The sequence below is a fragment of the Poromitra crassiceps genome (genome assembly GCF_964638095.1).
Source record: "Poromitra crassiceps genome assembly, chromosome: 1".
Taxonomy (NCBI): domain Eukaryota; kingdom Metazoa; phylum Chordata; class Actinopteri; order Beryciformes; family Melamphaidae; genus Poromitra; species Poromitra crassiceps.
In genome coordinates, this window is record NC_139623.1 from 56,859,526 (window position 1) to 57,003,704 (window position 144,179).

The window sequence follows — 144,179 nt, forward strand, 5'->3', positions numbered from 1 at the left end:
AGAGGGGAGTGATGAAGATGCAGGAGAGGAGGAGCAAGCTGCTGCTGAAAACACCTCAACCGGCCGAGAAGAGAAGAAGGAAAACCAGGAGCCAAATCCTGGATCAGGATCAGGAGATGACCTGCTGAACGGAGGAGGGGACAAGGAGATTAAAGAAGAAGTAAAGGCGATTGAGGAGACTAAGGAGGTAAAGAATGGGGAGCAAGGGCCTAGCAACAATGCAGATGAGACCCAGAGCACAGAAGACAGCGACCGTGCACCTCCTAAAGATGGAGACCCTACACCTCCTAAAGATGGAGAAGTGGAGCGAGGCAGACATGTAGGAAAAGAGGGAGAGGACAAAGAGAGCGGTAAGGGAGAGAGATGCAGCGAAGGGCTAGTCAATGGTGTCGACTCAGGGGGAGGACAGAAGAAGAAAGAAGAGGAAAACTATGATGGACCAGGGGAGAGAGAGTCAGATAGCCAGACAAAAGAGAGCGATAGCAGTAGCAACAGTATCCAGGAAGAAGATGAGACCAAAACGAAAGAGGGGGCCACCAAGCGCTCAGGAGAGGAGGGAAGAGAGAGGAAGGAAGAGATCGATGGGCGAGGGGAGAGTGAAACGGAGGAAGAGGGAAAGCCAGCTAGCACCAAAGATGCCAAAGAAAATGGAGAGAAAGGAGAGGGTGGTGTGGATGAAAAGAAAGAAAATGGAGAGAAAGAGGAGGGTGGTGTGGATGAAAAGAAAGAAAATGGAGAGAAAGAGGAGGGTGGTGTGGATGAAAAGAAAGAAAATGGAGAGAAAGAGGAGGGTGGTGTGGATGAAAAGAAAGAAAATGGAGAGAAAGAGGAGGGTGGTGTGGATGAAAAGAAAGAAAATGGAGAGAAAGGAGAGGGTGGTGCGGATGGAAAGAGGGATGATAAAACAGATGATAAAACTAGGAAAGATGGAGAGGGAAGTGAAATAAGTGGTTACAGTGAGAATGATCACAAGAAAGAGAAGAGCTGAAAATGGCAAGCAAGCATCACAATAGACCGAATAGACAGTCACTTCCGGGTAGACAATTGCAGATTGATTTGAAATGCGGAGATATCGGCAAATTTATTTATTGTTTATTTTCAGCTGCAACTATAACTTTTATAGATATACCATACACGGCAGCAGCTAATTTAGGCTGCCTTATTGTGTCAATATGCACTATGTGAACACTGTAGTGATTCTGAGATGTTGAAATACAGTTGTCACACTTTAACTGTTTCAAATCCAAATCTATATATTTATCTTCAAACAGGTATGATTACGCTATAGCCACTTGTTTTTAATGTAGTGGGTTTTTGTACACATGGTATTTTGGGCTATGGCAGAAAGCTAGTTTGATACAAAGTAACAGTGAGAAAGTGCAAGTGTTAGAAAGTGCAATAAGCTGTAATTACATGATGATGTCAATAGTTTCACACTGTATGCATGTTTGTTCATTTAAATCTGCCTTGTACCGGAAAATAAAGAAGTGGCAATATTAAATAAATTATACTAATTTGTCTGTGATGTTTGAACTTGTATTCACCTTATTCTTTGCCCACACATGGACGCTTCCGCATTACGTCATTTCGTAATAGTATTTCCGTTTTGACTTGCCAAAAACCCTGCAGGCAAGATGGCCGCCCACACTCCCCTCCTAAACTGGCAGAATTACTCCCCCATAAACTAACATATCTTGGCCAATAAGTATGTAACATACAAAATAAAACAACCCGTAATATCTTAATTTTATGTAGAATGCAGAGGACATGTAACTGTTTAGTTAAACTTGCATTCCAGGAATATTGTGCTTTAAAGATGACGTTAGTGGAGTCGAGACTGTTTCGTCCTGAAACGCAGATAGGTTGCGCCAGGCGTAACCTATGTGGGATTCGAAATAATGCATCCGAGATAGAAACGTTATGAATATAGCCACGTTATAAACAACAAACTAACGCTGGTGATCCGTATGGAAACAGTGTTACTCGAAATGGTTAAAAGTTATATCAATTTGGTCATTCAGTGGCATTTTACTGCCATATAACATAACTAACTAGCGGCTAATATTAGCCACAGTAGGCAACTAGCGCTGAACCGGAAGAACAAATACGTTTGCGTTGAACGCGGAAGAGAGAAAAAGTGGGCGTGGTGAATAAGGTGAATAGCCTACATGTGTCAAAAAGAGAATTATAATACTTATTAGTGTGCTTCAATGAAATGCAATGCAAAAAGCAAAAACCTTCAAGTGTATAGCAGCACCTCCAAATGAGCAGGGGCCCCACCTCCAAATCCAAGTTGAACAGACATTACATTACATTACATTACGTCATTTGGCAGACGCTTTTATCCAAAGCGACTTACAATAACACATTTTTGTCAGCAATAGAGCAATCAACTATGCAACACAGTCTATGACAACTACAACATCTGAAGGTGGTAAAGTTAAGTTATTTTTTATTTTTATTTTTATTTATTTTTAAAGAGAGAGAGAAAGAAGTTAGTTCGAGAAGGGCCCAGATGGAGCATGAAAAGGTGTGTCTTTAGTCTTTTCCGAAAGATCGGCAGTGATTCAGCCGTCCTGACTGAAGGTGGAAGCTCATTCCACCATTGAGGTGCCAGGGACGAGAACAGACCCATGACGGGGTTACCACATTCGTATAGTTATCACCCAGTCTACGTACCTGTCAGGTTGCCACCTTCGTTAAACCCTCAGATGTTTGTGGCAGAGATAATAATATGCTCAGACTGGCCAGAACACCACTTAAAGCCCCCCTACAGTATATGCTGTCTAAGATATTTCATATGTTTCTGAGTCATGTCCTCCTGACAGTGTTAATTAGTCACACTGTTTGCCAAATATTTTTGACAACTAACTTAATCTTGTGCTCAAGTTCAAAACGTTAAGTTAGTTGCTCAAATGGAATGACTATGACTCAATGGAACTCTAGTCATACGAATTAAATTAAATTCTGACTGAGGACGAGCTAAGTTAGCTAAGCCGTTAGCTACGTTAGCCAAGCTGACTGCTTGGTGGCTGTAATCATGTTGCCCGGGCTCAAAACGCCACTGAATGACCAAAACATAGCGCTTGTTAAAGAGCATGGTGCAGGTTGGACACCACATTGCAACATTGGAACATACTTGCAGCAGCCCATACCTTCTCGCAGGATCTTTTACCCTTTCTCCCGCTGTGCTCCCGATTGGTAATTTCTCCGGTTATGTCTTTCAGAGGCTGCAGCGGACTTAAAGCCAGAGTGACATTTCTGGTATCATATGAAATTAGATGACCATTCCATGCTATCTTGTTGGGAAGGGGGCTATAAATAATGCTCCTAAATTTTGGTGAGGTAAAAAAAGAAAAGAAAAGAAAAAACATTTTCCAATCGGTCCCTTTGTGAGCCAGACCAAGTGAGACAATTGTTTTGTATTTCCACATTTATTTTGTTTGCAGTGCATACATTTTTATTCTAGCTTGCAGTGCCTATATTTACTTACTAGGATGTGTAAGTCTTTTTCTGTAGTATTTATTTTGGATGTTTTGCTGTTTGCTTTGAACTTTTGCATGCTTTTATTTTCTAGAACTGGTGTTGGCACATTGTCTCTAACTTTACATTGGCTGCACACCTGGTGCCAATCAGTACCAATTAGACCACACCTGTGGCTGGATGGACTGGCGGTTCGGGTAGCCTATCAAGGGGAAGCTGGTGCTGAATTAACCAATTAGGTTTAATAAGATCAGCTCTGGATTATGGGTGTGTAGCATATGGGTCAGTGTGTAAAACCGTGTTAAGAAAACTTGATGTCAGAATCAGAATCATCACTTTTATTGCTACAGTATGCAAGTTACATACGAGGAATTGGTCTTAGTGTCTGTATGCAGCGTAGCGGTCACATCAATATACAGAGATAAGAAGTAGGAAGATAACTAAAGACAATCGCAAAGTTGCAAGTGCAACAAATCGAATCAAATCGAGTAAATATATACAATATGTACATGAGTGGTGAAATGTTCTGTGGATGATAAATATGAATTTACGTTGGATTTACATGAGATTTACAGACTGAGTTAAATAGACGTTAAATAGGCAGTGGATTTACATGAATTTACAGTCTGTTTACATTGAATGTAGGCTACATGAAATTTACAGGCTAAGTTAAATAGGCATTAATGTGCAGGGAATTTACATGAATTTACAGTCCCTGTTAGACAGGCATTAAATTAGATACAGTATGAGTTTCAGTTTTATGGGGGGGGGGGGTTCAGTTGAGTTTAGGAGGAGGTAGTGAGTGTGTGTGTGTGTGTGTGTGTGGGGGGGGGGGGGGGGTTGTTGGTGAGGCCCTTGGCGGAAGGGGTTTCCGGGCCTTGTTGGAGAGGCTGATGGCGGTTGGGAAGAAGCTGGTCTTGTGGCGGGTGGTTCTGGTCTTGGCAGACCTCAGTCTCTTGCCATGGGGGAGTGTCTTAAAGAGTTTGTGGCCAGGGTGGGAGGGGTCAGCCATGATCTTGCGAGACCGTTTCACTGTCCTTGCTGCATGCAGGTCCTGGAGGGATGGCAGGTTGCATCCGATTATCCTCTCAGCGCAGCGGATGATGCGCTGAAGTCTGTTGATGTCTTTGAGAGTGGCAGCAGCATACCAGACGGTGATGGAGGAGGTGAGGATGGACTCAACGATGGAGGTGTAGAAGTGCACCATCGTGGCCTTTGGCACTTTGAATTTCTTCAAGCACAAGCATTAAGGATATGTAGTGGGGCTTTTAAGACAACATCTGTGCCAGCATTGCAGGTAGATATGGGGGAAATGCCGTTGGAGTTAAGAAGGCAGCAACTTATGATGATATATTGGGTTAATTTACAAGGGCATAATATTCATCCTGCAAAGTGTGTTATTGAGCCGTGCTGGGAACATGGGGAAAAGATCACAAAGAGTTTTGGTTGGGTTGCAGAAGAGAAGGCGAGAGCAATGGCCAGAACAAAGTACTATAGCTATTTGCAAATGTATACAGATGGTTCTAAAGACCCAGAGACAGGTAGGTCAGCTGCAGCTATAGTAATTCCTGAGTTTGCAATGGGTGGAGGAGGTGAGGCCAGAGAGAGTGGTCATTGCATCAGACTTGTGCTGCATTAATTAGCTTGAAATGTTGTCACTCTAGGTGTAGAGAAGATTTATTGTATGAAGTGTTGCAGTCATTATTTAGAATTCGGCAAATGTGTCTAACTATATGTTTTGTGTGGGTCCCTGCCATTGAGATAAATAAAAATGGAGGGAGGATCTCCATCTCCTGCCTGTATTGTCTATTGAAGCCAAAATCTTGTCAGATCAGAGAACCAGAGTCTGCGCAGTAGCTCCGTTGAGTTAGAACCTCTGAGAGCTCCCCGCCCCTCTGAACTTTCTTATGTAGAGCTGCTGTTTCTAGAATGCGCACGATGCTTGTGTATTTATATACAGTCTAGCTCTGTAAATATTACACTTTAAGTTGTAATATTTTTTGTCTCGCCAAAAGTAACCAGGAAGATTCCCACTATGAGATCAGTTTATCAAAATGACGCCTGTACGAAAATCTGATTTTGGTTGTCGGAGATTTTAGACCAACGGGCTGCTGCTGAATGCTGCTGTGCTCTCAGCGCTCTCAGCGCGGGCCGGAAGTGGAGGCAGGCCGCCTCACTCAAGACAACAGCCTCACTGGGGGATTGCTGTGTTGACTAAGCTATAGCCTAATGTTTTCGTGGCATTTTGATTAACTTTATGAGTTAATTCCTTTTGGAGCAAATGTTGGTTTTACAAATCTAACCTTGACGCTTTACGCTACGTTGTTTGCTGGTATAGCGTTGTGGGTAGTGCAGCATGTAACGTTCCATTTAATATAGCTCAGTGGTAACGTTAGCCTAGCTGCCTAGTCTCGTCTTTGTTAACTATATCCTTACAACAGCTAAGAAAGGAGCTTGTGAAGAACGAACATCCCCACAGTCAAAGCATTTCTCTGAGATATCCATATAAAAACGTTTGTTGCTTTAATACCAAAAATTAAACCTCTGTTTATGTGACGCTAACGGCTAACGGGCGTTAGCGATTAGCTCATGGCTGGTGCTTGCGTAGTAGGCCCCATCTGACCCGGGATGGGAGTTAACGTTATAAAACACATTTCCTGGCAGTTGGATAACCTGGTAAGTTCTGAAAATATGTGTATAGTATTGTGTTATTCCAGCTATCGTTATCGGTTGTTAAGTTAGTAATATTAAGCCGATAAATAATGAAAAATAGCCGACTAGCGAAAGCGGCTAACGCTATTGCTAACATAGCTGGAGTAACTACTAACACATATTTTCTGAACTTACTTAAGTCCCCAACCAACGTTAATTCCTCGCGCACCTTTCTCAAAACAATTTTATTGCAGTCCATTGATATGTCTGGTAGCCAGCACAGCCAACCCATGAGCCACCCCAACCTCCAGGCCTGCACTACCCAGGCTAAGAGCACATCTCCCGGCCCCACACACCCAGCAGCAGAGCCACCCCGACCTCCAGGCAGCGTTAGATAACGATGAAGCCGTGTGTCTTGTCTATGACGAATCGACGATAGATCTATAATGTGAAGAGCCTGTCCAGCCAATGACGGCTTGAGACTGGCTGCCACAGCTGTCAATCATCCATTTTTATCCCTTTTTATATGTCAAATAACTACTTAAAAACAAACTGATCAGAAAAATTACCACTTGCACAGGCATTAGCATGATAATGACTATCTAAAATGATACAAACCACCTTTGGAAAAAAATTATCTGACGTATACTGTGATTATTTCGGTTGTGATTTTCCCATCCACTAACATGGGGAGGCGGGCCTTGTGACCTAATACTGGATTCAACCGCCAGAGCGGCGATCTAACATGCAGCGGCTTCACTAAACGGGACCAGGGCTGCAGCCTTGGTCCCTGCCCATATTGGAATTGATGGGAATGAGAGGGCGGATAAAGCAGCAAAAAGGGCTTTGAAGAGTGAAGGACAAATTAATATAAGTAAATCAGAAGCTAAAGTGGTGGTTAAGGGACAAATCAAAAAGAGGTGGCAGAATGAATGGAATAAAGAAAGTAAGGAAGATATCTTTTTAAAAATAAACCATTAGTTGGGAGTGGAGAGTCTGGAGGTCGAAAGAGGAAATAGTTAGGACAAGAGTAAGGAATGGTCACTGCTTTAAACAGTTCCCTATTTTTTTTTTTTTTTTTTTTTTTTTTTTCCAGATTTTTTATCCCATTTTATCCCCCGTTTAGTGCTCATTTGATTGCTCAATCCTGGTTGCTACTCCATCCTCTGCCGATCTGGGGAGAGCCGAGACTGATTCCATGCTTCCTCCGAGACATGGGCAGTCAGTCAGCCGCTTCTTTTCACCTGCCAGAGGAAGCTTCACCGGTAGGACATAGCACGTGGGAGGTTCACACTATTCCAACCAGTTCCCCTCCCTCTGAACAGGCGCCCTTAACGATCAGAGGAGGAACCACATTAGCAACCAGGATGTTGCATGTTTTTGTGAAGGGGGTTCCTATATGAAGGAGACCCCCAGGAGGCACGGGGAGAACATGCAAACTCCACACAGAAAGGCCATTTTGCCGACCCCACCCGGACGGTGGGCACTCGAGGACATGCGGTGTGTGGACGGGCACGCATTCCTTCAGCGCTCACCTCGTCCCCAGGTGGGAATCGAACCCACGACCTTGAACAGTTCCCTATTTTTGATTGGGAAAACATAAAGTTAAACATAGAAACATAGAAAGTTGTTTGCCAACCGCCATTAAACGCAAAAGAAGAAGATGAATTAACCAATCAGCTGCGGCTCCAGAGGAAGGACTTCACTTATTGTTTGGGGGTATAAAAGCAGGTTGTGACACAGGAGAAGCAGTGGACAGTGACTGACAGTGGGGAGCCAAATAACTAAAACGCAAGTAGCAGGAGCAGCAGCACAAGTTTGGCCAGAGCAGTGACCTGGAGCAGCGTGGAGTGCAGCAAGCCCGAGTCCTAAAACACCGCACACTAGCGGCCAGCAGTGGGAGAGAGTAATATCTCTCCTTTCCGCGTAAGTCTCTCAACAGACCGGTGTTTGTGTTTCTGTGGCATTGCTAATAAGTGTTGTGAAAGGACATTTGACTGGCCTCCAGTGTCATCTGCAGGCTTGGCTCCAGGAGGAGGGAGGTTTCTGAGCTGTGAACGCCTACGTGGACATGCAGTGACTCAGCACCGGCACTTTATGGCTTTGCCCTGTGGTTCTAGCCTGGTCGTTTTAGCTGCTGCATTTTAATCATACATTTGTATAACTTGCATTTTAATCCCCCCATATTTTATTTTTAGCTTTTAGATAGGCACTGCTTTTTGTATTTTAAACTTTTAGGAAATAAAATTGTTATCCCTTTGGTACAGCTGTGTTTGTGTTCACCTTTTTATACACCACTGGTTTTAACTGCTCTCCACCCGATGGAGACGAACCTTTTAGTATTTGTTGGGACAATTTATTGTAACTTCTCCCCCATCTTTACTTTAACCCAATTGTCTGTCCTTAGTTACTCATATCCCATTAAAATTCTGTTTTTTAAGAGTTCCTAGGCTCTGGACTCAAACCTAGGTGGCGTTGTCGGGGTGTCCACCCGCTATGCCGACCACCCGCAATGCCGACCTTAGGTTTAGGCATGGGGGGTGGTGGGAGAGGTTAGGTTTTGGGTTAGGGTCTGGGGGATGTTAGGTTTAGGCGTGGGGGTGGGAGAGGTTAGGTTTTGGGTTAGGGTCTGGGGGAGGTTAGGTTTAGGCATGGGGGGTGGTGGGAGAGGTTAGGTTTTGGGTTAGGGTCTGGGGGAGGTTAGGTTTAGGCATGGGGGCTGGGAGAGGGGAGGTCGGAACAGCGGGAGGTCGAAACAGCGGGACGTCGGAACAGCGGGAGGTCGGAACAGCGACATGGAACCGTTGTCGGTCCACGAGAGTAGTACCACCCACGGCGGCCCCTACTCACACCTTGACCTCTCACCTCAAGATAGGCTATCTGAATGAAAATGGGTTCTATGGGTACAAGTCTCTTTGTCTCTTTATTTCTCTCTCCTGCCCTCTCTCCTGCTGTTTCAAAGTGCCACTGTTCAATGTAAAATATTTGAAGTTAATTTTACTTTAAATGTACAAATATATTCAAGAATGTTTAAAAGAAGTATGTCAAAGCAATCTACTCTATACTATTAAATATCTTTTAAAGTTGATTTAATTTTCAATAAAACAAGTTCAAATATATATATATAGTGAAATTAATAATTGATTCACAACAAAGATGGTATAGGCGATGGTACATTTTGGGTGCTGTGTGTAAAAGGGGGGGCCTGACAGAAAGAAAGTTGGGAACCACTGGTGTATGATAGAATGAGCTAAAAGAGCCTTTTGTTTTTCAGTGTGACTTTAAAGTGAAGCGCCACCCACTGACAGGAAGCTCAGTGTGATCTCATTCAGTTTGTGCAATGGCCTCTCTGCCCTCCTCCTGCCGCAATGTGTGTTAGTGACTCACCATCCCATGAGAGAGGGAGAGGGAGAGGCAGAGAGATAGAGGGAGAGACAGAGGGGGAGAGAGTGAGTCATCCAGCTCCACTTGTCGAGGTGATGATCCTCAACGTTCTATTTCTGGAGGCACCTTCAATCCTGTGTTATCTGTCCCACTGGTCTCTTTCTGTATGTGTGTTACTCAGGCCCTGAATTCTCCATTCCCCCCCCTACCTAAATTACTATCTTGATTGATTATGGTAAAAGCTCTTACATAATGTACAGTAATGGAGGTTTAGTATGTTGGAACAGACTGGCAGTTATCTCTTTATAGTGATGCATGAGTCTTATTGTTCTTGTCTGTGTAGCAAGAATGATATGAGACACACACACACACACACACACACACACACACACACACACACACACACACACACACACACACACACACACACACACACACACCTATATATATCTGTGAGTGAGTTATTGGAGGTGATCACTTCAGAAATGAACAAACTGAAAATGTGGTTTGACAGAAACAAAATAAATTTGAACAAAACTAAGGTCATGTTATTTGGTAACTGTAAAATAAATACTCATGTTCTGCTGCTACAACGTTAGTTTAGTTTGGTTAGATTGTTTATTCTGTACCATGCCCTGTACCTTTAAGAAACAGACCTTCTGACATTTGCTATGTACTGGGAAAATGGCGTCGAACCGTGATACAGAGAGTGAGAGCGAAATTGAAATTGATGGAGATTCGAGAGGGCTGGAGAATAAACGAAAAAGTTTCTCTAGTGTGTCGAGTGACAATAGTCAACAAGTGAAGAAAGTGAAGTCTGGTCCGTTTCTTGTTGGTCAGTAACGAAGGACAACGGAATTTTCAGTAATTCACACGATGTAGGAAAGTTAATTAAAAAGAAAGTGGGAATGGTTAAATCTGTCAGGGTTACTAGAAGTGGAATGGTAATCATAGATTGTGTGTCGAAGGCTCAGGGTTTGAAAGTCATTGTTATAAAAAAAACTATACATATTGTAGGGTAGAGTGTTTTGCTCTTGGAAAAGAGCCCATGAAAAAAGGAGTGGTGAGTGGTGTTCCACTTGATGTTGACATGGACACGTTTGAGGATGTAGACGGTGTGTTTGAGGCAAGAAGAATGACAAGGTTTGTAAAAGGTAAGAAGGAGAACAGTCTGTGTGTTTGACTTTTAAAGCAGGAGTACCCGAAAGAGTGTTTGTAGATTGTGTGAGCTATAGGGTGAGGCCGTTTGAGAGAGCGCCTCTTCGGTGCTTTTGTTGTCAAGGATATGGTCATGTAGCTGCAGTGTGCAGAAGAGATAAAATATGTGGGCGATGTGGGAAAGATGAATGCGAAAGTTGAGGGGTGTAAAGGGCAGGTGAAATGCCTGCATTGTGGGGGGTCGCATCATGCAGGGTCAAAACGGTGTCCAAAAAGGATTATAGAGGTGAAAGTGAACAAGGTAAGAGAAGAGAAAGGGATATCTTATGCGGAGGCAGTTAAAAGTATGGAAAGGAAACATGAGATAGTGGAAATCCGAAAGGAACAGGACAAGAGTGGTGCTGGTGAATCTGGAAACAATTTTTGTGTGGACAAGAAAGCCTTTTTGGCTTTCATGGCGATGGTGATCAACTGTGCTCTGGAGATAGAAAGCAAGTCAGAGAGCATCAAGATGGTGGTGGACGCTGCCAGGACATTTTTGGATATTGAGGACATTTCGGGAGATGACTTGACGAAAATGCTGAATGAAGCGTTCGCTTCGGCCTAGACGACTGGTCTGGGCCACAGTATGGATATTGGGGTGAATGGGTGCATTTTGGGTGGACACTTTTTATTGATATTGTATTTGCACTATAGTTTTAGCAATACAGTAGGTGGCGGTAATGCACCATTTAAGGATGCCAACTGCCATAAAACTCCATAGAAGAAGAATAAGACATCTGCTATGTGATTGGCTCACAAGTGATCACGTGATAGGAAGTGAATTCATGGCAGCACATGGAAATTCCCCACTCTTAGCAGTCATCAACTCCACAGTTTAGATGCTGTTCTTTATTTTTCCTGTTTGCTCAAGCAACATCTGTGAGTATGTTTCTTCTTGACATGTTAATATGACTGTTGTGTTATTTTGTGTCTATATATATGGGTGTTGAGGAATAAGTTTAGGATGGTTGAGTTGCTAAGCTAGCTCTAGCACAGCAGAAGGCACAGCAGAGGATGTACTTTGTGCGGCAGCTGAAGAAATCCAAAGTGCCAAAGGCCATGATGGTGCACTTGTACACCTCCATCGTTGAGTCCATCCTCACCTCCTCCATCACCGTCTGGTATGCTGCTGCCACTCTCAAAGACATCAACAGACTTCAGCGCATCATCCGCTGCGCTGAGAAGATAATAGGATGCAACCTGCCATCCCGCCAGGACCTGCATGCAGCAGGGCACTGAAACGGTCTTGCAAGATCATGGCTGACCCCTCCCACCCTGGCCACAACACTCACTCTTTAACACTTTGAGTGCCACGGCCCTTGGGCAAAAGGTTGCTTGCTGTGCCACATAGGCCGCAATGCATTTTAAAACAGTCATATAATTTCTTTAATAATTATGTAAACACTGAACACGCACAAATAACGATGAGACTCTCTTCTATCACCTGCAAAAAAAAGTTTATTGATCCCATTTTCCGTTCTTTAGTTATGAGCCGGAGAAGATAGCTTGATTGAACCAAAAACAGACCTTTTTTTCTACGAGCTGAGATAATGAGCCTTTTGTGAAATTAAACATTTCAAGCACATCACTGACTCTGAAGCTAATTTTCTGATGTCTGGGTCTGTCTGGGTGAAGTGTATGCTGCTCTGCGTGCTCTGCGTGCCCCCCCCCCCCCCCCCTCAACTGCACACGCCTCCTCCTGGGTGTGTCTTATGTGTCTGTTGGCTCTCTGCTGCTGCACACACAGGTTCTGGTCTGCCAAGACCAGAACCACCCGCGACGAGACCAGCTTCTTCCCAACCGCCATCAGCCTCACCAACAAGGCCCGGAAACCCCTTCCGCCAAGGAACTTACCAACAACCCCCCCCCCACACACACACACACAAACTCACTACCTCCTCCTAAACTCAACTGAACTCCCCCCCAGGGACGTGCAGAGAATGTCAGAGGGGCAGGGGCTGAAATTATTATTGAAAAAGTAACCTTACCCACCGCCATTCATATTTTTTCGCAGCGCTGGTACAGGGAGAAAGCAGGAAGTGACGTTTCACTTTGGCTACTTTGTTTTGGCCAATGGCCAACCCATTATGGCCACATACATAGCTGATATCTGTCTGTCTCAAATTAAGACCGACGGTCTGTGTGTTGCTGTGCTGTATCGCATGTCTGTGCATGGGCTGGCAATCTGAAATGTGCCGTGCGGCAGTTTCATTTCTCGGCTGCGCTGCCTTCAGGGGCGGCTTGGAAAGGCACCTGTCCGCACAGTGGGCCATTAGAAATGCTGCATTCAGTGTTAGGAGAGCTCAGAAAAGGCAATACTCTTGGAGTGCTGCCTTCGGTGACCGCTTGGAAATGTCAATTAGAGAGAGAGCGCCATTAGAAATGTTGCATTCAGGGTCAGGAGAGGGCACTTTTTACAGACGGGGAAAAGAGCAGGGGCTCAAGCCCCATTTGATGTCTATGTGTGCACGTCCCTGCTCCCCCCCCATAAAACTGGAACTCATATCTAATTGAATGCCTGTTTAACTGGGACTGTAAATTCATCTAAATTCCCTGCACACTTAATGCCTATTTAACTTAGCCTGTAAATTTCATGTACATTTAATGTAAACTCTTATTTAACTCAGTCTGTAAATCTCATGTAAACCCAACATAAATTCATATTTATCATCCACAGAACACTTCACCACTCATGTACATATTGTATATATTTACTCGATTTGATTGCACTTGCAACTTTGTGATTGTCTTTAGTTATCTTCCTACTTCTTATCTCTGTATATTGATGGGACCGCTACGCTGCATACAGACACTAAGACAAATTCCTCGTATGTAACTTGCATACTGTGGCAATAAGAGTGATTCTGATTCTGATTCTGATTCTATGCTCTATCTCTTAGGCTAATTGCCATCAGACTATCTCTCTATCTCCATGCTATTTGGCCAGATACCATAGGATAATTACTTCTGTGTGTATTGCTTTGTGCTGTTCAGTGATGCAAATTATTTTGTGTTGTATTTGCAGTTTCACAAGATTCTCAGTAAAAACCTCAAAATCAACACCTTTTGCACAGGGTTTTTCTGGGACTGTTTATCTGGTTGGATAGCTAGCATGTCCAGCTAGGCCAATACAACTCAAGTACAGATACAGGTAGATGGTATTGACATTGAAAGAATTCATGAAAATACATTTCTTGGTGTAATAATAGATAACAAAATAAGCTGGAAATCACACATAAAACATGTACAAACGAAACTGTCAAGAAGCATTTTAGTACTGAGTAAAACAAAACACGTTCTGGATTACAAATCTCTCCACAATCTCTACTGTTCACTCGTTTTACCGTATTTAAATTACTGTGCGGAGGTTTGGGGCAATAGCTATAAATGTTCACTGCAATCACTATCTATACTCCAAAAAAGAGCCATAAGGTTAATTCATAATGCCGCATATCGAGATCACACTAATCTACTATCTTTGAAGTCCAAAATATTAAAATTCACTGATCTTGCACAAATAATGTACAAAAATGCTGCCTTCCGTGTGTCTCTATGAGTCATGGTTGCAGAGATACGTTCGCCATGCCTGCAGGACTAAGGAGAGAGATAGAGGACAGTGGGGGGCTGAGGGTTGGGGGCTTTCAGTGATTGCTGTCAGAATATCAAGCCATTTAACACTAATTTGAACACAAAAACATCGCTGAATGTACCTTTAAGGACAATTTTGTGAGCTACACACACACACACACACACACACACACACACACACACCCGCAAGGCAATAGGGCAGGTGAGGCCACACATCAGCTGAGCTGCGGGCGAGTGCGTATGCGAGCTGCAGGGCCACCTCGGCGATCTGCAGGGCGGGCAAGGCCGTGTAGCAGGCGAGCCTAGCCATCGAGCACTAGGTGAGATGCCTAGTTGGTAGAAATGTGCTCTTTAATTTGACATAATAATAACATAGATCACTCTATAACCATCGGCAAACCAAGCAGTTTGAAGATACTGTAGGCTGCCAGCTATGTATAATTTCCACTCCATCCTCAGTAACCTATCATCATCATACATAAAAGGGAGCAATAATTGCCTTGATGTAAGTAGCCTAACCAATTGGGGTAGTTTCATGGTGATATTAGTCAATTCATTGTTTTACCCTATTCACTGGGGTGTCTCACCAGAATGGAGGAGGAAGAGGAAATGTAGTGAATGATTTTTGTGACAACAGCAAATGCAACGATTTCCACACATTACTGAGCTGCAGAATATTCCCGCTTTTATTTTGTTCTTTGAAAAATATACATACTGTGTAGACATTATTATCTCTGCTCTTTATCCAATCTCCAATAGGTACAGTAACTAGGGATGGGAATTGATAAGATTTTAGCGATTCCGATTCCATTTTCGATTTTGCTTATCGATCCGATTCCTTATCGATTCTCTTATCGATTCTCATTGGGCAAGGGAAAAAAAAGACTACAAACGGGTTTATTAACATTAATTTTCTTTTATATTATTATTATTATAATTATGAATTATTATTCAGCTCTGAGATCAGATTGCTCTTTTCAATCCCATACCAAGCAGGGATCAGTGTCTGTTAAACTGGCTCTGTTTGGGGGTTTGTATTTTGCGAGCATCTTTGTCATCTCCCTATAGAAAATATATAGTGGGAATGAATGAAACAGAACTAGTGGTTAGAATTATGACAACATGCAACTTTGACATTTTACTTTAGCTGGCATGTCAGACAAACTAGTCACTGCTCGGACGGTGACATTTGTTTACCCTCGCCTCGGTCATTTTACTCTTCCCTGCCTGGGTGAATGGAGGGGCTAGAGGTGCACAAGAAGTACTCGCTGCAGCCTCTAGCGACTACCAGCCGACAGGGTCTGGAGGAGTTTACTCTCCATTATAAACAGATGACGCGCTAATGTTAGCCGCGCTGCTGTTAGCCGCGCTGCTAGCCACGTTATCGTCACTCCGTAGCACATCAAAAACGTGATATTCCTCCAAAATTATTGCATGCTGTGTGGACAAATGTTTCTGCATATTGCTAGTATTTCCCCCCTTTGACGAAATAGAGGTTTTGCAAGCATTGCAAGTGGCACTGTGGTCATCGTTTTGCTTCTGCCTAGACGCCATGGTGGCTGCGGTCTGTAAACAAACCAAGGCTGCGTTGCGTGCGTTTCGCAGCGTGTGACGTCATCGCGCATGGAATCGATAGTGGAATTGTTAAGGATTTTGGCTAACGATTCCAAGGAATTGATCCACTGGGACCCGGTTCTCAACAAGAACCGGTTCTCAATTCCCATCCCTAACAGTAACGGCACACTTCTATTTCCTGGTTGAATACAACAACACTAAAAAGGAAGGATAAGACATCACTGACGTCACAGCGTTCAAATTTTGCTTTGGGGCCAGACTGACCATGTGAATGGGGCGGGCAGGGTAAGTACCACATAAACCATCATATGTTTCATCTCATCTTGGATTGAAAAATGCTTCCACCAGATTAAAGAAAATACATTAGATGATGTTGACTTGCTGATGTTGCTTTTCTTTTTTTCTTTTAGATTAGACTAGATTAGATTAGATACTTTAATGACCACGCCAGGCTGGTGGAATTTGTTTTCAGTTTTTTCAAGCCGGTTCCAACATAGACCATCACATGCAATAAATACAAAACACAATACAACCCACATCACAGTAACTGTACTGTGACTTGTATTGCACAGCATTTCATGGTCATAGCAGCAGCGATACGGGGATTGTCAGAGAGAGTTCAGGGTTTGTATGGCAGTGGGGAAGAAACTGTTTTTAAAACAGGTTGTTTTGGTGGGCAGAGACCTATAGCGCCTCCCAGAGGGCAACATCTTAAAGACATCGGGCCCTATCGTCGCGAAAGCGGTAATTTAGCGTTTGCGCCTGCCGCAATGCAAATTGGGGGCGTGCACAAGCACATGCCTGTTATAATTGTACTGGACATAGGCATGCCACATGCCAAACAATGCTTTCGGTGCAAAAATGTGGGGATAGATGGCATTATCCTATCATCAGCAGCGCACAATTACTTTGCGCTAAGAGCTTTTAAAAGCACCTCTTACACGCTAAATACCCCGCTGCCCTTGAGCGCACCATAAGCTCCGTGCTGCGCAGCGCAGTGTAGCGTAAAATTCCTTTTGGATATGTCATTACGCACAGATGTGCCACGCCAGGACATCAAATTCTGCTGCTAAAAGTAGCAGATAATTCAGTGAGGCAATCAACTATAACTCACTGAGAAACTTTTATCACATCGCAAAGAGGGAAATTAATTGAAAAAACTTGTTGGACAATGGACATTAGCCTATTGCAATAGGCTATTCACCTTCACCTATCCCATAACCCGGAGGGTCGTTGGCACCACAGACAATCTGGCAATAAGCTCTCTCCATCTCTCTCTGTCCTCAGCACGAGTCCACTCGCATGCCAGTCCACTCGCATGCCTCGCGCAAACACAGCGATTGCGAGACGGGAATCTGATTGGTTTGATTGACGTAACAAATAAAAAGTAGAGTCTCACGACCTTCTTGAGACCGAAACGTTAAAATAAAATCTACTCTACTGGCAGATTCCAACAGCAGTGTGCGGACACTACTTTTTATTCATGTGTGTCCTTTTTGTCCAGCACCTGCGCGTTTGAGTGGATGTGCGCACTCTACTTTGTATCTTGATTGATGTAACGCCCAGCCATTGCCTGGCCACACCTGTGAATAATTCTAGTGCTTAAGACTGCCCAAATCCCGTTTGCACTGGCATTTTGGGGGGGCAGATGATTTGACACGGCTCTAATTTGCGCCTGCGGCACGTGCCGTGAATGTTTCCGCATCCCTGCCGAGAATTGCATCCCCACGATATTTTGGGACTGTTTTAACTTAGAAAACAGGGAGGTCACGTCTACCCAGACAATTATATCACTTTTAAACAGTTACATTTCTGTATAAATCATTACAATATGCTCCCGTGAGGTGGGAATGCGTTTAGCTGCTGCCGGGCGGGGGTGCAAAACTCAGCATAACACCTGGACACTTGCGCAAGGCGGACTGCTATTGTTAAGGCAGGCAAACAGGTGTGCAAGCGCAAATAGGGGATATCGCCTGTACCAAGATAGGGCCCATCGTGTGCTGGGTGAGTGGGGTCAAATGATTTCTCTTGCCCTTTATACTGTTTTTTTGTGGGTTGGAGTGAGAAAAGTGGGTGCAGATAATTTTAATTTATTAATGATTCTCTGTCACTTATTTTTGGACTGAATGTCCAAACTGCTGTACAGTAGCAGACTGTTATGGAGAAGGTGAGGATGCTTTTTATGATGGCCAGATAGAAACGGAGCAGGAGATGTTTTCTGGCTCTGAATTTTTTGAACTGATGGAGGAAGAAGGGTCTTTGATTGGCTTTTGTAGATGTGATTCGTGTTGGTTTTCCATTTGAGGTTTTTGCTTATGTGGGTGCCAAGAAATTTCAATGACTCTGTGGTGGTTATGGGTTTGCCGGAGATGAGTATGGGGGTTTTGGGGTGTGGCTGGCATCTGAAATTGATGAGTTATTGGGTTTTTGAGCTGTAGTGGGATATGAGCAGGTTTATAGATGTTGACGGAGCTGTAGTGGGATATGAGGGGGGGCTGTGGCTCAGGAGGTAGAGCGGGTCGTCCACTAAGCAGAAGGTCGGTGGTTCGATCCCCGGCTCCTCCAGTCACCATGTCAAAGTGTCCTTGGGCAAGACACTGAGCCCCAAATTGCTCCCGATGGCTGTGCCAGCACCCTGTGTGGCAGCTTGCCGCCCTTGGTGTGTGAATGGGTGAATGTAGGCACATTGTAAAGCTCTTTGGATAAAAGCGCTATATGAATGCAGTCCATTTACCATATTATGAGCAGGTTTAATGATGTTGACGGATCTGCAGTGGGATATGAGCAGGTTTATAGATGTTGATGGAGCTATAGTGGGATATGAGCAGGTTGGTGTATAGAGAGAATAGCCAGGGAAAGGATGCAACCTTGGGGAGCTCCTGTGCTGAAATACAGAGGGTGAGATGTCACGTTGTTGATTTTTTACCTTCTGTTGTCTGTGCCTGAATAAGCTGTGGATCCCCAGTGACAGATGCATTTTTCTTTTTAAATCTAAATGTGTGCATTCGTTTTCTTTAGGCCTATTATTGGTCTCCAAACAGATGCATGTAACTCAAGACCCTGTTTTGTACAAAAAACTAGACTAGCCAACTAGATCATGATACATGACCGAAAGGGCCATCAGTCATTATCACGTAACATGATTCCTTTAATCTGGTGGAAGCATTTTTCAATCAAAGCTGAAATGACACAGACTATGGTTTTTAATGGACTTACCCTGCCGCCCCCCCCCCCCCCCCACCCCCTCATTCACTTAGATAGATAGAAGATAATAGAACTGGCCCCAAAGTCTGGGCCCAATTCGAAATGCTAACTTTGTGATGTGCAGGTTGTCTTATCCTTGTTGTTTAGGGTCCTTGGTTGAATCCACTGTTACATCAGAAGACCCTTGAGGGTAGAATCAGAGGAAGTGATGTCAAAACATGACAAAAAATATGATACATGGGTAACGTTTTGAGCAAAATAGCTTTGCAATTACAACCAACCCTTTTTTTTTGTCATGATGTTTGTGTTCTCTCTGGTCTACGTTGCCTAAGAAGCTGCTGAATTACCGCAGCCTTTACACTGCTCCAACACACATATTCTATAACATCTATATCTGGCTTTGGAATGAAGGGCTCAACTTTACTCCATCAAATCATAACGATAAAAAACAAAAAGTCATTACTCACAACATGGCACTACAACTCAACACTTAATCGACCACCGACTGCCCATTCCGACTACATTGTTCGTAACAGCTTATCTAACTTCTGGGTATGACTTTGTGTACATGTTTGCGGCTGAACTTTTTTTTTTTTTTTTTTTTTTACTTGTGTTGACTATTAAGAGTATTTTCAGTGTTCGTAGTTACAGTTTTGTGTTTGTGTTGTGTCTAAAATGAACAAACATGTTTAAAATGACATCACACATCTATAAAAAAAAAAAAAAAAAAGTAAAGGAAGAAAGAGGAGACAGAATAGAGTGCCAAAGTCGACGTCATTTCCTACTTCAGCATGGACACCAAGAGATTTCATCCGCCATTTATTTAGTAAAATGCTTATAAAAATAGTTGCACTTAGTCAAGCCAACCAATTCAGCTATATTTAGAAACAGGAGAGACCATAGAACATTTCACTCGGACCAAAACATAAAAAAACAGCCGATTTTTTGTGTGTGTGTGTGTGTGTGTGTGTGTGTGTGTGTGTGTTTTGGGGGGGGTCTGAGTGAAATGTTCTATGGTCTCTCCTGATTCTAAATATAGGTGAATCGCTTGGTTTGACCAAGTAAATCTATTTGACAGTATAAGGATTTTACAAAATATCTATGGGAAAATAGGTGGTGGATGAAACCTCTTGGTGCGTATGCCTAAACTGGAAGTGGGCGTGGCTTTGGCTCTATCGGGCGGATGTTGTGGGAGTGATGTGAAAAGGTCATCTTACATGATCATTATACATGTAGCAGGTTGAGATGAGGCTGGCGCCACTTACACAATGGCCTAGTGCTGTACCATTCTTCTAACAAAGTACAGTATAAACCAGTGTGTTCATATAAGTTGTGCACAAAAATGTGTGTCTGAGTGTGCCATGGTTTGAAATGGCACACAGATCTTACATAACACAATACAGAGACAAATAGGCACACAGATTTATAAGCAACATTTTCAAAATATAACCCCAAAAACCAACTATGGACAGAGTGACACAAATCCTAGGTAAAAAAAGAGAGAGAAAACTAATGCTCAATCAATACACTCTAACACAACTTTTTTTTAACATAATGATGCACTGACGGTGTGTAACATATTGTATCATTTCTTCATATTGAGTATGTTACATTATGTTCAACTTAGTATAGTTATTTTTTTCTTTTCTTTTCTTTGTTTTCTTTTGTGTGTGTGCAGGAAGGCAGTTACTGTATATCCAAACCATCTGTGGATACTGGCAGACAGACAGCTGTAATGAGTGTTATGGACTCAATAGTTATCACATAGTTGTGAGTCTCTTGGTGCACTCTGGGTGGCTGCAATTAAGAGAGAGAGAGAGAGAGAGAGATATCTTATCTCATCAAGCGAGTAAAAATGTATGTCCAAATGTGAGGATTTTCTAAATGATTGCCTTTTCATTCTGTGTGTTCTGTCTGAGTCAATTCACACACCTTTTGCTCCATCATTCTGTCTGCTCTCATCTATCGATCCTGTCTGGCCATTTAGCGGATTGCGAGGAGATTGAAGTCCGAGCAGACAGGAGAAAATGTCAGCACGAAATCTGCCCTTAAGGTCGCTTCCAATCTGCTCCAACATCCTATCAGCTCTGACGCCTGTGAGCTGTCGGCCACCTATCTGCATCTGGATCTCTTGGCTTGGCATCAGAAACACATCCCTATGCCATATGGATGTGTTTCTGATGGCCTAGGGCATCCGGGTAGTGCAGTGGTAGATTCCGGCCTCCCTACAGGCACAATTGGCCATGTCTGCGGGTGCGCACAGTGTAAATGGAAATGGAGGAACTACAATGACATAATCATGTCCTGTTTGTTTAGCAGCAATGGTCTTTTTGGTGTTTGTCTCTGTGTTTTTGGATGGCTGCAGGGATGCACGATGATAATCAGCATGTCATCGGTATCGGCCGGAAAAAGAAGAGCCATATCAGCATCGGACCGAAACGGAATTTTCTGCCGATAAAATTATGTTTTAATTATGCCCAAATGCTCGATGCTTGACTAAATGCTTGACTAGCGCTCAACGCCAAAGTAGGTTTCTTATTTTGCCCAGTGAATTTGCCAATTTGAAAAGCATTTGTCTGCATCTGTCAGTGGGCCACCACGATAAAAGTAGGCATGATAAGGGGACATTCACACCAAAAGCGTTTTTTTTCAGTCAGAACGCTATGAAAATCATGTTGAGAGCGCTTCCATTGTGCACAAAACACAGGGCACGGAGCGGTTTTTTTTCGCTCAGTTTGTTTTCCCCTGTAGTACAGTACAGATCAGAACACAACGACCACAAGGACGGTAGCCAGCTGGTTTTGTCTGTTTGATGTTGTTCACTGTCAACATGAAAGCCAGATTATTGCCAATTCTGGCAGCAGCCGAGGTTGAAAATCCCTCGGGAGGAGAAAAGGTAGGAGGAGTGAAAAAGACGATCAGGGCGCTTTTCCTCTAATGTTCAACTTTTTTCAGCTTTAAAACGCCCACAGCGCTCCGCCAAAAACAGCAGACGCCACCAGCGCTAAACGCCAGCTGCGTTCATTAAAAGAGGAGCACGTTTAGCGCGTCCTTACATACAGAATGAATTGCAGAAAGACGCTGGCAGCTCCAAAAACGCTTTTGGTCTGAATGTCCCGTAATGTGTTCATTCCACTTGCTGACACTTGATGTTCTCTGAAATTAGGTGAAGAAAAAAAGCGCACATATATCGGTATTGACATCAGCTATCGGCCAAAAGATATCCGTAAGACCTGCATGTGCTTTACTCCATGACTTTGAAGTTTGTCCAACTGATGTTCCCACAAAAGCTTAAACTTTCATAACCTTGCGGTAGGCTTTGAAACATGTCAAATCAAAGTTTAGCAGCACATAGAGATCAAAAACCATTACTACCCAGTAGGGGTGCACCGATCGATCGGCAAGCAATCTGTATCACACACACACACACACACACACACACACACATATACACACACGCAGGTCTTCACTTTATTCCTTCATCTGGACTGCTGTCAGGTCTCTGATTTCGTGCTCGCTGGCTGGATGTTCTGGACTTTGGAAAGCGTGACCGGCACCTTGCCCTCTCCGGGGGTTGGTGCTCTCGTTATGGGGTTACCTGTGATGACAGCAATATTGCTATGTATGTTGCAGCACTAAGCATATGAGTGGTATTTAATGAATTGCTACTCTATTGTTTAGTAGATAGGGGTAACACTTTATCTGCATGCCATGATACATTATTTAAAAGTCCAATCCGTAAGTTTGGGGGGGAAATAAATGTTCACAAACTTTTTTTTTTATTACCACTGAGTGAATGCTCCATTACGTAACTTGAAAAATGAGCCCACCCGCGTCTCTCTGCGTTCACCCATTCCAAAGCTATCGCTGGAGGATTCTGCTCCTCACGGGTAGAGATTTCCCGGAAAATTTGGCTGATCTGACATTCTGCGCATTGACGAGCCTGCCTCTTGTACTGGCTCGGCTCCGGGCCGGAAATACACCAATGAAGAAGAAGGCTAACACAGGCGGGCGTTACGTTCACTAGCTAATGCAGTCAATTAATGAATGTGAGCAAACAACCAACGACACAGAGTCCAGTAAAAAGTCCACACAGAAAAAGAAAGAAAGAAAGAAAGAAAGATTTATCTAGTGAAGCCCGTCAGGCCAAACAGCAGCAATGTGACTGATGTCGGAGGGAGGGGGGGATACTAGTCGGGGCTCTGTTTTCGGTTCATGGAGGGACCTTGTTGTATTAGCTGCTGTGATAATGTGGTTTTCGCCGGGTATAGGTAATGTTAGCTGCTTGCTAACGCGGAGCTAATGTATTTACCACCCAGTCAGAAGCTCCGCTAATAACATTACCGTCTTGTGTGGATAATGTAATGTAAAATATGCCTAACCTTACTACCGTTATGCTTATGGTCATGGAACATTGTTTGACTGGCTGCAGTAACAGATCTGTTCCGTTTGGTCGCGTCAAGCTAACACCAGCACATTAGGGTTAGCTTGTTGTGTTAGCTGCTGTGAGGCTGCCTATTATAACGGTAGCTTGATGCTAAATGCGGCTAACTAATATAGATACCGTAAAACTTCCAATAGTAGCCGATTCCCCAATTTAGCATAATAAGCGCCTAATAAGCCTATGGGATTTTTGAATGGGTTTTTGGCGCGATGCTTCAAATAAGGTCTCTGGGCAACGCAAGCTTAATCAAACGCGAACCACTGTTCAGCGGGATAATCTTCACACATGAAGACCACTTTTATGAGTGTTTAAGCTTTTACGTGCCGTTAAAAGGGCGGCTAGCTAGCAAACGGCTAAATGAGACTACACTGTTGAGTCGACGGGGATATTATACGTCAATAACATCATCACTTCAAAGGACAACACGGAAATTCTCTTTCCCTCACCTGGTTCAGCCCGGGGTAATCAGTGCACAGCAGTGCACTGATTTTGCCTGCAAAAGGGTTAAAGTGGGATTTGGCAGGTGATTTTGAAAAGAAAATGCACATGCACTTCCTACCATTCTCCAAACAGTGAACAATGCAATGCAATTTTCTTTGTTTTTAGCTAGATTGAATTCAAATTAGCCTTGGTTTGAAATCTCGCAGGCTGGGGTAGTGGTGCATCACCCAAATCACATTATAATGTTGCTGTTATAATGTGTTAGCTCAAATGTTAACCGTTTCATGTATGTGGATGGAGTATGCTAACGCCAATGGCGGCCCACCTGCAGTACCTCACGGCCCACACTTTCGGGAATCACTGAAACTAACAACTAGTAAATGCTTCCTAACTCCTTTATTCATGTGGGGAGCAAGGGTTTTTATATTAAGTATTTCCTTAAATAATGCTTCATAGCGTGCAGTTATTATAAAGTGTTACCGCACTGTATAGATGTTATACAGTATGCTTGCTTTAATTATGCTAATCCTTGCCCTTACTGTACAATTGATTGCCTTAAAATGCTTTAATAATTCATTCCACTGAGGTGTTATGAGAGGTTGAAACCTCACCGACTGTCGCGTGCAGATCGGCCAGCCTCTCCCTGAACTTGTGCTGCAGGTACAGCTCTTCTTTGGAGTAGCTCTTGGCGAAGGCAGACAGCAGCAGCCCCGTGGCCATGGAGGTGCCCCCCACACAGAACAGCACGGCCCCAGTCAGCTTGCACACGTCCAGCGCACGGTTCAAACTCACAGCGTGGCTGTCAAAGAAGAGGGCAATTGATCAGTGTCAGTTCAACAATGGCTACTGCTTTACCTACTGCATGCCGTCGTTGTCGGGCAGAAACCTATCTCCAAAAAAGTGATTTTTCACAAATAGGGAAACAAATTCAGATTTTAACATAGTGTAGTAGTAATAATAACATCAATAACCAGTAATATAACATATGTTGCTGGTCCAAACTATACCTGAAACTTTGGCAGGTTACTTTTGGGTACGCACTAAATCTATTTATGAAAAAAGAAAATAAATAAAATTGACGAATTTGGGGATACAAGGTTTCCGCCCAACAGCGACGATGTGTGTTTCGTTATGATTATCATGCAGGCAAGGTTGTGATTTCAGATACAATAGAATGCGGTAAAGACTCTGACCACAATTAAACCTCCCATATTCTATTACACTTGTCAGAGTTTTATTTTGTGTGTGTGTGTGTGTGTGTGTGTGTGTGTGTGTGTGTGTGTGTGTGTGTGTGTGTGTGTGTGGCCGACGTGCAGAGGACGGAGGAAAGCCGCGGCGCAGCCGGAACGCTGTGCAGACGGGCCTGGTGCGAACAAGGTGTAAGGCTCATTGATATTAATGACCCCTCTGTTCTGATTGGCTAACTGTTTCATGAGTGAAACATGAGACACCGCAGCCCGGTGGCTACAGGTAGGGAAAACTCTCTGGTGATAAACAATGACAACTGCTTTGAAAAATACACTTTGCAGTCTATTACCATCTTCTATCTGATAGAAGTTCAAAATCACCTACCAAATCAAACTTTAACCCCTGTGCAGGCAAATATGTCTAATGAGTAAGGGAGAGAAAATGTTGGCAATCTGGCTTTTGGGTATTTTTGCAGAAATGTTTTATATGGATTATTAATTTGCCATATGCCCAAGTTCACTGCTCTGTTAACTCATTCAGGGCCAGTTTAGGACTGCCAATATTTAGCACAGGCCAAAGATTTTCATAATTGTTGGTCATCTTTCAAGACCCACAGTAAATTATCTATTAGCACCAGAGTGATTTGCAATACCTCAAAATGAAGATGTACGTCTCTGGGTTCACCAGGAAAAAAAAAGTGAGCTTTTAGCATGTTCTGTACTCTACTTATAGCCATTTATATACACCCTGTTTTCACCCAAAAGGTCTCTTTGAGAAGAGAAACAGGAGAAAAATGCATTTTTGTAAAGAAGACAATCTCAGTCAGATCTCGCTCTCAATTCTTTTATTTTGAACTGTATTGACATCAGACATGTAAATACTATTCGTTATGATACAAATGACAAAAAAAAGGCTTTTGTTGCCATGGATGAGCAGCTCCAAGAACAACTCCGGTCATACCAGATCAAATTCAAGCTCAATCCTCCTAATGCTCCACACTTCGGAGGTGCATGGGAGCGTGAGATCCGGTCAACCAAAGCAGCCCTTCAGGTAGTGGTCAAAGGTCTAACCGTTTCGGAGGACTTCCTGTTGACGCTACTAATAGAGGTTGAAGGCATCCTTAATACCAAGCCCCTGGGTTACGTGTCATCGGATGTGGCCGATCCAGACCCCGTAACCCCCAATATGCTCCTCATGGGGCGGCGGGATGCCTCTCTACCTCAAGCGATCTATGCCCCGGAACCACTCACCATGCGCCGCTGGCGTCACTGCCAAATCGTGGCCGACCATTTCTGGGCGCAGTTCATCAGACGCTATCTTCCCACTCTACAGGAGCGCAGAAAATGGAAGGTACCTGTGGAAGACTTGGCAGAGGACAAGGTGGTCATGATCATAGACCCTCAATTGCCTCGAGCTCTTTGGCCCGTGGGGCGGATCACCAAGATAATCCGGAGTAGAGACCAACGGGTCCGTACTGCTGAGGTCATGGTAAAGGGCAAAACCTACCTGAGGCCTGTAGCGAGGCTGATCCAGTTGCCAGCTATTCCGGAAGATGACAACTCTGCTGTGGCACCACCTCGACCTTGACTAACATCTTAGCCAGCTAATCTGGGGGCGGCTGTGAAGAATTCATCCATTCAGTCTGCTTTCTCCGCGGCTATCCAATGCGCATCAGCGCTGATTGCCCATCTCCCGCGGCTATCCAGTGCGCGTCAGCGCTGATTGCCCTTCTCCCGCGGCTCTCCAATGCGCACCCGCGCAATCCAGGTGTCATAAGGTGCTTGGATACGCGGGGGCGCGCGTAACACACCCTGAATGGAGAGGAGGAGGCTGCCGCGCTGTGTTTGCGCGCCCCCTCAAATCCCTTTGTTTGATCTGATTGTCATGCGTTCTTGTAAACGTAAGTTTGTTTATTCATTTATCAAGTCCCACTAAACGTTTAACACTGCACTATATCCTGCCGTCTGGTATTATCAGTTGCACGTCGGCATTTCCTTCACAGATTGGGTTGGTGTTGGTTTGTTTGTTACACAGAACATTTCATGATATCCTCTGTTGATTGTCTCTCAGTACCTGTTTATTGTTTCTTAATCATGTCGTTCATTTTCCATTGTTTTTCAGAAACCATGTTAACCATCAGTCAAAGCAACAGCAATATGTAGCCTATTTGTCCTGTCTGCCTGCTCTGTAACCCCCTGCCAGAAAACATTATACAATACAATCATTGATGTTACACCTGGACTCTGCCTGGATTTATTTGCATGTATGTGATGCAGTATTGATGACACAGTGAGTGGGGAACAACTATCACACCAGAGGAAATCGTTTTTAATATATATACAGTATATATACACATGAAGTGCTTTTTTTACATTCAACAATGCAGTTTACTCAGTGTGAGTGTGAATGTGTGTGCGCGGGGCCCATGTGTGTCTCTTTAGATTACATTTCGTCATTTAGCAGACACTTTTATCCAAAGCGACTTACAATGTCACATTGTCAACATTAGTGGAATCAACTGTGGAACATCATCTACACAGATACACCCTTGCAGCAGTAGAGTAAAACATCAATGTTTTTTTTGTTTTTTGTTTTTTTGGGGGGGGGGGGGGGAGATGCTACATCAAAAGGGTTAGTTCAGGAGGGACTCAAGTGGAGCTTGAAAAGGTGAGGTTTTTTTTCAAAGGTGGACTCACTGAAAACTAAAATAAAAAGTTGAGAAAAGAAAAGGAGTTTTCAATCTTCGGCGAAAGATGGGCAGGGATTCGGCCGTCCTGACCTCAGTGGGGAGTTCGTTCTACCACTGAGGGGAATTTACTCTATGTCACAATATATCGTCCCACAATATATCGCGATATCAAAACGTGACAATATGTATCGTTGAGATGAAATCTCATATCGCGAGAAAAATAAGCTGAACATGGTGGCACTGATCTGCATCTGATTGCATGCTCGCTCTCCTTTTCATTGCTTTGTTTGAACAGACGAGGGACGTTACAGACACTGAGGATGAAAATGGTGAAATTACTCAAATTAGCGTGAAGGATGCCCCCTCAACTTACAAATCGATCGCAAAAAAATCGTCCTGACCTCAGTGGGGAGTTCGTTCTACCACTGAGGGGAATTTACTCTTTATGTCACAATATATCGTCCCACAATATATCGCGATATCAAAACGTGACAATATGTATCGTTGAGATGAAATCTCATATCGCGAGAAAAATAAGCTGAACATGGTGGCACTGATCTGCATCTGATTGCATGCTCGCTCTCCTTTTCATTGCTTTGTTTGAACAGACGAGGGACGTTACAGACACGGAGGATGAAAATGGTGAAATTACTCAAATTAGCGTGAAAGATGCCCCCTCAAATTACAAATCGATCGCAAAAAATATCGTATCGTATTGTTATCGTGAACCCAATATCGTCTATTGTATCGTATCGTGAACCTAGTGTATCGTGACACCCCTAGTCTTTATAGTTCAGAGTGTCATGGTAGACCTCAAAGCAGGGGACCCTGCACAAGGGGATGCGGCAGAAGTTACACTGGAAACGTGTCTCCTTTCTGTTGTTGTTGGCCATACACACCTTGCATCGCTTTGCTGGGTTGTCATTGTTGGGGGTGGGGTCATTCCTGACAGGGAAATGCTTTGCCAGGTTGGCAGACAGCCTACTCGGACGGTCAGCATATGGCGCTCTATGGCGCTTTGTGGCAGTGGTCCACGCCTCAATCAAAGACTCCTGGAATGCATACATGGTCTGTACTGTGCCCTGTGGGTTTTTAGCTCTGTACAGGACGAAGGCGTTGTGGAGGCAGATTTGGAACATGTACATGACAAATTTAGTTGTCCATTTATAGGACTTTCTGATGAACGGATAGTACGAAATCATTTGATCCAGCCTATCAACACCGTTCATAGACTGGTTGTACTCTATCACACAGACAGGCTTCTCCTTCACCACCTTCCCCCTCACACCTTTCTTCCACGTCATGACCTGTCTCATCTCGTTCTGGTGAAATGTGGATACCATTCTCACAACATTTGTGTCCCGCCATGCCAAGCACAGAACCCGGTCAGTGTGGAAGGCAATTCTGCCCCCTGGTTGCAGGGTGGCCTTCTCAGCATGGTGTACAGCTGGTGGTTCTCCTCTATGCTTTCGCAGTGTGCCACATACATGTGTCCCCAGATCTAGCAGGATATCACACATGTTTACAGAATTGTAGAAGTTATCCATGTACAGTTTGTAGCCCTGCTGTTCCAGCCCCAACAGGAGACCACACACTGTATCTACAAGAGATTTACCGTCTCCACAATAAGGCATCAAATTATAACAAAATCCTGTCTGGGACTCACATAACACATAACTTTTGATCCCGTAACGCACAGGTTTCTGTGGGTTAAAAACTTTAAAACTCAATCTACCTCTCCACAGTAAAGTTCCTTCATCTATTGAGATGTTCTGGCCTGGCTGGTAGAGTTCCTGGAACTTGTTCACTAGCATGTCTAAGACTGGGCGGACTTTATGCAACCTGTCATCATTGTTTCTCACTGCTGTGTTGTCAGTAAAATGCAGGAAACGCAGTATGATCTGGAACCTGTTTCGGGACATTGTCTTTCCAAAATAGGGGGTCTCCAGCACCTCGTTCGTGGACCAGTAACTCTCCAGGTCAGGCTTTCCAATGAGCCCAGTCAGGAAGAGGAGCCCTAGGAAGGCCTTCAGTTCAGCAATGTCAACAGGATTCCATGCATCGAGCCTGACACTCGTTGCGCCAGCCTCCATTGTCTGCTGTGCATATAGGTTGGTCTGGTCCACAACATACTGCAGCAGCTCTTCAGTCAGGATGAGTTCCAGGAAGTCGACCGGCTTGTCCGACTCCAGCGCAGCAGCACTGTTGAGCAGGCCAGGAACAGCAGTGAACGGGATGTCCTGTGGCTCCCACGGCACTTCATCCATGCAGTACCATTGCTGCTCTGGATACAGGATAGGTGTTATAAAAATATAGAAATACAAATACATTACTATAGCACACTCACACACACACAAGCTTGTAGATCAGCTATATTGGGCAAAGAGGGAAAATGAACATACCTTTGGTGTCTTTCTTTTTCCCCTTCTTGGGTTGCTGTCCCTCCATTGGCTCTCCATCTGCACCACGGCTTGTAAATAAAGAAATACATACATTACAATACAATTTACAACACACACACAACATGTATAATTGTGAGCTTGTAGATCAGCCATTTTGGACAAAGACACAAAAGAGGGAAACAAGATCTTACCTTTTGATCTAGGTTGTTTTTTCTTTGATGTGGGCTCACTGGGTTCTGCAACAATCAGCTCCTCATCTGAAATAAAAGCAACATATCCTCAGTAAACTATATACGGTAATCACATTTAGTACAGAGAGACAGTGTAGTGTCTCAGTAAACTATATAATCACATTTAGTACAGAGAGACAGTGTAGTGTCTCAGTAAACTATATAATCACATTTAGTACAGAGAGACAGTGTAGTGTCTCAGTAAACTATATAATCACATTTAGTACAGAGAGACAGTGTAGTGTCTCAGTAAACTATATAATCACATTTAGTACAGAGACAGTGTGGTGTACTAGTGTCTCAGTAAACTACACGATCAGTAGTCACACACACACACACACACACACACAAACAAACACACACACACACACACACACACACACACTGATGACATCATCACTGGGACTTTGTGCGTGAAGCTGGTACTGTCTGTACAATATGCATATATATCAACAACAAAATTACTCCTTACCGCGATCATCGGGGTCCTGTCGCATTGGGGTCCAGTCTTCTTCGCCCTCGACATTGACAACTGGTGGTGTGACCATCTCCTCTTCAGAGGAATGGGCGCTTGATGGCTGAGAGTCAAAGTCACTTTCCATGTAATCCCGGGGCGTCTTTGCACGGCGCAAATGCGCCCTGGAAAATGGCTCCTCCTGGGGAATCATGTCTGTTGTTGTGTTGCCCTCGATCTCCTCCTCGTCAGAAAGTTCTGACTCTGTCTCGTCTCGCAAATGCGCCCTGGAAAATGGCTCCTCCTGGGGAATCCTGTCTGTCGCTGTGTTCTCCTCCTCGTCAGAAAGTTCTGACTCTGTCTCGTCTCGTTCGGGCTGGGACACAGGAACGGGGTTGGCTTTGGGACCAGGCGCTGGAACCGGATCGATGGTGGTCACGGGTGTGACAACCGCAAACATCTCATCCAGTGTCCGCTGCCCAGCAGCAAGGCCAGCAGCAAGGCGAACAGCTCGGGCACCGCCACGCCGAGGGGCGATGCGGTGTTTGGTCTTTCCTTTTGCCTTCACCATGACTGACTACGACTACGACTACTACAACTAACTAACTAAACTATACTACAGACTATACTACAACTAACTAACGCTAACTAAACTGACGACTATAGGCTACTAGCTACTGTAATCTCTTCAACTTCAACTTCAACTCAACTCAGCACACTGTCACAACCGTACACAATGGCGTCTCTTTCCTACTCTGCAAAGAGGCAGCGTTTCTCACGGCTTTTGTCTTCTTGCCTCCTCCCCCATTTAAAAAAAACAGCTGCGGTATGTGTTTGATCGCGTGCTGTCGGCTACCCTTTGAAGGCAGGGACCTGTGTCTGTGTCACAGGCTGGGCAAGTGTTCGCTGCAGGCACTGCACCAATAAAAACAAAAACACGTCAAACACGTCATTGGCGGGGAGGGCTATTTCTGATAACACGTCAAAGACGTCATTGGCGGTGAATGAGTTAAGATACACACTCACCGGACAGTACACCTGTCCAGTGGCAGCTAGTTGACACCATATGGGGGGGAGTGGAGGGGGGGGTTGATCGGGCCAACGAATTGAATCTGTTTTTCAATAGATTTGATACGGCTGGCCCGGGGGCCCCCTCCCCCGACTCCCCTGACTGCAGTATACAAACAGCAGCCCCCGCCACACGGCTCTCCCCCCCCCTCTCTCTCCCTCTGGCCCCGGCTGATGGCCCACCTCCCCCCCCCACCCTCATCCTCCAGGCCATACCCCGACACCCAGTGACGAGGCCATACCCCCCCTCCCCCCCCCCGAAGGGCTTCAGAGCTGATGATGCCACTCCCCCCCCACCCACGCTGACCATCACAGCTGACCAGGTGAGTAATCAGCTGTTGAGACTACACACAAGGAAAGCAGCCGGCCCGGATGGCGTCAGCCCCATGGTGCTCAAAGCCTGTGCCCCCCAGCTGTGTGATGTGCTACAGCTGATCTTCAATAAGAGCCTGAGTCTCCAAAAGGTCCCCGTGATGTGGAAAATGTCCTGTATCGTTCCTGTACCGAAAAAGCCAAGACCCAGTGGCTCCAACGACTACAGGCCGCTAGCTTTGACGTCCCACATCATGAAAAGCCTGGAGAAACTCGTCCTGGAGCAGCTCAGGCCTATGGTCAAACCATCCCTTGACCCCCTCCAGTTCGCCTACCAGCCCCGACTGGGAGTGGAGGATGCGGTCATCTACCTGACCAACCGCGCCTACGCCCACCTTGACAACCCGGCCAGCACTGTGAGAGTCATGTTCTTTGACTTCTCCAGTGCTTTCAACACCATCAGGCCGGCTCTACTGGGTGAGAAGCTGACGGCGATGCGAGTGGATGCCCCCCTGGTGGCCTGGATTGTGGACTACCTGTCTGGCAGACCACAGTATGTGCGGCTGCAAAACTGTGTGTCAGACAGAGTGGTCAGCAATATGGGAGCACCACAGGGGACGGTCTTCTCTCCCTTCTTCTTCACCATCTACACCACGGACTTCACCTACCAGACAGAGTCTTGCCACCTTCAGAAGTTCTCTGATGACTCTGCGATAGTGGGATGTATCAAAGATGGTGACGATGAGGAATATCGGGATGTGGTGGCCAACTTTGTCACATGGTGTGAGCTGAACCACCTGCAGCTCAACGTGTCAAAGACAAAGGAGCTGGTGGTGGACCTGAGGAGGGTCAAGGCTCCGGTGACCCCTATTTCAATCCACGGGGTCAGTGTTGACATAGTGGAGGATTACAAGTACCTTGGAGTGTACATTGACAATAAACTAGACTGGGCTAAGAACTCTGATGCACTCTACAAGAAGGGGCAAAGCCGTCTCTACTTTCTGAGACGGCTGAGGTCCTTCAACGTCTGCCGGACCATGCTCAGGATGTTCTATGAGTCGGTAGTGGCTAGTGCCTTCCTGTATGCTATTGTGTGCTGGGGCAGCAGGCTGAAGGCAGCGGATGCCAACAGACTCAACAAACTGATCCGTAAGGCCAGGGACATTGTGGGGCTGGATCTGGGCTCTCTGACTGCGGTGTCAGAGAAGAGAATGTTGTCCAGGCTACGCTCCATCATGAACAATGACTCGCACCCACTCCACGGCGTGCTAGTCAAACACAGGAGTACGTTCAGTGAGAGACTGATTCCACCTAGATGCAATACGGAGAGGCACAGGAAATCATTCCTGCCTGTGGCCATTGGTCTATTTAATGCCTCTCTTAAAAGAACCTCGGAGACGCTCAGTCTCCCTGAGACTGAGCCAGCCGATAGGTTAACTGAGCATGGCTGAGCCACGTGTAACGTATAGGGCAAGCCGACTTAATATAAGGCCAGGGTGCAATAATGATAATTGACACGGAATGTATACTTACTCTACGAATTGTATTTTGCTACTGACATTCTACTTATTTTTTGCTTCTATCGCATTTACTAGTTATTCTATGCTATGTTGTGTTTTTCTGCTTATTTGCTTATATTGCATTTACTACTGTCTATTTTATGCTATGTGTTCTGTGAGCGAGCTACTGTAACTTGTCCCAATTTCCCCCCGGGGATCATTAAAGTCTTTCTGATTCTTTACTTTACTTTACTTTTACTTTATTGAAATTTAGCAGACGCCTTTATCCAAAGCGACATACAACCAGGATTACAACACAGTACAGCAATAAGAAAATTACATAACAGTTTTAGCGAACAAATGTAAAAACAGCAATTTAAACTAGAATGTCTACATTTCCTACCGAAAATGTAATTGTGCTTGCCGTCCTCGCCATGCACCGCCTGCCTTGCAAGGTCCCTGCCCATGCAGCTCGGGGGACTAAGTAGTTATGGGTGTGTTAATTTCAAAGGACTCTTACACCCAAATACTACAGTACTTACAGTTTTAAAGGTGTATTACACCCAAATACTATATAATGTGAAAATTGTCAACGACGCTATTAGCAAAAATGTGCCTGAATTCTTTGGGAAGTATTTTGGCCATATCTCGGGAACGGAAGCAGCTACAGACACGGGACTGGCGGCATTGGAAAGCTCGTCAAATTTTACATCTAGTAGAAGGTGCGTTGAAGTTACGAAATCAACGATGGGAGCGCTGAGCAATGTACCCTTTTTTACATGAAATAGTTACATCAGATGCTCATAACTCCTAGGAAAATGCCTTAAATTGCATGAAACTTTGTGCGTGAAGACATCTCCCGACCTATATTCTTCGGTTTAAAATTGGTAAAATTTGGAGAAAAAAAAAAAAAGTTTTTTTGGACGTTGTTTTTTGGCCATATCTCGGGAACAGAAGCAGCTACAGACACGGGACTGATGCCGTTGGAAAGCTCGTCGAATTTTACATCTGGTAGAAGGTGCCTTGAAGTTACGAAATCAACGATGGGGGCGCTGAGCAATGTACCCTTTTTTACATGAAATAGTTACAACATCAGATGCTCATAACTCCTAGGAAAATGGCTTAAACTGCATGAAACTTTGTGCGTGAAGACATCTCCCGACATATATACTTCGGTTTAAAATTGGTGCAATTTGGAGCAAAAAAAAAAAAAAAAAAATTTGGACGTTGTTTTTTGGCCATATCTCGGGGACGGAAGCAGCTACAGACACGGGACTGACGCCGTTGGAAAGCTCGTCGAATTTTACATCTAGTAGAAGGTGCCTTGAAGTTAGGAAATCAACGATTGGGGTGCTGAGCAATGTACCCATTTTTTACACAAAGCACCCCTACAGGTCAGTGGCAGCAACTGACCTGTGGGGAAAATGGACTGATAATAGTCCCTGGTCACCAAAGTAATGTTACCCTTTTAGTTTTGTTACAGAGTTGCTGATCGGTTGTCATGTATCCAGTCAGCCAGAGAAGCTGCTTGGGTAGCATGCTAACTAACGCCTAATGCTACCATTAGCTCAATTAGCTTGTTGCAACTAGTCCCAAACATTGATGAACAGTGTGTCCTAACACCAGAGGGACAAGGTGTTTGTTTTGGCTGGCTGAGGTTAGCCTATAAGGCACAGTTGTTGTGGCTAACAGCCTCCATTCACACTAGGCTATTCACACTAGGCTATCTCTTCCATTATGTTTTCAAACCCAGCTGGCTCTATATAATGAACAACCACAAAGTGGTGACACTTACCCATGGGTTCCGTTCATTGTTTTCTGGACATGTTTCCATACTATAGTAACACAGCAGCTAACAGAACAGACAGGCCTCCCATGCCATACATGAACACAACAGGTTTCCTGCAGGCAGCTGTCAGGGCTGTGAGGGGGCGGGCTCTGGTCGGCCCTGTGAATTTTTTTATTGGTTGGCGACAAGTGACCTAGAAAATCCAAGGAACTCTGATTCACTCTGATTTGCCCTCTCCTGGGGCTCCCACTTGCACCAGGGAGGGAGAGGAATGACTGTAGTAAGTGATGTCATACTTTTACAGATGGAGGAATGACTGTAGTATTTCATACTTTTTTTGTCTACATCATTCTCTCTACCCAAGATGCAACACTGCTGCTCAGAGTTGCTCTTAAGCTCTATTTATCTGGTCAAATCTCACCGGATTCCTGTTTCCAGTACACTTTTAGCATTTGGTTTTTAACAGAGAAGAGTTGGAGCTGCTGAAAACATACAGTATGCAAATGAGAGGGAGACCATGAGTGATATACCCACTGTGATACAAGTATAGGTGTGTCTGATATCTACATAATAGCGTGCGTGCGTCATACAAGAAGGAAGGCTGGCCATAATGACAATGAATCCGCACTTCCTGCCGCCCTTCAAAATAAAACAATTTCGAAGGGACAGGCACTGAATGCTGCTATAGCGCCCCCTAAAGGCTAAATGACAAAATACTTCTGATATAGGCTCAGAGTACATCCCTCCACACCTGTACCAAGTTTGGTTAGCATCGGACGATTTTTGTGAAATAGGCCCCACCCACAGAAGATTGGAAGTGGATTATATCGCAATGGTGTGTTTTTTTTTTTAACTTCCAAATCAGTGTTGTGCAGGACACTCCCAACATGATGTGTGCATTGGTTTGGTGAAGATTGGACAAAATTTCAAGGAGAAATGGCAAAAAAACTGTTTTGGACAAAATGCAAAATGGCCGAAAATCTAGTCAGACGGAAATGGGCGTGGCCTAGTTGAGTAGATGCGGGAGGACCCAAGGAATCCAGGGAAAAAAGAAGTTTGATGATAGACCCTACGGTTCAAAAGTTATGGACCAAAAGGTAAGGAGGGCTGTTATAGCGCCACCATATGGTCAATTGGTGCAATTTTTTCGGGGATAGTAAAAGACCCCTCAGTGCACCTCCCTACCAAGTTTCGTAGCTCTAGCTGTTATGGTTTCTGAATGACAGCTAATTTACTGCAAGATTTTGCAAGATTTTTCCAAACCCCATGCAAGTCAATGGGGAAGAAAATGGCGCTTAATGGCGAATAGCGGCCAAACCGCTTTCACAAACCCTTAGAAAAGTCATAGCACACCTGTCCTCAATAAGACGGTCATTTTGAGCTCTGGCATGTCTATGTGGCGCAAAAATTGTGGGAGTTATTACGCGTAGAACTTTTTGGCAGATATAAGAATAATAAGTATGTGGGATTTCAAGATTGTGCCTTGCTTGTCAGCAAGCACAATAATTAAAATATATTTACAGACAAAAGATTCAAGATTCAAGATTCAAGATTCAAGATTTATTAAGTGTCCCAAAAGGGCAAATTGGATTGCAGAAAGCGTAGTACGAAGTACATACATAAAAACAAATAAGACAAAAAAAAAACATTGTAAAAACAGTCTAGAGCAGCAGTTTAAAGTGCAACACAATAGTTAACGTGCAAATGACAACAGTAGCAACGATCTAAAGTGCACAGTAGAGATATAAAGTGCATTGTAGCAAAGTGCAGTTCGCTCACAGCAGCACATATATATCACAAGAAAGAGCTACAATGTATCATTGTATTAATGCACAAAAGAAAAAACCTCAGTCCAGACCAAAGGGCAGACATATAATACAGATATACTGTACTGTACCCCTAAGAATAAATAAAGATAAAAGAATAAAAGAATAAAAGGATAAAATAAATAAATAACAAAATAACAGCAACGGCAGATGGGGAGACATTACATTTGTACCCCAGCAGCGTTCAACGCTCTGATAGAGACAGGCACAAAGGAATTTCTGTATCTGTTCTTTTTAACTATGGGGGCACGAAGGCGGAGCCCGGAAGGAAGCAGCTCATATTCGAACCTCAGAGGGTGGGCATCATCTGATCGGATGGACACAGCTTTTTTCAGCACCTGGTTATTACAGATCTGGTCCAGGCTTCTGAACTGGGTTCCGGCTATTGTCGAAGCCACCTTCACTATTCTCCCCAGGGAGTTCTTGTCTTTAGTACAAAGATTACCATACCAGCAGATTATGGAAAATGATATGACAGACTCCACAAAAGCACTATAGAACAGTTTCATCAGAGTTTTATCAACCTGAAATTTGGCCAGCTTCCTAAGGCAGTAAAGGCGCTGCTGACCTTTCTTACACAGCATGTCGGTATTCAGATCAAACTTCAGCTTGCTGTCAATTACCGTACCCAGATATTTGTAGTCTGTCACTATATCGACAGGCTGACCGTTGACAAAACTGCTCTGGGGAACAGGGGGGGAACGTCGAAAATCAATACAAACCTCTTTCGTTTTGGAAACGTTGAGTTGTAAGGAAGCGTTTTCGCACCAAGAAACGAAGTCGTCAATGACTTGGCCGTGTCCTACATCATCATCGTCAAGCAGACTGACGATGACAGAATCGTCAGCGTACTTGACGATGAATCTGTTGGCGAAACGGCTGCGACAGTCGTTGGTGTATAGAATATATAAGAAAGCAGATAAAACACAGCCTTGGGGCGAGCCGGTAGAGGACAATAAGATACTGGACAGTATCCCATTGACCCTCACCTGCTGAGATCTATTCGTTAGAAAGTCTAGAATCCATCCAACGAGGCACTTATCCAGACCGAAAAAGCTGGTTAATTTCTCGACCAGAATGTGCGGCTGGATGGTGTTAAATGCTGATGAGAAATCAGCAAAGAGCAGTCTAACGTGATTCTTACTGCCCTCTAGATGCTTGAATATGAGGTTCAGTAAGGTGGCTGTAGCATCCTGCACGCCTCTATTAGCACGATAGGCAAACTGAAGTGGATCGAGCAAAGAGTCAGTTTTTGTTACTAGCTCATCCTTCACTAGCCTCTCAAACTGTTTCATGACCAGGGAGGTTAGGGCCACTGGCCGGAAGTCATTAAGTGATTTTGGATTGGTGCACTTGGCAACAGGAACTAGAATCGATTTTTTCCAAAGGGACGGCACCCTCTGCTGGCGGAGTGACAGATTAAAAATATGGCTGAAAATGGGACCTAATTGCTCAGCACATACCTTTAAAATACGCCCGCTTAAGTTGTCTGGGCCAGGGCTTTTTTTAGGTTTGCACCCTTTGAGACATCTTATTACCTTTTGCTCGTCAAAGAAGGGGTTCAAAGGGGGGGCCAGAAGGAGACTGTCTCTCATCACAGAGTGTTTCTCACTAAAATCGCGAGTCTCAAATCGACCATAGAAGTCATTAAAACTCTGAGCCAGATCAGCATCAGACTGAAAACCATTTAACTGGATATTCTTCTTACTACCTACCTTGAGCCCAGTAATACATTTCATACTGTCCCAGGCGGAACCTAGATTATTTGTACGGAGCTGAGACTCTATTTTCTCCTTGTATTTCCTTTTACTTTTCCATATCTCCTGTCTAATCTCCTTCTGAAGGCTGCGCATCTCAGAGAGTTTTCCTTCTCTGAAGGCCTTTCTCTTACGGCTAAGGAGCATTTTAAGGGCCTTAGACACCCAGGGCTTACTATTGGGAAAGATCTTAATCTTTTTATCTGGAATCACAATGCTTTCACAATAATGGGACCAGCTACTAACAACATCAGTCAGTTCATCAATGTCTACAGAAGATTCTTGAAACATCTCCCAGTCAGTGGAGTCAAGGCAACCTTGTAGAGTTAAACAGGCATCATCATTCCAGTCTTTAACAGTGATAGTCTGCACCTTACCACGTTTTAATGCTGTACGATAGACAGGAATTAGATGGATGCAATTGTGATCGGACAGACCTAAAGGAGGGAGGGGGATGGATTTGTAAGCACCTTTGATGGAGCCATAACATAAGTCCAGTGTTTTGTTGAGTCTTGTTGGGCAAGTGACATACTGATGAAAGTCTCTGAGTGTTTTCTTCAGAGTGCAGTGATTCATGTCCCCTAGAATGATATTGGGAGCATCAGGATAAATGGATTGGAGTATTTGTACAACTTGATAGATAGTTTCACAGGCTTTGCTCTCATTCGCCTTCGGATGAATATAAACAATTGTCACAAACAGCTGGGGAAACTCACGAGGCAGATAAGGTGGACGGAGTGACACAGAGAGCAGCTCTACATCGGCAGTACAGATTTTCTCCCGGACAATGACAGATTTGCACCATCGCTTATTAATATATAAACATACCCCGCCTCCAGAGGACTTGCCTGTTGCCACTGGATCTCTATCCAGCCGGAAAGGAGACCCGAAGCCTTCAGTCTCAAGGTCCGTGTCCGAGTCCCTATCAGACAACCAAGTCTCGGTGAAGGCTAAAATACAGGCATCACGAAAGTCATGATTATATCGGACCTGTGCCTGAAGTTCATCAGTTTTGTTACGCAGGGATTGAGCGTTCGATAAGCTGATTGAAGGCATCCCTGAAGGCAAAGAGCATAGGACAATAGAGCGTGGAGCTAGAGAGGGTTTACAGGGGGGCAACATGAAGGCTGAAAAGATGGGTTTTTAACTGTTTTTTGAAAATGGGTAGTGATTTGGCCGTTCTTATTGAAGAGGGGAGCTCGTTCCACCATTATGGTGCAAGATGGGGAAAAAGTCGTGATCGGGAGCTGTTAAAACCACATGGGGGGGGAGGGGCAAGGCGTCCTGAGCTAGTGGAGGGTCGGAGTGCGCGATGAGGGCTCTGGAACTTGACCATAGGTTGTAGGTATGGTGGGGCTGTGAGGTGAACTGATGAGTAGGCCAGAACAAGTGTTTTGAATTTGATCCGTGCAGTGATGGGAAGCCAGTGAAGTTCATGGAAAAGCGGGGTGATGTGGGAGAATTTTGGTAGGTTGAAGACTAGACGGGCTGCAGCATTTTGTATAAGTTGGAGTGGTTGAGTGACAGAAACAGGGAGACCGGCCAGTAGAACGTTGCAGTAGTCCAGACGCGACAGAATGAGTGACTGAATGAGGAGTTGAGCTGCTTGTCTGGAGAGGAACAGGCAAATTTTACGAATGTTGTAAAGGGCGAATCTGCAGGACCGGGCTATTGCTGTGATGTGGGAAGTGAAGGACAGTTGGTTGTCAAGAGTGACTCCGAGGTTTCTAGCTGTTTGTGAGGGAAAGACAGTAGTGTTGTTGAAGGAGATGGAGAGGTCAGTTACAGGACAGTCTTTGGCAGGGAAAAGGAGAAGCTCGGTTTTTGCAATGTTGAGTTTGAGGTGGTGGTTGGACATCCAAGTGCCAATGTCTGTGAGGCAAGCCGAGATCCGTGATTGAATTTGAGTGTCAGAGGGGGGGAAGGAAAGGAACAGTTGGGTGTCGTCGGCATATGAGTGATATGAAAAACCATGGGATGTGATTACGTGGCAGAGTGAAGTCATGTAAAGAAGGAAGAGAAAAGGACCAAGGACAGAACCCTGAGGGACACCTGTGGAAAGAGTGCAGGGGGTCGAAAGGGATCCTCTCCAGGAGACCTGATAGGAGCGGTGGGAGAGATAGGAGGAGAACCAAGAGAGTGCAGAGCCAGTGATACCCAGGTCGGAGAGAGTAGTGAGGAGAATTTGGTGGTTGACGGTGTCGAATGCAGCAGATAGATCGAGAAGAATGAGAACTGAGGAGAGGGAGGCAGCTTTGGCGGAAAGAAGAGACTGAGTGACGGAGAGGAGAGCAGTTTCAGTGGAGTGGGCGGGTTTGAAACCAGATTGGAGAGGATCGGATAGGTTGTTATGAAAGAGATGAATGGAAAGTTGATTTGATACTGCACGTTCGAGTGTTTTGGAAATGAATGAGACAAGAGAGAGACGGGACGGTAGTTCTGAATGACAGTGGGGTCGAGGGATGGTTTTTTCAGTAGGGGTTTCACCCGTGCAGTCTTAAGTGCAGTCGGAAAGACACCAGAGGATAGAGAGGAATTAATGAGGGAAGTGAGAAAGGGGGAGATGTCAGGGGAGATGGATTGAAGCAGGGAGGAAGGGATGGGGTCAAGAGGGCAGGAGGTGGCACGGTTTGATGAGATGAGTTTCAGAACTTCTTCGGAGGAGAGGGGAGAGAAAGAAGAGAGACAGGAAGTAGGGGGTGGAGAGATTTGGTTGATGATGGGAAGGACTGGGGGCGGGAAGGATGAACTGATGTCTTGAATCTTTTTGGTGAAGAAGTTTGAAAAGTCGTCGGCAGAGAGGGAGGAGGAGGGAGGGGGGACGGGGGGTCGAGGAGGGAAGAGAAAATGGAGAACAGTTTGCTGGGGTTGGCGGCAGAAGACTGGATTAGGGAGGTGAAGAAGGAGGTTTTAGCATGAGAGACAGCAGCAGTGAAATTGGAGAGGATGAGGTGGTAGGCTGTAAGGTCGGTGGGGTTGTGAGATTTGAGCCAGGTTCGTTCAGCTGCTCGGAGTTTGGTGCGGTGAATTCGGAGGGGTTCAGTTAGCCAGGGGGCGGGGGGTGAGGATCGGGCGGGTTTGGTGATGAGTGGGCAGAGGGAGTCGAGGGCAGTGGAGAGAGAGGATAGGATCAAAGTGGAGGCTATGTCGGTTGAAAGAAGAGAAAATTGCTGGGCTGAGGGGAGGAGGGAGAGGGCCGCAGAGGAAAGGGTCGTCGGAGAAAGGGATCGGAGGTTGCGACGGGTGGTGATAGAGTGGGTGGGGGTTGGCTGGGTGGGGGGGGCTGGAGATCGGAAGGGAGAAGGAAATGAAATAATGGTCAGATATAGGGAGAGGGGTGACAGTGAGGTTAGTGGTGGAGCAGGAGCGGGTGAAAATGAGGTCAAGTAGGTTTCCAGCTTTGTGAGTGGGGGGGGAGACTGAAAGGGCGAGGTCGAAGGAGGAAAAGAAGTTAAGGAAGTGGGAGGAGTGAAGAGTGGATGTCTGTATGTTGAAATCTCCCATGAGAATGAGTGGTGTGTTATTTTCCGGGAAGAAGGAGAGCAGGGGATCCAATTGTTCTAGGAATAGGCCAAGGGGTCCGGGGGGACGGTAGATGGTGATAATGAAGAGTTTGACAGGTAAGGAGACAGTGACTGCATGGAATTCGAAACTGGAAGTGGATAAATGAGGGGGAGGTGTAACAGTGTAGGTCCAGTCAGAGCAGATGAGGAGTCCCGTCCCCCCTCCGCGTCCTACGGCTCGGGGGGTGTGGGAGAAAGAAAAGGCGGAGGAGAGAGCTACGGGGGTGACGGTGTTGCCAGGTATGATCCATGTTTCAGTGAGGGAAAGAAAGTGAAGGGATTGGGAAAGGGCGTGCGCTGAAATTGTTTCCGTTTTGTTAACCGCTGACTGATTCTGATTCTGATCTGATGATTAACACGTTCACTGCCGTTGACGAGTTAACTCGTCAAACAGAAACCAACGGTTGACTGCCGTCGACGAGTCTAACTTTTTTTTTGGCGGTGGGACGTGGATCAAAGCCCCCTACATCTCCTATAAAAATATGGGAGCCACCGAACGTGTACAACCCATTCCACCGACCCACTAAGTGGCGACAGTGCTCTCCAGACTAGAGAAAGCCGAGCAAAAACAGCAGGAAAAAGCGTGAGGAAACCATTCTCATGAGAATGGTTTGGCGAAAACGCTTTCACGCTGGGAGCTGGCGCACAACGGTGGGGGATTCCAAAAATAGACTCTGGGTGCAACACACTTTGAAACACGCAGCAGAAAGCCCAGAATCGCACGCAGCTTCATCCCAGCTCACAACCGAAACCCCAGAAACGAGCGAGCCCGATCCAGACTCGTCCGACGAGCGGCCGCCAGGCAGCACAGACAGGCAGCAGAGACTCGCCTGTGACACATGCTGCAGAGCCACCAGAGACACACCCACGGAGGGAGGAGTTTGCGGGGTGCTGTGGGGGTGCTGTTATAGTGGAGGAAATTACTGTTCAGAACTATTGTTTAGATGTCTGATGTCTCACTGATGCCAAAAATAAATGGTTAAAGTGACTGTTCTGCCTGTTCTATCGAATTTCACAAAAATGCATTTATCTCAGCTTTCCTTCTCAGACGCTGAAACCATGCTGTATTCAACTGCTAATGCCTACATAACAGAACATGATAAAAACTAACTCTTTTAGACAGAGAAAGCACACATTCTATTAGTTCTTTTGAGATATTTTGTGTTCACAAAGTCCTAGCAGAAAATAATCGTCGGCTCTTGAAAGATGAGCCAGAATCCTCAAAAAAAACCTTGGCAGAAGCTACCTACTGTATTGGATAAACTGTTGGCAGTAAATGTGTTAAGATACACACTCACCGGACAGTACACCTGTGAAGTGGCAGCTAGTTGACACCATATGATTAAGATACACACTCACCGGACAGTACACCTGTCCAGTGGCAGCTAGTTGACACCATATGATTAAGATACACACTCACCAGACAGTACACCTGTCCAGTGGCAGCTAGTTGACATCATATGATTAAGATACACACTCACCGGACAGTACACCTGTCCAGTGGCAGCTAGTTGACACCATATGATTAAGATACACACTCACCGGACAGTACACCTGTCCAGTGGCAGCTAGTTGACACCATATGATTAAAATACACACTCACCGGACAGTACACCTGTCCAGTGGCAGCTAGTTGACACCATATGATTAAGATACACACTCACCGGACAGTACACCTGTCCAGTGGCAGCTAGTTGACACCATATGATTAAGATACACACTCACCAGACGGTACACCTGTCCACTGGACAGTACACCTGTCCAGTGGCAGCTGCTCATTTGTTGCTATAGCCCAGGGGCACTCAATTAAAATTCATAGAGGTCCAGTTAGAGAAAATGTCCTCAAGCAAAGGTCCGGAACATTGTAACGTACAGTAGCTTGCGTTATGATTCAGTGCCATTGAACTTAGGCTACTTCAATGATTGCAGTAGCCTAATGGTACAATGTCTGTATGTAGTCAACGACTGACTGTTAAATCAAAATAAACATCAACAATGTTTATTTAGTTTTCATATTTAACTGGATTAATTATAAATAACTAGCCTACACTAATAATAAATACATGTTCTTTTCTCATTTCAAGTAAAATAATGGCTGCATTTAAAAATAACATACAACAGAGTGCTTTGGGAAAATGTGCATCTTAAAAGTGTTTTAATTTGAGAAAGAAAATCTTCTTTTCTTCCCTTAACTCCACCTTTTCTCTTGAGAGAAGTGAGTTCCCTATCTATCTATCTGTCTCAGTGTCTGTCTGTCTCTATCTATCTATCTATCTATCTGTCTCAGTGTCTGTCTCTATCTATCTATCTATCTATCTGCCTGCCTGCCTGTCTGTCTGTCTGTCTGTCTATCGATCGTTCGCAATGCAAACGTCACATGCCGTTGGGCAGTGAATGTGTGAGTGTGCCCTCAGTCTGGATTTGAGTGTGTTTGCTCGTGTGGCGCTTTCACAGACAGGTTAGGATCGCATCCCACTTCACATGAGACATACTGCCTGGTTTTGAACTGCCCGTGAGAACAATGAATGAACATCTAAGAGTCTGCCTGCACCGGATTAAAACAAAATCTTTGTTTTTGTTTTTTGAGCACGCTATGTGAAATGACTTATATCTCTCACATATCTCCGTGTCGGACAATCTCTCGCCTGTAGCACTGGAACCGACTGGAACCCTAATACATCCATGACTGGAACAGGCAGAATCGAATCGGATATTTGATTGGCTGAGTAGCATCACGTGTGATGATTTACAGCGCATGCATTGGTCTGTGTGCTTCCTGGCAGATTAAACCAGTACCGTAAAGGGTAGAAAAGCATGTGCCGGTTAAAAAAGAAAAGCTCGGTGAAATGTAACGATTCTCAATGATTTGTAGGTTATAGGGCTCGGTCCGGATAGGACGGCGTCTGGGTCCGGATGCGGACCGGAGTCCGGACTTTGGGGATCGCTGCTATAGCCCATACAAGGGCCAACAGCTTGCGTGTTGTGAGATGCTCTTCTGTGCAGCACTGTCAATAAGAGCTCTTATTGGAATATTGTGGCCTTTCTGTTTGCTTCAACAAATCTGCGTATTCTTCCTTGACCTCTCTCAGGTCTGAAGGTTTTTATAATCACAGCATTATCTGTAAATTCTAGAGACTAGTATTACAATCCAAGGATGGCAGCTGTTTCTGAGATGCTGGGCCTTATCTTCCCCATAAACGGTAATTTAGCGTTTGCACTCATTTAACGCTGTGCGCAATGCAAATTGGGGGCGGGCACAAGCGCATGCCTGTTATTCTTGTACTGGGCATAGGCGTGCCACATGCCAAAGCAGGCGTTTCAGCGCTAACATGTGGGGATAGATGGCATTACGGCCGGAACACACATCTTGCGTGTGCTGTGCGTCTGCGTGGCGTCTGCGTGTCGTTTTCATTTCGGCGCCCATGTTAACAGGTTACAGCAGCCACACCACCGCAGCCTATCCTATCGTCAGCAGCGTGCAATTACTTTGTGCTAAGAGCTTTGAAAACCACCTCTTACGGCCGGGACACACATCTTGCGACTGCGTGGCGTGTGCGTGGTGTGCTTGCTGCGGCTGGCACGCCCGCGGCATCCACACAGGCAGCGTGGCTGGTGCGTGCAGCTGCTGCGCTGCTGCCCGTCTGCCAACTATCTTCCTATAGAGTTTACCTTTTATTAAATTTGCTATAAACAATACAATGATGATTTTAACTGAAGATCGCTTGGGCTCACTTCAGAATCGAGGCAGTATGATTTGTGTGTGTGTGTGTGTCTGTGTGTGTGTGGTGGGGAGGGGAGGGGAGGAACGAAGCCACTTGTAGCCTATGTGTTTTCAGAGGGCAGGAGAACTGCAGCTGTGAGCTCAGCTCATCCTCTCGTCTCAAATCAAAACGAGCCTTGATTGGCTGTGGCTGCCCCTGTAAAATATAATTTTAATGTCTTTTTGTGTCTATTTGTGTAGAGACACGCTAGAGACACGCGTGCGGTAAAAGGAAAAAATAGGCTTCGCTTCTATTCTCTAGATGACGCGCATCTCACGCTCGCAAGACACGCGCTTGAGACGCGCGTCTGATGCCGGTGGTGTGGCTGCTGTAACCTGTTAACATGGGCGCCGAAATGAAAACGACACGCAGACGCCACGCAGACGCACAGCACACGCAAAATGTGTGTTCCGGCCGTTAGGCGCAAAGACACTGCTGCGCTTGATTGCGCACCATAATCTCTGTGCTGCGCAGCGCAGAAACGTCATTACGGTGAAAACACACCGCGCGCGTCTCCTGCACGTAAGCTGCGCGGCGTGACCATTTGCGACCTTGTGCGCAGCCAGTTTTCATTAGGACACCATGTTAACAGATCTGTCAGTCCACACCGAATTGCGCGCAGAGCGCAGCGCGCTGCTCAGCTCAGCTCAGCGCCCGCTCAGGGCCGCTCAGGTCAGCCTGGATTTCTATTTTCCTGCGCGGCCGTCTGCGCCCGTGAGCGACTCTGTCAAGCTGAACAGATCAGATAAGGGCAGACAGGAACTCCGAAACCGGACATTCGTCAAATAAAACCAATTTCAAAGTAAAATAATGTTTATTTACGTTGTTGATTGCCCCTTTGGAAGTGTGAAAAGAGAGAAAGAGCAGTGGGAGAGGGGGAGCGGCTTCTAGGGGCTCGTTGCTTGCGGAGCAACAAGTAGAGAGCTCTCGCCTTCTCTCTACAACAGCACCAGCACGCACTGGGAAAACGGGAGGAGAACAGACAAATATGATGCAATTGCATTTTATAACGAAGGTAGCCATTAACTGTTATCCCAAACATATTACTTTAGATATTTATGTCGTCATTTACTTGGCCATGATAACGAAGACAGGAGATCTGGGGCAAAATATATAGCGGACGAGCAGAGCGCGCAAAGTGAGCTGCGCTCTCTGTGTGGACACTTTAAGCAACTTCTGCGCGGAGGTGCGCTGCGCGGCGCATGCGCGCAAGTTTCGCGTCTGGTATGTCCCCAGCGTTACGCATGGACGTTCCACGCTAGGACATCAAATTCTGCTGCTAAAATTGGATAACCAGCAGATTATTCGGCGAGGCAATCAACTATAATTCACTGAGAAACTTTTATCACATCAAGGAGGGGTTATGGTAAATAAATTGAGAAAACTTGTACATTGTAGCCTACTTGCAATAGGCTATTCACCTTCACCTGCTATAACCCGGAGGGTTGTTGGCATCACAGCCAATCTGGCACAAGCCTCGGCACGAGTCGAGTTTTAATTGAGTCCACTGTAAATCCTCCAATCTTTTCTTTTGTCTCCGCCGTTTACCCGCTGCAAACACGTTTCTATTGTCCCACCCCAGTTAACAAAATAACCCGAATTGCATCAAAACTCAGATGTTTTTAACAGGTATATGATGTGATGGTGTGGTTATGAGATAGGGATAATATATACAGGCAATAGGCCTACACCTATCCAAATTACGCATGGGGAGAAGTACAGCATGCCTCACGCAAATTGTATTACAGGGACTGCGACACGGGAATCTGATTGATGTAATGTCCAGGCATTGCCAGGCCACACCTGTGAATAATTCTGGTGGTTAACACCGCCCAAATCCCGTTTGCGCCGTGCATAAATGATTTGGCACGCCTCTAATCTGCGCTTGTGCCCGTTGTTGTGATGAGATGCTCCCCAGCCCATCCCCAGCCCATCCCCCCCCCTCCCCCCCCCCCCCCCCCCCGCGCGCGCGATTATGGCTTCCTCACGAGATTTTGGGGATGTTTTAACTTAGACATAGCGAGGTCACCTCTACCCACCTCTGCTTTTTTTTGCTGCTGGGCGGGGGTGCAGAACTCAGCATACCACCTGGACAAATGTGCAAGGCGGACTGTTATCTTGCCTGTGTTAAGGCACGCGCAAACAGGTGTGCAAGCGCTAATAGGGGATATCGCCTGTACGAAGATAGGGCCGGCTGAATCAACAGAGGAAGGTCAAAGTGGCTATAGTCACTTATCTTGCCCATTGTAATATTTGGTCAAACAAAAAACTAAACCACATCACCATGGCTGCATACTTTATATTGCGTTACTGTTTGGCGGAGCAGGCTATTTCTATATTTTATACTGTATATAAGAATGTTAAAATTGTGTGGCTGGGCAGACAAAAAGATTCAACTGATTCCCTTCAATTGATGTACTACTGCACTCTGGCTGTAACAATTATTTTCATTGTTTTATTGTTTCATTTCATTCCAAGAAGAGTAAAGAAACCATGGAATATTCACATTTTAAGAAGTTGGAATCAGTGAATTTAGACTTTTTAAGATTACTCAAACCAATTAATTGATTATCAAAATAGTTGACGATTAATTTAATAGTTGAGTTGATAACTAATCAATTATATAGTGCATTATTACGATACCTGTCAACAAAAAGGAGATCATCCTCTCCAAAAGCCTCGATCCTGGCCGGAGTGGCGTAGCCCACCAGGAGTATGATGAGGCCTGCAAACAGGATCAGTGTGCCGAACGCGAGACAGACCTGCCGGGGACAAGAGACTGGCGGATGAAGGAGAGCACAGGACAAGATAACCTCAAATCATCAGTGGTCGAAGTAATTTCATTTCAGGTGATTATCTAAACCCTATAGTGTGTGTGTGTGTGTGTGTGTGTGTGTGTGTGTGTGTGTGTGTGTGTGTGTGTGTGTGTGTGTGTGTGTGTGTGTGTGTGTGTGTGTGTGTGTGTGTGTGTGTGTGTGTGTAGAATTGTGTTTGGCCACAGCTATGGCATATTACATGTGATTGTGCCGAATCTTCCACGGGAAGTGTAAAGAGCACCTAACGGTAACCTAACGGAGCTGATTTTTTTTTTAATTAAAGGTCCCAATTCGTGCAGCTGTAACCTCTTAAAAACGTGTGTCTCTGGTCCATAAAACATGATTCTGGATTAATCTGTCGAAAATATAGCAACCCCGTTTGTTGTGACGGAGTTCTCACTTCCTCATCTCGTCGCTTCCCAAGAATGGCCTGTTTCTATAATATATTCAGAACTAACAGTTCCCATTGGCCGCTGAGGGAGAGCCCGCCCCAGGCTCCCAGCGGCCAATCAGATTAGCGTCTGTGGACCAGCACGCTAGGTTGCGAGTTATCGTTAACTTAACGGTACTACGCTAAAGAGGACATCTCAAAATGCCTAGACTTACCGAATGCACCTCTGCAGTTGCTGGATCACGTACAGTTGGCGTCGCTCCAGCTAGAAGTGTTAATTTTGTGGCTATAGACTAAATGGTGCAGGTAGCTTGTGTGAGAGAGACCCGCGCAGTATGCAGGAGGAAGCTAGTGACGTCCCAATACACTACTTGCACAACTCCTTCCTGAAATGAGTAGGGCATAGTGGTTTCCTGTCCTACACTATTGGATGAACTGATTAATGTCAGGTGTGCCTGACTGCTGCAGTCACAACAACAGTGATCAGGCACACCTGACATTAATCAGTTCATCCAATAGTGTAGGACAGGAAACCAAGATGCCCTACTCATTTCAGGAAGTAGTGGAGTTGTGCAAGTAGTCTATTCCCCTCTGGGCAAACGAAGCGTTTGGGGGTGTGGCTTGGAGGAGACTGCAGGGGGACGCTGGATAGGGACAAATCCAACTGTGGCAGTTCTGAGCGTGTGACCACTCATTACAGGGAGGGCTGACAGCAGTATATATGCATTTACAAGTAAAAACAGCTTTTGCACGGAATGGGACCTTTAAGCAATTAGGGTACACTAAATCAGCAAAAATAGCTAAGGCCAAAATGCCTCAGCACAAGTTCAGGAGAGCTCCAGAGTGGAGCAGCACATGGGTGCTTGTGGAGGAGCCCACAGCTGAGCAGAGTTGTAATCAGCCAGGGAAGTAACTATGAAAACCCTCTGGGGAGAGAGAGGAGAGGCTGCATGCCAACTCTGTGAGTGAGGCCTGACTAAATGGCCAGTCTCATAGGGACCGGTATTCTGCTATAAGAGTAAAAAGCAATAAGAGTGTCTTGTTGGAGCAAGCTGCAGGCTAACCTCACCTTCCAGAGTAAAGAGCTCCACCGGCTAGGCGATCTCTGAATCTGAAAATCTTCATCACGTTCCCAGATGGAAGCTGTGCACTCCTCATAAAACTGGATTAGAGAGAGAGAGATTATTTGTTCCCTTTACCAGCCATACAAGAAGAAAAACTTGGATTATTTAGCGATTGCATGAACAATAGCAAAAAGCCTTTCTCAAACCCAAGGTTTAAAATCATGTGATTGAGATATGAGACTATAGGGTTTGCAGCCAAGTCAACATAATAAAATGTTGGCATTTTTTTAACTTTTCTGTAAACCACATATACATTGAATGCCAATGTTTGTGAACCAAAAATATGTTCCCTATCAATGCGTCACAGTCTGCTGTTGAAATAGCGTGGTGGCCAGTAAGGGTGTCGTGGTCAGGGTGGATGGAGGGAGTAAGCACTTGCCTCTCACACCGGAGAGCCATGTTCAAGTTCCAGCATGTTCAAAGTCTACATTTCAACCGTAAGTCACATTTGACATTTTGTTCTAGAGCTCAACAGTCACGTTCCGGAATAGTACTTCCCCATTCATCTTCTCTAATGAGATTTGGATTATTAGCCATAATGTCGTAACCACCCAAGGTAGACGTACCACGGGCGAGGTAGTTGTGAAACGATGGCACTGTATATGTTCCATAGAAGTTATAAATCTATATGATATCATCCTTGTTTTTGTTTCTTCCCGATGTCATGGAAAATTACTACAGTACGCACAATTCTAAAGTCTAATATCGACGTCTTTGATTGATGGAGCTTGCCGTATGATCATCTGTGATTGGTGCAGCACGGTGGCTAACCACTGCATTTCTGGCTAGGCTACTATGTAGTAAACTACAGTTTGCTGCTATTTAAGGGCTCAACCCTTTGGAATTATTTACCTATCATAATGCAAGAGGTTGTTCAAGAAATTTTAGAGCATGATTGATCAATTTCACTTTCAGATTTTGGACCCTTGGACTCAAAAAGCCCCCGCGTGTGCTCAGATTTACTCTGCTTGTCCTTAAACTATATGCTCGTGCTCAAAACTTTCCTTTATGGACATGTAACCCTCGGTAGATTTACAGGCATAATTGCAGACGCTCCCTAAACGTTTTTTTCTTTGTTGGTAATTGGGAGACACTCCCTAGAATCACCACACGGAGGTGTGGTGTGAGACGTTCTTTCTCTTCCGCCCTGACCACACACTGCCAACACAGCAGAGTGGGCTCCGTCTAAAGAAAGGCAAATAAAAGAGATTAATAAGAATTGAAGCAAGATAACTAAACAGTTTTGACAAGATAACTTGAGGAAAGTTGATGGGATCAACGTGGGAAACCATATGATTTCGACTGACTGTTTTATTTTTGTTTGCTGATCGTCCTGGTGAGTCGACATGAGTTGCCTCGAGTTGATTTCCTGCTAGCATGATTTCACATGCGTGAACCGATTGCAAAAGAGATGTATTCTGATGTAAAACCAGCCAGGATATTGAAATATTGCACTTTATGTTAATATGTTTATGGTGGAAGCCACAGTGGTTACCGAAGTGTTTACAGTTGGCTAATTAACCATCTAGTAGTGTAAACAACACTGTCGGCTTGTTCATAGCTGCTCACTAAGTAAAGCTACGTTACGTGGTGCATTGTGTGTACCAGTTGACCAAACTTTTGTTGCTGCTGTAGAGCATTGTGGTTGAAGCATGTTTAGATAACAGCTTGTGAATGAGTTCATGTGTAATGAAAATTAATTTGTTTAAAGAAGAAATGCAAAACCAGTTGGGAATTGTAACCATTGCTGTGATATCTGTGTTAAATCTAGTTGACAGTATAAAAAAGAACTAGACCATTGATGACTGTCTTGCACACTTGTGTGCAGGCTGGTTTTTTCTGTGGATTCTCTCCTGGAAAGATTCTGTTAGAGGGCTCCGCCGTTCCATTCATCTGGACCAAGATCGCTGTCCTCGCTGTCCTCACTGTCCTTGCTGTCCTCACAGTTGTGAACATCGCCAGTGGATTCATAGTAACCTACCGTTCCAACGGGAGGGGTAGGACCTACCTGGAGCATTGAACTATTTATTTTACTGAGATCTCAGGGTTTCTTATTTTCTTTTATTTTTATACTGGTTTATTTGTTGGATCCAACCGTACCGATTGTGAACTAATCTGATTCAGAGACTGAACCAAGTCCATTGTCTTGAACAACAGTGTTTATTTTGAATGAATCACAATCGATGAATACAGTTTATTTTTTCTATTATTACTATAAATTGGTGTCCTGTGTCTCATTGTGGGGTGAAGGTCTTAAGTGTCTTTAACAATTATAAGGGCATCCACTACCGCCAAACTCGTCCCAGAACTTATAGACTACTGAGAACAAGGTAAACAGTAGGCACAAAGCCTCCTCTCCTAGTAGAAGGTTACAAAATTGGCGCCCAACGTGGGGCTTTGGCTCGTTGGTAGCTATTTGACCTTCCATCCCACAATAGACAATTTCAACTCGATATGGATATCTGCAACCGTTTTAATGTAGACGGTCAACGTTCCCTGTATGTAACGGGTGTGGATGATGTTTACGAAGATGCTGATATAGCTAGTGTATTTAAGGCTAATGGGGAAATTTCCAACATAGTCAGAGTTCCAGATGAACCCAGGCAGCCAGAGGGTAGGGTCCTGGTAGAGTATAAATATGATCAAGCGATTTCCAAAATTGAAACATCCTAAGCCCTCATGTTCCCAGTGAAATGTGGTGTGTGAGGACCATACGTGACATCTGTCAAGAAGAATTTGGTAGAGAGTTAGCTCGTAAATATCTGAGTGAACTGAGTTCTGTTGCAGGGCCAGGGAGTAGTAGAGCAGGCTTTTTGAGCATACTTCAGAGTGAGCTGCAACATAGCCAAGAATCTGTGCGCTAAGTGCAGATCAGTGATTCACAACTGCAGCCAGCTCAAAGTAGTGCACTGCCAGAGACTGGAATTGATGGCCACAGTGAACATAACCATACTCAGTATGCCCATAGTGCCCATTCACCCCCCGCTCAGGTCCACACAGGCCACACTCACATTGATGAGAGCATTTTCAATCCCCCACATATCCAGAAAGCAGTTGTCGAGCACATCATTCGTAATGAGTCAACTCCTGTACAGTCCACCCAAACCCGAATCCGTACATTTTCAGGCCCGCTACCGAGGCCTAATGGTGAGGTTGACTACGAGACCTGGCGCACCCAAGTTGACCTCCTCCTCAGTGACTCTTCCTTAGCTGATGCTCAAAAGGTGAGAAAGGTTCTAGAAAGCTTATTAAGTCCAGCTGCCGATGTAGTAAAAGCCCTTGGCATATCCTCACCACCAAGTGCCTATGTTATTCAGCTTGATTCAGCATTTGGGGTTGTTGAGGATGGAGAGGAGTTATTTGCTGCGTTTCTGAGCTCAAACCAAAACACTGGAGAAAAACCCTCTGCATATCTTAACAGATTACATGTTCTTCTCACCAGAGTGATTTCGAGAGGGGGAGCCTCCCCTGAAAATTCAAATGAGCAGCTACTCAGACAGTTTTGTCGGGGCTGTTGGGACCAGAGTCTCATAATTGGCCTACAGCTAGCGCATAAAAAGAACCGCCCACCCTCATTTCCTGACCTACTCCTCATGGTTAGAACAGAAGAGGACCGTCGCTCCGCAAAGTTAGACAGGATGAAAAAACATTTAGGAACAACTAAAGCAGCTGCACACGCCCATTCCATTTTTGGTATGTCTACTTGTGATGATGTACCTGACCCCGCACCTAAATCCAAACAGGATGACACTGCTAAGCTTGAAAAGAAAATAGCTGAGTTGACTAAACAAGTAGAACGCTCAAAATCAAAACGCGTCCAGAGAAAGCGGGAGCACTGAGAAAAGTGACTGTCTGGCAATTAGCAGCACAAGTGCATGGAAAGCACCCAAGGTCCCTGGGATGCCGAGGGCCTGGTTCTGCTTCAAATGTGGTGAAGACAATCACATTGCCGCTCACTGTTCAAATGATGCAAATCCTACACTTGTCCGCAAGAAAAATGCAGAACACAAAGAGAAGCAGGAGAGGTTTCAGAGTAGGCAGGATGTCTCACAGCTGACTTTAAACTTGTAGCAGCTCCTGCTGAGGGACGTCCAGGAGCTGAAAGTGAGGATTGTTTCAGTCCCAAAAGAACAGTAACTTGTTTCAAAGCACAAAAGATAATCACAATACAAGAAATGAATAGTACACATAGACCCATACCTCCTGGACTTATAGGCCCTCGCTGTTCAGCTGACGTCTTCCTTGAAGGTGTGCCATGTGAGTCCATTCTGGACACTGGCTCACAAGTCACGACCATTTCTGAGTCTTTTCATAAAGAGTATCTATCTTCTCTTCCCATTCAGCCGATTCATACACTTCTTGAAGTCAAGTCAAGTCAACTTTATTTATATAGCACATTTCCATACAGCGGCAGCTGGAACCAAAGTGCTTCACAGGTATAGGCAGGTACAAATAAACAGATGAGTGCAAAGTACTAAATAAAATATGACACAATACAAGAAATAACGGCAATTTAAAAATGAGGGAGAAGGACTAGAGGCAATAAGACAATAAGACAATAGAACAATAAAAACAGTAAAACAATAAAAGCAATAAACGGTAAAGCCAGGGACCTATTGAGGGCTAAGTGGGGGGTGATTTAAAAACCTTGAGTGTCTGAGCGGCTCTTACATGGAGGGGGAGGCTGTTCCAGAGCTTGGGAGCAGCAGCCGAGAAGGCTCTGTCCCCCCTAGTTTTCAGCCTGGTTCTGGGCACCACCAGCAGGGACTGGTCTGCTGATCTAAGGGATCTGGAAGGGGTGTGGCGGTGCAGCAGCTCAGAGATGTAGGGAGGGGCCGTTCCGTTTAGTGCTTTAAAAACGGTGAGGGCTAATTTAAAATCAATGCGGAAGCGCACAGGCAGCCAGTGTAATGAGGACAGAACCGGGCTGATGTGCTCACGTTTTTTGGTGCCTGTGAGGAGGCGCGCAGCCGCGTTTTGGACCATCTGGAGGCGGCGGAGCAGGGACTGGTCGATCCCCGCATAAAGTGCGTTGCAATAGCCTAAGCGGGTGGTAATAAAAGCATGTATCGCCGTCTCCAGGTTTTTCTGGGAGAGATAGTCCCTCGTCTTTGCCAGGAGCCTAAAATGATAAAAACTGCTTTTTACCACAGCGCTGACTTGCTTTTCGAATTTAAAAACACTGTCGAAAATGACTCCAAGGTTTCTTACTGAGGTCGAGAGGTTTGAGCCCAAGGGGCCGAGAGCTTCGACGAGGGGGGCTGGGGGGACCTTGTTAAAGACAATGACCTCAGTTTTCTTTTCGTTTAGGGTCAGGAAATCTTTTGACATCCAGCCCTTTATGTCGGCCAGACAGTCTAGCAGGGGCTGGATTTGAGTTACCCCTTTTAGGGGAAGGTAGACGACATTGTTACGTCGGCGTAACAATGGAAGGAGATGTTGTGTTTTGCCATGATCTGACCCAGGGGTAACATGTAGAGCAAAAAGAGGGTGGGGCCCATAATTGATCCTTGGGGGACACCACAGGTGAGGGGGGCCACAGAGGAGAAGAGGTCACCGAGTTGCACAGAGAAAGACCGATTACTAAGGTAGGACCGGAACCAATCCAGGGCGACACCCCTGATGCCTACGTGGTGTTCGAGGCGGGCTAAAAGTATTTTGTGGTCCACAGTGGTCCACTTCCTTAAGCAGGCGTGAGGGGAGTGCATCAGAGGGGCAGGTAGTGGGTCGCAGGTGTTTAATGACGTCAGAGAGAGAGGAGAGGGAGATCGGCACAAACTGATCAAAGACAGCAGGCAGAGGGTGAGGGGGAGAGGAGAGGGTGGGGGGAGTAGGAGGGGGAGGGAGAGGGGTCTGAGGGCAGAGACTTTGCTGATGAAGAAATTAAGAAAGCTTTCACATAGAGCAAGTGAAGGCACAACAGAGGGGGTGTCGCAGGGGTTAATGAGAGAGTTAAGTACCTTAAACAGAACCTGGGGTTTATTGCAGTTTGTTGTGACTAGATTTGAAATGTACATGGTTTTTGCAGTTTTTGATAGGTGGATAGAGTGGCACGTAAGATTTGGAGGGAGACGTGCAGCCTGTCTTTCCTCCACTTTCTCTCAGCGCGTCTGCATTCGCATCTGAGAGCGCGCATGGAGTCATTAAACCAGGGTGTCGGGAGGGTTTTCCTGCGCTTGGTTTTGAGGGGTGCAACAATGTTTAAAATATCAATGCAGGATTCGTTAAATACAGAGAGAAATTTGTCTATATCGGTGGGGATGCAGTTTGTATCCAGCACACAGATTGGGGAGTTAGCAAAGGCGTCGGAAAACTGAGCAGCAGTGTCAGAGGTGATCATGCGTGATCAATGCGTGGGTACATGGGATGTAATGGCAAGGCAGGGAGTTGTGAAGGAGAATACAATAGGAGAGTGATCCGAGATACCAGCAGCACATATTTCAATTATATCGACAGACAATCCAAATGATAACACGAGATCAAGAGTGTGTCCTTTTTCATGAGTCGGAGCCATGACGGATTGGGAGAGATTAAATGATTCGATGACGTCATGAAAGTCACGAGATAGGGGGTGCGATGGGCAGCATACATGGATATTCAAATCGCCGCAAATGAGAATATGGTCATATCGCACCATTAGTCCAGAGAGGAAATCAGTGAAGTCATTTATGAAATCCTTATTGTATTTGGGCGGGCGGTATATGACAGCACAAAAAACAACAGGTGACAAATTAAGTTCAAAGGACTGCATTTCAAAGCTGGTGTAATTAGCTGTCGGATGTGACAGATGACAGCGAAAGGTGTTTTTGAACACCGAGGCTAATCCTCCACCTCTGCCAGAGGAGCGAGGAGAGCTGAAGAAAGTACAGTTTGGAGGAAGAAGTTCGGAGAACGGCAGAAACTCACCCGTCTGGAGCCAAGTCTCTGTTACAAACATAAAGTCCAGGCTACGGGAGGTGAAGAAATCATTCAGGAGGAAAGTCTTGTTGGCTATCGACCTAGCGTTTAGCAGAGCTAAGTGGATGCTAGGCTCTGCGCTAGCCGAGGTGCGTCTCAGCGGCCGAAGAAGATCAAAATCCACACCGCCACTGAGTCTGCGGGGCCTACAGTAGTGGCGCAGGGGATCCATCTCTAGCACCGGGGGAGCAGGTCGGCCAAGGAACACAGCCGAGCCTGGGCACAGCGGCGTGCCAGGTGCGAGCAGGCCAGGTGTTGTCACCGGGCCGGACGGGGAGGCAGCAGCAGGCAGGCCAGGTGCTGTCGTTGGGCCGGGCGAAGAGGCAGCGGCATGGGGCTGTCCAGGGGCCATCATCAGGCCGCGCGAGGAGGCAGCAGCAGGCAGGCTAGGCGCTGTCGTTGGGCCGGGCGAGGAAGCAGCGGCATCGGGCGGGCCAGGTGAAGTCATCAGGCCGGGCGAGGAGGCAGCAGTATCGGGCGGGCCAGGCGAAGTCATCAGGCCAGGCGAGGGGGCAGCAGCATCGGGCGGGCCAGGCGAAGTCATCAGGCCGGGCGAGGAGGCAGCAGCAGGCAGGCCAGGCGCCGTCGTTGGGCCGGGCGAGGAAGCAGCGGTATCGGGCAGGCCAGGCGCTGTCATCGGGCCCCGTGAGGAGGCGGCGGCAAGCGGGACAGGCCGCAAGCCAAGCGGGTTTGGCAGCCCGGCGTCAGGAGGAGCCGATGTGTGCGGCAGCAGGGGCCCAGGGACAACAGAACGGAGCCATCGACCTCTGAGGAACAGTGAGCGTCGGGCTGCGGGGAGGTAGCGTCCATTGTAAAGGAGACAGTCGCCGATCACAGACGAGGAGGCCAGCAGGTAAGTCTTTGTTTTGGCGAGTACACCGCCTCGCTTTCCACGGGGAAAGCGAGGCGGAGGGTGGAGGGTGGAGGGTGCCGGGGGGCAGAATGTTCCTTATCTCGGCTATATAGAAACCCGCATCTCTTTCCCCCACGGCGTCACTGGCGAGACAGAAGAGCTGTCTACTTTAGCACTTGTAGTCCCCGAATGCCACTTTAACAGCAGAATTCCTCTGTTGATTGGTACTAATGTTCTAGGCAGGCTTTATGATCAATGTAGCGAACGAGATGGTCTCGAGTTCACGCACAGGCTTGCCTCCACTGATGGTTATGCACAGCTCTTTCAGCATATTGCCTGGACCCTCGAGACTAGTTGTCGGATGTGCCCCGTCAAATTACATGGCCGCACCCCATCACTATCCCGGCCCAACAAAAATTCAGCATTCTTGGTGATGTCAGAGTGGGGAAGAACATTCATGAAACCAGCTTTGTGCTTGAGTCACACGCAGACCACACATTGCCTGATGGTGTGCTTCTTGAGACTGCTTTGATAACCATCCCTTGTAAAGCTAGCAGCAAAGTCCCTGTTGTCTTGCGTAACATGACTGACCAGAGTGTTACACTACGGCCGAAATGTGTTGTTGCCCAAATAAGCGTCGCTCATTCCATCACACCACTCAAATCTGAGCAACATGGTTCTTGCCACGCTAAGCCACACAGTGACGGGCTCAAGTTCAATCTTGATGACTCACCAATCACAGAGCAATGGAAGAAACATATCACTGATAGGCTCAACTCTATTCCAGAGGTCTTTGCGAGTGATGATCTGTCGTACGGCTGTACTACTACTGTAAAACACCACATCAGACTACAGGATGAGACACCCTTTAAAGAGAGGCCGCAGCCTATCTCTCCCTGTGACAGAAAGGCTGTCAAACAACATCTCAGAGAACTGCTTGATGCAGGAATCATTAGAGAATCCGAAAGCCCTTTTGCATCCGCCATTGTGTTGGTAAAAAAGAAAAATGGAGCAATCAGGCTTTGCATTGATTACAGAAAGTTAAACGCACGCACCTTTAAAGATGCATACGCCCTCCCACACATCGAGGAGACGTTGACAGCACTGAATGGTGCAAAGTGGTTCTCTGTAATGGACCTCAAATCTGGATATTATCAGGTTGAGATGGCCGAAGAGGACAAGCCCAAAACTGCGTTTGTATGTCCTCTGGGCTTCTTTGAATTCAACCGGATGCCACAATGTGTCACTAACGCACCAAGCACTTTCCAACGGCTGATGGAAAGGTGCGTTTGTGACCTGCACCTTAGTGAAGTACTCGTCTTCTTAGACGATTTAATTGTCTTTTCCGAGACTCTAGAAGAACATGAGATCAGACTCATGAAAGTCCTGAACCGTCTCAAAGAATTTGGATTAAAGTTGTCTCCTGAAAAATGTCATTTTTTCAAGACCTCAGTTAAGTACCTTGGTCATGTGGTGGACGCTCAAGGAGTTCACACTGACCCGGACAAAACCTCTGCTCTGAGAGACTGGCCAGTTCAGAGAGAAAGCACTACATGGTGTACACAATGATGTTGGCCATCTTGGCTCTGAACGGGCATTAGACCTTGCACGTGCCAGGTTCTACTGGCCAAGAATGGCCAGAGACATTGAGGAAAAATGTCAGAAATGTGAGCGCTGTTTCAGAAGGAAGGCTGTGCCCCAACGGGCTGCACCTCTGCAAAACATTTCTGCAACTTACCCACTTGAACTTGTCTGTGTGGATTATTTATCCCTGGAGCCAGACAGCCACGACACGAGAAACATACTAGTCATCACTGACCACTTTACTAATTTTGCTGTGGCAGTGACGACTAGAGACCAAAAAGCAAAGACCATTGCAAAAGCTCTATGGGAGCACTTTATCCTCCACTATGGGTTCCCCAGTCGTCTCCTTAGTGATCAAGGTAGAGACTTTGAATCAAAAACCATCAGAGAACTCTGCTCACTCCTAGGAGCTGAAAAAATCTGAACCACTCCGTATCATCCTCGCGGAAACCCAGTGGAAAGATTTAATAGGACTCTCCTTGGTATGCTAGGAACATTAGAAGAGAAGGACAAGCACCACTGGAGGGATTTTGTCAAACCTCTGACCCATGCATATAATTGCACCAAAAACAATACAACTGGCTACTCACCGTATGAGTTAATGTTCGGCAGGCAGCCTAAACTCCCTATCGATTTTGTTCTGGGCATCGACCCTGATAGCACAGGCACTCAGAAAACCCACTCAGAGTATGTCAAAAACCTTCGTCAACGGCTGCAGGAGAGCTACTCATTAGCTACCGCAAGTTCTAAAAAAATGGGAGAAAAGAACAAAGCCAGATTTGATAAGAAAATCAGGGCAGCAGAACTCTTTGCAGGGGATAGGGTGCTAGTGCGCAATGTAAATATCTGGGGAAAGCATAAGCTCGCAGACAGGTGGGAACATAAGATCCATGTGGTGGTAAAACGGATTGGAGACAGTCCAGTCTATGTGGTGAAATCTGCAGCAGGTGAAGGGCCACAACGTACGCTACATCGCGATCTTCTCTTGCCGTGCGGTTTCTTACCTGTTAGAGACAACAATGAGCAGTATCCCCATACTGAAACACACCGGAAAATGAAACTGAGAGATAAAAAGGACAGGGACGTACCTGTAGATCAAACGGAACAGGATGATGCAGTATCCAGTAGTGATGATGAACTATGTCCAGCTGTACAGGTGCCAGACATTATCACTAGAGGTCCTTTCATACATAAGAGAGCAGACTCCCTTGACCCTCAACAACCTCAGAGCTCTCGATGTGTCCCGGAGCAAAATCTTTGTGAACCCCAATCTGAAATCCCTCATTTTAATTCAGAGATAAGCAGTACTGATTTCCATTCTGATACATGCCATGATTCCCCAGATCATGTTGTAGTTGACATCCCTGAACCTGAGATGGCAGCTGTCTTACCTGTAGTTGAAGACACTGATAATGTGACAGCAGACACAGAGTTATCAGATTTGAGGCGTTCAATCGATGTGACAGCAGAAACAGAATTATCAGAGTTGAGGCGTTCAATGAGGGAAAGACGCCAACCCCGCAAGTTCACTTATGATGAGTTAGGGGAGCCTTTGATTTTGGCCATTAGTTTATTTTTTGAAAACTTAGGAACTGCAATTTCTCATTTCTCTCAGGTCCCTATTAGGCCTGGCACGCATGCAGAGACTCATGCGGTTTAGAGGGGGAGTGTGTAACCCTCGGTAGATTTACAGGCATAATTGCAGACGCTCCCTAAACGTTTTTTTCTTTGTTGGTACCGTAATTACGGAGGTGTGGTGTTAGACGTTCTTTCTCTTCCGCCCTGACCACACACTGCCAACACAGCAGAGTGGGCTCCGTCTAAAGAAAGGCAAATAAAAGAGATTAATAAGAATTGAAGCAAGATAACTAAACAGTTTTGACAAGATAACTTGAGGAAAGTTGATGGGATCAACGTGGGAAACCATATGATTTCGACTGACTGTTTTATTTTTGTTTGCTGATCGTCCTGGTGAGTCGACATGAGTTGCCTCGAGTTGATTTCCTGCTAGCATGATTTCACATGCGTGAACCGATTGCAAAAGAGATGTAAAACCAGCCAGGATATTGAAATATTGCACTTTATGTTAATATGTTTATGGTGGAAGCCACAGTGGTTACCGAAGTGTTTACAGTTGGCTAATTAACTGTCTAGTAGTGTAAACAACACTGTCGGCTTGTTCATAGCTGCTCACTAAGTAAAGCTACGTTACGTGGTGCATTGTGTGTACCAGTTGACCAAACTTTTGTTGCTGCTGTAGAGCATTGTGGTTGAAGCATGTTTAGATAACAGCTTGTGAATGAGTTCATGTGTAATGAAAATTAATTTGTTTAAAGAAGAAATGCAAAACCAGTTGGGAATTGTAACCATTGCTGTGATATCTGTGTTAAATCTAGTTGACAGTATAAAAAAGAACTAGACCATTGATGACTGTCTTGCACACTTGTGTGCATGCTGGTTTTTTCTGTGGATTCTCTCCTGGAAAGATTCTGTTAGAGGGCTCCGCCGTTCCATTCATCTGGACCAAGATCGCTGTCCTCGCTGTCCTCGCTGTCCTCACAGTTGTGAACATCGCCAGTGGATTCATAGTAACCTACCGTTCCAACGGGAGGGGTAGGACCTACCTGGAGCATTGAACTATTTATTTTACTGAGATCTCAGGGTTTCTTATTTTCTTTTATTTTTATACTGGTTTATTTGTTGGATCCAACCGTACCGATTGTGAACTAATCTGATTCAGAGACTGAACCAAGTCCATTGTCTTGAACAACAGTGTTTATTTTGAATGAATCACAATCGATGAATACAGTTTATTTTTTCTATTATTACTATAAATTGGTGTCCTGTGTCTCATTGTGGGGTGAAGGTCTTAAGTGTCTTTAACAATTATAAGGGCATCCACTACCACCAAACTCGTCCCAGAACTTATAGACTACTGAGAACAAGGTAAACAGTAGGCACAAAGCCTCCTCTCCTAGTAGAAGGTTACAGACAGATTTCATGCACTCACATTCAAATATCACCTGCTCACGCTTAGATTTTCTCTGCTTGTGCTCAAACTCTGTGCTTCCATTCAAATGTCTCCCCTCTCCATTCAAACTGAGTGTGCTCTCTTTTGGAATTTCTCCTCTTGGATCTTTTGTCTGTGCCACAACCCTATCAGAAACCCACAACCAATAGAACGCCAGGATAGTGTCACATGATCCCCGACCCAGCAATCATGTGACACTATCCTGGCATTCTATTGGCTGTGGATTTCTGACAGGATTGTTGCACAACAAATCTGAGAGAAGAGAAGAGATCCAAGAGCAGAAGTTTCAAGAGCACACAGAAGCAGTTTGAATGGGGAGGGGAGGACATTTGCATGCAGGCACCAAGTTTGAGCACGAACAGAGGACATGTAAGTGTGAGCAGGGGATTTTTGAGTACGAGTGCAGGAAATCTGTCCAAGCAGAACACTTTTGAGTGTGAGAGTACAGTTTGAGGACAAGCAGAGCTAATTTAAGTACATGCAGGGTCTTTTTGAGTCCAAGGGTCCAAAATCGGAACGTGGAATTGATAAATCATGCTCTCAAATTGCGACCTCTTAGACCTCTTGCATTTAGATAAATAATAATATAATAATAATTCCATTCCATACAAACCGCCACTGAGTGACTGAAAGACCATTGCGAGTCACGCTGCCTTCAACGCCGGCACCAGTTTTGAAATCCGTTGCCTGGCTGTTGATATTAAAGCAAGGTAATGTGGCTATAATACTATAATGTTAGCCATTGAGCTAATAGCTTAATCACCACCCACTGCCGCTGATAGTGCTCTCCCAATGGCTGAAATGCTGTCGCTCAATTATCCGCTAATCTGATTGGCTGCAATGGATTATGGAATGAGTAGTTTCTTCACTCTTAAAATATATTACACACTCTTAAAGTCGAACTGAACGCGTTCGGAGCCCAAGTGGCGCGTGGGTCGGAGTCCGTTTCAGACTGAAAACATAACTTGTATGAGATGACAGGTTGAGAGGCGGGTCATAGTAGCATGTCGATGATTTGATTTGACAATTCTTTGGCATTGGCCAATCCTGGCGTGTTCCACCCCCAAATCGAGTGGGATTCAGTGTGTTGTCATGCTACGCGAGTGGGATCCACCGAGTACCAGGCAGCCAGCTGAACGAGTGGACAATCCGATGCATGGGTGCTGCCCGCCCGCCTGGAATCTCCGAGGGGCGACCCCTGACAACCTGGCTCTCAGTCACGCGCCATTATCGCTCTTGCGGTAAATACAATATTCCTGGAATGCAAGTTTTAACTAACCAGTTACATTTCTTTGCATTCTCAGACATTACCGTTTGATTTATTTAGTATGTTCCATATGATTGGCCAAGTTAGTAGTTAGTTTATGGGCTAGAAATTCTGTCAGATGACAGGCACTAGGCGCCATTTTCTCCTTCATTTGGAAGAGAAAATTATCCTGAAATGAAGATTTGATTGACAGCTGCCATGTCGTGATATGATTGGTTGAAATAGGGTAGAAATGTGATAGTATTAGGTGATGTGAGCAAACTGTAGATTACTGTTATGAATGAAATCTTGAAAAATGAACTTTTGATGTGAAAAAGTGTGAAAAACTAAAGAAATTCGATTTTTGTGATTTTCTTTTGCATACATTATTAAATAGGTGCACTGAATACCCAGGTATTTGAACTAAAAGAAAAGAAAAGTCATTTTTCTAAATGTGATGGAGTAAAGGAATGGGCAAATTACTCTTCCATAACCAAAAGCTACGTACAGTACGTCACAATGTCACGTGACTGTTGAGCTCTACCCAAACCACAATAATAACCTTAACCAAGTTGTTATACTTGCCTAAACATAACCAAAAAAATGTTACTGACGTTTTCAAATGACCAAAACATCTTCAATTTTATTTTGGAAACGTTCCTGTGGAGGACTTGTTGACATGTAATGTATTTTGAAATGTTGAAATGCAACATATTTTGAAATGTTGATATGCAACATATTTTTGGTTCCGAAACATTTATATTGAAGATATCCGTAAAATAAACGTAAAATGCCAACATTGTATTCTGCTGATCGGGTTAGGGTTTGTGTGTGTGTGTGTGTGTGTGTGTGTGTGTGTGTGTGTGTGTGTGTGTGTGTGTGTGTGTGTGTGAGTGTGAGAGAGAGTGTGAGAGAGTGTGTGAGAGTGTGTGTACGTGCGTGGGTGCGCGTGAGTGAGTGCGTGCGTGTGTGTGTGTGTGTTCTACCTGGTGGAGGTAGGAGCGGACTCCATACTGCTGGCAGTTCCCGGCGGCCTGGGCTTGCTCAGCATACTCTGACCCACAGATCTCTGAGCAAGACGTCATCCTTCACACCTGTCTGCCTGTAGGAGGACCACACACAGGTGAGGGAGATGAACACGATTTTCAGACGGCAGCCCGTCTTTATTGTCACACGAACACTACAACACATGCATGCGGCCACAACACACACTCATGCTGACGGTGGCCGGTGAAATATGTCCTCTGCATTTGACCCATCCAGGCTTGTCCTTTCCTCCAGGGGGCAGGCCAGGAGCAGTGGTCGCTATTTCTTTCCAGCGCCCAGGCACCTTCATTGGACCATCATTGGACCAACTTCAGATGTTGTTGTCACTGGTCGGATGACGATCTTCTGCATGTTTTTAGTGGGGGATTATGTACGGAGGAACCCCCTGGGGGGTACGGGGAGAACATGCAAACTCCACACAGAAAGGCCCTTTCGACGAGATAGCCCACCTGGGCAGTAGGCACTGAAGATATGGGGGGGTCACAACTCCAGCGCCCACAGCGTCCCAGGTGGGAATCGAACCCAGGACCTTCGAGCTGTGAGGCGACAGCGCTTACCACTGCACCATCGTACCGAGATATGTACCTTGTCTGCCTGTATGAGGACAACACACAGGTGAGAGAGATATGTGCCTTGCCTGCCTGTATGAGGACCACACAGAGGTGAGAGAGATATGAACCTTGTCTGCATGTATGAGGACCACACAGAGGTGAGAGAGATATGAACCTTGTCTGCCTGTATGAGGACCACACACAGGTGAGAGAGATGTACCTTGTCTGCCTGTATGTGGACCACATCGGTGAGAGAGAGATTACTGCACCTGTCTGCCTGTATGAGGACCATACACAGGTGAGAGAGATATGTACTTTGTCTGCCTGTATGTGGACCACATAGGTGAGAGAGATATGTACTGCACCTGTCTGCCTGTATGAGGACCATACACAGGTGAGAGAGATATGTACCTTGTCTGCCTGTATGTGGACCACATAGGTGAGAGAGATATGTACTGCACCTGTCTGCCTGTATGAGGACCATACACAGGTGAGAGAGATATGTACCTTGTCTGCCTGTATGTGGACCACATAGGTGAGAGAGATATGTACTGCACCTGTCTGCATGTATGAGGACCATACACAGGTGAGAGAGATATGTACCTTGCAGGCCCGTAGCCAGGGTTTGAGAAATACCGAGGTCATTGTAGCGCGGCGTGGGGGGCCCAGAGGGGGCTATGCCCCCCCGGATAGAAAAATCGTCGTCAATTCAAATAGTAACGTAGAGTGCCAATGACGACGATTGTCGTCAATTGCGTTTTTTGACGGTGGGACGTGGATCAAAGCCTGATACATCTCCTGTAAAAATTTGGGGCATGTTGAATGTGTATAACCTATTTTACGGACCCATTAGGTGGCGACAGTGCTCTCCAGATTAGAGAAAGGTGAGGAAAAACAGCAGAAGAAGCCCCGTGATGAAACGGAAACCGCATCGGTATGCATCGATATGCATGAAGGGGGGGAGGGGGGGCACGCAGGGCAGCATACAACACCGACCCAGACAGACCCAGACAGCAGGCTCGATGGACAGATTGGCAAGCTAGAATATCTGATGCCCACCAGCAGTAAATCAAGACCAGCAAGAAAGTGTAGGGTCTGCGCACGCAAGGGCCAGCGCTGCTGGTTGCAGCTAAAAAATATTATTTTGCCAAACAAAATTCCTTTGTTTTTGCTGTTTTATTGAAGGAAATTATTTTTGAGGTGTCACTACATAAGAAAATATTAGCTTCAGAGTCAGTGATGTGCTTGAAATGCTTCATTTCACAAAAGGCTGATTATCTCAGCTTCTAATTTGAAACGTCTGTTTTTGGTCAAAACAACCTATCTTCTCTGGCTGATAACTAAAGAACGGAAAATGATATCAATAAACTTTTTTTTGCTGATGATACAATAGAGTATCATCAGCACTGGGAGCATCCGTCTTCCAAAAGTGGCTGGCACTCAATGAGTTAATAGATCTGGGGACCGGGGCTATTTAAAAAAGATTTTTTTTTTTTGGTGTGGAAAATACCGAGGTCATGATCTCAGTGTCCTCAATGGTAGCTACGGGCCTGGTACCTTGTCTGCCTGTATGTGGACCACATAGGTGAGAGAGATATGTACTGCACCTGTCTGCATGTATGAGGACCACACACAGGTGAGAGAGATATATGCACTGTACCTGTCTGCCTGTATGAGGACCACACATAGGTGAGAGAGATATGTACCTTGTCTGCTTGTATGTGGACCACATAGGTGAGAGAGATATGTACTGTACCTGTCTGCCTGTATGAGGACCACACACAGGTGAGAGAGATGTACTGTAACTTGTCTGCCTGTATGAGGACCACATATGTGAGAGAGATGTGTACTGTGCCTTGTCCGCCTGTATGATGACCACACACAGGTGAGAGATATGTACCTTGTCTGCCTGTATGAGGACCACACACAGGTAAGAGAGATATGTACTGTAACTGTCTGCCTGTATGAGGACCACACACAGGTGAGAGAGATATGTACCTTGTCTGCCTGTATGAGGACCACACACAGGTACGAGAGATATGTACTATACCTGTCTGTCTGTATGAGGACCACACACAGGTGAGAGAGATGTACTGTAACTGTCTGTCAGTATGCGGACCACACACAGGTGAGAGAGATATGTACCTTATCTGCCAGTATGCGGACCACACACAGGTGAGAGATATGTACCTTGTCTGCCTGTATGAGGACCACACACAGGTGAGACATGTACTGTTACCTGTCTGCCTGTATGAGGATCACACACAGGTGAGAGAGACATGTACCTGTCTGCCTGTATGAGGACCACACACAGGTGAGAGTGACATGTACATGCCTGCCTGTATGAGGACCACACATATAGGTGAGAGAGACATGCCTGTCTACGTGTATGAGGACCACACATATAGGTGAGAGAGACATGCCTGTCTGCCTGTATGAGGACCACACACATGTGAGAGAGACATGCCTGTCTACCTGTATGAGGACACATTTGCCCTGTCCTGAGGTCCCTTTACTGGCCTTTTGAGACATTATCAGCCAGGACTTTTATAGCGCGGTGTGTGAATGCGTTCAGGCTGGGGAGCTGCCGCTGAGCTGCCGACGTGCAGTTCTGGCTCTCTTGCCCAAGAAGGGGGACTTGTGCACTCTAAAAAACTGGAGACCCGTGGTACTGCTCACCACGGACTATAAGGTGGTTGCCAAATGCCTCGCTAACAGACTGAACTTTGCATTGCGTCGGTGGTACACCAGGATCAATCATACGGTGTGCCTTGGCACTCTTATGTCGGACAATCTGTGCCTAATAAGGGACATGCTGGATTTATCCCAGCATTGCAACCTGGACTTTGGACTTATCTCCCTAGACCAGGAGAAAGCTTTTGACAGCTGCTGCTGCTGCTGCTGCTGTATTTCTCTCTCAACTCTTTCCAGTCTCCTCAATTCTCTCCCATTAGGTTCAAAAGCCCACGCGAATCTAACGTTATATCCGCCAGTAATTCTGTCAGTTTTCTGCCAGCTAGTTAAATTCAACACACACACACACACACACACACAAACACACACACACACACACACACACACGTTGGTCAGGATCTGTAACGTTAACAATAGCCTCTTTGTTTTGCGCCGTTCAATATTGCTGGTAGTGCTATATCGTATCTAATGGAGCGACTTCAACTTTCACTTTGGAAACAGGTGAGTTAAATTCACAGTTGAAGACTTGTACTCACTTTGGGTTGAAAACAGGAAAGAACGTGAAGTTTCTTCTTTGTCTTAAAAGTTTTCACAACAAAAGAACTGACTTCTCATGCGCGGGGGACGCCCCGGCGACATTAAACAAGCGCACCCAGTGCAGAGAAGCACTAGAGCGGAGGAGGGGGAGGGGAGGCTTTTCTGAGTCTGAACTGGGTGCGCTTGTTTAATGCCGCCGGCGCGTCCCCCACGCGTCACGGTAAGTGGACTTGGTATTTTTTATTATTAAAACGGATTTTTTTTTATTCGAACAGATAATTAATCACGATGATCCGATGTAGAAGGCTCAGAGGTCGATGGGGGGGTCGGCCTATCACGATGGTCGATGCCATCGTCCATCGTGCCAACCCTAATTGTGATGTTCAGTTCAGTTCGGTTTTTATTATTTTTGGTGACTGGACATGTAACAAGCAGAACAATCGAGGAGAATACACTCACTTTCGACGGTAAAGTGCAAGTTTGTACGACAGCAAGTCCTTTTAAACAGTTCAGATCTGCTACTGAATAGATAAGTGCTACTGCAGATAAGTGTCCAAGTGCCGGAAAGGGGATAGGGGGGAGCAAGGAGCTTGTCGGGCCGTCTTCCAATCTCATGTTAATTTACATAGTTGGTAATCAGCACGCCTCATAGTGCATCAATGTTTTTTTTGTTTTTCAACAGCAACATTTGGTATACATTCATACTTACATGTATATGTATATACATATACATACACACCATAAATACATGTTCATACATTATATATACAGTACATATGTATATTAATTTTCCATATTAATTCACACACACACCCACACACACACACGCACGCACGCACGCACACACACACACACACACACATATATATATACTGTACTGTGTATATATATATATACTATATATATATATATATACACACACACATATATATATATATACACACACACATATATATATATACACACATATATACTGTATATACATACACACATATATACACATACACAAAGATACGTACACACACACACACACACACACATATGCTGGTAATTAAGTATCGTGTACTATAATATAATTTACACTTTCATTGATACTATGAATATGATATGTATATCATATTATAACATATTGATATGGTTATATATATATATATATACCATGGTTTGGGTGAATACTCGATTCTGATTGGCTGCAGAGTGTCCATTAAAAAGTGATAGGGCCCTATTCTCCCACAGGCCTTCGGCGCAAAAACTGGCCTTACACGCAAAATAACGTGCCTTGCGCCTGCCACGGGAATATACCAACATGGCTTTAGGCCCCCAAATGCGCTTTAGGCTAACTGGGCGTGGCGCAGTCCCAGAATGGGCGAGAATGGGCGTTTCGGCCTTAAATACCGGCCTAATGATATCTTCCTACCTGGCTTTTGAAAACCAGGCCTATTCAGTGCGCCAGTTGCGCGGAGCGCTCCTCTGCCTCTCCTCTGTCACCCTTCTCTGTGTCACTCCCTCTCTCTCCTCAGTCTGACAGGCACAATACGACTCTCTCTCTCTGACTCCCTCGCTCAGACAGACACAACACACGTCCGATAGAAAAAAGAAGTTGTAAGTTCACTGCCTGTCATGTGAAATCTCCCAGCATGCATTGGGCTAATCCATTTAGCTAATAAATAGCAACCAAATGAGCCGAAATAGATATAAAGGTAGATCTAAATAATGTGTAATGGTAACACAACCTGCAATTATAGAACATTTCAATATTGGACCAAATAAAACATCGAAATGAAAACACCACCCTATGTGAAACATATATGTCATATTGGGGCTATATATATCCCTTGTAGATTTAACGTGATTTAGATGAGTGACAGTGTAACGCGGTTCTACTGTCATGTCCTACTGTGATGTCTGCTCGAATAAATTGGCTCTACTTCACATTTTAGTTTTACAATAAAAACACATTTATGCAATGACTTTACATAATGTAGGCTATATTTATGTGCATCATCCTACCTGTGCAGCAGGGGAGAAGAAAAGGTAGCAAAACGATATCATTCTGGACAAACTTTCACCAATCTAATTCATCTCATCATACGGATAGGCTATATTTTTCTAGCTGATGCATTTAGAACATTCTTTTCACTTTGCTCTTGCTATAGTGTAGCGTATTTACATGCTTGCAGTATTTAAACTGCGGTTAGATTGGTTTGAGAATAATATGGAATAATAGCCTATATATGGAGACAGACAAGAGGGGATAAAAGGGAGGGGGGGAGATCAGAGCCCTTTTCTGAAGCCGGACTGGATCGCTCCGTGGAATTGGAGCTGAAAAGTGAAGCATGTGATTCGTTTACTGCACTTACCTAATGAGCAGATAATTTTACGCTTAAAAGGCGTGGTTGTAATGCTTAAAGGCTTCGTGTAGCGCCAACACCAAGATATCGAGTGGGCTGGTCCACGCCCACTGATCTGCGCTGCGCTGGGCGCTCAGCCCAGTTTATAGGCTGATGCAACGATAGGGGCCATAATGTACAGTTGGTAAAGTCGTTCAGCCAAATGTACGGCAACCATTTTAGGGCATCCTCGTCAGTCAGAGTATAGGCTATCGTTCCTCAGTCTAAAGCGTTGTCAGTTGTCATGTCTCCTATAGTAAACCGTCGAGTGTGCTCTGAAACACCTTCAGTCCTCACACGAAAACGCTGTCATTCCTCCTGCCTCACTAAAAACGTTGTCGATCCTCCTGCAGACTAGCTGTCAGACATCACTCAAACTAGCTGTCAGGCATCACTCCTCACGTCTCACACAAAAACGTTGTCGATCGTCCTGCAGACTAGTTGTCAGACATCACTCAAACTAGCTGTCAGGCATCACGCCTCACGTCTCACACAAAAACGTTGTGGATCCTCCTGCAGACTAGTTGTTAGACATCACTCAAACTAGCTGTCAGGCATCACGCCTCACGTCTCACACAAAAACGTTGTCGATCGTCCTGCAGACTAGTTGTCATGCATCACTCAAACTAGCTGTCAGGCATCACATGAAAACACTGTCATTCGTTGTTTTTGGTTGTTCTTCCGTGTGGGGAAAGAATGCCTGTGAAGTTAGCAACAATTTTTACAACTTCACTTCCGGTTGAATGCTTTTGCCTTTCAAAATAAAAGCACGCGTTTTTTTATATTTACAATAGATTAAAGTAGTAATCTATGAGACCCAATAGAATTAACATAGTAACACTAAGAGGAACATCTAGTTTAATTGACAATAGACTATATATATATTTAGATATATATATTTATATTTCTTGAAATTCTTTCAACACAAAGACCGGAAGGCTAAATTTGGACACATGTAAATTACACATAAAAAGTTAAATGACTTTAAGGTAGATTCCTAGGATACTTCTTTATTGAATGGGAAAGCTTATTTAATTATTTAATGGTAAACTGTTGTTCCATCAGGCATAAGATATCCAAACAATGTAGGGTGTGTGCAGAAAACATTTGACTTCTCCAATAGCCTTGGTTATGGCCTCTTGGAAGACATATATATATATATGACATATGAATCTATGGGTAGGATAGATTACTACTTTAATCTATTGTAAATATAAAAAAAATGCGTGCTTTTATTTTGAAAGGCAACAGCATTCAACCGGAAGTGAAGTTGTAAAAAACTGTTGCTAACTTCACAGGCATTCTTTCCCCACACGGAAGAACAACCAAAAACAACGAATGACAGCGTTTTCATGTGATGCCTGACAGCTAGTTTGAGTGATGCTTGACAACTAGTCTGCAGGACGATCGACAACGTTTTTGTGTGAGACGTGAGGCGTGATGCCTGACAGCTAGTTTGAGTGATGTCTGACAACTAGTCTGCAGGAGGATCCACAACGTTTTTGTGTGAGACGTGAGGAGTGATGCCTGACAGCTAGTTTGAGTGATGTCTGACAACTAGTCTGCAGGACGATCGACAACGTTTTTGTGTGAGACGTGAGGAGTGATGCCTGACAGCTAGTTTGAGTGATGTCTGACAACTAGTCTGCAGGACGATCGACAACGTTTTAGTGTGAGATGTGAGGAGTGATGCCTGACAGCTAGTTTGAGTGATGTCTGACAACTAGTCTGCAGGACGAACAACAACGTTTTTGTGTGAGGCGTGATGCCTGACAGCTAGTTTGAGTGATGTCTGACAACTAGTCTGCAGGAGGATCGACAACGTTTTTGTGTGAGACGTGAGGAGTGATGCCTGACAGCTAGTTTGAGTGATGTCTGACAGCTAGTCTGCAGGAGGATCCACAACGTTTTTAGTGATGCAGGAGGAATGACAGCGTTTTCGTGTGAGGACTGAAGGTGTTTCAGAGCACACTCGACGGTTTACTATAGGAGACATGACAACTGACAACGCTTTAGACTGAGGAACGATAGCCTATACTCTGACTGACGAGGATGCCCTAAAATGGTTGCCGTACAAATGGTCTGTTCACCATTCATATCAATGCGCCATAGTTTCAACAGTGTTATCAAGAGAGCAGTTTGAGCTCTATACCCCCGTTAAGGGTTAATATGGCACTTTTGTAAGTTGAGAAAAAAAAATTGTCGGTCAAAGTGGGGTATTTAAATCAGAATCAGAATCACTTTTATTGCCACAGTATGCATACGAGGAATTTGTCTTAGTGTCTGTATGCAGCGTAGCGGTTACATCAATATACAGGGATAAGAAGTAGGAAGATAACTAACGGCAATCGCAATGTTGCAAGTGCAATCAAATCGAATCAAATCGAGTCAATATATACAATATGTACATGGTGAAGTGTTCTGTGGATGATAAATATGAATTTACGTTGGAGTTACATGAGATTTACAGACTGAGTTAAATAGGCATTAATGTGCAGGGAATTGACATGAATTTACCAGTCCCAGTTAGACAGGCAATAAATTCGATACAGTATGAGTTGCAGTTTTATGGGGGGGGGGGGGTTCAGTTGAGTTTAGGAGGAGGTAGTGAGTTTGTGTGTTGGGGGGGGGGTTGTTTGTGAGGCCCTTGGCGGAAGGGGTTTCCGGGCCTTGTTGGTGAGGCTGATGGCGGTTGGGAAGAAGCTGGTCTTGTGGCGGGTGGTCGTGGTCTTGGCAGTCAATCACCCCTGTGTGCTCAGTGTTATTGTATTGTATTGTTTTGTATTGTGAAGCGTCTTTGAGCACTTGGAAAAGCGCTATATAAATCCGATGTATTATTATTATTATTATCAAAAATAACTCTTATTTACAATTTTGATTTTCATTTAGGAGATTTCCCTCCACTGACAGAAGCCGGCTCTGAGCCATTAAGTGACGCGCATGCCTCTGCAAGCTGAGCGGGGGCGAGCTGAGGCAGAATCCCGACTAACAAAACTGCCCTCTGAACACGGGTGAGCATCATGTCCCATGTTGCGGTCTGAGCGAGGGGACTATTTTCTCTGCGGTTCTTAAATAATCTCCAAGGTTATAAAAACTAAATTTTGATTCCAAAACACATGAAAATATAAATGAATGGTCTTGTTTTGTTGGCAAGTGACTATGGTATAAGCGGGTTAATGCACTTTGAGGTGTCCATTATCACTTTTTAAGGGACTTCGCAGAAGCAACCGGTCCTCAGCTGGCGCCTCGGACTGGTTCACGCTTCTCGCGTTGTCCCTTAATTAAGCTATATCACACGAGAGGGAGTGCGGTTGTTGGCTAATATCGGCACTGCTGTGATTCGGTCGTAGGCATGAGGCCGCAGGCCGAGTGCCGAAGATAATCACAGCAGTGCCGATATTAGACAACAACAGCACGACCTCGAGTGTGATATTGCTTTTATACAACAGTTCTATTAAACAAAGCGGATTTAAAAAATGACAAAAAACTGAGAAAATATATGATTTCTCTATTTATTCCTCCGCCAACAAAAATAGTTCCCTCAGCTTTCTCCTTTGCCGAAAATGTAGCCTAATCAGCCTAACTAACTGCAGGCTGTCTACTTTACTACTGTCTACTCTACAGCTGTGAAGCGTTTTGTTGATTAGAGCAGCTGTGAAGCAGAGTGATCTACACACAGTGAAGTGCCAGTGTATTATCATGAAATATTGGCACTGGTAGGATCCCTCTTGTCCAATCAAATTGCCCAGGCGGAACTAACTGTTGTATAAAAAGTTATAATGGACACCTCGTCATACATTAACCCTTACATATATATATATATATAATAACAAGAATGATATGGCTTTAATATCACATAGTTTCATTTATTAGGTTCACAAAAAATTATTTGTTTTAGTCTATTTTAAATTGATTTATGTTTTTACTGTACTTTAGTTCATCCTCTAACCCATTCCATAGTGTTACCCCACAAGAGGAGATACACATTTTTTCAGGGTTGTACGTATTAAGGGTGAAGTTCAAAGGTCCTCTGAGGTTGTATCCCCCCATCCTTGTCCAGAAATGTGTTTTGAACATTACCGCAGGTATAGTTGATTGTGTCTTGCTTAGTCTCGCTGGCCAGCCTCCTCTCCCTTCCGTCCGAGGAGTCTGGCGCCACAGGTCTCCATAACTGGGATAAACCCTCCCCTGCTCTACTCTGCTCTCCCATTGGAGCGACTGTTTCGGTGGCAGCCGGATGTCCGCTCCCGGCTTATTAAAAGCTCTGGCATTGGCTCCGACCATGTCAATCAGAGTGGCTTCCGCTCCCTCCTCCCTGTGTGTCGCTGTAAATAGTGCCCTGCCGCCGCAGTGAAAACAACAACGCTAACTAGCTAGCAATCTAACGGCAGAAACCTACACGCTAGCTCGTTGCTACACGCTGAAAACGGCAAGTTGGATTGTTTGAAACTATTTTCCAAGGGCACTGCCGCTAAGCGACGCCCATCGCAATCCCACTATGGAGACCTGCGGCGCCAGACTATGTCTTGCTTGATACATACTTGCAATGTTTTGAACTTAACAAGATCTGTGAATTTCAAGATGCGTGATTCCAAAAACAGTCTCTGTGTGTGTTCCCGATAGCCTACATTGTTTATCACCCTTAGTGCTCTTTTTTGGAGTCAATAATGATCAACAAACCATTTTTGGAGTCGATAATGATCAACAAACCAATCAATCAATGAATTTTCACTCACAGTAGTTAATGAGTTTATAGTTGTGTTGTATGTGTTGCCCCATACCTCTGAACAGTAATGAATATATGGTAAACTCATTGCACAATAGAGGGTGTGCAATGATTTGGGGTTGAGTATGTGTCTCACCTTACTTATAACTGAGATGCTCTTTGCCATTATGGCCCTCACATATTCCATATGGGGTTTCCAGCAGTTTATGATCTAAAACCACGCCCAAGAATTTGTTTTCAAATACTCGTTCTATTGTGATGTTCTCTATCATCAACTGGATGTCTGTTTCTGTCTTGCGATTTCCAAACACCATGTGTTTTGTATGTGTTTTGTTTTATTTAAGTTTAAGGATAACTTAAACTGATGTCAGCGAAGTTGTGACATCATCAGTGATCATCAGTGATGTCATACGAGCAAGGGAGCCCGCACAGCGGCCAAGCTGTGTATCTGAGCTGCAGGGCGGGTGAGGCCACGCAGCATGCGAGCCTAGGAATTGAGCACGCGAGATGCCTAGTTATCTAAAAGGAAATTGTTTGTATATAAACAGCTTTTATCATTGCCATTATACACAAGACTAGCTGCAGCATCATGTAAGACATCTGGTGTATCATCACATAAGCAATCACATAACCCAATTGTGAAGAGCTGTGCAGGAAGAGGAGGCACATGTTCCCTCGTTGATCACGCTAATCACATCACACCGATGTGCACCTGCCGAAACCCCCCCCCCCCCTCTCTCTGATTCTGTTTATATGTAGTAACATCTCTCTAGCTGTATCTGTAGTCGTTGGGTTTCTAGTGAATAGAGTTTAAAGAGCGGTTGGAGACCACATTGGATTAATATGTGAGAGGGGTATTACCAATGGGATTTAAAAACATGTTTTTTTCTGTACTAACCACGAGACAAAAAAATGTATTCATCAAAACATTCAAACTGCACCTTGTGCTTTAAATATCAGTCATTCAGCCACTAGGCTATATGAAAACTGAAAATCTGGAATTTGTCTATGATTCTGAATTGCTGTCATTACTTCGCAAGAGGAATTCAGTGGTTTTCTGTCTGCGGCCCTCTGGATGATGAGTCCTGCTTTTTACACCTGATGCAGTAGTCACCTGGTCCTCGTTCATTTTCAATGAGATGCAGAGGAGCAGCAATATATAATTCTTACTTAAGCATACGGTTGTGTGTAAAACGTTGTGTGTAAATGTTGTGTGTAAAACGTTAATCTAAGGTTGTGTGTAAAACGTAGCAAAATATTTTGGCTATGTGATGACAAATTTTATCTCCATAAATTCAACTATTAACAAATTGCAAAAAAGTGGACTAATTTTCCCATAGACAACAATGCACATTTCAATCCATATAACCACATTTTGAATTGCTGTCGTTGGTGCTGGCCTCATACTTACACTTACTGGACAGACAGGGGACCATGTACACAAAAGCGACATGAATCATTAACATATAAGTACATTACCCTGTAGCCTAATGTATAGGCTACACTAACGATAAGACCTCTATATCTTTCAAATCAGTCACTGTTGAATTCACGCATAATCAAGATGGTAGGCCTTGTCTCTAGTTGCTAAGCAAGCAGAGGTGATGCCTAGTGTCTTCTTTTAGGTTTTACTGTGAAAATCCAAAGTAGGCTAGGACATTTTGTTGAATTTGATCACACTACCCATGTGGATCATGATACCTGATAGCCTAACTGAACGGAACAGTGAGTGAAGGCGCAGGGGCGGGGGGGGGGTCGAAATTAGTACCCTACAGTAGGCTATTATAGAAAATTGGTAGATACTACGACTTTCCTTAGTCTATGTTATATAAACAGCAGCTCACATTCCCTTTACTTAATCCAGGACAGTCAACATGCTAAAATTCCAACTGAAACTAAATGGAATAGCTAGCCTACTAAACTTCCAGGAAAGACTAAATAAACGAAACGCACATCAACATAAAAACACGCAAATGCCACAACTAGCGTTGCCCCGCAGGCTGTCAACCTACTGCACGGTATTCAACCTGGTGCTGTCCGTGGTGCTGAGTGCCATTCTGATCCTCCATGCAGGCAGGCAGCCCCTCAGCACCAGAGGAAAACACACAGACGTCATATGTGACGCTGAACTGAAAACAAATCTCCCAACCCCCCTCCACACGCAAATAGACAGAACAGACGTGTTTAATGCCGCTCAAAAGATGAATCAACCCTAAAGCAGGTCATTTTTACACCCGAAACACCTGAAAAGATGTAGGCCACATCACTGAATATGAAATCGGCAGGTAACAGCTAATGAAAGTTATACGGTTGTGAATGCATTTGATACTGTAGCTATACCGACGGCTAAACACTTCGCAATTCAGTGTCCATACAAGGTAAAAATACAATAAAAAATAAAACATCTACTTCCATATCGAGAGCAGATATTAGGCTACAGAGTTAAAGGGATCTGTGCAAGAAATTCGAATTTCTCGTGTTTTCTCACCAGACATAATTACAGTGAAACTACCATTGCGTTTAAACGATTTAAAAGAAAAGGCATAACCGTCATCTAGCCTACCTGTCATACCAGCTCGGAGAGTGATCACTCGCTGCTGTTCCCTCAGCTGGGTCCCATCACTAGTCACCTCTCCCTCTCCTCCTCTCTCTCTCTCGCTCTTGCTCTCTCTCTCTCTCTCTCTCTCTCTCTCTCTCTCTCTCTCTCTCTCTCTCTCTCTCTCTCTCTCTCTCTCTCTCTCTCTCGATGATTCAGATTTCACGCCGTCTACTGCGCAGGCGCCAGCTCCATGACGATATGATTAAATTTATGAAAATAAATAAGCACTGATGCATCTAACCCCGCTCGCCGGACGCTTCTGGCTCATACTGAGCGCATTAGCGCCCGGCGAATGCAACGCATTTCACATTTTAAATTTTGCCATTTGCACGTCTGGGTCTAAAATCCCGGCTCCTACCTGAGTCTTCACGTGAAGTGAAGACGCTATCCGATGTCCAACATCCTCTTCTTTTAATAACACCTAGTTGTTGCATCCAAAATGTTGCATAAAATCCACTTTTCTGTCGCTCAAAAACCGAAAACCATATATCTGGAGCAACCCGGAACAACGACTCACTGTTTACTCAACAATGCCCCCCACACTTCCGAAATGGTATTGCACCTCCCATTTCTGCATTTGTGCAGAAACGGAGGTGCAATACCATTGCGGAAGTGTGGGGGGCATTAGTGAGTAAACAGTGAGTCGTTGTTCCGAGTTGCTTCAGATCAGAGAAGAAGAAGGAGCGGTGCATCCTAACATATGGCCTGCACAAGACAGACATCCTTTTCCAGGTGCAACGTCCATTTAGACACTATTATCTGTGTGTGTGTGTGTGTGTGTGTGTGTGTGTGTGTGTGTGTGTGTGTGTGTGTGTGTGTGTGTGTGTGTGCGTGCGTGCGTGCGTGCGTGCGTGTGCGAGAGAGAGAGAGAGATCTGTGTATTCCTGCAATAGACTGCATATATAGGCTACGAACAGAGCCTGCCTCTAAATATAATGTAGTGTAACATTCCTGGTAACTCATGAGGCAGAGGCTTCTTGATGGTACAAGGTTCTTTATTCTCAGTTAGTTATATTACAACTCTCAGCGGTTGTCACGCTCGTAGCTAGCAGCCTTCCCTTCTAGCAGTGTGTGGAGACTGACGCGCATGCCCAGTCTCTCCCGGAAGTATCCCCACAGCATAGTGTTCCCCAATACAACACTCCCACACATCAGTTCCTATCTGTAGTTGAGACACTACCAATGCTCACCCCTGTATGTGTAATGCTGATACGCTACATACTCCCCGCCCAACAATAAGGTCAACGCCCACGTTGATACCACATCACACACCCCCTTGTACCAAAACACACCCAACATCTTTTTTTAACAACTTCTTTGTTTTTTTTCTTTCCAACCACATTTTATGTTGCAATCTCAGACTTTCCCACATCTCCTCTCCCACAATATCTCATGTCATGCACATCCTTTACTTTCTGTTACAACATTTCAACATTTCCAACCACCATCTCCTCTCTTTTTTTTTTTTTTTAAATACAACTCAAAGTTGTTAAAGCGTCCTGGAGCCCTTTGCTCTCTCCGTGGCCGTGTTAGTCTCTGTGAATCTGCCTGCGGGGCTGATCCCGCCTGCAGTGTCTCTGGGCCTTCAAGTCTCTGAGTGGGGCCCGCCCGGTCATAGCCGGACGCCCCTCTCTGTGGAAAGAGAGTCCCTCTTTCAGCCTGTCTAGGTGAAACCGCCGAGCGGCCGAGATCTGGGGGAAAGGTGCACCCCCCCTGGTATGGGGCCAACCTGTCTCGGTGGAGTACTTTCTTGCCACCAAGTGGCATCTGCACTCGGTACACCACCTCCCCCATTCTCTCCATGACCCTGCATGGGCCTGTCCAGTGACAGTCCAGTTTAGGGCTACGCCCTTTTTTTCTCCGGGGTGTGTACACCCAGACCAACTCCCCCCCCTGGAAATGGTTTCCCTTTGCTCTCACATCATAGTTCCTTTTTTGTCTCATGCCTGCTTTCTCTAGCTGGTCCCGAGCGAAGTTGTGAGCGGACTCTAAGCGATCTTGTAGCCTCCTGGCGTACTCTCGCCCCGGGGGAGCGTCCAGTGCATCTGGTGGCTTGCCGAACGCCATTTCTGCTGGTGTCCGCAGTTCTCGACCTAACATGAGCAGAGCTGGTGTGCAGGAGGTGGACTCGTGGGTGGCAGATCTGTAGGCCATGAGGATGAGAGGCAGGTGCGTGTCCCAGTCCTTCTGGTGCTCCTCCGTGAGGATGGCCAACTGCCTTTTCAGCGTTCGATTGAATCTTTCTACAATGCCATCGCTCTGAGGGTGCAATGCTGTGGTCCGTGTCTTTTTAATGTTCAGTTTCTCGCACATGGTAGCGAACACTCGTGACTCAAAGTTTCTCCCTTGGTCACTGTGTAGGGTCTCTGGTGCTCCGAACCTACTGAACATGCCGGTTACTAGTGCGTCGACCACCGTCCCCGCCTCCTGGTCGGGCAGTGCGTACGCCTCTGGCCATTTTGTGAAATAGTCCATGGCGACCAGGACGTATCGATTTCCACTGTCTGAGCGTGGGAAAGGTCCCATCACATCTACTGCTACCCTCTCCATGGGGGCTCCTGCTGCTAGCTGTTGGAGCGGGGCGCGAGACTGGTCTAACGGCCCTTTGTACGCTGCGCAGAGGTCGCAGCGTCGACAGAAGTCCTGTACGTCTCTCCCCATCCTCCCCCAATAAAAGCCTTGTCTGATGCGACGGAGGGTTTTGCTTACCCCAAAGTGCCCAGCCCCTACAGTTCCATGGCAGCTCCTGCACACCTCCTCCCTCAGTGTCGTCGGCACTACTTTCCGCCACTTAGGTTCTCCTGTCGCTGGCTCCATCCAGGACTTCATCAGCACTCCGCTACTCAATCTCAGGGTGTCGAACCCTGCCCACAGCCCTTTGGTTGTGTCGGTGGCCCCTGCCACCTCTTCCCAGGGCGGCTTCTGGCCCTCTTCTACCCATTGCAGTACCGGCGACAGCTCCCTGTCGTTTTCTTGGTGGCCCCTCCAATCTGCTGCCTCTGCCATCCGCAGTGTTTTGCACACTGGTCCATCCCCCGTGTGGTTAGGGCAGATCCTAGCTTCCTCTTGGAGCTCTCTCTCTCTTCCTTCTCTCTTTTCGCAGTACGTACACCCTCTCTCTGCGCAGGGTCGTCGTGACAGGGCGTCTGCGTTGACGTGGCGTGCCCCTGCCCTGTGCTCTATCGTGAAGTTGTAGTCTGCCATTTTCTCTAACCAGCGGCACACTTGTCCCTCCGGCTCTCGGAAGGACCACAGCCACTGCAGCGCCGAGTGGTCGGTCCGTATGGTGAACCGCGGCTGTCCCAGGAGGTAATATCTAAAGTGTCTTAGTGCTTCTACTACGGCGAGGAGCTCCCGGCGGGTGACGCAGTAGTTACGTTCTGCTTTATCGAAAGTTTTGCTGTAGTACGCCACCACCCGCTCCCCGTCCGGCCCCGCCTGGGACAGCACGGCCCCCATACCCCCGTTGCTGGCATCAGTGTCTAGTAGGAACGGCAGGGCGGGGTCTGGTGCTCTAAGCACCGGGGACTCGGTCAGCGCTTTCTTGAGGGCTTTAAAGGCTAGGTGGCATTCTGTCGTCCAGTGGAAGTCTGCGTTCTTCTCTTTTAGCCTGAACAGCGGTTCCGCTATTTTAGAAAACCCGTTTACGAATTTCCTGTAGTATGCGGCTAGCCCTACGAAGCTCTCGAGTTCGCCTTTGTTTCTGGGGGTGGGCCACTCCCTGACCGCCTGCGTCTTCTCTTCCAGGGTGCGAATGCCCCCCGCGCCGATGCCATGCCCTAAGAACTCCACCTTCCTCTTCAGGAAGTGGCACTTGTCTGGGTGTAACTTTAGACCCGCCTCTGCTATCTTCTGCAGGACTTTTCGTAACGCCCCCACTGCTGCCTGGAACGTGCCCCCGTGTGTCAAGATGTCATCTAAATACACGACGCATTCGGATCGGGGAATGTCTCCCAGCAGTTTCTCCATTAACCTCTCGAACGTTGCTGGTGCATTGCACAGCCCGAAACTGAGTACTCGAAACTGCCACAACCCCTTCTCTGTGCGGAAGGCGGTCTTTTGTTTGGCATCGTCGCGGAGGGGCACCTGCCAGTACCCGCTACGGAGGTCTAGGGATGAGAACCAGGATGACTCTCCCGCGGCGTCTAACAGTTCCTCGATGATGGGCATCGGGTATGCGTCTTTTTTTGTCACTTTGTTCAGCCCCCTATAGTCTACACAAAATCGCATTTTGGGGCTATTCTTCTTCCTCACCAGCACTACCCCTGACGCCCACGGGCTGTCTGATGGCTCAATGATCCCCGCCCGCAGCATGTTCTCTACAGCTTCGTTCGCTATCTCTCTCCTCGCTGCGGGGACCCGACGGGGATATGACCTGACGGGTCGCGCCCCCTCAGTGTCTATTTCGTGTTCCACCAGGTGGGTACAGCCTAGCTCATCATCCGACATGGCGAAAATGTCTTTATATTCCTCTAGTACTTTCCACAGTTCATCGCTCTGCTGGGGTTCTAATCCTTCCCTCTGGCGTTGGTGCAATCCCCTGAGCATCTCTAACCTCTCTCTCTCCCCCTCTGCCTGTTGCGCTGGCTGAGGGCAAGTGTTTGGAGGTGGGCTAGGGGCGGGGCTTTGTGGAGGGGCTTGGTCTGCTGGGTGGGGCTCATGCTCTACGGTGACGCGATATACAGTGACGTTATTCACATTAGCTCTCTCTCCTGGAACGGTGGGAGGGTGGCCCATCTGGACTACTGGCCCCCCTGCAAATGTCAATGTGCTTTTTCCTAGGTCTACTGTGCATTTGTTTAGCGTTAAGTAGTCTTCCCCCAGGATGCAGGGCCCCGTCATTTCTACCACCCACACCGGAAAGTCCACTGTCTGTCCCCCCACTGTTATCATTACGTGTCCCCTCCCCCTCATTGGCATCAACTCACCGGATACTGTTCTTAGCCGCTGCTCTGCTGGCTGCTCCAGGCGCGTCCCCTCGGGCATCATGTTGCCGTTCACCAGCGTTGCCGTACACCCCGTGTCCACCAGGGCGGCGCAGTATCTCCCCTGTAGGTAGACTGGAACATGGCAGCCGTTCATCGCGCGCGGCCCGTTCTGCATGTTGACAGCTCCGGCGATGTCGTCTACTTCGGGGCCCGGCGGAGCCCCACCTCCCCGTTGCTGTCGGTGGGCTCCTTCCTGCGATGACGTGGCTACGGGGACTGTGGCATCGTAGACCCGTCTCGCCCCATCTGGACGGGCCCTGTGCCGTTTCCCTGGCTCCACACTCTCCGGCGGCAGTCTGCTTCCCGATGCCCGGGGCGTCCACAACCCCAGCAGATGATGTTCCCTCTGGCCCAGCTGTTGCTCCGCTGTGTGGGCTGCCGAGCGGGGTTGGACTGCAGGGTCGCTCTGCGGAGCAGTTGTTCTGTCAGCTGTTGTACTGACTCGGACAGTTCTTTCACCCTGTTGCCTTGCTCTGTCAACGCCGTCTTCCACGCTGGCTCTTCTTGTATCGGGCTTTCTGCTGCCATTCTCGCCACGGGGGTAGCTCTCCCCTCTTCGCTGTTCATGGCCCAGCCCTCTACTGTCTCTCTTTCGAACGCCAGCTCCAGCGCCATTTCTAGTGTCTTTGGCCGTTGCAACATTACTTGCTCTCTTAGCCCTTGCGGCGCGATAGCCTGGATGAAGTAATTTCGTGCTAGCTCGTCTAGTGCTTCTGGCGGCAACCGGCTGTACACACGCCGGCTGAGGATCTCAATGTCTGTAGCCAGCGCTCGCAGCGGCTCCCCTGGTCGTCTGCGCCTGTTACACAGTTCCGCGACCATGATGCCTTCCTCTTTGCATCGTCCGAACCGCCTCCTTAGGGCCGCCATCACAATGTCTAAGTCTTTTGTGTCTGCCATTGCTGCCACACATGTTATAGCTTCGCCCTCGAGCGACATCACCAAGTGACTGGCTCTCTCTTCCCTCGACCAGCCATTCATGTCTGCTGCTACGTTAAACATTGTGCAATATGGCTCCCACTCGCCTTTACCGTTGAATTTTGGCGGGTTGACTTCCTTTCTTCCTCGCCGCCCGCCGTCCTTTGTCGCCTCGACCCGTGTCCCGTCTTTGTCCTCGGCCCGCAGGCTAGCTCCGCTGGGCTGTGGCACAGCCTCCATGGCTACAGCGGCAATGTCAACCCGCTCGATCTTCACCCTCACCGGCCCCGGTTCCTCCGCTCCTTCTCCCGCCTCGCTAGCTTGCCTGCTAGCTCCCTTGAGTCGCGGGATAGCTTCCATGGCTACGGTGATAGCGCTGTCTGCTTCGGATTTCACTTTCACCAACCCCAGGCTTTCTGCTGTTTTTCCCGCTTGGCTCTCTGTGGTAGCGGCTGCGTCCACCCAGACATCTTCCTCCTCAGACGCCTGGTAGCCTGCCCCGGCTCTTGCCTTTCCCGCCTCTCTATTGAGTCGTTTGCGCTCTTTCTTCAGGAACTTGTTAACCATTTCGCCGAATCTGGAGGCAATATTCACCGTTTAAACTTCTGACGCCAGTGTAACATTCCTGGTAACTCATGAGGCAGAGGCTTCTTGATGGTACAAGGTTCTTTATTCTCAGTTAGTTATATTACAACTCTCAGCGGTTGTCACGCTCGTAGCTAGCAGCCTTCCCTTCTAGCAGTGTGTGGAGACTGACGCGCATGCCCAGTCTCTCCCGGAAGTATCCCCACAGCATAGTGTTCCCCAATACAACACTCCCACACATCAGTTCCTATCTGTAGTTGAGACACTACCAATGCTCACCCCTGTATGTGTAATGCTGATACGCTACAGTAGCATAAAGAAAAAGAAATAGCCTACAGAACATACACAACACACATGGAAAAAGAAAAATTGAAGTGAGGGAAGAAAGTGAAAGAAACAGAGTCATGCATTAAAATCCACAGCAGGTAGGCTACACATAATTAAAATGCAATGACTGCGATGACTGTGTGACTCATAAACCTAGACTAGGTTTGACCAGGTCAAATCACCGCGTTTTGAACAGGAAGTTGTGACACAAGGGTCAAGTGGGCGGGGCTAATTAAGGTGAATAGGCCTACCTACTCTCAAGCTGTGTGGTTTAATGGCTGGCACCTATATCTGGAGTCAGCCTGTCTCTGATGAAAATAAAAAATAAAACAATGTGATTATGTAGCCATATACTGATCATAAATCAGAAACTTTTTGGAGTGAATCTCAACAGTGTTAGGTAGTAAGCTAGCTATATAGTCTCAACAGTGTTATGTAGGAAGCTATAGCTAGCTAGTAGACAGTAAGTACATTTTATTTGTACTTGTCTTAAATGGGAAAAACGTTTCTCCGTTTCAAACTTTAAAATGAAAATCCTGGATCCTGAAGGTAACAGGAAGCCAGTGCAAGGAGGCCAAGACAGTAATATGACACTTGACCTGGTCAACAATCTGGCAGCAGCATTCTGGACCAGTTGGAGGTGGTCCAGAGATGTTTTGCTGAGACAAGTAAAAAGATAATTGCAATAGTCCAGTCGTGATGAAACAAAGGCATGTATAATAATTTCCAACTCATGGTGGGATACAACAGACCTGAGCATTGCAATATTTCTAAGATGGAAAAAACATGTACGGGACAAGAACTTGATGTGTTTGTCAAGGTGCGTAGCCTGATCCAAGATCACACCAAGATTTATCAGGTTGGAGTGCACATTTGAGTTAAGGGACCCAATACAGCCTTAGCAGAAATGTTATCAGCAGCAATAATCAGAACTTCAGTTTTGTCAGCATTTAGCTGAAGAAAGTTACTGGCCCTCCAATCCTTAGATGCCGACAAACAATCATGCAATACATTAAAATCACCCATTGTCAGGTTTAAAAGAAAAGTACAGCTGAATATCGTCCACGTATGGTATGAAATACCCTTAAATTTGCTGATAATGAGTCCTAGAGGGAGCATGTCTAAAGCGCAGAGAAATGGACCCATAATCAAACCCTGGGGCACCCCACAGGATAAGAGAGTGGACTCAGACATATGAGGGCCCACAGCGAGATAGAAACTCCTATCTGAAAGATAGGAGGAAAACCATTCTAGGGCGGCGGGCGCTCCCTGAGATGCCCACCCACTCTCTGAGCCGGTCTATCAGGAGGCGGTGATCCACAGTATTGAAAGCTGCGCTGAGATCAAGCAGCACGAGGACAGAACATTTATGCATCAAAAGCCATCATGATGTCATTAGAGACTCTTAGAAGAGCTGTTTCTGTAGAGTGTTTCTGATGGAAACCGGACTGGAATTTATCTAAAATGTTGTGGTTATTTAAGACATAAGTGAGCTGCTTAGCAACAACCTTTTCTAAAATCTTAACAATAAAAGGCAGCTTTGAAATGAGCCAATAGTTTCTAGGGAGCGAAGGGTCCAGGTTAGGCTTTTTAAGAAGAGGCTGAACAACAGCCTGTTTAAAAGAGGAGGGGACACAACGAGATTCCAATGAGCAATTAATGATAGAGAGCAGACAGGGGCCTATGGAGCTGATTACATCCTTCAGCAAAGATGCTGGTAAAATGTCTAAAGGGCTGTAGGAGGTTTTCATACTGCTTTCATACAGCTATCCTCATAGTCACAGGTGTACTGTATAAAGAACCCTAAACCTTTACGATGTACATCGGAAATGTTCATCTAGGGCAGCTCCCATATACACAAATAACTCAACGGCATATCCACGTCGTTGGTAGCCTACACCAACGACCCAAATCTGTTTTAACAGAATGTGCAATTGAGTTGGGCTTAACCAGGCTGCAAGAGGGTTGGACAGATGAAGCCTATGCGGAAGTGATCAAATCTGTAGTTCCTCGAATGGCCACTTGAGGCTGGCTCCAAAAGAGAGTCGTTCCATGTTCACCCCCATGTTAAAGTGCCTGACTTTACAACAAGATTAACCGGCCTGGTTCAATGCACGGTTTTGGTCTTCATATATACTGTATAGCTATTTTCACCTTTCATGACAACTGCACGGGTGGTAAATGTTTATATAACTCACGCGTTTAGAGTCAAATAGATGATCAAAAAGACTATGTTTAAGAGCTCTCTTGGAGGCCCTCATCTGAGCTATGAAGATAGTATCTTTGTACCTTGACAAAAAGGTATAGCCCCAGTGTGATGGCATTTTGAATGCATTCTGTAGAGCATTTTTAAGCGGTGCAGCCACTTCTATAAGTGACTTGTGTGTCCATGTGGTGCATGAGATGTCATCCGCTTGTAGCCTAAGCCCCTCCCCCCCGGTTCCACAAGCAAGAGACAGAGAGAGTGCTCGGTGCTTGAGCTATGTCCAGAGTGAATGGAGAGAGAGAGCAGCGATCTAAAGCTGCCGCAACGTCATCGTCAACGCGACACACACACACACACACACAGATTAGCCAATTAGCTTGCTAAACGCGTTCAAACACATCTACCTCCGCAACCGAGCAATGAATTTCAACGCGGTTTGCACCATTGGAATCAATGTGACTTGTACTTGTTAACGAAGCTCAGTGGCGTATTGAGGCCATAGTTGCTATGTAGTGTACTAAACCTGCACCGCTTACTTCAACACCTGTGTGTGATTCCTTTTACGGCATTTTATGACTACTGTAGGGATCAACTAACCCCCAAACCCACATTTGTGTTGAAGCCTGACTTGGTAATAGGAGACTGAACTGGCCTTCTGCTATTGGCTGATCCTTGGTGCAAGGTGATGTCTGACTTCACCACAGATTTGGGTTTATTGGGGTTTAGTTCATCTTTGAACTACCTTATGCTCCTGAACAAAGCCAAAGCAATGTAAAACTTTACAACTGTCGCATGCAACCCTGATGTATAAACTATTGTCCCACAGTAACTGTAATATATCTGTAATATATTGCAAAGCAATGCAAAGTGTGAGAGTGAAAGAAAGCAGCAGTCTAATGCATTCACAAAACAGAGGTAGGACAGGCGCGCGCGTGTACACACACACACACACACACACACACACACACACACACACACACACACACACACACACACACACACACACACACATTTGAATTCTTTATTTGATTCCGCAAATTACATAGAATACTGTGGGGAGTCAAATATAAAAAGGGTTTAGACAATTCATGGTCACTTACATATGACATATTCTCCTCCACACAGCCAAGCTGCCTATGATGGCAGAGTTAGAGCAGTACTTGGCGAGTTGTTTGGCTTTACATTTAGATATGCCAGCAATGTTCAGACCACGCACGGTACATTTATATACATGGCCCAGGCTTCCGAATATGAGTACACACAGTTTACATCTGTACCGAGAGCTGGTTATCATTTCCCCCAATGATTGGTACTTGGAATATTTGTCTTGGAAAGCCTGGTACATGTACAAATCAAAAACACAGCCCACTTCTAGAATCAGGACCTACACACACACACACACACACACACACACACACACACACACACACACACACACACACACACACACACACACACACACACACACACACACACACACACACACACACAGTGTGGCATACCAATGTCCAAATGTTCTTTTGTTTCCTCTATCTAATAATCTCTCTCTCTCTCTGTCTGCCCATTTCTCTCCCTAATGAGCTGTGGTCTGTTATCAGTCATTACAGGAAGCCTGATTATCCAACTGGCATTCTGCACACGTTCCCAGAGAACTTCCTGAAGGTGACCTTTTCACGTTGCCATGGAAACGGCAGAGCGAGAGAGAGAGAGACAGAGACAGAGACAGAGATAGAGATAGATATAACAGAACATATTCTTCCAAACAAAACTACATGCTGAGTTGTGTGTCATTTCATGATGTGACAATCCAGATTAATTTGATATCCATGAACAAATAGCCTATGTGAATGGACGTATTTAAGTGACTTCCCAAAAATTACACTCTATTACACTACTAGTTCTGTGGTTTGAGTGACTTCAATTCAATTCAGTTAAATTCAGATAGCTTTATTGTCATGAATGTTACAGGTACAATATTGCCAAAGTAACAAGTGCTGTAATAAAGATAAAAGGAAGGAGAAAGGTACAATTCAAAAATAGAAAACAGTGACCACTTGCTCTGTGTTTGTGAAAGAATGTGGAAGTGTGTGTGTGTGTGTGTGTGTGGGGGGGGGGGGGGGGCTGGTCTGCATTACCTCCTGGCTGCTGGGGCCATGTGTGGGGATGTGAGGGAACGTGTGTGTGTGTGTGTGTGTGTGTGTGTGTGTGTGTGTGTGTGTGTGTGTGTGTGTGGTGAGTGTATGTTTGTGTCATATTGAGTGACATTTTGACTTACTCTAATCAACTTTTCCTGTCCAAGTGATTAATGCAATCAAAATGTTTGACTTAACTAGATGAGACTTCTAAATCAGTGACTTCACCGTAGAATGTGTAGAATGTTCATTTTAATAAGAGTCACAAATGGGTTCAGTCTGACTTAAAAACATACAATTGACAAAGGTGCTGCAAAGACTCCAAGAACGTGTGTGTGTGTGTGTGTGTGTGTGTGTGTGTGTGTGTGTGTGTGTGTGTGTGTGTGTGTGTGTGTGTGTGTGTGCACATGTGCGTGCGCGTGTGTGTGTCACTCACACATGAGTAGTTAGGTAGTTGCCAAATTAATGGTGTGAGATTTACTCCATTTAACCACTCCAAGAACAGTTACACACAGGGCATCTTAAATGCCATATTGCAATCATGCATTGGGCCTTTTGGGCCATAAAGAGTAGCATAGCCTCCTGATGAGATCTGTTGATTATTTTGACTATTTTACATTCTCTTCTCTTCTCTTCTCTTCTACAGTATCTCCTATCAATGTACATCATCCCAAGTGTGTTATTGTGTAAATCTAATCAGCCATATGAAACAGTGGTATTTCTATAAATGAGATCCACTGATAAATCAAACATAAGTTCCTAATCTTGTACCCACTGTAAACACCACCATTGCAAGTCAATAACTCTCTGGCAGCGAGACTGACATCTACTGGCCATCATGGGCTATGCATCAATAGTGAAGAAATGCTGTGCATCATGTATTCCAATCCTGTACCTATCTTGGTACAGGCGATATTCCCTATTTGCGCTTGCGCACCTGTTTGCGCGTGCCTTAAGGCAGGGAAGATAGCAGTCCGGCTTGGACCAGTGTCCAGGTGTTATGCTGAGTTTTGCACCCCCGCCCGGCAGCAGCTAAACGCATCCCCACCTCACGGGAGCATATTGTAATGATTTATACAGAAATCTAACTGTTTAAAAGTGATATAATTGTCTGGGTAGACGTGACATCCCTGCTTTCTAAGTTAAAACAGCCCCAAAATAGGATGGGGATGCAATTCTCGGCGGGAATGCGGAAACGTTCACTTCACCTCTCGCAGGCGCAAATTAGAGCCGTGCCAAATCATCTGCGCCCCCAAAATGCCAGTGCAAACGGGATTTGGGCGGTCTTAAGCACTAGAATTATTCACAGGTGTGGCCAGGCCATGCCTGGGCATTACATCAATCAAAACCAATCAGATTCCCGTCTCGCGATCGCTGTTTGCGTGAGGCATGCAATATGCTGTAATTCTCTCCATGCGTAATAGAGTGGACTCACTCGTGCCGAGGACAGAGAGAGATGGAGAGAGCTTATTGAAAGATTGTCTGTGGTGCCAACGACCCTCCGGGTTATGGGATAGGTGAAGGTAAATCGCCTATGTCCATTGTCCAACAAGTTTTCTCAATTAATTTCCCTCTTTGCGATGTGATAAAAGTTTCTCAGTGAGTTATAGTTTTTTTTATATATATATATATATATATATATATATATATAGTTTATTTAGCAATTTAACTTTTTTAGAACACAGAAATACGAACAAACGAACAAACTGAGATACAGGAAAAGAAAAGAAAAGAAAAGAAAAGAAGGAAAAAACATACATGCACTCCAAAATAGTTAACTGTTAATAAGTGCATAGTTAACTGCTAATAAGGTCATAACAAACTATTTATTAGGCTTAACACATTGAGTGCCAAGGACGTCTCTGGACGTCCTAAAAAAATGTAACGAGGAGTGCCAAGGACGTCTGTGGACGTCCTAAAATCATAATTCATATTATTCCATAATTCTGCTGTTTAAGGTCGTACCTAGCCAGTGAGCATGAATCCCTTCAAGGGATCACACGGCGCCACCTTAAACATCGACACGGGAGCTGCGCCACTCACCTCAGATCCTTTACTTTGTGCAGGAGACAGCAGGGAAAGACGTGATCAAAGGGGAAACCGATACATGCTTCAGCCAGAGCCGTATAGATTGCTCTGTCTGCAGCGGACAGTTGGCTCGGCTGCATCCGCGCTCACAACTGAGCTCTTCTGCTTCTATCTATCTCCACACGATTCCCTGCCAGAAAGCCAGCATCCGAAGCCGAACGGCCAAACCTTTTCGTTCAGTCGCGTTTGGCATTTCCTTGTTGCGCGCTGGGATCCGTCCGGGGCAAAAACGGAGTCTGTGAGAAAACAAACTCTGTGCGTGTGGGGAGGAGCCCGCAGCTCAGAGGTGGAGAGGGGGGGGGGGGGGGGGGAGGGGGGGGGGGAGAGGGGGGGCACGCAGGCTGCACAGAAACCACACCACGCCACCACATCAGAAAACACCAGCCAGAGTCAGTGAATGTGCTCGAAATTAGAGTGCAAAAGGTATTCATAAAAGTGACTATTCATAGCTTTCAAGGGGCGTTACGTGCTGCCGGGAACGCCCACCTGGCGGTCAAAAAACAAACTTGTTCATTCGCTGCCAGCCAAGTCGACTAGTTTCTCACGCAGTGTTTGTTCAGCCGTTTGTACACACGTCTTTGCAGCCAACATTTCCTCAAAGGTAAGCTCAAGTAACGTTACAATAATGATTAAAATACCCCGTTAACGTTACTTGAGCTTACCTTTGATGAAATGTTGGCTGCAAAGACGTGTGTACTTTGATGGTAGCCATTTGCCCTCCCCAGCGACTGAACCACGTCTAATCGCACAAATCCACAACCTCCTCCTGTCTGAGTTTTCTTTCTCCGACGGCATTCTGTAAAAGCACAAGCCAGGCGAAAATGCCAGATACCTGTTGTGCTATCGGTTGCACTAACCGACGAGGAGACACGCCTGGCTTGTGCTTTTACAGAATGCCGTCGGAGAAAGAAAACTCACACACACACACACACCCACACCCACACCAGTCCCCTTACGAGGGAACTGCTTTTTACTGGCAGAGCTGTGCTGCGCGTTTCCAATATGAAGCAGACACTGGAGTCACGGTGCAAAGTGAATCGATTCACCGTGTCAGTATGTCACTAATGAAACAGAGCTGTGCTGCGTTTAAATATTCCTGACTGGAAACTGGAGGAAAAAAGACCGCTTTTTGATGCAGCTGCGTCTGGTCAGTGTTCAGCGCCATTGTTGTTTTGAGTTTTGACCGCCAGAAGGGGCGTTCCTTGTACTTACGTAACGCCCCTTGAAAGCTATGAATATCTTGGAAAGTAAAAAAAAACGGCAGAAAACCCTTGAAAGTGCACTTTTTTCAGAGGCTGTCATTTCATAATGGAACTGTCTAGAAACAAAATTTCTTCTTTGGAAGAAGCAGGAGTGTTCAATGTTTCATTAAAGTCCAGCCCTGTCAATATAGCCCTAATAGAAAAAATTCTATAGCTGTTTTCAACTGAATGGAAGTGAATCTGGCACAGGCTGCAGACAATTTTACTGAAGCGCTGTGGCACTCAATGTGTTAATAAAGTAACAACCAGCTAGTAAAGGTGGTTATAAAGTGCTTATAAATGTCTTATAAGCTACCAATAAATATGTTTATAATGCGATTATTAACACTTATATAGTATTAACATAATAATAGTGTTAATAAGCACCTTATAAGAGCCTTATTACCTATTAATTAATGCTTATTAATAGAACCTTAATATAAAGCGTTACCGACTTTTGTTGGTATTGTTCAAATATTTGTGAAATTCAAGTACTTCATGTTCTTCACATTGCATGAAGAATATTAGATCGTCAATGTAGCGCCCAAACCATTTTATTTTGTCCAAATGGGGATTGGATGCGCTCCAAATTAATTTCTCTCTCCCACACTCTTAGAAACAGGTTGGCATATGAAGGTGCATAGGTCACGCCCATTGCTGTGCCCTGAGACTGTCTGTACAGCTGTTCTTGGAAGAGAAAGACATTATTCTCCAATGTCCATTTTGTGAGTTCAGCAAGGAACTCTGTCGGGGGATTTGGCTCATCTCTCATCTGTAGGAAATGTTTCATGGCTTGTAACCCTTCTTCGTGATCTATGTTTGTATATAATGATTGATTCCACATCCATTGTAATCATATATGCATCTCCAATGTTCTTTATTTCATCAATTTTGTTCAACACTTGGGTAGTGTCCTGGATGTAGGACTGTAGATTTGGAACAAAATATTTGATGTGGTGTAAATGTAGGTCATATTGCTTTGGAATAAAGAGTTGGCTAATGATTTAGATTTTGACAATTGAATTCACAGCAGTTTCTCAAACAATATACATTTATATTTCATGTTTGCGTTAATGGCGCTACACTGAATGTCATGGTTCATTGGTTGGTTGTGGGACAGCTTAATTGCGGCAAACATATCAGAAAATATATACAGTACACCCCAATCTCCACATCCTTGCATTACCCCCCCCCCCCCCCCCCCCCCCCAGCCCCTCTTTTTGATGATAGATGAGAGGGAAGGACACTAGATCTATCCATTACAGGAACCGTAGCCTGGGTGGTGTTGTCCATTCTTCAATCTATTGATTAATCTGTCGTTCTACCAGAGAGCTCGAAGTTTGCGTTTCCACTTGGGTCTTGCTGTATTTCACAAACCACTGACTGGAGGGAGGGAAAAAACAGTCTTGTTCCATTGGAAGTGATCTTTCTCTTTATGAGGAAGCTATCAAAGTTGTGTTGCACTTGAAGCTGTGCCAACAGTTATACAGATTCAGAGAATAGCTGTATAATATATACCGTATATATATTATATATATATCTAATATAATAATATATATATATATATATATATATATATATATATATATATATATATATATATATATATATATATATATATATATCCGCATGTGAGGAGACATTTGAATCAAGTCTATGTAAAGCCATTCCTAATCTGTGGGCCATGGTGGGCCATCTGTGGGCTGCAAAAGTATTGCAGGTGGGCTGCCAAATCATTATGTATAATAATGCATTTCTTCATTTTTGAATGATACCATTATTTAACCTCTTAAGCATCCTGCCAAATTTGCAAAAAACGCCTATGCAATGCATACCCAAAGTAAATTGAAAGCTATTCTTGAAACATTTGTAGCTGATGCATAGTTTTGGCCTCTTTTGAAAGGAAACACCTCAGAATTTCTTCCACAACAGTCAGAATTACTCTACGTGCTACTGTCATAGAGTTACAGAGGTTTGACCACACTGAAATAAACGTTTTTTTAGTTTTCGTCTGAATTATTTTGCAAACCGATGCCTGCAGATGTCTGTAGCTGGCAGTTATTAGCTGGAAAACACAATGGGGCCATAGCCTGAAGTCTTTCCTAGTTCAGGTCCAAATTTGATAACAATAACACAGAAAATGAGTGTTTTACACATGTTTTTCTAATGATATTTTTAGGCGAATTTCAAAAAAGGACATTTGGAGACTCCAAAAGGACACTTGGTATCCACAGTCACATTCCTATGATAAAAACACTATAACTCTTGAACGCTTCAACGTACAGTCATAATCTTGGGCTCTAATGAAAGGTTACACATAGAGTAACTGAATCATAAACATATTATGCTGCATTTTCCCCTTTGTGAAACTAAAGTTTGTGCATACAATGGAGTCAGTACAAGTGCTATGGTAGAAAAGCCGTTTTTATTCAGACTAGGGTTGTCAAAAGTATCAACACTGAAGATTTGAAACAGATACTAAGATGTCATAAGAGACATTGTGAAATCATCAATATTGTCAGGCATGGTGACATCATCAGTGATGTCATATTAGGGATTGTGACATCAGTGATGTCATAAATCATGTTATGACATCATATGTTTTGAACTATTGTCTGTAACATAAGAGTTTGTGAAAAAAAGCTGGAAGAGCTGCAGGGCTGTGTGTACGTAGCTGTATTTATGAGCCGGGGTCCTGGTGGATTAGCCGGTCTGAAAGTTGGCTGTGGCGGTGTTATGTCTGGATCATTGACATCATTCCACCTCTCTTCCGGCATGCTGGTTGATGTGCCTGCTTCACTGCTGCCTCTTCCTCTCCCTCTCCCCCATCCTCTTCCTCTCGCCCTCCCTCGTTGCCTGGGTCGTCTGCTGCCAGCAAAACCTCTCTGGGAATGTACAGGGAGCTCCGCCTCACTGTCAGGCTCGTCCTCACTGTCTGGCTCCTCCAATCTTGGCTGCTTGATAGGCTCCCAATCCTCATCTTCATCTTCAACAGATGATTGCCTGTTATGAAAATAAACATCACTTAGTCATTTACAAAACTAGAGAAAACCTTTTTTTTTTTTACAGCTCACACCCTCACATATCAGCTGATCACACAATAACACACACACACACACACACACACACACACACACACCCCTAATGCTCATTTAGTACTGCTTGTGAAAGCTAAACTAAACACGTAGTTTTAGTAGACTGTAGGTCAGAGCCCAAATAGTGACCTGTTGACAGACACACACACACACACACACACACACACACACCCCTAATGCTCATTTAGTAGGCTACTGCTTGTGAAAGCTAAACTAAACACGTAGTTTTAGTAGGCTGTAGGTCAGAGCCCAAATAGTGACATGTTGATTGTAATAAACGCACAAATTGCAAGTCAAGATTCACGTCATCTATGTCCCGTCCGGCTGGACGTTAGCATATTTATATAGAAACACCGTAATATAATAAAATACTCACGTGTCCAGTGTAATGTCCTCTCCTTCGCCCTCGCCCAATCTACAAATTGGTCGCTTTCATTTTCCTCCTCGCAGTCTCTCGTCCTTTGAGAACAAGTTCCAGTGGGTCTCCAGTTGTAAAAGTTGTTTTTGACATTATCCCAACTCCACCAAACTCACACCAAACCATAAAACGAGAGAGAACAGCCGAGAAGCAAGCTACAAGCTGGTTTACGCACGGTTACACACCGACCATCTAATTAGCGCACACGTGTGGAAATATCAGCGTGAATTTACGCAGGTCTTACGCCACGTTCACACACACGCCTAGAGCGACGCTTAAAGGCCTAAACATGGTCGTCCGTCAGAGCCTCGCCCCGCCCTCCCCGTGTGACGGCGGGTGGAGCGCCATCCTACGGGGAGGGGCCGCCGTCGGCTGACGGGGGCTGCTCGAAAATGTGACTTCACGGCGACGATACGTGCGTGACGACAGCTGCAGGAGAGTTGTGATTGGCCGTTGCCTTGGCTCTTCGTCGTAAAGTCGCCTTTCAAAGCATGATGTTAGATTATAACGAACTAGTTGTGTGGCTTAGCCTTCACAAATGTTGAGGGTCGTTTTTTAGAATTTAATACATAGAATTGGGAACGTTACATTCAATTTCATTCAGACTGCCTGGCACACAATCTCCGCCATTTTCACACGGAGCTTCCACAGGAGGAGGGGGGTGGGAGGAGGGAGGGTGTAGTGGCGTCCGAGCATGTAGGGCTCGCTGGCGCCGCCAGACGGCGAGACGGCTCCAATTCGAGGCGGACGGACGACCATGTTTAGGCCTTTAAGCAACGCCTAAAATTTAGGCGTCCTTGTTAACAGACGAGAGCGTTCACACATACCGCTGCCACGCTGCGCTGAAGCCACGTTCGCGCTGCGCCTACGCTGCGCTGCATTTATCGTTTAGGCGTCTGTTCTATTTTTCAGCGTCTGGGCGCGCTGAACTGTCAAGCTGGCTGTTGTTTCTAATGGACTTGGGCCATATTTTCTACCGAGTTTGCCCAAAAGGGAGGGTGGAGCACGAATTAACGAGTGCATAGTAGGAGAGCTGTCCTTCATGTGTTCCTCTATTAACGTCTTTTCTGTCAGATGTATATATACCCCCCCTGTCTCAATGCATGTATCACTCATGGTGTTGATGACTCATAGTCACATGATTACCCGAGGGAAAATAACAATTACAGCGGGCCAGGAAATAGACAGACATCGTCACTTGCACATTGCAATAAAAAAGAGGACTCACCCATGCTATAAATCAGATCTGAAAAGTGTAAAAAACCACTGCTCATGTGATCAGCGTAGCGCAGAGCGGGGCTTCAGTGTGGCGTCCTGTGTGAACAAAAATAGGCGCCAGGCGTGCATGAAGCAATGCCTATATGCGTAGGCATAGCTTAAAGCGTTGCTTAAAGCGTGTCTCTAGGCGTATGTGTAAACCCGCCGTTACGCAGCGAGATACAGAGCTTCATGTTGAAGTGACTCCTTCAGTAGTCTGGGCACCTTCCACCCCGCTTTTTGTCATGGGGCGTAAACCACGGAACCAGAATGAACACCGGAAGGCAGTGCGCCAAAAAACGTCTTTGTTGCCGTTAGCTTGACGTCTCTTGCCTCGATTAATTGTCTGATGCAAAGCTTCTGTATTGGTTTAAAAGATGTGAGATTGTGAATCCGCAATGTTTCTAAAAGAACTTCTTCAAAAACTTTGTTCGGTACGTCCATCTTTTGTTTTGTTGTTTGCCGTTCTGATACGTGTGTCAAATTGTCAAGTTAACGTAAAAGTTGACGAGCTAGAAACGCTGCCCATCCGGTCTAGGGCGGGCTCTAGGCCGGAACCAGGTAGGGTGACAAAATCAATTGTGAGCGGAAGCCAGGCTCTTTCTCGCCGAGAAGAGCCTGGTGACGCGAGGTTACTCCTTCAGCAAGCACATGGCTTTTTCAGAATTTTAGTGGCTACTCGAACTGTCAATCATTTTCAGCGTCAATTGTGATTGGACCAGTGTTTGAGAGGCGGAACCAGTTGACGTCACGTTTTCAGAACTGAAGCTAGTTGGCTGTTTGAGCTTATATCCCAAGATTGGAAGCATATAATAGGCCAAGCATGGTGTCAATCAAACGACGACAAGCATAGCTTTCAAATGGTATGCTGGTTCAGTATATACTAAGACAATGGGCGCCAGCAGAGGGCAGTGAAGACGTTTTAATGTGTGGAGGCCCACCTGTGGGCTGTCGGATGCTTAAGAGGTTAATTTGCAATCAATTATTTGTTAATTAGCCTATTGCAGACAGGCCCTCATGTTTAGTTTCTGTGTGGTGCTGATGGACAGCTCCTTTTATCGTTAAAATATAAAGTGCTCTGAGAACACATTATTTAAGTTAAAACGGCAAATGGCCTGCATTTATATAGTGCTTTGCGCTTTACAATCAGTACATTCACCCATTCACACAGACATTCATACACCGATGGCAGCAAGCTACCCCGCAGGGTGCTGGCACACCATCGGGAGCAATTTGGGGTTCCGTATGTTGTCGAGGGACACTTCGACATGCAGACTGGAGGAGGCAGGGATCGAACCACCGATCTCTTTTATCCAAAGTGATTGGACGACCCGCTCTACCTCCTGAGCTACAGCTGCCCCCGGAACGATCGGGATTTTTTTTTTTTTTTCAAGTGGGCCGTGAGTTGGAAAATGTTGGGAATCAAGGCACTAGATGATGTCACCTCACCACAATGCACTAGATGATACCACCTCGCTATCTGTCCATCCAAGTTTGGCTCACTCATTCACAGCAGCTTTAGTACTGGCCATAGACTGTAGCCGCAGCAGCAATGAAGGACAAGTGGGGTGTGATGACTGCAGTGAAATCCTATTTGTGTAGATAGTTTAGGTTATTTTTTGTGGACGTTCATCCTCTCTTTATTGTGCAATGCTATGTCTGTTATTGTTCATTCTTCGCACCATAAATGTAGTACCCCGTCATAAATAACAATCCTTCATCCATAGTTTAAAATAATCAACTCCATAATATTCTTTTCATTGGATGAGCTTATTTCTCAAATCAAATTAAAGCTATAACTACTGTTAGGTGGCCTAAACTAACCCAGTGGTCTCCAACCTTCGGGTCGCGACCCTAAGGTCGCCTGGAATTCAAAAAGGGTCGCCTGAGATAATAAAAAAAAAAAATGGGTGGGCAAGATTCATTTTTGGGTGGGCATAGCCCACCCCTGCCCCCTCTAGATCCGGCCCTGACACAGACAGACAGACGGACGGACAGACACACACACACACGGACATGTTGTTAGATATGAAACTCACCCCAACAAGATCATGGTAAATGGTAAATGGCCTGCATTTATATAGCGTTTTTATCCAAAGCGCTTTACAATCAGTAGGTACGTTCACCCATTCACACACCGATGACGGCCAGCTGCCACGCAGAGTGCTGGCACACCAACAGGAGCAATTTGGGGTTCAGTGTCTTGCCCAAGGACACTTTGACATGCAGACTGGAGGAGCCGGGAATCGAACCACCAACCTCATTTATCCAAAGCCATTAGTGGACGACCCGCTCTACCTCCTGAGCTACAGCCGCCCAGATCATCTCACGGGAAACACTAACGTTACAGTTGTCGGGTGGCGATGAGGCATTCCTCGTGAATTCTGCGCGTCCTCCATTTTGTGTCAGGAAAGTGGGCCCGCAGTACTTGCAAATAAAGTTTAAAAAAGTCAATCCACACAGATGCCTTTCAGCATTCGTCAGCAGTGTTGGGCAAGTTACTTTCAAAATGCAGGGCCGCTGCTGGCCATTTGGGTGCCCTAAGCGTAATTGTTTTGTGGTGCCCCCCCCCACCCCCCCCGCAAAACTTTCAATAACTGTCAAACGAAAGACTGCAAAATCATTAATTATGAACGATACTAGTGTATCTCACATTACATTACATGTGGCAAACAAACAATTGTTAGAATTACTGTACATGTCAGCAAACAAGCGATTGTTAAACTGTACATGCAAGCAGGGGCGGACTGGGATCATAATTCAGGCCAGGCATTAGATACCAAGCAGGCCAGGCCAATACGGGCTGACGTGTGTGCCGGCGTCCGAAGGGCGGCGGCAAATTTTTTGGGCTGTTTGAAGCCCAATTTGGGCCATTTGAAGCCAGATTTGGGCTGTTTGAAGCCAGATTTGGGCCGTTTGAAGCCCGATTTGGGCCGTTTGAAGCCAGATTTGGGCCAGTTGAAGCCAGATTTGGGCCGGTTGAAGCCAGATTTGGGCCGTTTGAAGCCCAATTTGGGCCGACTCCAATTTTACAATGAGATGCACCCACTTTAACCCTGAATAAAGTAATAAAACCACTAGTAAACCAGTAGGCAGCACCTGGCCTGCTGTTCAGTGAGTGGCCTGACTGAGGGCACCAATTTTTTTTTTTTTTTTTTTTTTTTGTGCCCTCAGTCACATGATGCCCTACGCCAGCGATCCCCAAAGTCCGGACTCCGGTCCGCATCCGGACCCAGACGCCGTCCTATCCGGACCGAGCCCTATAACCTACAAATCATTGAGAATCGTTACATTTCACAGAGCTTTTCTTTTTTAACCGGCACATGCTTTTCTACCCTTTACGGTACTGGTTTAATCTGCCAGGAAGCTCACAGACCAATGCATGCGCTGTAAATCATCACACGTGATGCTACTCAGCCAATCAAATATCCGATTTGATTCTGCCTGTTCCAGTCATGGATGTATTAGGGTTCCAGTCGGTTCCAGTGCTACAGGCGAGAGATTGTCCGACACGGAGATATGCGAGAGATATAAGTCATTTCACATAGCGTGCTCAAAAAACAAAAACAAAGATTTTGTTTTAATCCGGTGCAGGCAGACTCTTAGATGTTCATTCATTGTTCTCACGGGCAGTTCAAAACCAGGCAGTATGTCTCATGTGAAGTGGGATGCGATCCTAACCTGTCTGTGAAAGCGCCACACGAGCAAACACACTCAAATCCAGACTGAGGGCACACTCACACATTCACTGCCCAACGGCATGTGACGTTTGCATTGCGAACGATCGATAGACAGACAGACAGACAGACAGACAGGCAGGCAGGCAGATAGATAGATAGATAGATAGAGACAGACACTGAGACAGATAGATAGATAGATAGATAGAGACAGACAGACACTGAGACAGATAGATAGATAGGGAACTCACTTCTCTCAAGAGAAAAGGTGGAGTTAAGGGAAGAAAAGAAGATTTTCTTTCTCAAATTAAAACACTTTTAAGATGCACATTTTCCCAAAGCACTCTGTTGTATGTTATTTTTAAATGCAGCCATTATTTTACTTGAAATGAGAAAAGAACATGTATTTATTATTAGTGTAGGCTAGTTATTTATAATTAATCCAGTTAAATATGAAAACTAAATAAACATTGTTGATGTTTATTTTGATTTAACAGTCAGTCGTTGACTACATACAGACATTGTACCATTAGGCTACTGCAATCATTGAAGTAGCCTAAGTTCAATGGCACTGAATCATAACGCAAGCTACTGTACGTTACAATGTTCCGGACCTTTGCTTGAGGACATTTTCTCTAACTGGACCTCTATGAATTTTAATTGAGTGCCCCTGCCCTACGCAGTCTGTGTACTCTGCGTAATGGGGTGCGGCAGGCCTGTCAAAATGTATTATACTACATATCACTAGTTACTTTCATTTGAAAGTAATAAGTTACTTTACAATATTACTGTCTGTGTAGAGTAACTCATTACTTATTACACTACTTTTGCATTACTTTCACCAAAATAACAGCAGTAGCAGAATGACATCGCTGCCTTGGAACCAACCCCGAAAAATAATTCCAACCGTCTTGAAGTCAGTGTAAACCATCCAAAATTCTAAATGTTATCCTTTTCCTTTGTTATTGTCATCTATAGTGGTTATTTTCATAAAAACACACAATTTGATTAGGAAATGATAAGCAGTCAGACCATGTCAGAGAGACGAGGAGTGGGAGGAGGAAACAGGATCTCGTGGCTACTCCGATGTAAACAAAAGCCGAATAGCCAATCGAAACTCTGTATGCAAATACAAGAGTGAGCCTTTGTTCGCCTTGTTTCCAGGTACTAAAACAACTTGAGTTTTATTTAACAAGATTAATGTATTTAATGACCCCAAAACGTCTTAATTGTATATGGAATGGATAGTTCAAATAAGCTATTTTTTTTTCAAGAAATAGACTTTAGATCCCCCTAGTGGAAAACTGAAACACCCGAGTTGCGGTCCCTAGCGCCAGGAAGTGTCACATATATGGTGCTGGTGCAATATGGCGAAAATATAATAGGATATTTTTCTTAATTATGGTATAGCAACATTTCACACTACTTGATTTTCCAATACACATTACTTACATTAGATTTTTTTTTTTTTTTTTTTTTTTTGTAACAATCTGTCAAGCTGCAAGGTGCATCCAAAATTGATTTAGGAAAAAAATGACTTAAAGGTCCCATACTGTGAAAATCGGTTTTGATTGGGTTTTGTGGTTTGTATAAACTTGGAGGTGTTATGGAACATCTGTAAAAGTATGAAATCACTTGCTACAGTCATTCCTCTCCCTCCCCTGCCACAAGATGGAGCCCCAGGAGAGGGTGGATCAGAGTTTCAGAATTTGCAAGGATTTTACTACTAGTTAGCTAAGAATTAACAGGGCCCATCCAGAGCCCGCCCCCTCACAGCCCTGTCCTCTGAGGCTCTGACAGCTGCCTGGAGTACGGCAACCATTTTAGGGCATCCTCCTCATTCAGAGGTTTAGCTGTCATTCCTCAGTCTAAGCGTTGTCAGTTGTCTCCTAGTAAACCATGTCGAGTGTGCTCTGAAACACCTTCAGTCCTCACACCTTCAGTCCTCACATTCTTCCTGCATTACTGTTTCACTCCATAATATGTTTCACTCCATGTAATATAACTCCATAAGTTATATTACTGAGTTACTGCTAAAAGTAATATATTACATGTAATATGTTACTTTTGTAATGAGTTACCCCCAACACTGACACACACACAATTTATGGGGCCTGGTGCACCTTTACATAGCAATCCTCCCCTACCCCCTGTTTTAATTGTACCATTTTCAACACTTGCAGTGAGTGGTCATCAGTCACTGGTCTATGGGGGTTGATGTATTGGTCTGAGCTTTTCTCTGCAGGCACAACATCACTGATGAGAGACGCACTTCAAAACAATTAATCACACAGGACATTTCTCCCCCTATACCCCCTCCTCTCTTCTCCCTCTTTTGTCTCTCTCTTCTTGCCCTCTCTCTCCTCTCTCTTTATCTTTTCTCTCTCTTCTCACTCTCTCTCTTCTCGCTGTTTCTCTTATCTCTCTTTCTCTCTCTTCTCTCTCTCCCTCTTTTTAATGTGTTTCTCAAAGCTGTTCAGGTAAGTGCTGCTAAACAGTGACAAGGAAATGGCTGCGCTAAAGTGCTCATAGATAATAGCTACACAGTGTGGGTTTAAAGAGCATGGTGCAGGTTAGAGACCCCAATCAGTCAATGTGTAGGTGAATTATGGAGGAACTGGATTTTCACATTAAGACACTTACATATACACTACAGTGACTTCTGGGGTCGTTTTACTTTTTGTGCTTTTATTTTGAAATCTTGGACCCCAAAGCTGTGATGCAAGAAAGGGGAGTTGCCAGGCATGCCCGTCTGTCCCTCTGTCTGTCGTCACTTAGGTCAGGGCTGTCAGTCACACACTATGGATGCTAACGCCGGTTTTCAGGAGGAAAAGGAGGTAGAAAATGTTTATGCACATGCATATGATGGGCCTCAGCCTAATTTTGAGCGTCAAAGAGAGCAGGAACAGCCCAGAGCTAGACCACGAAACAACGGACCGCGGAGAGAGAGTTGTGGAGGAGCCTGAAAGCAAGGGGCGAGCGGAGGCGGACCGAGGTGCGGACTGTAATTCAAATACACACACACACACACACATCGAGTGAGAGAGAGGGGACTGATGGAGGGCGGAGGGCCCCTCCACTCGCTCTTTCCCCTCCTGGAGGGAGGGAGCGAGAGAGACGAGAAAGAGAGATATAAGTGCAGACAGGTACACACACACACACACACACACCGAGTGAGAGAGAGAGAGAGAGAGAGATACATTAGAAAGAGTGTGTCACACAGAGTAGCAGCAGTAGCAGCAGCTGAGTGGAGCTGAACTTGTTATCTGCCTGCAGTAATCTGGCGACACCCGACCCAAAACTCACTGACAACGACTTACTACAGGCAGCTACTGACTAAATGACTGACTAACTATATACTAAAAACTAACTAGTGATTAACCTACCAACTGACCGACCGACTAATTGGCTGACTGATTGACTCTGACTAGCGTATGTACCTGACCTGACTAGCTGTCCTGAAATGTGACTGATTTGACCATGGAATTGATGACAGTGGGAGGGGAGAGGGAGACACGCACGCGGGAGCCACTCCCCACTGTGATGTAGCAGGCTCTGCCTTAACAAAATAAAAGCCCGTTATTTTCTTCTCAAAAAGGAAGGTGTTTTTCTCAAAAAAAAATTCAATTTTTTTTAATCCTGCATTAACTTTTCCAATGGACATAGGGACAAGGTTAAGTATACATTTAGCAAAGGAATTACCCTGCCCCATGCTCTTTAAAGGGCTGTTTAAACGGAATAAACTTAGTCCTGAACTGCTGAGTCATACTGCTGTCTCAAGCCAGCAGTATCAGTACCAATCTAGACTTGATTTTGCAGTATAGTATCTGTTGTCCCAGCAGTATAGGCAGGAAAATATTAGCTGCCAAACCTATCCACCTCTGCGCAGATACCACCGTACTGGCTCTCCCCCTTCTCTCTCTCCTCCTCAGGTGTCCTTCACTGGCCTGACTCACGTCCCTGCCTGCCCGCCAGCCGACCCTCACCACAGCCCTGACCATCTAGCCGATCGTCATCATCCCGGCCATCCGTCATCACCCTGGCCCATTACCCGCTACTCCTTCGCCTGCTTAAATATATAAATAGGTAAAATAAGCTAAAGGTTCAAGTTAAAAGTTGTAAGCTCAATATGAATGACCATATACAGTAAATAGCAGCTGGATGCTGGGGTTTATTTGAAGTCTACATGAGACAACCTAATCTTGAAAGCAACAGTTTTATTTCATTTTGGTTGGTTGAACCAACAGAACAAGAGACTGAACATTGAAATGTTTAAAAGACGGTTAAGACTGAATGTCTTTATTTTTTTTATTTTTTTTTATTTTCAAGAATGTTTGCAGAAAAATTAATAGACTGAAACGATGCAGTAACTGAAACATTGCTATAAAAGAAATAACTTTATATGTTTATATTTGCAGTAAAAGAAAGGAATTTATATGTTTATAAAAGAAATGGTGAATAAATCTTTCTGTTGAGCAAGCCTGAAACCGTCCTGTTTCACGTTTATTTATCCTGTTCACAGAAGCACAATCTGTTTACATGGTACCTGTAACAGCTTTGGGGGCTCGTCGTCCGGGATCAGCACCAGCAGATGCAGGGGAGCTGATCCAGTTATTGCTGAAACCTTGGGCTGATGAGGAGCTGATGCTTCAGTCTGTGACACATGCAACAGGAGCAGCTGCTGTTGTAACAACTTGCACGACTGATGAAGAACCGAGCCAGGGTTGGATCTGCAACCTACCAATGAGAAGAGACTGAACTATAATCCATGATACCTGCCATCCACTGAGAACAGAGACTGTGACTGGATCCTGGACTGTGTGACCATACGTGAGGAATAGGGAAGAAGGAGTCATGTCGGACAGTGAGTGAAAAAGCCTGGTGTGGACCATCAGGAAGAGCCTTCTCTCGCTGTCATCTGATGAACTTTTCCAGATTGCCAACAATGTGGGTCCAGTGCCAGGGACAACACTAGAAGTGGAAGATGAAGAAGGTTGCTTTGATTATATCCAAGCTTACATGCTTAGTCAACGTTTACTTGAGTCAGAAGATAAGGGGTAGACTGATTTGCTAGTGTTAAAATATAATGTTGATTTTGTGATACAGAGACGTGCTACCACCCCACCCGTTGATGCAGGGGGTAATGTTGAGTCAGCACAACACATATCCAATAGGCCTCCACCTAGTGACAAAGACAACACAGGGGACACATCTAACTCACTTTCTAATGATGCAGTTAATATTAATATTATTATAATGTGTAATTTTAGCCCCACCGCAAACATTGGTTTGCAGCCACACAGGCACAACATGATGAAGTTGTCTCCCTAAGAGATCTTTCATACCTCCACCGCATAGAGTTTAAGATTCAAGGTGGTCAGATTGGTGACCAAGGGTCAGACATCAGCTATAACAGTGCCTGCAGACAAATTGACGAGGGTTTAAAAGAACAATTTGGCAAAACAGAAATAATCAAAGGTGTGTTGAAAGCAGTTAAACCAGGAAATTTCAAGGACATACTAATGAATAAAGATGATTTAACAATCGAAGAGCTTAAGGAATTTACTTTGGAGGCCAAAGTAGTATGGAACTTTTCCAAGAGCTAATGTGCACCAAACCTAGGGAGACGCCGCAACAGTTCCTGTACCGAGTGATAGGGCTAAAACAAAAGATCCTGCTCGCCTCAAAACATGCTGGTACAGATGTGAAGTACAATGCAGACACAGTTCAAGATGTCTTCCTCCACACTGTTTATCAGGGCCTAAGGCAGAAACATGATGACATCCGTCGAGAACTCAAGCCACTACTTTTAGACTGCAAAGTATCTGACGTGATGAAAGTAGAAGTGATGAAAATGAGAGACAAGGTAGGTTAGGCCCGGGCCAGCGACAGAGACAGCCAAATGTACACAACGCGGAGCTTGAGGTGAATGCTACACATGGTTCAGGTACCAGGAAAGATAAGTCTGAGCAGAAAACCCCGTCAGACATTCAACAGCTCACAGAGAAGATGGAGAAGCTTTCCAGCATAATTGAATCAATGAGAGAGCCATTGCAACCACGACGGCAAGAACATAATGTTTCGGGGACACCCGGGTGCAATGCCATCCAGAAGAGACAGGCCATATGGCTGCCCGAACTGTGTTGAGAAAAACATTCCAAACTGCCACCATTGTTTCTACTGTGGTGAAGAAGGCCACAGAGGAGTTGGCTGTCTCAAGAAACCAGCACGTCAGGGAAACGGGAGCCGGTCTCTGCCAAGGGACACACAGTGACCGGGCCTCAACCACTGTCCCAACCTGACAATACCAACAGAGACAATCCGAGCCTGGAGAGCAAATAACAACAAATCAGCTGGGGGGGGAATTAAACATAGGTCTAGCAAAACGTCACATCCATCTCCTCCTGACCCACCAGAGACTAAAAATGAACAGGTGTCGAGGCTCGTAGGAAAGAAAGCGCTCACCCAGTGTTATCTAAACGGTCTAGCCGTGAGTGCTCTGCTTGATACGGGAGCTCAAGTCCGCATGGTAGACAGGGAGTGGAGAGATAAGTACTTACCTGATATTGATATTAGAAAACTCACTGAAATCATTGAAGATGAAGAAGAGCTAGCAGTGTACGCTGTAAACCGAAACTCTCTCACATTTGATGGCTGGGTCCCTATCACCGTAAATCTGCCAGGAAACGAGGACCCCAACCTCTCTATCTGTGTTCCTTTCTTGGTGAGCAGCTTCACCCTTGAACGCCCACTGCTAGGGTTCAATGTGCTTGAGACAGTGATCCAGGGGCAACCAGAGAAACTAATCCCACTCCTCACCACTCTCCTCTCTGGAGCCATCTCGATACCTGTGGAAAAAGCAAAAACTCTAGTGAATCTCATTCAGATGGGCAAGCCAAAAGTGCAGCAAGGACATTTACGAACTGGCAGACAAGACATGATCATTCCAGCAGGCCAAGTAGCTTGGTTAAAGTGCAAATTGAACATTAAAGCATGGACCTGTCTGATCCTCGAGTATTGTTTGAGCCAAAAGAGGATGATTCACATCTAGCTCAACTGGATGTAGGAGAGGGGCTGTTGGAAATTCAGAACCAAAAAAGAACGTATGTAGCCATACCTGTGGGAAATAACACAAAGCATGATATCACTCTGCCGAGAAAAACCGCCCTTGGCAGCATCAATCACATTGAAAAAGTGTTAGAGACAGACTCACCTAATAAACATAACACCAATGTCAAAGTCAACAGTGTTGCTCTCCCTCCCAATGACACCAAGCAGGCACTGTGGCAGCCTCCTGTCGATGTCAGCCACCTCGACAAGGTGCAACAGGAGAAAGTTCAGAGAATGCTGACCGAGGAATCAGCAGCTTTTGCTCAAGACGGCGACGACATTGGATGTATCCCAAGTTTGCAGATGTCGATCAGCCTCAAAGACGATGTTCCGGTTCAGAGAACATATTCATCAGTGCCAAGACCATTGTTCAAAGAAGTACTGTAAAGGAGTACATCCATGAACTCATGGTAAAAGGCTGGATAGTGAAATCTAAATCTCCTTACACTGCCCCAGTGGTTTGCGTTAGAAAGAAAGATGGAACACTTCGCTTGTGTGTTAATTATCGCCTCCTGAACCAGAAAACTGTTCCAGATTGACACCCAAGAATACAAGATCTGATGGACACCCTAGGTGGATACTCCTGGTTCAGTATTTTGGACCAGGGCAAAGCATACCATCAAGGCTTCATCGCAGAGGGTTCCAGACATGTCACTGCCTTCATCACTCCGTGGGGACTCTATGACTGGGTTAGAATCCCATTTGGCCTTTCCAATGCCCCCGCAGCATTCCAGCGGAGCATGGAGGAGATGCTTGGCTCCCTCAGGGACGAATGTTGTATCCCTTATCTTGACAACGTTCTGTGCTATGCAAAGTCATTTGATGAGCACCTGGAAGGAGTCCGCAATGTCCTAAAGGCCCTCCAATGCCATGGAGTCAAGCTGAGGCCTCGTAAATGTGAACTCTTCCGGCGATTAGTCAGATATGTGGGACGCCTCGTCTCTGCTGAAGGATAATATATAATATAATTGACCCGAAAGACCTGGAAGCTGTACACGCCCTATCCAGTAAAACACCGCAAACGGTTGCCGATGTCCGTAGGCTCACTGGCTTCCTTGGCTATTATCGCTCCTACGTCCAGGACTTTTCAAGGATAGCCAACCCCATTTACGAGCTACTCCAAACTAAACCAAGTCAGCCCGGTACCTGTAACAGCTTAAACTCTGTAAAATGTTTATCCCGGCATCATCTCGGCCTATCACGGAGAGGGGTCCCCAGCTGGGGTCCATAGTTGGGCCCCTACAGTACATCGGCCCTCACAAGGTTCCTCCTCAGCCAGTCATTGAGGCAATCCATGGGGTGGAAAGGTTTCCTTGTGTGCACTGGGGGTGGAGGGGGGCTCCGGTGTGTCCCGGCCTGGCCTTCTCTCTCACGCCTTATGGGTGGGGCGGGGGCCGGGTTGGGGGGCATCGGTGCTCTCCATCACTGCTCAAGGGATGCTGGTAGGTTAGAATAGCTTAGGTTAGGCGATAGATTAGCTACAGCCTAACTGTGGCACCACTTAACATTGCATTACCGCCACCTACTGAATTGTATCATCTTCACAGTGTCCACCACTTTCTCAGCTGTTCAGGGGGAAACACTGACATCCTACTTCTATTTCTCTTTCTTTTCTTTTTTTTGCTATGAAAATGTTTAAATGTAAACTACTGTAAAGATAGGCCTATGTGTGCAATAACATACTGATAGTCAGCTTACTCTGTAACATGTAGCTTTTATTAGCCTCTCAGGCTAGCTCCGGACCAGACGACAACGCTTCCTACTAACAAGCGTGTGCACGTCTTTCCGACAGGGGTGGTTGTTATGGCAACTATCAACAACAACAACTACTACTAACTGCTACAAGACATGTAACTAAGTATAAATACTTAAGTACTGTACTTAACACGTTGAGTGCCATAGCCGAGATATCTCGTCTTACATAATCCAACGGTTGAGTGCCATAGACGAGCTATCTCGTCTTACATAAACATTTTTTTTTTTGACGGTGGGACATCAATCAACCCCTTTTACGTCTTCTATATCACTATTGGAGGAAGAGAATGTGTATAATCTATTTTACCGACCACTAAGTGGCGACAGTTCTCTCCAGACAGAGACAGAGAGAAAGCCACAGCCACGGGACCCGTGGCTGTGGCTTTCCGTGCTGGAGAAAGCATTCTAATTTTCAAGGAAATAGCTGGGCGTTTTTTTGACGGTGCTACGTGGATCAATGCCCCCCGCGTCTCCTATGGAGATATTGGAAGTATTGAATGTGTATAATCTATTTTACCGACCAGCTAGGTGGCGACGGTCCTCTCCCGACAGAGATAAAGTCAACCAAAAGCAGCCGCCTCCCGCGGAAATGGCTTGGCGATTTTACAGTCAGAAACGAACGAGCCTCATTCTCATACTGTAGGCGGGGACGCTTTCGCGCTGCTGCGGTGGGGGGTTCCAGAAATGGACTGGGTGAGCAGCATAAAGCCTAGAGTCGCACGGGGCTTCATCGGGGCTCTCAAACCCAAGAGACAGTGAGACCTATCCACACTCGCTGCCAGGGAGAGAGGCTGCTCAAACTCCCAGCAGCAGAGCACTCCGCAGCACAGACGGAGGGAGGAGTTTGGAGACACACACACACTCTCTCTCTCTCTCTCTCTCTCTCTCTAGTCCCGAGAGAGAGGAGAGAGAGAGAGAGAGAGAGAGAGAGGAGAGAGAGAGAGAGAGAGAGAGAGAGAGAGAGAGAGAGAGAGAGAGAGAGAGAGAGAGAGAGAGAGCACACAGAGCGGGAGACAGACACGCCGCGGGGGCAAAGAACGGACAGAGATCCCCTCCCCCCAGAGCCGCGGAGCAACGCGCGAACACACACACACACACACACACACACACACACACACACACACACACACACACACACACACAATACAGTATACAGACTCGCCCAAGGGCACCCACAATCACAGGCAGGTGACTGTTCTGCTGTTTGATTGAATTTCACAAAACTGCGATTATCTCAGCTTGCTGTCTCAGACGCTAAAACCATGCTGTACTCAACGGCTAATATCTACATAACTACTAACTCTGCAAACTAACTCTTTTAGACAGAGAAAGCACACATTCTATTAGTTATTTTTAGATGATTGGTGTTCACGAAGTCTTAACAGAAAATAATCCTCGGCTCTTGTAAAATGAGCCAGAATCCTCAAAAAAAAACCTGGCACAACTTACCTACAGGATTGAAAAAATGGCTGGCACTCAATGTGTTAAGTATTTTTTCTGAGTATCTGTACTTTACTTGAGTATTTATATTTCTGTCAACTTTCACTTTTACTCCACTACATTTCTCAAATAAAACATTTCCCCCAAGCATCTTAGTTACAAAGTCAAATCAGAAGAAATTGCGTAGCCTGCAAACGATCAGGTTTGGCAAATCAGTGCTCGTAGTTTGCAAGTTACGTTAGTCACGATCCACACGCCATTCCATTTGGTGGCTGTAATGTAACATAAGGTTGTTTGCCAACGGCTATAAAAGTCAAGAAGAACAAAGAGACTTCCACTCAAGCCCAGGCATGTCTTTTGCTTGATTTTGTTTTAGCATTTACTTGTTACTTTTTACTTTCAATACTTAAAGCAGCTACGAGCAACTTTTTCGATTGTTATTAAACAGTATAATTACAATATTGATGCATCACATCTTACCTATAATAGTAGCTGAGACCAAAGCCGTGTGTATCGGAGATTGCTCCCTTAGGTGATTATTAAGTCTGTGTCTGTCTAAACTCGCGTTACTCTCGTAACCCGGAAGTGAAACGCGGAAGTGAAACCCGGAAGTGAAACGCAGCTGCCTGCCTACCCCGTTCGCGCTGCCTAGCAACATAGCATAAACATTGTGAACGCCACGCATACTCTCGGGAACATCTCTCGTTATATTCTAACAGGTTTTTGGGAAATTATTTTGTGGTTATGGCCGAAGTGGCTGCTGCAAACCGTTTCATTTCACTTCCTGATCTGCCCTGGCTACAGACAGACTAACACTGGCCGATTCACTCGGGGTTCAAGCGAGACTACTCTGCGTTGGTCTCGTCGACTATTAGAGGTAAGATGTGATGCATTGATATTAAATTTATACTGTTTAATAACAATCGAAAAAGTTGCTCGTAGCTGCTTTAAGTACATTTAATATCAGAAAATTACTTTTGATACTTAAGTACAGAAAATATCAAGTACTTTAAGACTTTTACTCAAGTAATATTCTAATGAGTGACTTTGACTTTTACCAGTCTTTTTCTGGGAAGATATCTTTACTTTTACTTAAGTATGGTTTTCGAGTACTTTATACACCACTGGTAGGGTGGCAGTAGCGTCTTGGACACCCCTTCCAGTCCTATAAGCGAACTGGAGAGGGTCCAGCAGGCTCTCGGTTTTAACCCCAAGCTCAGACTTACTCGTTTTTCAAACTGCTTCATGATTAACTCATTGAGTGCCAATGACGACTAGCGTCGTCAATTCAAATAGTAACGTAGAGTGCCAATGACGACTAAAGTCGTCAATTGCGTTTTTTGACGGTGGGACGTGGATCAAAGCCTGATGCATCTCCTGTGAAAGTATGGGGGATGTCGAATGTGTATGTGACCTGAACCAGTAGGGGGGTGAGGTATTTAAAACCTTCACCCAAGTCTCCCAAAACCATCTGTATGCTGACCAAACCATGGTCAGCATACAGATGAGAGTAAAGTTGACAGAGACGTGGCTTAAAGTTACATGACAGAGTTTTATTTATAATAACACAATGATTATTTAAATGTCACTAAGAGGTCTGGCAGATCCAACTCGTGCTGCTGCACAAAAGAGAAAAAGGGGTTACGAGGCGATTCAGGTACAAAAATAGTCTATATATTAAAAGAGTCAATGGAGGGACTGGCCTATACCATGCAACACCATGTCCAAAAGGTATGCCCACACACGAATTACAGAATATACACAACACTGCACACACACACTGGAACCAATATGAATAACACCCGTGTGGTGCACGACACTTATCAGGCCGCGAGCAGGTGCACGTAACCCAGAGGCCAGCTCCTCCCGACTCACTCGAACGCCAAGACTCTAGAGAAGGGGGTGCAGAAACAGCACGAGTTAGTGAGAGCGCCACAACACAGTTTATATAAGATGGAAATTAAAACCACACTTGCCCTTTAATCCGTCGGGCTATTAAATAGGCAAGACAGCAAAGAAACAAAATAGTAACACAAAATAACTAAAACAAAACAAAGATAAATGAAACAAAACTAAACTAAGCAAAACGGCAACAGATTATCCTAAAATAAAGGAAAATATAATTAGGCTATTGCCAAACCTCCGGGGTACTGTGGCTTCATGAAAGTGTGTGCACAGTCTCCCCTACCTTTACTTATAATATAGGCTACACGGAAAGCTCACGGAGGTCACCTCACAGGACACCTACAGCACCAGCTCTCCCGATGGGATTTAACCCTCACACAGCGGGACTCGCCCTGTGGGAGAGATCCAGCTCACTGCCACACTGCGAGTTGCTTGGAACCCTCTCCCGATGGGAATTACCCCGTGCACTGTCCCACGTCGACAGGTCACGCACAGCACCAGCTAGGAGAAAATCAGAATAAAATATAAATCACTCGCAAGAGTTGGTTAATATTGGGAAGCTGTATAAATACAGCGCCTACCTCTCCCGGTGGGATTTAACCCTCACAAGAGCGGGACCCGCCCTGTGGGATGCAACACCCGCTCACTGCCACACTGCGAGTTGCTTGGAACCCTCTCCCGATGGGAATTACCCCGTGCACTGTCCCATGCCGACAGGTCACGCACACTAAACGATGCCGGGACCTCGGATGGCTACAGAAGGAATTGACTCGTCTTTCTGAGTATCAAGCAACAGTTTGCAGGACCTATAATGGATCATGCGTGCGTTTCGGGAAGGAGCAGACTCTCGGCTGTGAGCTGGATCATGCGTGCGTTTCGGGAAGGAGCAGACTCTCGGCTGTGAGCTGGATCTCTGTATGAGACTCCTAACCGTGTCAGCTATATGTGTGAGGTGCAATCAGTGATCAGCTGTGTGTGCGAGATTGGCTGGCGTTGACCATATATGGGGTGACAGCTCCATAGAGCCGAGCGGAGGGAGGAAACCTCTGGGCCAGGTAGAAAGGGAGAGGAACCTGGCCCTATCACATGTAGAAGCTATTTTACGGACCCATTAGGTGGCGACAGTGCTCTCCAGATTAGAGAAAGGTGAGGAAAAACAGCAGAAGCCCCGTGATGAAACGGAAACCGATGCTGGAGCCAGAGCCGTATAGATTGCTCTGGCTGGAGCTAACGTTAGCTGCGAACAGCAGTCAATCCGCTCCCACAACTGAGCCCCTCTGTCTCTGCTGCATAGTTTCTCCACACGATTAGCCGCCAGAAAAGCAGCACCCGACGCCGAAGGGCCAAACCATTCTCAGCAGTCCGGTTTGGCTTTTCGGTGTCGCGCTGGGAGCCGGCGCACAAAAACGGAGCGCTCCGAAATAGACGCTGGGTGCGTGTTAGGCTGTGTGTTAGTGTGGGGTTGATTTTCTCCCAGCTCCGCCGGCATGCAGGCTGTGTGTTGGTGTGGGGGTGAGTTTCTCCCAGGCAGCTCCATGCAGAGATTCGTCGCCTGACGCAGCTAGCAGAGATTCGAGCAGAGCCACCAGAGACACTCCCACAGAGGAGGAGTTTGCAGTTGAGGGGGGTGGGGGTGCTGTTTTATTGAAGGAAATTACTGTTCAGATGTTTCAGGTCAGAAAATATTAGCTTCAGAGTCAGTGATTTGCTTGAAATGCTTCATTTCACAAAAGGCTCATTATCTCAGCTTCTAGTCTGAAACGTCTGTTTTTGGTGAAATCAACCTATCTTCTCCGGCTGATAACTAAAGCACGGAAAATGATATCAATAAACTTTTTTTTGCTGATGATACAATAGAGTCTCATCGTTCTTTGTGCGTGTTCGGTGTTTACATAGTAATATCACACAATATTCTGTGGGCCTCGAGAAATCACTGAAAATGCTCTGAAAGGGCTGGCACTGGGAGCATCCGTTTTCCAAAAGTGGCTGGCACTCAATGAGTTAAGGAAGTCAGAGCAACGGGTCTGAAATCATTAAGCGTTTTTGGATTATTGCTCTTGGCAACAGGAACAATAGTGGACTGCTTCCAGAGAGACGGCACCCTCTGCTGGATCAGAGACAAATTAAAAAATATAGTTAAAAATGGGGCCTAGTTGCTCCGCACAGGTCCTAAGAAGGCGACCACCGATATTGTCTGGACCAGGACTTTTTCTAGGTTTGCACCCTTTAAAACACTTGATAACACTCTGTTCGTCAAAGAAAGGATTAAAAGGAATAAAAGGAGGGGCTGACAAAAGAAGACTGTTTCTGATCTCAGAACGTTTATCTCTAAAATCATGGACATCAAATCTAACATAAAAGTCGTTGAGGCTCTGAGCCAACTGATGATCATGATTGTTCAATCTTGTTATTATTAGTACTGTACTGTAAATGCTACTGTTGTGTCAGCTAGATTTACCTAGAAATATTTTCTGTGAAGTCCCCTGAGACATGCTTGTGAATTAGGGCTATACAAATAAATTTGACTTGACTGTTTAGGCTGTTTCCTGTCACAGTGTGGGTTTAAAGGGCTGTTTAGGATATATATATATATATATATATATATATATATATATATACCGTAATTCTTCCAATAAGCGCCTGTACTCTAATTGCCGCCGGGTCTTCCCTTTACCGCCGGGTCCAAATTGATTTAGCATAATAAGCGCCTGACTCATTTTCCCGCCGGGGCGTTTTTTAGAATAAATACGGTATTTTGCACTGTATGTTTTTGTGTTGACTAAATGCAGTCACTTACGGTAATTATGTTGTTTTGGAGGAAGTCAGGTGGAAGTTTCATCCTGTCAGACAGTTTTATATTTTATTTATACATGTAACCGACATGTTTCAAGTATGCATACCGCATTGTTTAATGGTACGGATTCCTGTAGGCAACGTGGAGACGCTGTCTAACCAGGAGCAGTGGGCAACTTACGCTAACGTAGCTCAGTTGTGACTAGTAAAAGTGCATTTCTCTCAGCGGAACAGCGATCATAAATGCAGTATGGATTATACCCATTAGGACATGTATTGGAAACTTGGCGTCTACCTACCGGTATTTGGTAAGTGCTTGTTTTGTCTAGTGCTGCAGTGCTGTTTGTTTGGTTGGCGTTAGCTTGGTAGCTACGTTAGCTTGCTAGCTACGTTAGCGTGCCTTCTACGTTGCTTTGCTGGGAGTATCTGGCAAGCGAGACTAATAACGTTGCTATGACTTCTTTCCAATGAAACACAAACAACTGAATGTGTGAGCGGTAGGCTAATGTTACTTGTTTAAAATATGGTATGGCTGTTTGGCAGAGGGAGAAGAGGAGAGCAATGAACTGATACTGTAGTTGGATGATGATGATGATGATGACGAATTGGTGATGAAGGCTATCAGTTGTTTTCGTTCATTCCAGTCCGTTGTACAATACTAGGCATGTTCAAAACTGCCTGTACCTACCCTCTTGTGTGTACTAAGTACTATCTCACTGGTTTAAACTGCCTGTACCTACCCTCTTGTGTGTACTAAGTACTATCTCACTGGTTTAAACTGCCTGTACCTACCCTCTTGTGTGTACTAAGTACTATCTCACTGGTTTAAACTGCCTGTACCTACCCTCTTGTGTGTACTAAGTACTATCTCACTGGTTTAAATAAGAAATTTGATACTTTCCATTTTTGCTGAGCAGGCATTTCTGTTCAAAAAATAATAATCGCCTGGCTCAATTATGCCCAAATGGAAATAACTGCCTCTAATTGCCGCCTGGTCTTCCTTTTACCGCCTGGTCCAAATTCATTTAGCATAATAAGCGCCCAGGCTCTTATTGGCAGAATTACGGTATATATATATATATATATACAGTATATATATATATATATACTTGAATATATATATATATATATATATATATATATATATATATATATATATATATACTTACTATAATTACGGTATATATATATATATATATATATATATATATATACCGTAATTCTGCCAATAAGAGCCCGGGCGCTTATTATGCTAAATCAATTAATCAATATATAATTAATCAATTAATTATATTATATTATTATTATATTAATTATATTATATTATATATTATATTATATTATCAATTAATCAATATGTATGTATATATATATATATATATATATATATATATATGTATATATATATATATATATATAATGTGTCCAAAACCAAAGAAATGGTAATTTCACCAAAACACATAGACATCGCTCCAACAACCATCCACGGAGCTGATGTGGAAATTGTCCAGAACTATAAATATCTGGGAACTGTGTTTGATGACAAACTGAGATTCAGTGACAATACAGATATTGTTGTAAAAAAGGCTCATCAGCGTCTGTACTGTCTTCGTAAACTAAACTCCTTTGGCGTCGACCAGAGAATTCTGGCCACGTTTTATTCTTCCTTTATTGAAAGTATTTTAACATTTTCATTTATCTGCTGGTTCTCATCCCTCTGTCAAAAAGACAAGAACAGACTGCAAGGTGTTGTCAACCTTAGCTCTAAAATTATAGACAAAACACAAAGATCCCTAGTACAGTTTAATAGTGCACAAGTGCTCAAGAAAGCGCACAAGATAATCAATGACTCTACACATGTCCTTCATGTCTGTTTTGACTTAATGCCATCAGGAATGCGCTTTAGACAGCCTGCCTGCAAAACAAACAGAAGGAAGTTTGGTTTTGTTCCAGAGGCCATTCGACTGGTGAACAGCCACAGTACAAGAAATGGTCAGTTTATCTAGACAAAGTCTGTACCTTGACCTTTTGATTTGAACCCTTGAACAAGTCTAATATGCACTTGGATTGTATTGACTGAAATTAATTTGTATTGATCTGACACCTATATTCCTTTGTGGTGTTGGATACACTGTAATCAGGGATCTTGCTTTATCAGTGTCATTTATTGTATTTATTGTCTTGTTTTTTGTATTGTTTTTGGATGTGTACAAAGTACAGCTTGTTTGCAGTATTCATGCCTTAAATTGCCCCTTGCGGGACTAATAAAGTTTTTTGAATTGAATTGAATTGAATATATATATATATATATATATATATATATATATATATATGCACATATATATCTGCACATATATATATATATATATATATATATACATATATATATATATATATATAGATATACATACATATATATATATATATATATATATATATATATATATATATATATATATATATGTGCAGATATATATGTGCAGATATATATATATATATATACCGTATTTCCGCTAATAGTGGCCCCTATTCAATTACAGGCCTCGCTCTAATATAGGACGGGGGCACGGCCTGCGCGGACAAATACAGGCCCCTCCCTCAATACAGGCCGGGTAAAAAAAAAAAAAAAAACGAAGGAGCAAAAACTACGGTGAATATGGTACTGTAAAACACAACGCATCTACCGTGTGACGTAACCGGACGTAACGCAGAGACCAAACGAACCAGACGAAAGTTTGACGTTAAGTTTAAAGACAGCGTTGTGCAATATGCAGCGGAACATTTGGTACAGTGTGATGTGGAATCAGCCCTTCAAGCAGAGCCTGCACGATGCCTACGACGAGTGGATAGCTGGGGACGCAGATACCGGTAAGCAGTACACAGCTGGAGGTGGAAACCTAAAAGCGCCTGCTCGACGCCTGCTTGTGGACTCCGCCTGGGACAAGCTGGACAAGGATCTGATCAAAAAGTCCTTCCAAGTTTGTGGACAGTCTGTGAAAACTGACGGGAGTCAAGACAACCTCATCCACTGCTTCAAGCAGGCACAGCCCTGCGCCGCTGGACGGGAGGCTCTCGCCCAGCTGCGTTAGCGGGACCAGGAGAACAGACAGGCAGCCGAGGATGAGGAAGATGAAGAGGAACTGGTCACCAATGAACTTGTTCTGGATGATGTTGATGATGATGACGCGGAGGATACCGACATACTAGATGAGGAGGAGGAGGATACTGAGTGAGTGAGTGACCACCAATATTTATTTGCGTTTGGTTTTATGCAATATTTTGCAATAAAAGTCATGAAAATAAAGGAGTATGTCCATGAGAGTTTAATATTAAGAAATAAAGGCCTCACTCGAATACAGGCCTCTGCTCTAATATAGGACGGGGGCTCTCTGCGGCTCAGTAAATAAAGGCCCCGTCCTATATTAGCGGAAATACGATATATATATATATATATATATATATATATATATATATATATATATATATATACATACATACACATACCACTAAAATGTCTCTCTCTTTTCTTTCTCTTTTTGTCTTCTGTCATTCCATCTGCTTTCCCTTTGTGCCACTCCTCCTTAACTCTGCTCTCTTCTCCCTCATTTAAATAAGAATCCTCAGATTGGAGGGTTAGAGGTGTGTGTGTGTGTGTGTGTGTGTGTGTGTGTGTATGTGTGTGTGTGTGTGTGTGTGTGTATGCGTGTGTGTGTGTGAGTGAGTGTGTGCGTGTGTGTGAGTGAGTAAGTGTGTGTGTGTGTGTGTGTGTTTGAGTGTGTGTATGCATGTGCGTGCATGCGTGCGTGTGTCCCATGGTGCCATGGCGGACGGATGTCCTTAAGAACAAAAGCATCTGGAAAAGGCATCCTTTGCTTTCTCTCTGTTACCGTGGTTACAGGCTGGCAGCTTGTGTGTGTGTGTGTGTGTGTGTGTGTGTGTGTGTGTGTGTGTTTGTATAGTAGTAATTATGCCTGTCATTCATGATTTATACCATCTTTTGCAGTCCAAATGTCTTCATTAGACTGAAAAGACCCTGGTGAAAAAGACGGTGTTCAACTTACAGTTAGGCTATTTGGAATTGCATTGGCTAACAGTTGACAATAAGGGTACATTAATTAAGGATTAGTTACCCCTTAATTAACAGTTAATTAATGTGTCTAGTAATCACTAATGGTGTTCATGTTAGCTAAGCATTATATTAATATATTATGTATAATATTATATATTTAATAGTTTAGTAGGTAGTTAATGCTTATAGACAGTTTTCACCAGCTGCAACCCCACAGCACTTCCTTTTTCTCAGCGTCTTCTGTGTTTTATGGCGGTTGGCACCCCTTAACGTTGCATTACCGCCACTTACTGAATTGTATCATCTTCACAGTGTCCACCACTTTCTCAGCTGTTCAGGGGGAAACACTGACATCCTACTTCTATTTCTTTCTTTTCTTTTTTTTTGCTATGTAAATGTTTAAATGTAAACTACTGTAAAGATAGGCCTATGTGTGCAATAGCGTACTGATAGTCAGCTTACTCTGTAACATGTAGCTTTTATTAGCCTCTCAGGCTAGCTCCGGACCAGACGACAACGCTTCCTACTACCAAGCGTGTGCACGTCTTTCCGACAGGGGTGGTTGTTATGGCAACTATCAACAACAACAACAACTACTACCAACTGCTTCAAGACATAAAGACCGAAATAGGCTACGTTGTTACTGTGACTGTCGGAGACACGGCCTAACGTTAACATTTAATATGAGCCGAATATCAGCCTGCGCTCAGCTATGTATACAGGAAGTAACCCGGATATTCTTCTTCTTCTTCTCTGGGGTTTAGTAAAGCGGATATTCAGCTGGGTTGTGGCCATTTGTTATTGTTGTCACGTTAAAACCGTCTATAGGTTTAGGTTTAATACACCTAAGAGTTAGTTAATACGCATTAGCTAAGGGTTAATTAATTCTTATTAAGCATTATTAAACATTAAGTAACCATGACTTAAAGTACTGTACCCTTATTGTAAAGTGTTAAAGTTTAGAACCAGGGTTAGGGTTAGAATGAATGGAACTCAATTGAAAGGCACTCACATGTGTGTGTGTGTGTGTGTGTGTGTGTGTGTGTGTGTGTGTGTGTGTGTGTGTGTGTGTGTGTGTGTGTGTGTGTGTGTGTGTGTGCGTGCGTGTGCGTGTGCATGTGCTACATGCACAGACTGGCCGGGTGGTGAGCAACTGTCACCACGTGGCAACAGCCAACCATGCTTCACTTCTGGCCTAGCCAAGCTCTCCAATTAGAGAACAATACCAGCAATGCCAACAGCCCCCCGTTACTCTCAATAGATGGGTTGACTGGACACACACACTCTCTCACACACACACACACACACACACACACACACACACACACACACACACACACACACACACACACACACACTCACACGAGAGCCAATGAATGTGGAGGCCTCTCTCTCGCCATGCACCTGCCTCCCTGCTCTCAAGGCCAGCTCAGCTCTATCAAAGGAGCTGATCCAACACCTGTCTCCAGGCTTTATACAGGGAATAGAGGCCTGTGCACTGTGTGTGTGTGTGTGTGTGTGTGTGTGTGTGTGTGTGTGTGCACACGTGTGTGTGTGTGTGTGTGTGTGTGTGCACACGTGTGTGTGTGTGTGTGTGTGTGTGTGTGTGAGAGAGAGTATGAGACGGAGGGGAAGGGAGAAAGTGTGTGTGTTTTTGAGGGAGAGTTTGTGTACAGTGTGTGTCTTTTGAGGATTCGAGAATGGGCATATGGGGACTACAAGGCAGACAATGTCTTCTTTTCCATTGGTAATGGAGTATCAAAGGGCGTTTAGTGAATAGATATTTTGTTAAGAGTCAGGTTCACAGTAGCACAAAGGCCAAGAGAGGCTTTCCCTTGTAGCTACTGTTGTATCTTTTGAATATCCATCTGTTTGGCAGCTATCACACACACACACACACACACACACACACACACACACACACACACACACACACACACACACACACACACAGAGCCATTTCAACTAGACAAGACTCGTATTCTTATGGTCTCTCATCCATATTTAAGGGATTCACTTGAGGGCCATTCAATAATAGGCTGGGTGTACATGTTGGTTATGCCTTTTCAGCCTTGGGCCCATTTCACTCTCAGCTTACGTTTGAGCCCCATAGCTCCTCGTGTCATGTGGAAACTCACTGGCATCATGTCACTCCTCGTGTCATGTGGGAACTCACTGGCATCATGTCACTCCTCGTGTCATGTGGGAACTCACTGGCATGGTGTCACTCCTCGTGTCATGTGGAAACTCACTGGCATCATGTCACTCCTCGTGTCATGTGGGAACTCACTGGCATCATGTCACTCCTCGTGTCATGTGGGAACTCACTGGCATGGTGTCACTCCTCGTGTCATGTGGAAACTCACTGGCATCATGTCACTCCTCGTGTCATGTGGAAACTCACTGGCATCATGTCACTCCTCGTGTCATGTGGGAACTCACTGGCATGGTGTCACTCCTCGTGTCATGTGGAAACTCACTGGCATCATGTCACTCCTCGTGTCATGTGGGAACTCACTGGCATGGTGTCACTCCTCGTGTCATGTTGGAACTCACTGGCATGGTGTCACTCTTTGTGTCATTTGGGAACTCACTGGCATGGTGTCACTCCTCGTGTCATGTGGGAACTCACTGGCATGGTGTCACTCTTTGTGTCATTTGGGAACTCACTGGCATGGTGTCACTCCTCGTGTCATGTTGGAACTCACTGGCATGGTGTCACCCCTCGTGTCATGTGGAAACTCACTGGCATGGTGTCACTCTTTGTGTCATGTGGGAACTCACTGGCATCGTGTCACTCCTCGTGTCATGTGGGAACTCACTGGCATGGTGTCACCCCTCGTGTCATGTGGAAACTCACTGGCATGGTGTCACTCTTTGTGTCATGTGGGAACTCACTGGCATGGTGTCACTCTTTGTGTCATGTGGGAACTCACTGGCATCGTGTCACTCCTCGTGTCATGTGGGAACTCACTGGCATGGTGTCACCCCTCGTGTCATGTGGAAACTCACTGGCATGGTGTCACTCTTTGTGTCATGTGGGAACTCACTGGCATGGTGTCACTCTTTGTGTCATGTGGGAACTCACTGGCATCGTGTCACTCCTCGTGTCATGTGGGAACTCACTGGCATGGTGTCACCCCTCGTGTCATGTGGGAACTCACTGGCATGGTGTCACTCTTTGTGTCATGTGGGAACTCACTGGCATCGTGTCACTCCTCGTGTCATGTGGGAACTCACTGGCATCGTGTCACTCCTCGTGTCATGTGGAAACTCACTGGCATGGTGTCACTCCTCGTGTCATGTGGGAACTCACTGGCATGGTGTCACTCCTCGTGTCATGTGGGAACTCACTGGCATGGTGTCACTCTTTGTGTCATGTGGGAACTCACTGGCATCGTGTCACTCCTCGTGTCATGTGGAAACTCACTGGCATGGTGTCACCCCTCGTGTCATGTAGAAACTCACTGGCATGGTGTCACTCCTCGTGTCATGTGGGAACTCACTGGCATGGTGTCACTCCTCGTGTCATGTGGTGTTGGCAAAGCTGAACTTTGGATGAACTTTTGCTCCACCACCTGCGAGGGGGCAAAGCCGACTGGAGGAGAGGAGACTCCTATTTAATCAAAATGCTATTCACCAAAGTTTTTCTATATATCCTGTGTGCACTGAAGTCACAATGTTATAACCATATGTCACGTGAAACATGGATTGTATTATATCGTTGAAATGCATTGTGTTGACTGAGGGATGTGAACACGCGTCTATGGACTTCCAAGTGGAAAATGTAATCTCAATATGAATGGATTTTAATTGTATGCTGAAATAGTCTGTGTTACATGCACAAAGTTTGAAATGACAATTGTATTAATGCATTGTTGTGTGCTGAAGTAAGCCTGTTACATAACATGTTTTCAGATGAGAGTGGCAAGAGAGTGTCATTGAATCCAAGACCATAGGAGGTGTCCCAGTTGATGGATGTTTTTAGATAAGGATGGTTTAGAGTATCAGTGAGTTCAAGACACCTAAGGGAGGTGGCCGAGTTGATGGGCAGGGCCACCATTAGGAGAGGGATCATGTAGCATCCAATCAGAATTGAAGTCATTGAGTCAGCAAAAACATAGACACACCTTCGATGACAATGACAGATAAAAGGAACGGAACTCAGAGCCTTTTGGCTCTCCTGCATAGGCAGGGAGTCAGACGGGAGACCGTCACTTAGATGCTCTCGAATCCACCAGGGATAGAGCATAGATGCTGTAGGCAGGTCTCATTAGATTAAGAGAAGTTCTGGAATTAGGGTAAAAGAAGCACTGTCCGAGTGCCTGTGCAGGAAAATCCCCCGTTAATACACGGTTGGAGCACAAAGACCAGATATAGACTCCACAAGGGAGAGAGAGGTGTTAGGCAGGCCATTAGATTAAGAAATAAGTTCGGAATTAGGGTAAAAGAAGCACTGTCCGAGTGCCTGTGCAGGAAAATCCCCCGTTAAAGGTCCCAATTCGTGCAGCTGTAACCTCTTAAAAACGTGTGTCTCTGGCCCATAAAACATGATTCTGGATTAATCTGTCGAAAATATAGCAAACCCGTTTGTTGTGACGGAGTTCTCACTCCCTCTTCTGGTTGCTTCCCAAGAACGGCTTGTTTCTATAATATATTCAGAACTAACAGTTCCCATTGGCCGCTGAGGGAGAGCCCGCCCCAGGCTCCCAGCGGCCAATCAGATTAGCGTCTGTGGACCAGCACGCTAGGTTGCGAGTTATCGTTAACTAAACGGTACTACGCTAAAGAGGACATCTCAAAATGCCTAGACTTACCGAATGCACCTCTGCAGTTGCTGGATCACGTACAGTTGGCGTCGCTCCAGCTAGAAGTGTTAATTTTGTGGCTATAGACTAAATGGTGCAGGTAGCTTGTGTGAGAGAGACCCGCGCAGTATGCAGGAGGAAGCTAGTGACGTCCCGATTCCCCTAGATTCCCCTCTGGGCAAACGAAGCGTTTGGGGGTGTGGCTTGGAGGAGACTGGTTGAGAGAGCTGTATAGGGACAAATCCAACTGTGGCAGTTCTGAGCGTGTGACCACTCATTACAGGGAGGGCTGACAGCAGTATATATGCATTTACAAGTAAAAACAGCTTTTGCACGGAATGGGACCTTTCAAGTATATGGATTCAAGAATCCATATATTTATAATGTTGCGCTTTCATGCCGCGTCAGACTGAACTTGACCTTGGGTGAGGGAAAACCGGCTAAACTCATCTAAAATAGTGCAAGTCTATCTGATAAACTCAGAAAGAAGCCGCAAATATCGCACCGAGAACTCTCGCGGGTGAGACGGTGGATAATTTGTGGGCTTCTGCCTCAAACCTGAGGAGGATGGAAGTGCAGCAAATCACACGGTATATAGGTAGGAATCCGTACCTAATACAGGGGAAAAGTCCAGGCCAATAAAACGGCCGACTTCGCACTTAGAGTACTCTCGTATTGTATCCGGTAAGAGTAGCTTCGAGATGTACTGTATTTTATTCACAGGGGCTATATAGCTAATAGCATTCAAACCCGCTGATTTAATACAGGTGTGATAAAATTCTCACTAAATCCTACTGAAATCCTCTCAAGTCACCACCACCACGAGTCAAAAGGTCAGAAGCCTAACGGCTGGTCGTAAAGACGAGGGGCGGACGACAGAGACTTGGGGATCGGGGATCCCCCGCCGTATGCGTTAGACACAGTACCCCTCTTAGCATCAGTGAGGAGGGGGGAGATGAAATGGCAGAGCCAGAACTTAGCTCAAGAAAGGACGATGTTGAGCGATGCAGAAAGAGAGCTGCAAAAATATTTGTGAATGTGAAATATGGACATTTATTATCAGCCAGCGCTACCGTTGATAGAAGCGCTGTGCTGTAAATTAACCCTATTAGAGAGGGAAATGCAGCCCTTCAAAGGCACTTAGATGTGATAAGGAATGGGGACGGAGCTGCACTAAAACCTTGAAAGAGGAATGAGAGATAAGGGGCCGAGTGGGAGTAACATTCCAATAAGAGAGAGGGACTCCGAAAGCAACTTTGAAAATGTGGATGGATGGATGGATGAATGGATCTCGCTGACATACAAAAAAGACAAAAAGGAAAAAGAGAATGCATATGATTTGATATGATTTCCAGATAGGAAAATGCACATAGTCTATTGTGATTTTTTGATTTAAGGGAAATCATTGTCAGGATGCCATGTCAGAATGTCTTCCTCCAAACACGCAGCTGCTTAGCCCGCTAGGAAAACAACTAATTGGCACAGTGCCCGGGAGTCGGGGGCGCCGAGTAGCTGCTAGAGACCAACGGTGGGAGGGGAGGACGAGATAAGACAGTGACTCTGACACCCAAGACAGATGGGGCCAGCAAAGATGCCTGGCAAGGCGCCAGCTCAAAAAGATGAATATGCCTTCGCACCAGATAGCAACGTGACAAACTACAAATTGAGTATAGAGAAACTTATTGACACAATAGTTCCTCCACTAAGTTAAGGGAAGAGCTGTGAGCCACAGCAGTGGTCAATAGCAGAAAGCTAAAAAACCCAAGAAGGTGAAACTAAATAAAATAATAATAACAAAAGGAAAATTAGTAAAATAAGCTAAGAGTGGTGAGCCACACAGACACACGCGACTACGTGGCACGAGGATAATCGTGGAGTCGAAGCGTCAGCATAAAGAGACGCGGCAGGTATGGTGGTGCGAGACTGAGGGGTATCACGCTACGTGTCCAAAGAGTTGGACTAGCGTGGATGGTGTGACACGCGTACCAGGGAACAGAGGTAGCCCAGGTCGCGACGAACATTCATCATGCTTTAGGCCACGCGGGGGGAGCTCGAGTGAAACAGTTGTGTGAATCGAGTAGTATAGGTCCCTCAGGTCTAGTAAAAGGCTGCACAAAGGAGTGCAAAATGTACAAATACAGGGAGGCTGACTGTCAGAAGCATGACAGCTAGTTTTTATGTGTGTGACATGATTCATTCTTACTTTCTACCGAAAGCTGGAGGAGGCAACCCAAATTACCTCTATTGTATATAGATAAGAGCAACAGGCGTACTAGACAATGCAAAAAAGAAGTAGCCTGTTTGAAAATAAATAGTAGGGAAAAGACAAGGTTAGGGAAGGGGATTGGGCACCCCGAACCTAGCCTTGAACAGGCGGCGGCAGGCCTGCGAAGGTCTGAGGGCACGTTAAAAGCAAATATAGTGCTGGGGAGAGGACTGAAGGCCCCCGTGTCTTGAAGTATGAATTAACATACTGCCGTGGTACCGTCTAGTCGGCGTGTTTGTCGCATGTAGGTGTGTGGGCAACACGTGGTACGTGGATGACAGTCCACACCTAGCAGAGTGGGCTTCTGTGATAGTAGTCACTTTGTGAACAGGCAAGGTGGATGTAACGGTTAAAGTTTCTATGCCCATAGCAAAGTGGGGTAGGGATCAGACCGTCGGCTTCCAACCGGGTGGCCAATCACCACTACGGGATCCACCTTAGAGGTGGGTTGGCGGTCGCTATCGATCTGGGTCATCTGCCGGTTGGGTCGCAGAAGCAGTAAGACCATGTTGGACTATATGTCAACATGGCCGCGCGCTCAGCTCAATGTACAGTCAGGCCACTACAAGCCAAAAGCGAATGAGTTAGTAGGCAAGTAGTGCTCCTGTGATCAGTGTTTTTGAAAAGAAAACACCGGGAAGCAGGAGGCTGAGTCGTCTAGGTGGAGTGGGCGAGGCCAGCTCACCTCAGTCGATCCAGTGGAAAGGGGTCTAGCCCTGGGCTTGCATCCTTCGGGAAGGTCCAAAGGACTCAAGCGGGTGTAGACCATGATAGGAGCCCGCGAGACTGCTGTTACTGTACTTTCTCTGTCATGCTACTAAACACTCTGCTATGTGTGGATGGACAGAGAGGGCTAAGAGACTCGGGGCTTATAGCCAGGAGGGCTATGGGTTATGTACTATACATGTAGACTGCACTGAAGTGCCTGGCTCAAAGGGAATCCATGAAGTCAGTAAAAAAGGGGAGGGCTATTGATGCCTTGCTCATCCTGTAGGGAAGACATTCCATATAATAAGATGGTTTATTGCTGGCAGCATAGGAGGGAGATTAGAATTTATGGGCCACCTGGGCAGCAGGTCAGAGATCCTGGCAGAACGCCCAGGAGATCTTATCAGAGAAATGATTGATAGAGAAGAGGTCTGCAGCAGAAAGAGATCTACTGTAAAAGACAGATCAAAAAATGCCAAGTGCAAGCCAATCTATATAATATAGTGATCATCTCATTAGTCTATTGATCATCTGCACATAGTATATATAGTATATGAATAAGAAGGAATAAATAGGAATTTACCGTTAAAGCGGTGCACAATGTAATGAGCAAAATAATAGAGTTTAGAGTAATAAAAGTTTACAGTAGTTGGAACGGCTGTGACCCCTTCAAGAAGAGGAGGGGCAGGGGTGAAAGAGATAAGGGGAGCTTCATGAGCAGGACGGTGTGGGAAAGCCATTTGTTCTGAACTAAAGAGCTTGCAGACAGTCACTGACTGTTATTCTGATTTATCGGGCAGTGTTAGGATAATCAACACTTACCCTACCAATCCTGAAATGTCTAATAGACCTATTGAACCCTTAGAGAGGGAGGGAGAGGGAAACACAGGCTCACCCATAGAGGTAAGATACTTCTTACCAAGTAATCCAAATTAATTTGAATTTATACACAACAGTAAATAAGTAAGTAAAGCAACGCACCTTCCATAAGAAACAGATGGGAGGGAAAACAAGCTAATAGAGAATACTGTGAAGTCTGTTATGAAATCCCCATGTGGCAACAGGGGAATATAGGGCTTCAGTTATCGGCAGGCGTTAGGCCCCCTGCTCACATCTCTACCTCGGTTGCTCCCCACAGAAGCCAAAGGAGACAGGAGGGAAGCGAAGGTGGAGGGCAGCATTCCAAATGGAAGGCGGGAAGTATACAGAGGAATACCCCCTGTCCGAATCCCTACCCAACAGCACCGAGACGGTCAGTGAGACTGGACAGCCAGATGGGGGACCTGGTGGGGAACCACTTTCCCAGAAAATGGAAGCTGGCCTAGCTGAGTAAGAGGGGAAGTGGGGGGCCAGATGATAGGTCCATCGTTCTGGAGCAAAGTGGAAATATGAGAGTGGTAATAAAGCAGGGGAAAAGGGGAATAATCGAACAGGAGAAAAGAATGGAGCTTTACGACTATAGGGGAAAAAGGTTTACAGACTACCAATTGGAAAATCCATTTAATTGGCTGAAAATAGTGTCAGGCCGGTGGGGAAGAATACCTAAGGAACCCCCTTATTGGGAAGTGGGAGAAGAGCTTCTAGGCAAATGGTGGAATGAATCGAAACTGGGGTGGGGACCGGTAGGGAAATCGAAATGTGGTCCTATTGGCCTATTCCCCAACGTCCAGATGCCAGGCAGAATGCCGTATCCCACTGCGGTTCCTCTGAGAGTCACCCTGCTGGAAAGCCCCTTTGGGCCATGGTGTGAAATCCGAGAGCTGGGAGGAGCAGTGATGGGTCACCTGGTCCCATGGATGCACAACACAGCGGGGGCTCGCACCATGCCGCTGGAGCCACGTTACCGGGTTCCGGATCGCCAGTTCCCCTTAAGCGGTGGGGGAAAGGGGGGTGGAACTCCGGGAGCTCCTCGACCCACAACATCTCGAGGCCACGCCCCTGGCCATGCCCCCTGGCAAAAGTCCAAGAGGGGGTGTTGGCAAAGCTGAACTTTGGATGAACTTTTGCTCCACCACCTGCGAGGGGGCAAAGCCGACTGGAGGAGAGGAGACTCCTATTTAATCAAAATGCTATTCACCAAAGTTTTTCTATATATCCTGTGTGCACTGAAGTCACAATGTTATAACCATATGTCACGTGAAACATGGATTGTATTATATCGTTGAAATGCATTGTGTTGACTGAGGGATGTGAACACGCGTCTATGGACTTCCAAGTGGAAAATGTAATCTCAATATGAATGGATTTTAATTGTATGCTGAAATAGTCTGTGTTACATGCACAAAGTTTGAAATGACAATTGTATTAATGCATTGTTGTGTGCTGAAGTAAGCCTGTTACATAACATGTTTTCAGATGAGAGTGGCAAGAGAGTGTCATTGAATTCAAGACCATAGGAGGTGTCCCAGTTGATGGATGTTTTTAGATAAGGATGGTTTAGAGTATCAGTGAGTTCAAGACACCTAAGGGAGGTGGCCGAGTTGATGGGCAGGGCCACCATTAGGAGAGGGATCATGTAGCATCCAATCAGAATTGAAGTCATTGAGTCAGCAAAAACATAGACACACCTTCGATGACAATGACAGATAAAAGGAACGGAACTCAGAGCCTTTTGGCTCTCCTGCATAGGCAGGGAGTCAGACGGGAGACCGTCACTTAGATGCTCTCGAATCCACCAGGGATAGAGCATAGATGCTGTAGGCAGGTCTCATTAGATTAAGAGAAGTTCTGGAATTAGGGTAAAAGAAGCACTGTCCGAGTGCCTGTGCAGGAAAATCCCCCGTTAATACACGGTTGGAGCACAAAGACCAGATATAGACTCCACAAGGGAGAGAGAGGTGTTAGGCAGGCCATTAGATTAAGAAATAAGTTCGGAATTAGGGTAAAAGAAGCACTGTCCGAGTGCCTGTGCAGGAAAATCCCCCGTTAATACACGGTTGGAGCACAAAGACCAGATATAGACTCCACAGGGGAGAGAGAGGTGTTAGGCAGGCCATTAGATTAAGAAATAAGTTCGGAATTAGGGTAAAAGAAGCACTGTCCGAGTGCCTGTGCAGGAAAATCCCCCGTTAATACACGGTTGGAGCACAAAGACCAGATATAGACTCCACAAGGGAGAGAGAGGTGTTAGGCAGGCCATTAGATTAAGAAATAAGTTCGGAATTAGGGTAAAAGAAGCACTGTCCGAGTGCCTGTGCAGGAGATCCCCCGTTAATACACGGTTGGAGCACAAAGACCAGATATAGACTCCACAAGGGAGAGAGAGGTGTTAGGCAGGCCATTAGATTAAGAGATAAGTTCGGAATTAGGGTAAAAGAAGCACTGTCCGAGTGCCTGTGCAGGAAAATCCCCCGTTAATACACGGTTGGAGCACAAAGACCAGATATAGACTCCACAAGGGAGAGAGAGGAGACCACCAGAGCCACATTAGATGGGAACAAGATACATATCAGAGATACACAAGGTTCCATTTAGACAGGTTGGCCATCTCAGATAAGAAATCGTTAAAAGCCAAGAGTGATACTTAAATAGGGAGAGTATAATGAACTCCATGTTGAAAATTAAGGTAATGTACATTGGATAATGATGTCATCTATATTGGACAGAATGTAATGGACAAGAATAGTATGCTTTGTAAGGAGAAGTGTTAACTTATATATAAAACCTATAAAAACCAAGGATTTTTTTATTTTATTATTTTTCTTCTTCAAAACATCATTGAGAAGGGTCCACACATCCAATAAGGTAAGAGGCATGATTTTGGGTTCAGATAATTAGCCTCCTCCATGCTTGTAGAAATGACGGAATGATCTCGGGCTTCAGCCCGTTTTTCTCACCAGAGAAAATATGTACTGGGTGATTCTACTATATAGGTTAGTCAATTCTTTCACCCTGGAGGGAAAAAGTGCCGTAAGGCCACCTGTATCGGTAGACTGCCCACCCGATGTTCGGGGAGGAGGGGGTAGAGGTCCTAGATTAAGACCCGGAGGTGGACAAAGGATTAACGTGTTGTTACTCATCGGGGGGAACTTACGTGTCTGCCTTTTTACTCTGGGTATTTATAGTCGTATGGGATAGCCTCTATTAGGAAGAGATCCGCTGGTTATCACGGTCTCTCGCCTCCGTGATTTGGGAGTGCTCCGATGACGCTATTCTAACTCTCAGGGGAGGGGTCATAGGTCAGAGGTCGCTCGCAAATCATTTCAGTGGGAACTCACTGGCATGGTGTCACTCCTCGTGTCATGTGGAAACTCACTGGCGTTGTGTCACTCTTTGTGTCATGTGGAAACTCACTGGCATGGTGTCACTCTTCGTGTCATGTGGGAACTCACTGGCATGGTGTCACTCTTCGTGTCATGTGGGAACTCACTGGCATGGTGTCACTCTTTGTGTCATGTGGGAACTCACCGGCGACGTGTCACTCCTCGTGTCACGTGGGAACTCACCGGCGATGTGTCACTCCTCGTGTCATGTGGGAACTCACTGGCGTTGTGTCACTCTTTGTGTCATTTGGGAACTTGGGAACTCACCGACATGGTGTCACTCCTCGTGTCATGTGGGAACTCACTGGCATGGTGTCACTCTTCGTGTCATGTGGGAACTCACTGGCATGGTGTCACTCTTTGTGTCATGTGGGAACTCACCGGCGACGTGTCACTCCTCGTGTCACGTGGGAACTCACCGGCGACGTGTCACTCCTCGTGTCATGTGGGAACTCACTGGCGTTGTGTCACTCTTTGTGTCATTTGGGAACTTGGGAACTCACTGGCATGGTGTCACTCTTTGTGTCATGTGGGAACTCACCGACATGGTGTCACTCCTCGTGTCATGTGGGAACTCACTGGCATGGTGTCACTCCTCGTGTCATGTGGGAACTCACCGACATGGTGTCACTCCTCGTGTCATGTGGGAACTCACTGGCATGGTGTCACTCCTCGTGTCATGTGGGAACTCACTGGCATGGTGTCACTCCTCGTGTCATGTGGGAACTCACTGGCATGGTGTCACTCCTCGTGTCATGTGGGAACTCACTGGCATGGTGTCACTCCTCGTGTCACGTGGAAACTCACCGACATGGTGTCACTCCTCGTGTCATGTGGGAACTCACCGACATGGTGTCACTCCTCGTGTCATGTGGGAACTCACTGGCATGGTGTCACTCTTTGTGTCATGTGGAAACTCACTGGCATGGTGTCACTCCTCGTGTCATGTGGAAACTCACTGGCATGGTGTCACTCCTCGTGTCATGTGGGGACTCACCACCTGAATTATAGCTGAAGGTCTACTGACCGCGGATGGTGCATGGCTCAGTCTTGTTGCCCCATCTAGAAACTCAGGGCCCCATTGAAATACCCCACCACACACACACACACACACACACACACACACACACACACACACACACACACACACACACACACACACACACACACACACAGACTTTAATTTAACGGGGGGACTCACATCAGGCCCTCTGAAGATTCGCCTCTAGCTGCGGGGGTCTCTCAAATTGGAAATTGGAGGTAAAATAAATCTAAGATTGCTTCCCTCCCTGTAGAGTCCTGAAAATAGCTGCAGGGGATATAATGGGGAGAGAGAGAGAGAGAGAGAGAGAGAGAGAGAGATAGAGGTAAGAGGGAGGAGGAAAGAAAGAGTGAGGGGGCAGAAAGAGAAGAGCGAGAGAGGGAGAAAGAGAGAGAGAGTTAATGGAGCTTTATTCACGTTGAAATAGTATTTTTTTACCAGCGAAAGGGTCTGAAACCTCTTTGTGTGTGTGTGTGTCTGTGTGTGTCTGTGTGTCTCTGTGTCTGTCTGTGTGTGTGTGTGTCTGTCTGTGTGTGTCTGTGTCTGTGTGTGTCACGTGTGTCTGTCTGTGTGTGTGTGTGTGTGTGTGTGTGTGTGTGTGTCTGTCTGTCTGTCTGTCTGTCTGTCTGTCTGTCTGTCTGTCTGTCTGTGTGTGTGTGTGTGTGTGTGTGTGTGTGTGTGTGTGTGTGTGTGTGTGTGTGTGTGTGTGTGTGTGTGTGTGTGTGTGTGTGTGTGTGTGTGTGTGTGTGCGCGCGTGCGTGCGTGTGTGTGTGTGTTCACCGGTGCAACGTGTGCCCACAAGTATGTGATGGGTTTCTGAGCATGTGTGTGGATGGGGTCATAGTGTATATCTGCCAGTCATTGGGATAGAGTGAAGACAGTGGCATGCCAGCATCCCATAAGTGTCCAGCTCAATATCAAACAGGCTTCATTGGATCAAACAGCTGATCGGTCACACAGCAACACAACTGCCTGCACGTGTCCTCACATGAAGAGGACCAGTTAGATTTCAATCTAAATGTGTTAGTAGGTCACTTCTGCGCCATATCAGGATGCATATATCCAATCGATTTGCCACAAGAGGCAAGGCAATTGAAAATAAATTCACAGCCATGTGATACAAAATTACAATGTCTGTGGATTGCCAGATTTGAACACTGTGATGTATAGGCAGCCCTATCCAGCAATGTGTTGCCAGGGATTACGAGTAACACTTGACATGCAATCTGCTTTGTAACACATTTATAAGGGCTGAAAGAGAGAGACAGAGAGAGAGAGAGAGAGAGAGAGAGAGAGAGAGACAGAGAGAGCACACCCATGAATACTGAATAAGCAATCAGATTGGTGAAAGACTCGTTCCAATTGTGCTATAGTTCTCATACTTTTTTTGGCAGCAAAGGATCTAGTTATTGATCTTTCATGTTTTCCCTGTGGGCCCCAAGGCTGGGTGTCTAAGCCCAGCACAGGCCCCATCACCCTGCAGCTTGCCTCCACCCGCCCCTGGGCCCCAAGGCTGGGTGTCTAAGCCCAGCACAGGCCCCATCACCCTGCAGCTTGCCTCCACCTGCCCCTAGGCCCCAAGGCTGGGTGTCTAAGCCCAGCACAGGCCCCATCACCCTGCAGCCTGCCTCCACCTGCCCCGTGGGCCCCAAGGGCTGGGTGACTAAGTCCAGGACAGACCCCATCCATCACCCTGCAGTCTGTCTCCACCTGCCCCGTGGGCCCCAGGGCTGGGTATCTAAGCCCAGGACAGACCCCATCCATCACCCTGCAGCTTGCCTCCACCTGCCCCTGGGCCCCAGGGCTGGGTGTCTAAGCCCAGGACAGACCCCATCCATCACCCTGCAGCTTGCCTCCACCCGCCCCGTGGGTCCCAGGGCTGGGTGTCTAAGCCCAGGACAGACCCTATCCATCACCCTGCAGCTTGCCTCCACCCGCCCCGTAGGCTCTAGGGCTGGGTGTCTAAGCCCAGGACAGACCCCATCCATCACCCTGCAGCTTGCCTCCACCCGCCCCGTGGGCCCCAGGGCTGGGTATCTAAGTCCAGGACAGACCCCATCCATCACCCTGCAGTCTGTCTCCACCTGCCCCGTGGGCCCCAGGGCTGGGTATCTAAGCCCAGGACAGACCCCATCCATCACCCTGCAGCTTGCCTCCACCTGCCCCGTGGGCCCCAGGGCTGGGTATCTAAGTCCCCGGACAGACCCCATCACCCTGCAGCCTGCCTCCACCCACCCCGTGGGCCCCAGGGCTGGGTGTCTAAGCCCAGGACAGACCCTATCCATCACCCTGCAGCTTGCCTCCACCCGCCCCGTGGGCTCCAGGGCTGGGTGTCTAAGCCCAGGACAGGCACCATCCCCCTTCAGCTTGCCCACTCTCTGTCTGTCTGTCTGTCTCCCTCCCTGCTTTTGGCAGATCAGCGAAAACATAATTTTGTATGACAATCAATTTCTTATATCACATCCACCATAAGCCTGAGGGCGATCTATGTGTGCATCAAACGGGTCTGTATATCAGCATGGTTTAAATGGGATCTTCCTTAGTTTTCATGCATGTGTAAAATGCCAACTACTTCCCTTAAAGTCCTTTGTATTTGAAAATGGAATAAGCCTTACTGCAAACTGTTTTATTCTCTACATGTTTTTTATAGTGTACTTTAAAACTATACTTAATAGTCATTTAATGATTAATATGACCAATGACCAATAATAAAAAAGTGTGTATTGTGTTTGCATTTTGATGTGGCCTTCACTGTAATGGCAACCATGTCATTTAGTGTAGGTTTAATCCAATCACCTCTTATCATAATATTTGACAGTGGAAATGAGTTCACCTTCTGATTGCCTGATTTGAGTCTCTAAGGACATCACCAATAGTGATGACAGTGATCAACCCACATTCCATTAAATTATTCCACCTTGTGCTGTGATCTATGAGGGAAGAGAATGTTCCATTCAGATCAATTGGCGTTTGAAATGTCACAGCCATACATAATGATAAGATTGACCCAGAAGTGAGGGCTAAGAAAGCTCATCTGGAGTCCCTGACTGTATCCGACCCTCTGAATCTCCATTTTGCTCTAAGTTCCTGTTTTCATTTGTCAGAGCGTAATAGCCTGTTATTCAGGTCACTGCCTTTTCCTGCCCCGCACAATGAATTTATGCATTATGGTTGTCCATCGTGAAAGGGGACACACATGTACATTGTAGCAGCAAATTTACACACACACACACACACACACACACACACACACACACACACACACACACACACACACACACACACACACACACACACACACACACACACACACACACACACACACACACACACACAGTCCATAGTAGCCTACATTTGGCTGCACCATGTAGGCTAAATGATATGATCACTTCACTAGCACCTGTCAGGGTAATTGAGATTTGCTTGATGCTGACCAACTATCACATCTGTCTGACTTAGTCGCAAGGGCATGGATGCTGCTAGATACAGTAATGCAATAGCTACTTAGCAACAGGCACATAGAGAGCCAAAGTGAAACGTCACTTCCTGCTTTCTCCCTGTACCAGCGCTGAAAAAAATATGAATGGCGGTGAACAGAGAATAACGTAACTTTTTTGATGCCGTTTGAATTGTGCGACGGGGTGCCAACGCTAATTTTGTCAATTTAAAACTTAACTTTGCATCTCAAGAAAGTCGCAGTTTGTCGTCAAACTGAAACATATACGGGGTTAGTTTCGTATAGAAACTACATAGCTCGTGGAAGCTCGTGGCATGTCGCCGGTCTTCAGCTTTGCCGGTAGAGAAAGTGACGTCACTTAGGCAACAGTGTATGTAGTCTTTCTGATTTATAACTTATTGTGCGACAGTTTGGCGACAAACTGCGACTTTCTGGACATGCAAAGTTATGTTTTAAATTGACAAAATTAACGTTGGCACCCCGTGGCACAATTTATACGGGATCAAAAAAGTAACGTTATTCTCCGTTCACCGCCATTCATATTTTTTCAGCGCTGGTTAGGGTTGCCACCCGTCCCTTAAAATACGGAATTGTCCCGTATCTGACAGTGAAATCATGCGTCCCGTTTTGAACCAATACGGGACGGGGTTTGTTCCATATTTTCATCCCACCCGCATTGCGTGATGAAAACCCACCCTACTCTGCCTCTGGTTGGTTAGTACTGCTGCCTTTGGGTCTGAGCCGATCAGAGAACAGGGATGGGGCGGGTCTTCGCAGAATGCTGGTGGGAAATGACTGCCCCAACTCCACCACTTCCAGTGAAAACTCTTCAAGTTTCAGAAAATACAGATGTGAATGGGAAGAAACAGGATTAGCGAAGATGAAAGAGTGCGTTCATAAATACGGTAGTCAGTACATAGTAATGCTTCCAGATCGCAAAACCGCACAAACGGGACCGAACCAAGCCAGGAGTGACAGGACTCAGGAGGCTGGTGAGGTGAGTTTAACACATTGTTGAGCGCGGTCAGTATACATGTAAGTGGGTTAGGGTTAGTTATTTTTAATTTTAGGGTGTATTCACACCTATCTCGTTTGGAGCAGTTGTTCCGAAACAGAGAGCGTTTCCCCCCTTGGTGTGGTTCGTTTGGGGGAGTGTGAACACAGCAATCACACTCGGATGCAGGACAAAACAAGCGGACCGAGATCGCCAAGAAAGGGTGGTCTCGGTCCGCTTTAAACAAACTCTGTTGTGGTTCGTTTGTGGTGAGAACGTGATCCGACCTCGATCCGACACAACTGCAGTAAACACTGCACATTTTTGGATAAACCAGCTGCCGTAGTCAACTGCGCTGTGCGTAATGGCCTGAAGAATGAGCATTTTCATCAACAACATCATTCAGATCCTGTTTTAGCGATTGTGAAACTAGCGTTTGTGTTAGCAGAGTGGGTTAATGCAGCCATTCTCGCGTGCACTCCCAGAGTAGCAGCAAGACCGAGGAAATAAATGTAAACGTGGAGCAGTTTCTCTTTCTCTATCTGTGTGGTTCTTTCACACACACGGAGCTGTTTATTGATAATGACACAGGGTCAGAGACACACACACATCAGTTTTCCGTGCATGTCATTGGCTATCATCACCTGTGTTGCATTCAGGTAACATCCTAAAGTACAATGCTATACAATTGAGAGCATACCTCTCCCAGATATCAACAGTTTGCATGGATAAACGACAATCCAGGAAGTTTGGCAATACTATTTGGATCGTTTGATTTGTGGCTGTGTGAACACAAACGAACCAACGCATAAATGCAACAATTGTATCAATTAAGCCCCTGAATCGGAACAAAGCAAACGACCTACAGGTGTGAATACCCCCTTAGTTTAGAGTGTCAGATTTGACTTAGCCAACTGCAAAGCATGTGTTTTCTGTGGTGGTGCATGGTGGCCTGGCAGACGTCACGTTAGACAGCAGCATGTCTCAGTCAGGAGAGCAACATTCACGTCATGTCAGGAGGACACCCTGCAGTGTCCCACAAGCAACTAACGAGGCTGATACAGTAATGACAGCTTTTTAATCCCTTCTGGACATCATGTTCTGATTGATCAGAATCTGATCAATTAGATTTCCTATCCAGTTGTATTTAGGCTACTAGGAAATAAATAGATGTACTGTCTGCCATTGGCTGCTGAGGTGCTTCTCTAGGCTACATTATTATGATTTGATTTGGGAGTTTTACAGTAAAATACATAAACATTTATTTATGAATCAATATAGTGCACATGAGAAGAAAGTAAACAACTCTCATGTTATATGCTCAACCAATGTGGAAAAATGCATTCTTCAATAGGCTAACACATTAACAGACAAAAAGGTTAAAAAAAAAGTGTTCGCAGAGAAAGTAAATATTTTTTTACATAATAGTGAGGTCTCTAGACCATATTTCAAGCAGAAGGCCATTCGTGCATAATCTAATCCGATCACCCCTGACGTCAGTCAAGTTCTAGTATGACGTGGTCAGTCAAAGTCTTAGTATGACGTCTGTAATGACGTCAGATATGACGTCAGTTAATCCTCATATATATAGCAAGGGTTCTACGTCACCTCTCTCTCTCTGGCCGATCATAACAGCAGCTAGCTTCACGGCAGTCCATCTCCCCTGAAGCCGTCCTCTGAAGCGTTGTTTTGCGGCTGTTTTGCACCACATCTGCAGACCGAATCAGCACCCCCAAGTCCTCTTTACCCGTGGATAATCCCTGCGGATCTCTCAACGCTTCCCCACCCCACTCCTGGCATGTCGGATCCCGAGCCAGAGCAGTCCATGGACAGTGACCACAGCGATACCCTGTTCCGGATCAGCCACGGAGTGTATTAGCCCTCCGAGACGCCTGACGACACCGGCGAAGCGGCCATGCCACAGGCCGCCGACGTACGCCACGACGAGAAGGCACGGGCCGCGCCACAGCTCAGCAGCCGATCCTGTCCCGGGTGTTCAGCTGCGTCCGCACCCAGGCTCCTCCAAGCAGGCATCACAGGCCGTTCCATTCCACGTCGCTTGTGGTCAGTTGCACGGCAGGCGCAGATCCCTCTCACCGGGCAGTTAAGTCTTTACTTTAACCGTAAATAAACGGGAGGTTGCGTGAGTAAAAGATGTCACGTCGCTGCCTGATGACGGTGACGTTATCACCGCACATTGTATATTTCATCCATAATTCTGTCAGCATGTTGTTGAGATCAAAAAAAAAAAAAAAAAAAACTTGGCTCATGGAGCACGTCTGGGCATCAGTTTGAGTGTCATAACCTTAAGACCGAAGTCAGACGGCCCAGGGGATGTTGACAGATCATCATCATTTTTCTTAACAGCAAAGCTTGAAACGTTTGCATTGAGGCCGTGTTGTTTATCACCACTCTGACAGTAACAGCGTCGTCGTTTACATTCACGCTGGCTGTCTCATTTCACGTTTTTTTCGCGTCAAGCTACCCAGTCCTAACTCACCACTTCCTGTTAACGAATTTCAAGGTAAAACGCCTTTGGCGTTCCTGTTGACCATAAATAATACCAAAAGCTAAAACAGTTAATACAGTGACATGCTAGTCATGTAACAAGAGGCTGCGAAACCCACCGCTATATAACCATATAACCAACCATAACATATCACTGCGAGTTGCAAACTAGCAGTATATGGTGCATTTGCAAGGGGGTGAAACTATTTTATTCGTTTGTTAACCAGTTTCTTTATATCTCATGCATTAAGCATTTCATTTCAGCTCTAGGGTTGTGCCAGAATGAACAGTTTGCCCCATGGATCTCTTGGTCTGCCCAGAGCGTCCGAGATGATATGGCACTCCCGCATCAGTGCTGCAGGCCGGGTCCCGTCAATCACCGTGAATCTGCCCAGACTTCCCCATGGTCTGGCCTCAGCTGCGCCAGCAAGGCTATGAGCAGTCCGTAGCAAACAGGTGTTTGTTGGGAAAAAAGATGGTCGCTATCTGATGACATCATCACCGGCCGTCACCGTATCTTTTTCATGCAATAGCTACTAATAATGCTTGCATTCCCATGAATTATTGGCATGTAATCTTGAAATAATTTGTCCTTGAAAGGGTTAAAAAAAAAAAAAAAAAAAAAAAAGTGTTGAAGCTATTATTATAAGAATCTCGCATCGGGTGAATCATATCTGCCTCTCCACCTAGCGATCCTGTCCATGTGTCATATTTATTTTCAGCTCATCAATCTCATCATGTGATGACTGCTCCGGATTCGGATTCTGGACTCCTCATCGCACAATCCGGTTCACCAGACAAACCACTAAGTAATCCAAGTCCAGCGCCAAGTCAAGTCATTAAGTCACCCAGGCCACAACCCCTAAGTCATCCAAGTCCAGCGTCAAGTCGGGAAGTCACTAAGTCACCGAGGCCAAGCTGGGAACCCCTCAGCCACTAAGTCACCAACCCCTAAGCCATCCCCTAAGCCACCAAGTCACCAACCCCTAAGTCATCCCCTAAGCCACTAAGTCACCAACCCCTAAGTCATCCCCTAAGCCACTAAGTCACCAACCCCTAAGTCATCCCCTAAGTCACCAACCCCTAAGTCATCCCCTAAGTCACTAAGTCACCAACCCCTAAGTCACTAAGTCACCAACCCCCAAGTCATCCTAACTCCTGGAAACAATCTACTCCCCATGGCTCGCTACATCAGGCTCAGGCCTCAGACTGGCCCCGGCTCCCCTGTTCCTCATCGCACCTCGTCACCACACGTCAAGATCCTGGTTCATCCTGTACCTCAAGCGGACGCTCCAGAATGGCAACCTCCCGATGAAGAACTACTCCAGCCACTCCTTCGGGATCGGGGCGGCCACCTCAGCCGCCGTGCAAGGAGTGCCCTCCGACTAAGTCACCCAGGCCAAGTTGGGAACCCCTAAGTCACTAAGTCACCAACCCCTAAGTCATCCAAGTCCAGCGCCAAGTTGGGATATCACTAAGTCACCCAGGCCAAGTCGGGAACCCCTAAGTCACTAAGTCACCAACCCCTAAGTCATCCAAGTCCAGCGCCCAGTCGGGAAATCACTAAGTCACCCAGGCCAAGTTGGGAACCCCTAAGTCACTAAGTCACCAACCCCTAAGTCATCCAGCACCTCAAGCGGACGCTCCCGCTGGTCTTCATCAGCTCTCCAGCTACACCCGCCCGGAGCAGGCGGCCATACCGTGGCCCAAAGAACCCTCCTTCCTCAATCGGCGAGCATGGCAACAAACAGTGTCCCGGGCTCCGTGCCAAAATGTCTCGTTGGTGGTGGCTCCCCGAAAAGCACAGCGCCCAGTAGGCGCAGTAAATCTCCCGGATCATTTTTGGGGGAGAGAGAGAGTCGAGAGAGAGAGTCAGGGTCAGTCAGAAGGCCAAGTCGTGCGGCGCGCAAGGCCCGACCGAGCTGGGAAGCGCCAGCCGCAACGCAAGTAGGGGGATCAAGATCGAAGGCCCGACCGAGTTGGGAAGCGCCAGCCGCAAGTAGCCATAAGTCGTTAAAAAGGTCGAAGGCCAGAAAAGTACAATCAATTACTAATGTTCCAAGATCGAAGGCCCGACCGAGTTGGGAGCGCCAGCCACAAATAGCTGTAAGTCGCTAAAAGGTCGAAGGCCAGAAAAGTACAATCAACTACCGGTGCCCGTAGATCTCAATTAACCTCCGGTAATCAGATCTTCCTTTTGGGGGATCTCCTAGCCTATGCAGATGCCCTCCTCTTGCCTCAAGAGCAGCGCCACTGGCTAATGGAGTCATGCGCCAAAGTATTTGCCATGCATGCCGATTGCTAAATAAAGTTTGTTAAATCCTACCAACTGGCCTCTCATGATTGAAGTGAGGTCTCTAGACCATATTTCAAGCAGAAGGCCATTCGTGCATAATCTAATCCGATCACCCCTGACGTCAGTCAAGTTCTAGTATGACGTGGTCAGTCAAAGTCTTAGTATGACGTCTGTAATGACGTCAGATATGACGTCAGTTAATCCTCATATATATAGCAAGGGTTCTACGTCACCTCTCTCTCTCTGGCCGATCATAACAGCAGCTAGCTTCACGGCAGTCCATCTCCCCTGAAGCCGTCCTCTGAAGCGTTGTTTTGCCCCACCCACCTCCCCAGTCCGCCACCAACGAGTCGTGACTCCTGATCCCCCACGGGGGGAGGATCTCCTAGCCTATGCAGATGCCCTCCTCTTGCCTCAAGAGCAGCGCCACTGGCTAATGGAGTCATGCGCCAAAGTATTTGCCATGCATGCCGATTGCTAAATAAAGTTTGTTAAATCCTACCAACTGGCCTCTCATGATTGAAATATATTTTTCTCAAATATAGGCTAGTTAGGAGTTTATAGCTGAAAAGCTATCTATTAGTTCATTGTTAATTAAGCACTACAAACTTTAAGTATCATTCTAAATAATTTCTTGAAACAATCTAAGTTATGATTTACTACCATTGGTGTCCCACTCTGCCCTCGGGCCCGTGGTGGTCGTGGCCCCCCCTGCTGCGGGGGGCGTCCCTTATTTTTCTACATGAAAGGTGGCAACCCTAGCGCTGGTACAGGGAGAA

At 45.6% G+C, this 144,179-nt stretch overlaps 1 protein-coding gene across 1 annotated transcript; it reads right to left on the reverse strand.

Annotated features, from left to right (window-relative positions):
* Positions 1–22,580: 22,580 nt before the first annotated feature.
* nrsn1 (neurensin 1) lies at positions 22,581–65,596 on the reverse strand (the record flags this gene model as incomplete). The annotated part of the gene is made up of 5 exons (XM_083638235.1): positions 22,581–22,684; positions 24,583–24,770; positions 49,153–49,271; positions 50,786–50,878; positions 65,498–65,596. 5 exons carry the CDS (start codon positions 65,594–65,596, stop codon positions 22,581–22,583), a joined length of 603 nt encoding a protein of 200 aa, XP_083494361.1.
* Between the last annotated feature and the right edge of the window lie 78,583 nt (positions 65,597–144,179).